The 142,845-nt window shown below is 39.2% G+C and overlaps 9 protein-coding genes across 14 annotated transcripts in view; 6 read left to right on the top strand and 3 right to left on the bottom strand.

Annotated features, from left to right (window-relative positions):
- Positions 1 to 7,552, bottom strand: part of LOC119784111 (armadillo-like helical domain-containing protein 4) — a 10,126-nt gene extending 2,574 nt beyond the window's left edge. Inside the window, exons 1-3 of one of the 4 annotated variants that reach the window (XM_038286012.1) lie at positions 7,250 to 7,552; positions 4,807 to 5,680; positions 9 to 389 (exon numbers count right to left, since the gene is read on the bottom strand). In XM_038286012.1, coding sequence (XP_038141940.1) covers positions 9 to 389; positions 4,807 to 5,656 — 1,231 coding nt within the window. In that variant the 5' untranslated portion in view covers positions 5,657 to 5,680; positions 7,250 to 7,552. Of the gene's footprint in view, positions 1 to 8; positions 390 to 4,806; positions 5,681 to 6,932; positions 7,140 to 7,249 lie in introns of those variants that run through there. The other 3 variants (XM_038286011.1, XM_038286009.1, XM_038286010.1) reach the window with 3 other exon arrangements.
- Positions 7,553 to 8,943: 1,391 nt separating this feature from the next.
- actr10 (actin related protein 10) lies at positions 8,944 to 23,102 on the top strand. Its single transcript, XM_038286100.1, has 13 exons — positions 8,944 to 9,144; positions 10,176 to 10,248; positions 10,331 to 10,413; positions 10,547 to 10,655; positions 10,866 to 10,973; positions 12,366 to 12,433; positions 12,547 to 12,626; positions 20,485 to 20,520; positions 20,830 to 20,909; positions 21,417 to 21,490; positions 21,622 to 21,703; positions 21,798 to 21,999; positions 22,171 to 23,102. Exons 1-13 carry the CDS (start codon positions 9,068 to 9,070, stop codon positions 22,350 to 22,352), a joined length of 1,254 nt encoding a protein of 417 aa, XP_038142028.1. The 5' UTR covers positions 8,944 to 9,067; the 3' UTR covers positions 22,353 to 23,102.
- A 17,931-nt stretch (positions 23,103 to 41,033) lies between these two features.
- On the top strand, positions 41,034 to 43,595 carry LOC119784172 (vascular endothelial growth factor A-like). Its single transcript, XM_038286110.1, has 6 exons — positions 41,034 to 41,132; positions 42,105 to 42,138; positions 42,373 to 42,569; positions 42,671 to 42,732; positions 42,822 to 42,856; positions 43,095 to 43,595. Exons 1-6 carry the CDS (start codon positions 41,070 to 41,072, stop codon positions 43,172 to 43,174), a joined length of 471 nt encoding a protein of 156 aa, XP_038142038.1. The 5' UTR covers positions 41,034 to 41,069; the 3' UTR covers positions 43,175 to 43,595.
- Positions 43,596 to 47,469: 3,874 nt separating this feature from the next.
- cipcb (CLOCK-interacting pacemaker b) lies at positions 47,470 to 54,483 on the top strand. Of its 2 annotated transcripts, none has more exons than XM_038286078.1 (4): positions 47,470 to 47,720; positions 50,034 to 50,198; positions 50,279 to 50,463; positions 50,920 to 54,483. In XM_038286078.1, the coding sequence occupies exons 2-4, from the start codon at positions 50,087 to 50,089 to the stop codon at positions 51,754 to 51,756; spliced, it is 1,134 nt and encodes a 377-aa protein (XP_038142006.1). In that variant the 5' UTR covers positions 47,470 to 47,720; positions 50,034 to 50,086; the 3' UTR covers positions 51,757 to 54,483. The 2 variants fall into 2 exon arrangements, with proteins under 2 accessions (XP_038142006.1, XP_038142005.1); XM_038286077.1 differs by having other exon boundaries at positions 47,471 to 47,716.
- Positions 54,484 to 54,717: 234 nt separating this feature from the next.
- On the top strand, positions 54,718 to 74,433 carry znf410 (zinc finger protein 410). Its single transcript, XM_038286107.1, has 12 exons — positions 54,718 to 54,970; positions 55,066 to 55,175; positions 55,258 to 55,315; positions 55,413 to 55,545; positions 61,443 to 61,628; positions 62,189 to 62,410; positions 65,347 to 65,506; positions 70,209 to 70,390; positions 71,038 to 71,127; positions 71,257 to 71,376; positions 72,834 to 72,953; positions 74,156 to 74,433. Exons 3-12 carry the CDS (start codon positions 55,283 to 55,285, stop codon positions 74,254 to 74,256), a joined length of 1,347 nt encoding a protein of 448 aa, XP_038142035.1. The 5' UTR covers positions 54,718 to 54,970; positions 55,066 to 55,175; positions 55,258 to 55,282; the 3' UTR covers positions 74,257 to 74,433.
- Positions 74,012 to 93,120, bottom strand: LOC119784169 (ectonucleoside triphosphate diphosphohydrolase 5-like). Of its 2 annotated transcripts, none has more exons than XM_038286104.1 (14): positions 92,963 to 93,120; positions 87,349 to 87,569; positions 87,004 to 87,083; positions 86,046 to 86,189; positions 85,575 to 85,650; positions 85,155 to 85,190; positions 83,977 to 84,065; positions 83,808 to 83,890; positions 83,510 to 83,571; positions 83,119 to 83,220; positions 77,941 to 78,084; positions 77,601 to 77,657; positions 77,299 to 77,414; positions 74,012 to 74,452 (listed from the first exon to the last, which is right to left on the bottom strand). In XM_038286104.1, the coding sequence occupies exons 2-14, from the start codon at positions 87,560 to 87,562 to the stop codon at positions 74,288 to 74,290; spliced, it is 1,368 nt and encodes a 455-aa protein (XP_038142032.1). In that variant the 5' UTR covers positions 87,563 to 87,569; positions 92,963 to 93,120; the 3' UTR covers positions 74,012 to 74,287. The 2 variants fall into 2 exon arrangements, with proteins under 2 accessions (XP_038142032.1, XP_038142033.1); XM_038286105.1 differs by lacking the exon at positions 74,012 to 74,452 and adding an exon at positions 76,522 to 77,028.
- Positions 93,121 to 94,474: 1,354 nt separating this feature from the next.
- On the bottom strand, positions 94,475 to 106,465 carry LOC119784168 (methylmalonate-semialdehyde dehydrogenase [acylating], mitochondrial-like). The gene is made up of 12 exons (XM_038286103.1): positions 106,300 to 106,465; positions 105,979 to 106,023; positions 103,328 to 103,402; positions 100,763 to 100,924; positions 100,605 to 100,683; positions 98,631 to 98,933; positions 97,929 to 98,050; positions 97,608 to 97,797; positions 97,297 to 97,478; positions 96,247 to 96,426; positions 95,506 to 95,604; positions 94,475 to 95,382 (listed from the first exon to the last, which is right to left on the bottom strand). Exons 1-12 carry the CDS (start codon positions 106,336 to 106,338, stop codon positions 95,278 to 95,280), a joined length of 1,581 nt encoding a protein of 526 aa, XP_038142031.1. The 5' UTR covers positions 106,339 to 106,465; the 3' UTR covers positions 94,475 to 95,277.
- A 232-nt stretch (positions 106,466 to 106,697) lies between these two features.
- On the top strand, positions 106,698 to 112,477 carry LOC119784186 (sterile alpha motif domain-containing protein 15-like). The gene is made up of 3 exons (XM_038286132.1): positions 106,698 to 106,913; positions 107,044 to 107,142; positions 112,072 to 112,477. The coding sequence occupies exons 1-3, from the start codon at positions 106,842 to 106,844 to the stop codon at positions 112,291 to 112,293; spliced, it is 393 nt and encodes a 130-aa protein (XP_038142060.1). The 5' UTR covers positions 106,698 to 106,841; the 3' UTR covers positions 112,294 to 112,477.
- Positions 112,478 to 114,530: 2,053 nt separating this feature from the next.
- On the top strand, positions 114,531 to 141,277 carry lrfn5b (leucine rich repeat and fibronectin type III domain containing 5b). The gene is made up of 6 exons (XM_038286102.1): positions 114,531 to 115,222; positions 125,854 to 126,769; positions 127,872 to 128,046; positions 135,995 to 136,328; positions 137,045 to 137,345; positions 140,150 to 141,277. The coding sequence occupies exons 2-6, from the start codon at positions 125,879 to 125,881 to the stop codon at positions 140,843 to 140,845; spliced, it is 2,397 nt and encodes a 798-aa protein (XP_038142030.1). The 5' UTR covers positions 114,531 to 115,222; positions 125,854 to 125,878; the 3' UTR covers positions 140,846 to 141,277.
- Positions 141,278 to 142,845: the final 1,568 nt, after the last annotated feature.

The raw sequence follows: 142,845 nt of genomic DNA, 5'->3' as shown, positions 1-142,845 counted from the left end.
TCTCTCACCTTTTCTTGAATTATCTTCCTGCTCAGTTTGGGTCTCCTGCAGTGAAGCAGAGGTACCCAATGTAGTGACTGGCTCCAGCAGCTCCGAGCCAGACGCCTGCCAAGGTGAAGTCCAGTCAGCTAGACGGACTGGGGGTTCTCTGGAGGGGCTGTCACCGTCTGTGTTCTTTGCCTCCCTGTCCCCCTCCAATGTAGGCAGTAACTTGGTTGCCATGGTACCGGGAGACCTGACTGGTGCCTGGGAGACCGCCGCGGCTGCTGCAGCTCCGGCAGGTCCCTCCTCTGTGAGATCCTCCATTGGCTCAAAGATCAGAGGAAGAGCTTCTGATGACATGGTGGCCTCTGTTGGTTCGCCCTGAGAGAGTGGGGCCAACGTGTCTGTTGGAGTAGATATACAGTACATGCACTGAAAAAGGGACTTTTGTAAATGTTACCTCGGCTTTTATGTCAGTTTTACTGAAAATGACTTCAAAATGTCACCTTTTATTTAATATGTTATTGAAAATAAAATTGCAAATCTATATTCCTCAAAACACAAGTACATTTAATTCATTTTACCAAATACTATTAACAAAACTATTGAAATAAGTTCCCAACTAGTAAAATGCAATAATATGTATGTGGATATTAGGAGTAAACTTGATGTTTTCCTTGCCTGACCATGCTTAGGTCAGAAATAGAAAATATTATCTTGTTGGACGCATGGCAGCACAGTTTGTAACTCTTCTTCTTTGCAGCAAGAAGGTTCTAGGTAGGATCGCGGGCCCAGAGTACATTGTGTTTGCATGTTCTATTCATGCATATATGGGTTCTCTCTGGGAACTTCCTGTCATGATCGGTTCTCTAATGGAGACCCAAAGATGCAGAACACCACTGACGGACACAGGATGAAAAGTTTAACAAGTTTATTTGCACAATCACACAGTTTATGCAGAAGGCTGGTTCGGGCCTGGATTCTGGTTTCACCGGAGTCTGCGTGAGAGACAGCACAGTTAAGGACTGTTGACGGGGTTTGGTTTCCAATGAAGCACAGATAGTACCTTGAGGGTTCTTGAGGTTCTCTTTGGGAGAGTCACTGTTGGTTCTGGAGAAGGATTTAGTAGCAGAGTCCGTTAGCTGCTTCAGCGTCTCACGTCTAGTTTGAGCAGACCTTGGCATTGGTTTCCCAGCTCTAGCCCAGAGCTGCTTGGAGGTTGTCTGAGGATCTTCAGGGTTTGGCTCTGAGGGTCGGCTCGGCAGGTTAGCTCTTCCAGAGCTTTCACGGAGGAAGCACGAGTTTCCTAGAGGCACAGAAACAGAGGTTAGAATCCAACTAGGGTTTAGAGTCATGGAGATAATCACTGAGATCAAGGCTTTAGCGCTGACCAACTGGAACAACACTGCGGCGTTGAGGCAAGGTCTGAAGACAGCTTATGTAGTGGATCCTCTGATGGTCTTGATGAGCTGCACCTGTGCAGGAGGCTCCCTCAGAGGATCCACGGCGGACTCTGCTGGAGAAAGATGGGATTTTCTCCAGCTCCCAACACTTCCTTCCACAATCCAACGATCTAACTGTTAGGTTAATTGGTTTCTCCTTGTGTGTGCTTGGTTGTATACTCTATGCCTCTCTGTGTCAAATGTACTAGCAAAACAAATGTGCATCTTTTGTTGATAAGAGAAATTTGGTAGTAAAATAATTTTTAATAATATTTTTTGTTTGTTAAATAAACTCTTATTAGTAAGAAAAATCAACTTAGATTTCATTGAGTAAAATTTACAAAGAATTTCTAGGTGGAAAAAGTTGCCTAGAATTTATAAATAAATGGTACACCAAATCTTTTAATGTGGCTTTGCAAAAAATATTATTTGTGACACCACTAGCCTTCAGAAGTCTCTGAATTACTTACATGTACCAGTGTGTAATTTGAAAAGCCATCGTTATTATGGTTAACTAAAACGAAAAGACAAAAACTAAAATAAAAAAATGTTTTTGTTAACTGAAAGAAAGATAAAAACTACAATTTACAAAATAACATAAAACTAAATGGGACTGTGATAAGACTTAAAACTAAATAAAAGAGAATGTGCTTAAGTTTCTTTTTTTCCTTTATCATAATTAGAGGTCAAGTTTCTGGTCTCTGTTTAACGCATTACAACAGCAGGTGGCAGGTACTGCAGTCAGGTCATTTGTGTCTCTAATATGAGATTATATTTATTTTATTTATTACATTTTTTTAGCCTTGCCTCCAATTTGTAAACAATGTTACAAAAAAGACTAAATCTGTAACTGAAACTAATGAAAAATAAAGCAAAACTAAAAATTTTCTAAACATAAAAACTTAACTAAGCTAGCTAAGAAATAGTAAAACTAACCAAAACTAAAATAAAAATGAAAATCAACAGTCGAAACTATTTAAACTTTGTACAGAACATTTTTGAACCTACTGCAGCATGAAGACCATGCAGGGTCAGGGAGAAGTTGTGATGAGGTTTAAAGCAGAGTTTGGTCATAAAACAATATCCCAAGCTTTAGCATCTCATAGAGCAGATTTCCGCATCATAGGGGGAACGACTAAAGCATGGCTTCAAAGTACAAAAATGTGGCGATCTACTTAAACTACATGGTTGGTGACGAGGGCGTTGATCTGAAAAACTGGAGGAGCTGCCGAGATCCAATGATCATATGGAGTCTCTGTTGACTGAAAGTCTGACAGGTTGGTGAGGGAGGGGCAAACAGAAGCACAGAAGACTTCCTGTTTGTAGGGGATCCAACAAACGGTAAGGTTGACTACTAACACTATACACTAAAACACGGTAGTGGCAGCATTATACTTTGGAGAGGATTTTCTTTAACATGGTCAAAAAGGCTGATCTGGGCAATACTGCAAATGTTCATATCAAATTGGGGCAAAGTCTTTCTCTATATGTGTTAAGCCAATAGAGACAGACCCAAAAAGCACATAGCTGCAGTAAAAATCATATAAATGTTTTCATTTTCACAATTATCCACTTCTTTCGGTGAGTATCGCATATATTCTGAATAAACGGAGACAAAAAAGAAGTTCAAAAAGCATGAATACTTTCACTTGGCACTATAAAGAAGGTTATTAAGATAGAAATTTTAACTGTAATGTTCAGATCCTTTTAGAACATTCAAAGAAATCAGTTGGATTCAATACTGGACAGAAAATAGAAATAATAAATGTTGACAAGTAAGACTTGTACAGCCTTTTAGTAAAAACACATCTGATGGATATAAAATATGTATGTTTTCCAGTGGAAAAGAACAACTGTATGGAGCAGATACAGACAGACAGGCATTGAAGGCATTTCAAAGACTTTCTTAATAGTTAAGGCAGTCGATCATACAAAATAGAATTAAAACTTTAAAATGCTCTTTGATAGAAATGAATCAGAGAAACGATCTAAAATCGAAAAGGAAGTTTATTCCAGGACATTTCAATTATATCTCTGATATCATATCTTATTCACAATCCTTTCATATATTGTCACTGTGGGATTTGGGACTCTTTATAAGTTTAATTTCTTTTTTTTTTCTATAAGCCTTCCTGAATCAGACAGTCCATCATGGGCATTTAAAGCACCATAAGGAACAAGTTACACCCTGACAAATTCTGTTATTCATCTTTAGCCACATTTAAATGTTTCAGATCATCATACATATTTTGAATAGCAAAAAAATAATAATAATAAGGAAAAAGGAAAATTAAAACCAAACCAAACAGATCCTAATAAATATAAATGCACCTAATGGTAAATATTGAACTGACACTAATAAAAACCAACTTTTAGGGTTTAGTTTCACATGCAACATTCAGATCTGATTAGTAGTTTTCCTTCAGAATCGAGAAATAATTCAATGTTATACAATGTGAAATAGACCAAAAAGGTGTCGAAAAGGAAAACATGTCGCAATCTAAGCTTAAAATTCAATTAACTTAAGGTAGGTTACTCTAATTTGAGTTAATTTAATTAGAATTAGAGGGAGAGGGGGTATGAAAAATAGGTTTTACTTCTTCATACCCCTTTTCAGACTATTTACATTAACCAATGTCATTTCTATGGCTGTATATACCGAGGGTTTAGTTGGTGGAGGGTTTTGTTTATGTTTTTGTTCAGGTGAATTTAGTTAGTTTGGAAATTGGTGTTTGGTTTGGTTGATGTTAACTAGTCTCTTTTGTGGGTATTTGGTTGATTCATTTATTGTTGTTTGTCAGAAATTGTCTGAAATAAATTCCTATTCATTCATCTAAAGAGATTTAGAAACAGATGATATGGGGCACTGACTTTATAGTTTGAGCCAAGCTGATTTGGGTGTCAACTTCTCCTAATAGATTAAATCCATTAAAGAATAACCTGCCTGAGTCTCTGCTGCAGTGAAGTGGGGAAGAAAGCGGGATACCGTGCTCGGTTCTTCAAAAATTTGGATAACAAACCCAGCCGCAGGTCCTTTCCTGGCTGTTGTGATGTTCTTTTTTTTTTTCAAGCTGAAGTCAGGAATAGAAAGTAATTAGACTGCCACGGGTCCCAGCTGGGGTTCAAAGTGAAGCGTGGAAAAGCAGAGACTTTCTTTGCCAATCATCAAAGCCAATCTCTGCCTCTATAACATGTTTGTTTTATGATACTTCTTGGAGAATAAAGAAGCTGGCTAAAAAATAGGTCATTTCCCAGTGATAATTACTGGAACATGAAAGCTTTAGAGGCAATACTAAAAGATAGAAAAAGAAAGTTTTGACCATAATGAAATACTTCAGATAAATTTCTTACAGTTTGTTCCTGTGTGTGAGTTTTTAATTACCTCCAGCGGGTCTTGCTGCCTCAGTCCAAAGACTTTCCAGGCCATCATCTTTGGGCATCATGTTCAATGGTCCGATTTCAGGTAAAATGACATCTGAAGGTAATGATTTTGTCGGTCCATCGTGGCCCCAGACTGTCAGATGGGTGGAAGCCTGAGGTGTGCCCATCAGTAAAGGTGGAATGGAGCTAAGAGAGCCCATTTTTTGGGACCATAAAGGAGTGTTTAGAGGCTCTGTGAAAGATTGCAAGGTTGCTTCAGAGTATTCATCCTCCTCAGCATCAAAAGTCGATGGTTTTGTTCCGTCTTTTCCACCTTCTGTGCTCTTTTGGCTGTAGAAAAAATCCATCTGTGGTGTAATGGAGGCCTCAAAACTACCTGAAGTCCGTGCAGGGGTATTGATGTCAGCGTCCAAGCGCCCCCTTCCATCTGTTGGACCTAAAGGCTCACCGCTAACAGGTTTCGCCTTTTTTACACTCCCTATATCTTCCTCTTCAGATACGCTCTCAATCTTCTTCTGTGCCTCTCGATCAGCCGGGCTCAACCCAATTCGTCTATGAGCGCTGTCCCCGTTTTTTGTCTGCGTCACTGGACCTATCCCCTCAGGTCCCCCATGTAGGCCAGTCCCTCCTCCTGCAGCTGCATTCAGTATAAAGCTGGTAACATGCTCTTTGTTCAACGGAACAGGCTCTGTGGAGTAGGTTACTCCGTCTGCTGTGACTGAGCTGGCACAGTGTTCTTCACAGGAGCTGTCCTGCATCTGGTTGAAGCCTGGGACGTAGGTGGGGGCCCCATAGGCATAGAGGCAGGTCTCTGCCAGGAGGAGCCCCCGGAGAATAGAGGTCATTATCATCTTCTCTTTTTTTTGTCTCAGCACCTGTTGACAGAAATAAAGAGAAAGTAGATCAATGCTAACAGGCTTTTATCACCAGTTAGGTGAGAAGAATATCTACCTACAGTTTGTTTAAAATTACCACTAGACAGATATGTTTCCAGAGACAAAACAGGGGTGGCCATGCACAACACATTACAGAAACAGGATGCAAAGGTATTTTAATTTGAAGGCTTTTCAACATTTGCTTACTACAGAAAACTCGACACTTCCAACAGCATGGCTTTGTTTTAGGATGTGCAGACAGTTTAGCTCTAGACATAAATGATTCGGCTCTCCTCTGCACCAAATCAAAGCAGGCATTTGAATTTGTTCTACTCTGTGAATAAGCCAACTTTTGAAATGTGGGGCTGAAAGCTGCAATAAGTTCAGAACCGTGTCATTATAACAAGATCAGAAGACATATGGTCAAAAGGTTTAACATATCTTTTTTATTTGCAGATGGCCGCTAACACTGAGCCTGGTTCTGCTGGAGGTTTTTCCTCTACACTGTCGCTACAAGCATGCTTAGTGTGAGGGATTGCACCTGAGTCAATGAGTCAATGCAATCAACTGGTTTTCCTTAGATATAAAACTTTGAATCAATTTGACTGTATGATCTGGTTGGACTGTAAAGTGCCTTAAAATGACATATGTTGTGAATTGGCGCTGTATAAATAAGCCAAATCTAATTTAATTTCTCGGTAGTGCTGATTAGTTACAAAAGATGACTGACTGTATCTTGCTGAGTTTTTTTATTCTTTTTTTGTGCAATAGTTTGGAATCTTAGCAAATGTGTTCATGTGGCAGCAGATATATGGCTGCAGCTGGTGAAGGTAACATTCATTTTAGATTAGCCAGTGGATACAGCTTTTCTGGGATTAAATTCAGATCCAATTATCTGTCATGTCAGAGTAACAGATGAAAGCAGCGGGGAATGTAGAAGGAGCATAAGAATGAGGAGGAGGCTAAGGAGACAGAGAGGAAAGGGGGAAAGTGGCAAACAGATGGAGAAAGAGAGAGGAAATCTGACACAGCAATCCTCAGCTCCTCTTCACTTCTGCTATAAATAGCATCAGGTTCTACATCCTATAGGATCCACTTCAGAAGGCTGATTGAATGCAAACCTGCACATTAAATGAAACATCTAAACCAAAGAACAAATGCATTTTTTTTGCAACAATCTCCCCAATAAAACAATGACAGACTGACACCCATTTTTTTCACTGAGACAAGATAAAAAAAAAGAATGTCTCACCAAGGCGATGCAACATAAGATCAATGTTTGTATAAAACTCCTGGATCCCTGCCTTTGCAATCCGCCTGCGATCAATACAGTCGATCAACTGTCAGGATGCGCATGCAGACCACCTCCCACCACCTGACAGCATGGCCACGCCAGCATCTGGTCTGTAAACAAATTTCCCACTGCGGTACTCAGTCACATTTCTGCAATGTGACAGCTCTAATTCTGCCTAAAAAAAACAAAAAAAAAACGAAATCAAACGCTGCTCCTAAACCAGATCCGCGAAAAATCTTGCTAAGGCGCACACCGCTAAAAATAAAACCATTTACCTTCCACAGCTCAGCATGGATCGCATTGCATTAGACTCTGAGGTTTCCTTAAAAATTGTAAATGAATCCTGTTTGTCCAAACAGAGACTGAATTCAGTGTAGCGGAGTGAAGAAATCAGGTTTTTTTTTTTTTTTTGCAGCTCAGCACCACTGTCTCTATCCGTCTGCTTAAGTGCTGCCACCAAATGCTTACAACCTGCAAGGAAAATCCACCTCTTATTTTCAAGATGTTGTTTTTTTTTCTTCTTAGGTATCAGATCCTCTTTATTTTACAGTCAGTGTTGCTGTCCACTTGTTGCAGGGGCAGAAGGTAATGTTTCACCTGGAAATACAGGCAGGGGCGGAGCTAGATGGGGGGCAAGGGGTGGCCATGGCCACCCTTATCCAATCACTGGCCACCCCTGGGGCAACCTTTACCATTTTTTCCCTCTAATGCAGATGGTGGCAGGGGTTTGTTGCTACTGCTTGGCAACAAAAACCATGTGGTTAATTATGCTCATCAATATACTAACATTAAATATGATAAATACAGAATTCATGCTCTTTTCAAAACTAGATTTTTTGTTATATGGGGTAAAGAGAAAATAATGTCTCTCTGCAAGTCATCTAGGAGTCTTTAGTGAAATCAAGTGTTTTAATAAAAATGTATTAAATAATCAATTCATTATACCGAAGGATTATTGATAAAAAAAGGTAAGTAATGACAATGAAAAAGATGTGTGCCCCAGATCTCAAACCTGAAAGAATTGTACTCCCTATACCTTAAATTAGACACTATGGATGTTTAAATATATGCGTCTATTTGTTAGCAAAGGCTGTAGGAAAGAATAGTTAGTCTTTATTTTGAAAATATGGATGTTGCGTTCGTTAATTTTCCTGTTGGAACAGCATAGATTGACCCTCAGGTTCTGGTGTCTGTCCACTTTCAGCCACCCCTCAGTCTACATTGTTTATTGCCTGGCCACCCTTATAAAAATTTTCTGGCTACACCTCTGATTACAGGTGATCTGCTGCAGATTCTGAGAAAAATGTCAGAATTCTGAGAATAAAGTCCGAATTCTGAGATTAAAGTTAGAATTTTAAGAAAAATCATAGTCATAGTCTGAATTTTGAATCATTTCAGAATTCTGAATAATATTAAAAAATAATCTGTAAAAATCTGTAAACTTTTTTGTGTGTTTTTTGTGGCCCTAATCCTCTTCCGTAATTTAATAGTTAAGCCGTTGTGCTTGTTTCTGTCTCTGAGTTAATGAATGAGGTTAGCTCTAATCAGGACACTAAGAGATGACGTAGCAAAATAAATCGATTTTTTTTTTCTTTTTCTTTTTTTAACTTACGAAGCTGATTTTAGTAGTAACTGTTTTCTTGCGATAGCTACATATTTAAATTACCATTCGTGAAAATAATTATATTCAGGATGAAGGAATAATAATGACAAATGAAACTTGTGTAGAAGAGAAACGTTGCCAGGACAACAGATGCGTTTCAGTGCTTTAAGGAAATTAGAAGTTTAGGATGCAGAGTTTTAATCTGTATCGAACGGGTTTATTTAGATTGAGCTTGTCGAATAGAAACAGGTTGCATTAAAATGTGATTATTATAAAGTAATGGATAAAAATTGGTGCAAACTTTCACCTGTTTCCGCGTTCCTCTTTCTGTCTCCCCATTTAGAGATTTTTTCCCCCGACAATTCTTCTTGCCCCTGAAGAGACAATCCAAGCCCAGAGGAAGTCAGCCTGTAGTTTGTTTAGTATACCATACTAAACCGTAACTGTCTGCGTTAAAAGCTATCGCCATTTTCGGAGATAGTGTAGTAAAATGCCCATATTTGATAGTTTGGGAAGCGGAGGAGAGAAGACTGCTATTGTGCTTGATTTAGGAGCGGCATACACAAAGTGAGTAGATGTTATTAGCACATAATGCTACCGCTACCAGGTTAGCATGCTAACATTTTGCATTTATCACCTTATTTGAGCTTATACTGTGTAATTACAATCTATTACTTCGGTTAAATGCGATCACCTGTGCTCAACATCGAAATCAAAATGTATTAAATACATTTTTTTGTAAGTTGCATACATTCTTAGCCTATTAGAACATGTTAAGTTAGCTTTAGCTGTCAGTTTTGGCTAGGCAAGGTGCTAGATTACCAACAAATCAGTTCCATTTGCTGTATTTTATTCTACATATGGTGGCAAATGTGTCAATATTTAAGTTTGGGTTTACTTAATAAAACTAGCCAGTTGCAATCGGTTACGCTTCGGGATAAATGTAAACAGCAACGTCGTTTCAGAGACATAAACTTGGTAAAATAAGGATGCCAAGTAAGGAGCACATGAGTAGGACACTTTTATTTAACCATATCTTAACCTAAATAACCTGCTCTGTTTATTTTAATTGGGAAATTTAATATTAAGCCCTGTCTAATGCTCTTTTTAGTGCGATGTTAGTTAAACTGAACCTAACTTACAACAAAAGGACAGAGAAACTAACTTGAAGAAAGTCACATGAACATCTAGAGGGCTGTTCTCCCCTTTCATATAATGATATCCACTGTCCCACAAAACTGAACACAGAGGGCTCTGTTAATTTATTAAAAGCGTAACTCTTTATAATGATGTTTTTACTCTTAAGTATTTTTCCTTTCTTGGTAAACTTGAAATCCATTTCATCAGCTATCAAACTTTTTTATTTTGCTGTTTGGGCCATTTCTTTAAATGCTGTGGAAAACATGTACAGCATTACTTAAGATAAATACAGTATATTAAGGTCCTGCAAGAAAATATTTTTCAAAATGTAAAATTTGTCATGGTCTGTACACTAAAAATGTGCAATCTGCACCTATATGAGACTACAAAAGGCTTTGTTTAAGGTTTATGACATCTGCTATGAATGCCAGCTCTACTGAACCAACTGTTGGTTGCAGATGCGGCTTTGCAGGGGAAACGGGGCCCAGGTTCATAATTCCAAGCGAGATCCGGAAACCGGGACAGCAACAGGTAACTTTAATTATTAGCTGTAAGTATGCAGTGTATGGAATAGTTATAAAAGTGGTTTAATGCTGTTTGCTTTGCCATTCAGGCCACCAAAGTGGTGCAGTACAACATCAACACAGAAGAGCTTTATGCTATCCTCAAAGAGTTTATCCACATTTTATACTTCAGGTGAAGTTTTATTCCTGCAATAAAAATAACTGTTTCAAAACTGTTGCATAGTTTTGTTAAACTAAACCATCCAGATTATTCCTTTATAAATGAGTAATGCAGCGTCATGAAATAATATTTGAACCCTATTCAGGCACCTGTTGGTGAATCCTCGCGACAGAAGAGTGGTGATCATCGAGTCCATCCTCTGCCCGTCCCACTTCAGGGAGACCCTCACCAAGGTTTTCTTCAAACAGTTTGAGGTACAACAATAAAGTAAAAAATGTTAATCAGTGGGGATTTTTGATGTAAAAGTTACTATGCAAGTACTCTTTTTGGCAATATTAGAATAGTTATCGTCAGCCTTATTTAGTCCATCGCTTCATAAAATTGTACAAGTTCAGTTGTAAAGTAAGTAAATAAATAAATAAATAAACATTTGGATTAATGTTGTTATGTGTTGTATGTTCTAGGTGCCCTCTGTGCTGTTCGCTCCCAGTCACCTCATGGCCGTCATGACTTTAGGCATCAACTCTGCACTAGTGATGGACTGTGGATACACAGAGACACTCGTGCTTCCTGTATCCTTTGTGTAAATGTTTTATACAATAATAGAACATCCAGGATTGTTGATGTGAGATTCTCGTAAGAGGTTATTAGCAGTATTTATAACGCCGTTCTGGGTTAATAAATGTGATGGGGCACCAATAACATGTGGCTTCCTCTGAAATTATCCTTTGTGTTATTGAATTATATGTTAAGGTATGGCCAGCAGAGGTGCAGGTTCTGTAGCCAGAGCTGGTTACCTTGACAATGAGTCACGGGAGATTTAGTCCACTAAGACGCTTTATTTGGAAAAACGTTTTACCTTAACTTTTAAATTAAAGCTATAGCGGAGGATTTCTTTTTAAAATTTTATTTTAAGTGGAGACACCCGCTCTTTCCACTTTAAAAAAAATGTGCATGCACAACCCTTTACTCACTCCTGGGAGGAAACGCCTAATAAACATTGCGAGAACATGCACAAGCTCATTTCTCCTTTATGTTACAGGTCCGAGAGGTGGTTTTCTATGGGTTAATGCAAATGTAATCCTTCTTGACACAGACTTAGGGTTGCTGTGTCCAAAAGGGAAAGAAAACTAAAGCAGAGTTAATTTTTCCAATCTTTACTGTATATAAAGAAAATGCAACTATCTTAAATTTAATAGAAATATTAACATACAGGAAGTGACAAGAAACTAACAAAAATAAATGGAAAGTTGTTAGTCCGCCCTCACTAGTACTCAAAAGAAACAATTCAACCTGAACAGACTAACTAAAATAACGAAAAGAAATAAATCAAACTTTAAAGGACAGCAGGAAGCAGTGATTACCCTGTTACATTAAAGAGGTGTGGGGAAGCAATAAGACGGTCCTCGGATGGATCTAATGTCACCCATGTTAATATATAAAAACTTTCCCAGCAAATAGGACTACTGGTACTTAAAAAAATAAAAAACATGACATGATGGTATGTATTTGTGCTGCAGTGGAAATTTTGACATGTTTGCGGGGTGAATAAGGATCTGTGGCCACCGTATAATAGCTAGCGATTCAAATTACAAAATGACTAAACTTATCTTCCCTGGAAAGTTACAATGTAGAGGTAGAAAAGTTTTACCAGCAGTGATGTGAAATGGATTTCTCCAAATAGCATGTCAAACTTCACCTGTTGAGTAGAAACTTCACAACAGCCAGTCTGTTATGAATTTTCACAGTATTAAACAAATATAACAACATTTATTAAATAACCAATTTAAATGTAACATTAAAAAAAGGAATTGTATCCGAAACATGGTGGTTAAAGTTAATTTTTGTTCTTTCTTCTCCTTTTCTTTTGTATTTCTGTTATTTCATTGTTGCTATTTGTAAAGACTTAATCAAGATTCATTTGGGGTATTTATTTCATAGCTCCCTTAACTTTGCTGCATTAGATTTATGAGTGTACTCCCATCCTGCCTGCCTGGGAGGCTTTGCCGCTTGGAGGGAAAGCCATTCATAAGTAAATAGAACCCATTAATATTTTATTTTGCACTCCCTTTGATGTAGAGAAAACGTCTAATTTAAATTAGTATATATATATATATATATAATTTGTTTGCTTTCTTTTTACAGAGAGTTGGATGGGTTTCTTGTGGAGCAGTGCACTGTAGACACGGACACCACCACTGGGCAGAGTGTTCCAGCTGCCATTGGTAATGAAAGGCAAACACTCCAGCTTACATTTCACCATTGAAATAGGTGCCTGATTTAAAGCTTCCATGGTGTTTATACTGAATCAGAGCACAAAGCAGTAAAATATCTGTTACCTATAATATGATATTTATTATTCATATGAAGAGCTTGTTTCCTGTCAAGGTTCTGTAAATCCTCTTCTTTATTTTGAATTATAAATATATATGACATGTGTTTGCTTTTAAGTTATCCTCAGCAAAGTTATATAAGCGTTCTGGTACATAATGTAAAGTCCATCAGTAATTTAGTAGTTTAGGTAGTCACAGCTACTGAAGCCCAGATTGAGAACCAGTTCATTAATTCCTTCGACTTTGAGTCGAAGGAAATAATAAATCTTTGCAGCAGCATGTCTGTGTTTCCACTAAGGGCTTGATCTTCAAAGATTCCAAAAAATGCGGCTAAATTACATGTTTAGGGCTGAAACAATTAATCAGAATAATCAATTACTTAAATAATCATGGACTAATTTAGTAATCAATCAATCATTAACTTCACTGTAGAGACTCTAAAACATGCATTTAGCTGGCAGAGCAACCTCCTTAGAGCAGAAGCAGACATAGAGAAAAAAGCAGAGATGCAAAAGGTAACTGTTAATTAGATCCGTAGGTGGCCCTGTCCCCGAATTACACAGCCAGGCAGACGAGCTTCAAACCAATTCTTTAAGTCATTGTAAACGAAACAGGACAAGCTCCATCATCTATGACAGCAGCACAGATTATTTCAATCCAGGATATAGCCAGAACAGGAACAGACCAGATGAAGCTACTATGATGAGGAAAAGCAAAGAGAACATAAAGTTATGAGTGGAATGTAAAAAAAATACTGCAGAATGGAAGAAAAGACATAGAATAAGGAAGAGTGGTCCCTATGTGATCTAGCAGCCCAAACATTGAGCAGCACAAATAGAGAAAATAGCTCAGGATAACCTAACTATTATGGATGAGATATAAGAAAAACCTCATTACGAAAATATTTTAACTTTTTTGTGTGTCAATATGTTCTACCCAGGAGTCCTCAAGTGAAAACGTTTTAGTTTCAATTCAATTCAATTCAGTTTATTTATATAGCGCCAAATTCACAACACATGTCATCTCAAGGCACTTTACAGTTCAACCAGATCATACAGTCAAATTGATACAAAGTTTTCTATCTAAGGAAAACCAGTTGATTGCATTGACTCATTGACTCAAATACAATCCCCCACACTAAGCATGCTTGTAGCGACAGTGGAGAGGAAAAACTCCCTTTTAACAGGAAGAAACCTCCAGCAGAACCAGGCTCAGTGTGAGCGGCCATCTGTCGAGGCCGACTGGGGTTCAAGGAGACAGAAGCAGAGATACAAAAAGCAGCTGTAAAAGGCGGCCCCGTCCAGGAAACACATAGCCAGGCAGACGAGCTCCAAGGCAGCTCCCATGTCAGAGGACGAAGAGAGCACATCCACTCAGTCACGGTCAGAGAAACAGGACCACACTGGAAAACAGGCCGATCTCCAACATCTATAAACAAGGGTGTTGATAGAAGCAGCACAGCTGATGTTTCTTTCCAGGATGACGTCACAGCCAAACAGGAACAGACGAGGCAAAGCTACTCTGAGGAAAAGCAGAGAGAGCAGAAGGTTAGAGATTGAACTAACAGATTCTGCAGAATAGGAGAACAGAGAGAGAATGAAGCAGAATGATGAAATGGGGGTCCCTATGTCCTCCAGCAGTCTAAGCCTATAGCAGCATAACTATAGAGATAGCTCAGGATAACCTGAGCCACTTTAACTATAAGCTTTATCAAAAGGAAAGTTTTAAGCCTAGCCTTAAAAGTAGACAGGGTGTTTGCCTCACGGACTAAAACTGGTAGTTGGTTCCACAGGAGAGGAGCCTGATAACTAAAAGATCTGCCTCCCATTCTACTTTTAGAAATTCTAGGAACCACTAGTAAACCTGCAGATTGAGAGCGAAGTGCTCTGTTAGGAACATAAGGAACAATCAGATCTCTGATATAAGATGGAGCTTGGCCATTTAAGGCTTTATATGTGAGAAGGAGGATTTTAAATTCTATTCTTGATTTAACAGGAAGCCAATGAAGAGAAGCCAGGATAGGCGAGATATGATCTCTCTTTTTAATTTTCATTAGAACTCTGGCTGCAGCATTTTGGATCAGCTGAAGGCTTTTAACTACAGTTTGTGGACTTCCTGATAGTAAAGAATTACAATAGTCCAGCCTTGAAGTAACAAATGCATGGACTAGTTTCTCAGCATCACCCCTGGACAGGATATTTCTAATTTTTGCAATGTTCCTCAGATGAAAGAAGGAAATTCTAGAAACCTCTTTAATATGGGATTTAAATGACAGGTCCTGATCAAAAATAACACCAAGATTTTTTACTTTATTATCTGAAATCAGTTTATTCCCATCCAAATGAAGTGACTGGCTAATCAGTTTCTTTTTCAGAGACTCTGGTCCAAAGACTATAACCTCTGTTTTGTCTGCATTCAGAAGCAGAAAGTTAAGAGTCATCCAGGTTTTTATGTCTTCAAGACATGCCTGTAATCTATGTAATGGGTTAGCTTCATCTGGATTTATAGACAGATATAGCTGGGTATCATCAGCATAACAGTGGAAATTAATCCCATGCTGTCTAATAATTCTACCAATTGGGAGCATGTATAAAGTAAAGAGAATTGGTCCTAGCACTGATCCCTGTGGTACTCCACAGGTAACCTTTGAGCGTGTTGAAGATCTATCATTAACATGAACAAACTGAATTCGATCAGATAGATAAGATTTAAACCAGTCTAGTGCTGTTCCTTTAATTCCAACAAAATATTCAAGTCTTTCTAAAAGAATATTATGGTCAACTGTATCAAATGCAGCACTAAGATCCAACAGGACGAGCACAGATACAAGTCCATTATCTGAGGCCATGAGAATATCATTAGTGACTTTCACCAGAGCTGTTTCAGTGCTATGATGAGCTCTAAAGCCAGACTGAAACTCTTCAAAAAGTTCATTATGGTGGAAGTGATCGCAAACTTGTTTGGCAACTACTTTCTCAAGAATTTTGGATAAGAAAGGAAGATTGGATATAGGTCTATAATTGACCAAGTCATCTGGGTCAAGAGACGGTTTCTTAAGCAGAGGTTTAATTACAGCAACCTTAAAAGCTTTAGGTACATATCCCTGTAACAGAGATAGATTAATCACATCTAAAATGGAGGAGGAGATCAAAGGGAATACCTCCTTAAATAACCTGGTTGGAACTGGATCTAACATACAAGTTGAAGGCTTAGATGAAGACAATAATTTTGCTAATTCAGAGAGTTCAACTGGATCAAAGCAGTCTAAACCCGGTTCAGATTCCATGACTACCTCAGGTACAATCACGGATAGAGGAGTTCTTATGATCTTATTTTTAATAAGATCAATCTTATTTATAAAGAATCCCATAAAATCATTGCTGCTAAGAGCAGGTGGAATGGACGGTTCAACAGAGCTATGGCTCTGGGTGAGTTTGGCAACTGTATTAAAAAGAAATCTAGGATTATTCTTATTCTCCTCTATTAATGAGGAGAAGTATGCTGCTCTTGCTTTACAAAGGGTCCTCTTATACAGCAGTAAACCATTGTCCCAGACTAGGAAGGACTCTCGCAGGCCTGTGGAGCGATATTTTCTCTCCAGTTTCCTAGCATTTTGCTTCAAAGTACGCAGCTCTGCATTAAACCAAGGAGCAAGCTTTCTATTTTTAACGGTTTTCATTTTCAAAGGAGCTGCGTTGTCTAAGGCAGTACGCAGAGAACTAGCAACCCCATCAACAAAATCATCAACCTGTGAAGGGGAATAAGCTAAGCTTTTGCACTCTGCAGCACTGCTCAGTGACACAGAGGAGAGAGAAAGTGAAGCAGATTCTTTAAAATTTATAACTGCACTACCTGATAAAGATCTACTAAAATTGAACCTTCTTTTGGGGGAGGAGAACTCTGTTAAAGTAATCCTGAAGGTTATTAGAAAGTGGTCAGAGAGGACAGGGTTGTGAGGAAATACTGTTATTTATTCACATTCTATGCCGTATGTCAGCACAAGATCCAAAGTATGAAGATGAGAATGCGTGGGACTATTCACATTTTGAACAAAGCCAATAGTGTCTAAGATAGCATTAAAGGCTGCTCTTAAGCTATCGCCTTCAATGTCAGCATGGATGTTAAAATCTCCCACTATGATGACCCTGTCAGTATTTAATACCAAATCAGAAAGGAACTCTGAAAACTCATCTAAAAATTCAGAGTAAGGACCTGGTGGACGATACAAAGTTACAAAAAGAAGAGGTTTTCTTGCCTTGAAATTTGGATCAGGGAAATTAAGGGTTAAATGTTCAAAAGAGTTGTAGGTATTAATTGTTTTGGGAGTAATCAGTAAGTCAGACTGGAAGATTGTTGCTACTCCTCCTCCTCGCCCAGAACTTCTGGGGATGTGAAAATTTAAATAGCTTGAAGGAGTTGCCTCATTTATGCTCACATAATCCTCTTGCTGCAGCCAGGTTTCTGTAAGGCAAAACAAGTCAATGTGATTATCACAAATGAAGTCATTAACTAGTAGACTTTTAGAGGAAAGCGATCTTATGTTAAACAGACCGCATTTAATTGTTTTAACTTTTTCCCCAATTGGAGTTATTTTGATTTTAATTAGATTATCATGATTTACTCCTTTGGGAATCTTTGCTAATTTATTAGATTTTGGTCGTGGGCAAGACACTGTCTGGATGGAGTAAAGAGTGGGTAACAGTAGAGAAGCTGCAGAGATGTGTGTTAAACTACAACTCTGCTTCCTGGTCTGCACCCTGGGTGGTCAGGGTTTTGGAGGACTAATAAATGTGGCCAGATTCCTAGAAAGAAGAGCTGCACCATCCAAAGTGGGATGGATGCCGTCTCTCCGAATCAGACCAGGCTTTCCCCAAAAGGATTGCCAATTATTAATGTAGCCCACGTTGTTTTCAGGACACCACCTAGACAACCAGCGGTTGAATGACGACATGCGGCTAAACATGTCATCACTGGTCAGATCAGGGAGGGGACCAGAGAAAATTACGGAGTCCGACATTTTTTTGGCAAACTTACACACCGAAGCAACACTAATTTTAGTGACCTCCGATCGGCGTAACCGGGTGTCATTACCACCAGCGTGAATAACAATCTTACTGTATTTAACCTTATCCTTAGCCAGTAGTTTCAGGTAGGATTTGATGTCGCCCGTTCTGGCCCCCGGCAAACATTTGACTATGGTCCCTGGTGTCTCTAATGCCACGTTTCTGACTATGGAGCTGCCAATCACCAGAGTGGGCTTCTCAGTGGGTGTGTCACTGAGTGGGGAAAACCGGTTAGAAACGTGAACGGGTTGGTGGTGACCAGTGGGCAGAGATCCACGACTACGCTTTCTGCGTACAGTTACCCAATCGCCTGGCTGCTCAGGCACTTTTGGAGGACAGCTACGTGGGGGGCCTACTTTAATTCCTGGATGTTCAACAGCCTGAAGCCTGGATTCTAACTCTGACACCCTCGCCTCCAAAGCTACAAAAATACTACACTTATTACACATCCCATTATCACTAAAGGAGGCAGAGGAATAACTGAACATCTGACACAGAGAGCAGGAGAGAGGAGAGGAAGAAGGAAGAGTTGGAAAAGAGTCAAGGGAGGGAGAGAGAGAAGCCATAGCAATGCTAAGCTAGCGCTAGCCTAGGCTAGCTACTCCTTGCTATCAGAAATAAAACCGTGTGAAACTGACAAGTGCTCAGTAGAAAAGTGCAGCAGAAGGTGCTATGTTTTAAAGTAGTCAGTTAGAGTTACTTAGATACAGAGATATCACAGAGAAAATAACTTAACTTCAGATGGAGATCCTCTGAACAGCACACTCAGTTAATCCAAACAAGTTTCACCTTGTTTAATTCTGTAAAGAAAATTATCTTTAAGGAACCTTTTGCTATCCGATAATAATCAATCAATAAAAAAAATCAGCAGATTAATCAATGAGCAAAATAATTGTTAGTTGACGACCTAAACACTGGCAATAAAGTGTTTTGCTTCTGCCCATTGAAATTAACAGTTGGTTCTACTGGCAGTTTGAGAGCCGCCCTAAAAGAATGATGAGGTTCTAAGCCATCGAGGTGAGGTTATAATGATACTTATTTCAGAAATATTAATAATATTCGGGGTGCAGGTGGCGCAGTGGTTAGTGCACACGACCCACGTACGGAGGCCTCAAGGCTGATTTATACTTCGGAACTAGGCCGTCTGCGTAGGTGTCGCAGCGAACACAGAGACGTCCCCGCCCCCTCCGCAGACAGGAAGCCTCTGATTGGTCAAATTTACATCAGCTCTACTCTATACTCTATTTCCTGCTTGGGACCTTACCGGCTTGTTTTGTTTGTATGACCACAATTGCGGAAAACGACTCGTGATGTTGGACCAGCTAGAAGAGTGAGGTGCGTGAGAACGCTGGGACACTTTTTTCCACCCGGATCCACTCTCTTTTTCGCCCTCATGTCCGTCCATTGTCGGACAAACTTGGCCCTATTTCCTCACCGCCTCTGCCGTATCTAGACCTAAAGCTAGTTCGTCATTTTCCCCTTTTGTGTTGTGGTGTGAAATAACATGGCACAGACCACGCTTCAATATTGAGCATAAATCAAATATGTCTGCGTCATACCTGCGACAAGCTCGCTGCGACACACTGCTGCGGGGGTATAACCAGCCCTTTAGTCCTCGATGCGGCCAACCCAGTTTCGAATCCAACCTATGGTCTTTTGCCGCATGTCTCTTCCCCTCTCTCATGCCCCCTTTCCTGTCAGCCTACTGTCGAAAAAACAAGCCATCAGTGCCCTAAAAAAAAAAAATAATAATAATATTATTCTGCATTATTAAATTTTTAATTATCCTTACATAGGTAGCCTGTATTATAGTGCTACGAACAAAAGTAAAAACTAAGATGATGAAAACAATTAAGTTAGATACAATGAATACAATATGGCAACAGGAGCTGCTGTCAGATTTGGACGCTTTAAATAGCTGAATTTACCTTCAGCATCTCCTCTGAACTGCTGCTTGAGCTGATTAATTGCAATAAAGGTTAAGCCCATAACAATGAAATTAAACATTGGCGTCCTTTGTGGGAGGGAGCCCAGAACATTCTGACAAAAAAGCAAAACAAAAAAAACTCTTGCTACAGGTAAAAGATTTACACTTTCAACCTACCACGCGCTTCTTTACAGGCTTTTTGATGAAGGTTGTCTAAAAGCCATTAAATATTGTGTATAGAGAACGAACAAACAGAGTATTCATTTAAATCACTTTTTGTTTTGTTTTAATTATCTAAATATTGTCTGCTGTCCTGCTGTATTAATTTGTTCCTGCCTGCATAGATGTTTATTTTATTATTATTCTACTATTGTTATTTATGATGATTTAAATGTTGCAACATGGGCATATAATCTCTTTCTGAGTTTAGCTTTAAGACGTCGGAAATAGACACAATCACTGCTGCTGCAGTTGAGTTTTAGATTTGAAAAGTGACTTGGCACATGGTATCCAGCACATCCATCATTAACACATAATTTATAATATGATGTGCACATTGACGAAAAAGGTTAGCCCACGCCATCCGTTGAATTGGAAACGTAAATCACTTTGCCCGTCTTTTAAGATCTGCTGTGCACGTATAAACCAGTTTGCACCTGTTTTAAGACGTGCAAAGCTTGAGAAGATCAGGATCTAAATGATTTCAGCATATAAGCTCTTATTATTGACGCAATAAAAAGTGAGGCAATCTTTTCCCCAGGCACTATCCCAGAGGAAACAGTGGAAGACATAAAGGGTGAGTTAAAAGGGCATTTTTTACATTTAATCAATACATTTAAGGGATTGATTGTAACTGAACTGTTTTAGTCTCAGCAATTAGAATTAAAGAGTCCCATAAGCTTAAAGATCTAACCTGAAATGAGCCATTGCTGTTAATTTGAGTGGTTTAAACAGATCAAATGAGCTAATGTTAACATTTTCTACCCACTCATGGGTTCAATAGATGGTGTAACTTTTATGCAAATATCTTGGTCTAGATGTCTAGATTGTTGATGTTCAGTGAATTATTGCATAGATATATGTGTTTTTTTTTTTTCTCTTTCAGTCAGAACTTGTTTCGTCAGTGACTTGCAGAGAGGCCTTAAGGTCCAGGAGGCCAAATTTAACTTGGATGGTACAGCAGAGGTGAGGAGCTGCTAAGCTGGTGGTTTCCAGGATTCCTCCTGGATTCCATTGTGTTTATCTTAAACTCTTTTGAACTGAACCTGTAGTTTATTTGATGGATTACAGAGGTAGATACTCTGATCTCACATATGTATTTTTATTTGTATTACATCCTGCAACCGTTAATTCTGATTGATTCACTCCATTGGCCACACACTGGTATGATATGAGACAGACTATGACCCCCTGATCAAACTAAAGCAACCTTTATTATCTGGGGAATATTAAACTGGAAAACATTTATCCACAATTCTTCATTGTAGATAACAAATTCTTATTAAAAATGGCTCTAAAGGATGAAGAGGGTGTCTGCACTAAATATGTTATAGCCTCTTTTGGTGCTACAGAAAGGTCGGGTACAAGACGACCAAAGATCAAAGGAACTCGATGGTGAAGAGACAAAATGACCAGCGTTAGTTAGAACAGGCTTTAAGGATGCGCTGAAATCTCTTTGATGTGTCTTTGCAGCGTCCAGCCCCTCCTCCAGATGTTGATTATCCTCTGGATGGAGAAAAAATTTTGCACGTCAAAGGATCCATCAGGTAGCCCTGGGATTATTATTATTATTTTTTTGGTTTCAGTGTTTGCTTGCAAAACAACACATTTCCTTCCAGAGTTTTTCAGCAGATAACATTTTCCAGTTCCAGTTTAGTTCATTTGTCCGGTCTTGCAGGGATTCAGTGATGGAGCTGCTGTTTGAACAGGACAACGAGGAGAAAAGTGTGGCATCTCTGATCCTCGACACTCTAGTGAAGGTCACTGTCATTCATCAAGCAGAATTTTTGCTATATTTATCTTTAAAAAAACTTGTTTTCAGAACTGTGGAAATGTTTTTTTATTTCTCATCAGTGCCCCATTGACACGCGGAAAGTGCTTTCTGAGAACCTGGTGGTGATCGGAGGCACAGCCATGCTTCCTGGCTTCCTGCATCGCCTGCTAGCTGAGATACGCCTCCTGGTGGAGAAACCCAAATATAGCAACGTGCTGGCTAGCAAGAACTTCCGTATCCACTCCCCACCTGCAAAGCCCAACTGCACTGCATGGCTTGGAGGTGCTCTATGAGATTGATCTGTTATTTCCTGTTTAAATGCTATTCCTCTTGCCTGTGCATATAGAGAAATTATCTTGTGGACAATCATTAGTTTGTTTCAGCAGTAAACGTCTTCTCTCCAGAATCTTTTGTTCCATCTGTTTAATCTTTTACGCCTCTCCTGTTTCCCAGGCGCCATCTTCGGGGCCCTTCAGGACATTCTGGGCAGCAGGTCAGTGTCCCGGGACTACTACAACCAGACTGGACGCATCCCAGACTGGTGCTGCTTGAGCTCCCCTCCTCCTGAGTCTTTCTATGAAGCAGGGAAGAACCCTCCTCCACTAATGAAGAGAGCTTACTCTATGGAGAAATAAAACAGTCAAGCTTTTCCACTAGACACCATAGTAGACTTTCCTGCAACATCTCCACTCTTATTAAGACTAACGTGTTCCATTTTGAATATCAACTAGATGAGTTTTTTTACAGATAAAAAAAATAAAAATGCTTATTTATGTTTTCCTGTTTTGCATGTGTTATATGTAGGAATCATTTCTGTATTAAAATCACTACAATTAACAAAAAGAGTAACAGGAGAGCATCAATTATGATAAATTTGTGTATGCTATGAGTAATTAGATCATTACGTGTCTGCCGTCTCATCATGCTGAATGAGTCCGTACGTGTGTTATCACACTTATTCAAGATTTGTCTTGGTAGTAAATCATAACTTCTGCTGAGTCTAAGAGAAATGCTAAAGATGATGACTCCTAGTCATCAGTTTATTAACAGTGTTGCTTCATTCATCTGATCATTATATGTTAGAGTGGAGAAGAAACTTGATTGTAACTGTCATTACCCATGAAGATAACAAACATTTTGCACTTATTTATTGTTTATACTTGGCAGTTTGATGTGGGTTTTCAGTATCTCCTCAGGCCTTAAGGGCTCTGAAGGAATTGACTCGATTTTGTTAGTATATTATAATACGGTATGGATTAAAAGGTAGATACACAAAAAGCTACAGACAGTTTGCTTTGTATATGCAGCATTAGCATTTGGCTGGTTGGAGGTGTAGTTTCTTTGAAAAATACTCTGTAAACATTAAAAACTACAAATAAACCTCAGTATAGTCTGTGTTTGTTTTATTTTTTGCCTTTTTTAATCTAAGAATCTATCTCAAAAGACATACCTAGACCTCATGTGCTGATTGGAAGGATTTAGTTTTAAACATTAAACTGAATAATACACAGCTGTTTGGAAATAAGCTAAAATATACAGATTTATACCAAGTCCTTAAACCTGACTAGATATACTAAATAATTACCTAAAAACCCTGCTTCTGCTCTGTCAGCAGACCTATCATCTTCCATAACAGTCGTCATATGATTCCATCAGATGCAAAGTAATGCATTTTTGCATAACACTTGAGTCCAATTGGCATTATACAACACATCGCCATATAATGAAAATTATTTTGGGTTATGGAAGGGTTAAAAGGGCTCCTTTTCCCCCAGAGCAATAAAAAGCCATTACACCAAAGCAATTTTATATTTCACTCTGAATATTAAGAATAAATTGGGGTTTTTTTTTTTGTGATGCAGGCAACAATATCTAACACCTTTGGCATAGCTTGAAAAAGCTCCTTTTAAACTTAAACCTACTTCAACTTCAAATTGCTACAAGATCCACACATTTGGTTTAGTTTATTTATATAGTCCCAATTCACTACATGTAATTTGAAGGCACTTTACTGAGATGGTTGAATCAGATCTTCCAGTTAGCTTAGTGAAATGTTTCTAAGGGGAAACTGGTGATTGCATTGGGTCATAGACTGAGCAGTCAGTATTTGTTTGCATTGTGTTGTTGACTACAGCAATCCCTCACACTGACCATGCATGCACCATGCAAAAAACTTCCAGCAGAACCAGGCTCAGTGTGAGCATCTTCTGCTGAGGCTGATTGGGGTTAAAGGTGACAGAAGCAAACATACAAAAGAAACGTGATGGAGCACAGATCCATAAATACTTTTTATGTTAGAAAATGTCTCTGGCTCTGAACAAAAAAGTTAACCAGACAAGTTCTGGGCCACCTTTTATGTCAAAGAAAGGCTAAATACAGTTATTCATAGTAAATGTTGGACCCATAACTGTCTGGGAGAACCAAAAACTGAAAAACAGACCCAACTTATTGTCTATAACCGAAGATGTTAACTGAAGCAGCGCGGCTGATATTTTTCTCCAGGATGATGTCACAGCTAAATAGGAACTAGATGAAGCTAGTATAATGAGAAAAAGCAGATAGAGCATAAAGTCATGGGTTAAACTAACAGACACTTCTGAATGAGAGACCAGAGGTTGAACGAAGCAGAATGATGAAAAGTTGCCCCCAAGTCCTCCAGCAGGCTAAGGCTATAGCAGCCCACAAATGATTGGTTTTAATTCGGTTTTGGTTGTTATGGTCAAGCTTTAAAAGTTTCTAACAATATTTAATGTTATTAATTTTATTATAATTCACAATCAGCTGTACATCTAAAATGATTCTAAAGCAATATATATATATATATATATATATATATATATATATATACAGTGGTCTGCAAAAGTTTGGGCAACCTTGTTAATTTCCATGATTTTCCTTCATAACTCGTTGGTTCTTAGGATAAAAAAATCAGTTAAATATATCATATAGGAGACAAATACAGTGATATTTCAGAGGTGACACGAAGTTTATACCATTTACAGGAAGTGTGCAATAATTGTTTTAACAAAATTAGGCATGTACATAAATTTGGGCACTGTTGTCATTTTACTGATTTAAAAATCTCTAGAACCAATTATTGCAAATCAAAATTGGTTTGGGAAGCTCAGTGACCCTTGACCTACATACACAGGCGAACCCAATTATGAGAGAGTATTTAAGGGGGGGCAATTGTAAGTTTCCCTCCTCTGTGAATCTTCTCTGAAGAGTAGCAACATGGGAGTCTCAAAACAACTGTCACATGACCTGAAAACAAAGATTGTTCACCATCATGAATTAGGGGAAGGATACCGAAAGCTGTCTAAGAGACATCAGTTGTCTGTTTCGACAGTTAGGAACATAGTCAGAAAATGGAAGACCATAGGCACAGTTCAAGTTAAGGCTCGAAGTGGCAGACCAAGGAATATCACGGATAAACAGAAAGGAAAAATGGTTAGAACAGTCAAAGTCAACCCACAGGCCAGTACCAAAGACATACAACATGATCTTGCTGCAGATGGAGTCATTGTGCATCATACAACTATTGCGCGCACTTTACACAAGGAGATGCTGCACGCAAGAGTGATGCGGAGGAAGCCTTTTCTCCACCCACATCACAAACAAAGCCGCTTGAGGTATGCTACAGCACATTTGGACAAGCCAGCTTCCTTTTGGAATAAGGTGCTGTGGACTGATGAAACTAAAATTGAGTTATTTGGACATAACAAGGGGCGTCATGCATGGAGGAAAAACAACACAGCATTCCTAGAAAAACACCTGCTGCCTACAGTAAAATTTGGTGGTGGTTCCATCCTGCTGTGGGCCTGTGTGGCCAGTGCAGGGACTGGGAATCTTGTTAAAGTTGAGGGACGCATGGATTCCACCAAATATCAACAGATTCTGGAGACCAATGTCCAGGAATCAGTGACAGGGCTGAAGCTGCGCCGGGGCTGGATCTTTCAACAGGACAATTACCCTAAACCCTGCTCAAAATCTACTAAGGTATTCATGCAGAGGAACAAGTACAACGTTCTGGAATGGCCATCTCAGTTCCCAGACCTGAATATTATTGAAAATCTGTGGTGTGACTTAAAGAGACCTGTCCATGCTCGGAAATCATCAAACCTGAATGAATTAGAGGTGTTTTGTAAAGAGGAATGGTCCAAAATACCTCCAACCAGAATCCAGACTCTCATAGGAAGCTATAGGAAGCGTTTAGAAGCTGTTATTTCTGCAAAAGGGGGATCTACTAAATATTGAGTTATTTTTTTTTATTGTGGTGCCCAAATTTATGCACATGCCTAATTTTGTTTAAACATAATATAATATATAAACATATAATATATATATATATATATATATATATATATATATATATATATATATATATATATATATATATATATATATATATATATATATATATATATATATATATATATATATATATATATTAAACTCCTATTGTGGATGTTTCTTTCTCAACTGAATAATTGTTCAAACGGTTGTATATATGTAACAGAAATGTCCATTACTTTTAATATAAAATATTACTTTATTCGCAGGGATCAGGATGTTTAAACAATGTGAAATATGTTGTGTGATGTAACACATTCATAGGTTTAAAAAAAGAATACATCTCTGCTGGCCATTGAGTTCCTCTCTGCTTCTGTGAACAGAGTTTCATCTGTTTGGCCTTTTGGGTCACATTAATCACTCAGCTCTGCTACGCTTGGCCACCCAGGGCTTGGGAACCAGTAGCATTGCTTACAATGCACCTGCAGCAGCTTAAAGTTTAGGAATTTAAATAGTCGGGGTTTTTAACCGCATTCAAGCAATTTGCCAAGCAGCTCAGAAATGTATTTCTGATTAGAATAATCAAGGTGAGGTGTCTGTTTTTCCGTCTCAAACTGTCTTACCGTGATTATGTTCAATGTTCTGCCTTTTTTTCTGGTGATTTCAGCCTCTAGTCATGACACTAATCACATTTATGGCATTGCATTCCCATTCACTGCTCGAGCTGAGGACATCTCTACCCTCTTGGAACCGCAACTGGGTCCCGGTCCTCTGTGGGGCTCCCAGAGACATGAAGCAGCAGCTGTCCCACTTCAAGCTCAGGAAGGGGGTACCCTGCCATGAGGCTGAGGAAAGAGGAAGTAGCACTGATTTCTCTAGTGATTTCATGATATTTTACAACTAAAACTGAGGTAGACTCCAATTCTTAGTAAATTCTTATTATGTGCTTTTTTTTCCAAACAACATACAGTACACACAGTTTCCACATCACTTGAGTTTCTCTACATTTTGTCACATTACAGCCACAAACATTGTGTTTTTTTTGTATTTTGTATGATAGGCCAACTCCTAATGCAGTAATGTGAGGTGGAAAGGATGCACTGCTTGCATTTATCTAAAAGCTCTGCTGTTCATTTGTATTCAACTCTGAATCATTCACCGCAAAGCCACCTTATACTTCGGTCAGATTTTTTTCATCCAGACCAGCTCAGGCTCCATCAGATTAGACGGAGGGCATCCAAACAACAGCTTTCATTTCTTGTCAATTTTTAAAGCAAGTCTAGACTTTGAGCCATTTACTTCAGTCCAAAATCAAAGCATTTAATCTTAAAGAAGCTAAACAAATTAAAACCCCTACAGATCACCACATTACTGTATCCACTCAAATAATAAATCTAGACAGGAAAATGTAACACCTTATATATATAGTAAGTCCAAAAGTATGCCCCCTTCTTCTCTTTCATATTTTCTGTACTTATTCTGAACACAACTCACTAGGTCATTTAGATGTGCAGTATTAATAAGGAATAAATCAGGGCAATGATTAAAAAGTTTATTTAATTAACATTATTTTTCTGAATAAAGCTTAATATTTTTTAAGTCAGACAAGGACACAGTGTTCTTACATTTATACAATTTTATGTTTACAGTTATCAGTAAAGGTCTTTCACCCCTGAAGTTAACTAACAGCTATTTTTCAAGTGAATTTTTTATAATAAGAGCCACAGTAATGGCTTACAGTGAAAAAAAATATTATGTTTATCTAGTATTTTAAGTTTACAAAAACAAACAAATCTACTTTTTCATGAATAAATCTGATATATATAAGATAAAGGAATGTAAAATAGAAGAAACAAGTATATCTGATCATTCTTCGCTAATAATAAAACTAAATTTATCTTCTGAAAAACGCAAAACAGCATGGCGATTAAATGTAGGCTTGTTGAACTCCAAAACAATCAAAGCCGGAATTTCCCACGATATAAAAACTTACATAGAAGAGAATGACGATGGACAGGTTAATCCGGTGATATTATGGGATGCACTTAAGGCAGTATTAAGAGGAAAATTGATCTCAAAAACAGCGGCCTTTAAGAAATCTAGAGTGGATGCCTATGAAAAAGAAAGAGCTCAACTAACAGATCTGGAAAGACAACACAAATTAACCCAAAATCCCAACCTGTTAATAAAAATAAAAGAACTAAGAAACAACATTGATAAAATGCTTACATATGAAATTGAAAAGAAATCAAAGTTTATTAAACAATCATATCATGAGGTGGGACCTAAAGGAACAAAACTGTTGGCAAAGAAATTGAAAAAGCAACAGTCAGATAGACATATCTATAAATTAAAGGATGATGAAACAAATCAAATGATACATGACCCAGCAATTATTGAGGACAGGTTTATGAAATACTACCAGAGATTATACAGTCAGCCTCCCTCTGCTAATGATGGACAGATAGAAACCTTCTTGGAGTCACTGGATCAATTGGTGAAACCCAAAACAAACTTCTCACTTCCTATATAACTAAGATAGAAATACAAAAGGCAATTAATAGGTTAAAAAATGGTAAAACACCAGGAAGTGATGGATTGCCATCTGAGTGGTACAAATCCTTCAGCGAAGATCTCCTACCACTACTAGAAAAATCATTTAATTATACACTGGAACATGCAGTGCTCCCGCCATCTTGGAGAGAAGCAATCATAACAGTCATTCCGAAAAAAAGGAAGAGTGAAACATGCTCTGATTATAGACCTATATCCATCCTAAACATGGACTATAAAATCTATACCTCGATTTTAGCGAAACGATTTGAGCAATTCATTGGAGATATCATAGATGAGGACCAGACAGGATTTATTAAGGGTCGCCAAACGCGGGATAACATCAGAAGGGCACTTCACATAATAGACCATATTCAAAATAAAAAATCATCAGCTATCTTAATCAGTCTCGATGCAGAGAAAGCTTTTGACAGCGTAGGCTGGAACTTCTTATATAAAGCACTGGGAAAATTTGGCTTTAATGAAAAGGCTGTACAGTGTGTGAGGACTTTGTATCAGTCGCCTGTGGCCAGAATCAAGATTAATGGAAATCTAACTGACAATATAAAACTAGAGCGCTCTACCCGTCAGGGCTGCTGTTTGTCACCAACTTTATTTGCAATTTTTATTGAGCCACTGGCACAACACATAAGACAACATAAGGATCTTAAAGGTATAGATATTCATAATGAGTCCCATATAATAGGTTTGTTGACAGACGATGTTATTTGTTATTTATCAGACCCTGAAAACTCGCTGCCTTGTCTGATCAACCAGTTAGAGATATTTGGCTTCTATTCAGGATATAAACTAAATTTGAAAAAGACACAGGTTCTGACATTCGCTTATACACCATCTGAATCAATACGTAGAAAATATAATTTAAATTGGAGCTCTACTATGATGACTTACCTAGGAATACGATTAACGAAAAACATAGGTGATCTGTACAAAGCTAACTTTACTAAAGTGGACCAAGAAATTAGGAGGGATATTAGAAAGTGGGATGTCCTAACACTAGACTTCAGCTACAGAATTGAAGCAATAAAAATGAACATGTTACCAAGGTTATTGTACCTCTTCTTGGCATTACCTATAGAAATCCCGGATAGACAGTTTAAAACATGGAATCAGATTATTTCTAGATTCATATGGAACGGTAAAAAACCCAGAATAAAATTTGAAACTTTATATATACCAAAGGAGAAAGGAGGTAGGGCCTTACCTGACCTTAGAAAATATTATCATGCTGCCCAAATAACTCCCATAATAAATATAAGTGACATAAATTATGAAGCGAAATGGAAAAATATTGAACAAAGAGTTAATGGAAGAGAACTGCGGAGTATCATTGGTGATATAGAGACCACTAAGAATACATTAAAGAATGTTAATGCCATTACTAGTTTTTCTCTGGGTAAATGGTTACATATAATCCGAATATGTAAATTAGAGAAACAGTTGGGTCTGATCCAGTGGCCAGCCTATAATAAATATTTTATCCAAGACACACGATTTAAACAATGGTCAGAAAGAGGCTTAACAGCGTTATGCGTAGTCCTTAACAATGGGCACTTTAAAAGTTTCCAGGAACTACAGCAAGAGTTTGCTCTAAGAACTCAAGATCACTTTAGATATCTACAATTAACGGACTTCTATAACAAAGAAATAAAACAAAAAATAGACCCAAATTTAAATGGGATTATTAAAATGCTGATTGAGACATATAAGGGTAAAAAACAAAGAACAGTGTCTTTCCTCTATAAATATCTGTTAGAAAATAGAGGCACTAATACATTGAATATTAAAACAAAATGGGAAAGGGAATTTGATATTCTAATAACCGACGAAGGCTGGCTGAATATTTGGAAGACCCAAACTACAACATCCTCTTCCAGAATCTGGAGAGAACATTGTTGGAAGAATATAATCAGATTTTATATAACACCCAAAATTACTAGTAAATTCAAATCTAGAGCTCAGCCATGCTGGAGAGATTGTGGAGAATTTAATGTTAATCATGAGCATATTTTCTGGCTTTGTCCTAAAATTACTCAGTTCTGGAACGAAATACACAGTAAGATTGTAACAATACTGGGCTACCCAATTCCCAAGTCCGGTCTGGTATTATACCTTGGTCTTTTGGACAATATCATATTTAATAATGATTGTTATTTGTTAAAAATTCTGTTGGTGGCAGCTAAAAAGGTGATAACCAGGAGGTGGTGCAAATCTGAACCTCCTACCACAAAGGAGTGGATACAGACTGTGATTTCACTATTTGAGATGGAGCTTCTATCACATAGGCTGAGGACGCAGGAGCAGCAATGCTTAGACAAATGGGAAAAATGGACAAACTTCACATCAACGATACCGGACTAATTTTGGAAATGGATGGTCCCCATGTGTTTTGAGTTACTAAAATACGAGTCTCCCCCTGTTTTTTTGTTTTTTGCTTCGATTGTTCTGTACTTTTTGTCTATTATAGTTTCTATGTATTGTTTGTTAATAACGATTAAAATAAAAATAAAGTTATAAAAATAAAAAAAAAAAAAAAAGGATTATTATATAACATGCATTTGAATAAAACAATTCAGTTGTGTTTTCCTAAAAAAAAAAAAAAAAAAAAAAAACAAATCAACATAAAATCCCTCTTTATATATAGGGGCTTTATGATCTAGTCACAGTGTTTACATTTAATCAGAGGTGGAAAGAGTACTAAAAAATTGTAATTGAGTAAAAGTATCTTTACTTTGCCTAAATTCTACTCAGAGTAAAAGTAAAATTACCCATCTCAAAATTTACTCAAGTAAAAGTACAAAATTACTTCATTTAAAATGTAATTTAAGTAAAACTTACTAAGTTACTTTGAGTTATCTAATGCAAAAAAAGGATGAGTCATGAATCGAATTGAGCACAAGGTGTTTTAATCGAATTCAAGGCGTATTTCAGTGGACATCCACACTTGCAAAAGATCAGCTGGGCTAAAAAACATACTTCCTCACAGCACAAGGACAGTCACAACCTGTACCATAAAGTGCAAACAATTTTCAATCCTACTGTCCAACAGACAACACCATGACAACTAACTTATCGCCACATTTTTTCGTAAATTCGATCTTGATGTTTTAAAAGCCAAAGCTCCGTTTTGCTGGGCAGGCACATGTTGCACTGCATTATCACATTGTTCCCTTTTGTGCATTTGAAAACAAATAATCCTTCCAAATATGGCCAAGGGTTTTTCTGGCTTTCGTCTCCAGAATATTTTTCCTCTTCGGGCCTTTCCTCATCCATACTCCCTAAATTGTGATTAGCAACTGCCATCTTCCGAAGCGCAGCACTGGATTATGAGACAACACAAAGGGTAATTGCAAGGCAGGGCCACATTAAATTTTTTCACCATCAGTATTTTTTTTTTTTTTTTTTTTTTTACTCAGTAACGTGAGAGGGTTTTAAATGTAGCAAAGTAAAACTACTTAGGTTAAAATTTACTGGAGTAAAAGTAAAAATTACATATTTCAAGAACTACTCAGAAAATTACTAATTACTCATAAAAAGGACTCAATTACAGTAACTTCAGTAAATGTAATTTATTACTTTCCACCCCTGTCTATCATTTCTTCTTTCCTCGTCAATGTGCTGTCTAAAAAAGTAGACAGCCAGAAGAAGGTACCAGCCAAAAAGAAAGAGAAGGAAGGAGGGAAAAGGGTGGCAGACCGGGGGACTCGAGGGATTATTCTGAGGGAGTTTGCAAAATAATCCAAGAAAGGTCTCCATACATTTTGCATTGTTTGACCTGATCAGGGTTTGAGGAAGAACCCACTTGCCTTTCGGATCCCCTAAACTTTTTTGATATTGTCATCCAGATTTTCATTGTTATTGTGGGAAGTAAGAATATCTTCAACATAAGAGTCCTCTTCAAAGATCCTAGTTCCTCTTCCAAGTAAACAAACATGGACAGGTTCGCTGTCTCCCTAATGGCCAGCTGTGCAATGCACCCTGCTGGTCGATCACCAGTGTTGACACGGGTGATTACATATTCTTCCATCTCACTGTCTTTAGTGTCCCCTCCAGAGAAATCTGTTTCCTTTTCTTCCAATCACACAGAATTATACATTTTCTTAATGTCAACAAGCGCAGCATGCACCCCTCTTCTGAACCTGAGAGGCAATGCTCGGATCGGATTGAGGACATGGGGCCCTTTCAACAGGAGATCGTTCATACCAATTCCCTTGTAGTTCTGGCTGCTATTCCATACAAAATTTACAGGTGTTGTGACAGAATGTGGATTGGTCCCTCCAGTTGGCAATCATTTTCTCGGTAAGTTTCTTTTCGGCTCTCCTTTCCACCATTTCATGAACTTGTGTTCCATATGCCACTCTCCAATCTGGTTCTTTCTGGAGTTGCCTCTCGTCCTTAGAAAAGTGGCCTCCGCTCGACCCCTGTTGTTGGGTAGAAAGACTGGATCTTCAATCCAATGATAGTGTGCGTCCCAGTGTGGTTTGCTGCTATGAGCATCTGCTTTGACATAGGTGAGACAGCTTAAACTCCTATTGTATATATATATATGTGTGTGTGTGTGTGTGTGTTTGTGTATATATATATATATATGCATATGTATAACTATAAATCCAAATAAAGTGATAGTGATGTGCAAAAACAGTGCAAGGAATGAATAAATGTCAATTACAGGGGGTGTCTCAATCACTTGAGGGAGGTGTTCTAGAGATTGAGGGCCACAAGCAGGAATGATTTCCTGTGGCGCTCTGTGGTTCATCTGTGTAGGAGGAGTCTTCTGCTGAAGGAGCTCGTCTGCTGGTCCAGTGTGTCGTGGAGAGGATGTGAGTCATTGTCTAAGATGGACTGAAACTTGGACGGCATCCTCCTCTCTGCCATGGTCGTCAAAGTGACCAGGGAGGAGCCCACAACATCACCGGCCCCCCTGATCAGTTTGTTAAGTCTGTTGTTGTCAGCGACCCTCAGCCCACTGCCCCAGCATGCGACAGCAAAGAAGACTCATAAAGAAGACAAAAAAGACTCATAAAACATCCTCAGCATCGCCCCACAGATGTTAAAGGACCTCAGCCTCCTCAGGAAGAATAGTCGGCTTTGGCCCTTTTTGTAGACCGCCTCGGTGTTTCTAGTCCAGCCCAACTTATTGTTAAAGTACACTCCCAGGTACTTATACTCCTCCACAGTATCAACAGGAACCCCCTGGATGGAAACAGGGGTCACAGGTGGTTTTGTCCTCCTCAGATCCACTATTAGCTCTTTAGTCTTTGTCACGTTGAGCGTCAGATGGTTCAGCTCACTCCAAGTGAGAAACGTTGCCCACAACAGTCCTGTATCCACTCTCCTCACCCTTTTCAATGCAGCCAACAATTGCTGATTCATCAGAAAACCTCTGAAGGTGGCAGGACCCAGAGCAATAATTGAAGTCTAAGGTGAAAAGGGTGAAGAGGAAGGGGGAGAGGACAGTCCCCTGAGGGGCTCCAGTGTTACTGACCACCACGTCTGTAGACGTACATACTGTGGTCTGTCTGTCAGGTAATCAACAATCCAGGACACGATGGGGGCCTCCCCCTGCATTGCAGTCATCTTCTCACTCAGTAGAGCCGGGCGGATGGTGTTGAAGGCACTGGAGAAATCAAAGAACATGATTCTCACTGTGATCTTGGCCCTCCCTCTAAGCAGGGACCAATAATCTCCTGGCAGCTCTATGGGTGATATAATTAGAGTCTGATGCCAAATCTATGAATGTTCCAATTGTCTGTCCTGCATTGGTAGTCACCTCCAACGACATAAGAATAACTGGCAGCTCACATTACTCCATCCCAGCAGGTTGGTTCTTCTCAGCACAGTGTCTTTTTTGCTGTTATGTTGGTGAAAGCTTTCTTAAACTTTTCTGTCATCTCTGGGGACAGTTCAGACAAATCTCTCTTGCTCCTCTGTAAGCTTGTGCTTTACGCTTGATCTTTGTGCTCTGTCTACTTCACTTCACTTGGAGTTCCCTCTCTGGCATAGAAAGAAATTGTGGTATGCAGAGCTCCCTTTCTTACAGTCTTGGTTTCTACACAGATAAGTGTCTTTGCATCCTTCATCTTCCTCATGACACACTAGACATCTCTTGCAGGCTCCCAATTTTTCCAAAGCATCCAACTTTTCACTGAGCTTTAGTTCTTTGAACCTCTTGCAAAAGAAAATATTTTATATTTGTTTTTCATCTCCACAAACAACACACCCACCTTTTTTGTAGATTTGGTTGAAGCATACTTCCTCTCCAGTTACCGGTAAATAGGCCTTTTGTCTGCCTTCTCACCCATTTGAAGTTGCTCTAACCTTACTAGGATTTCTTCTTGAGTTTTTAGGAATCAAAGGAGTCTCTCAAAGTGGTTATCTGACTTTACCCCATTTGCTGTGTTGATCATGAATACCAGTCACTCCTTCTTCAGGCTGTCTGGTAATTTGCGTTCTATGGATAAAATGACCAGAGGGTTCTTGAGGGCTCTTGAATCCCCCAGCTCTGTTAGATCATTGAGGGCCTTCTCAACAGATTGTATTAAGTCAACTGTTTTCCCTGGCTGATTTGACTTTAATGCAGGAATTCTTTCCAGTTCCTTAGTTATTTCCAAAGCAATTGTGGTCTTGTTCCCATACCTGTTCTCAAGGACCCTGAACATCTCCTACGCTGTATTGTAAGAGGACAGCCACAGGTCTCTATTTATCTTCTCCTCAACACTCTCCAGGAGCTGGATCTTCTTTGCTTCGGCTGAACCAGTAGACTCTCCCTGCCTTTGCAAACTCTCCCAGTCTCTCCTCCACCAATGGAAATTCCTCTTGAGTCCATAAAATTTGGGAAGACTGGTTGGTTTGATTCTCAGTACTGGTGGCTGAATTAGCTGTGTGACCTGTGCATTTACATCAGGAAGCTTTCCTCTAATTTCCATTTCTGCAACTCTTAGTGCTATAAGGAATTCTGCCCTTCTTGCTTCAAGGTTGTTAATCAGTGTTTTCAGCCGCTTTACTCTGCCATCCAGACCTGCTTTCTGTTCCTCTGGGATCCATTTTTCTCACGCTGAAAGGGTTGCAGTTGCATCTTGGACTAGTTTAATTGCACCATCTACTCGTAGTTCATAGCCATCTTTATTAAGAGCATAGACTGGGATTTCACCATCTTTATCACAGGCTGCTTCTGCTTTATGTATTACAGACTTAACCTCATCTTTCCCATATCTGAACCACCGCCTGCACATGTCTGCTTCATTTTGCTTCCTCTTCCTCTTCTCCAGCTTCCTCAATATCTGCCAGTAGGCATAATGGGATAATAATCATTTGTTTCACTGACACCCCTCACGTAAGAGGTGAGCATCTTGAATACCCCTTGTAACTCACTCTTGCTCATGTTCTCCACAGCCCAGCTTAGGATTTGGCTTGTTTGGTGAGGGCATTTTTAGCTGTTGTTCTTTCTTGCTTTAGCTGTTTTAGTCCTTTCCCGAGAGCTTCCTCTGCCATTGTTGTTGGTTGCTGGTACTTGTTTTGACAGCCTCCTTGAGTTCAGGCGTTTAAACCACGTCTCCAATGCGACCTGTTTTCAACTGTCAAGTTATATATGGTTTCTAGCTTCAGCTCCTCCCCAAACTTGAAATACAGCTGGTCCTCACCAAGAAGGACACTAGGCACAGCTCTAATCCTTTTCCATTGTTATTATTTGGGATCTAGGATTGGGATTTAGGCTGAACTCAAACATTTTCTCTGTGGCTCACCCACAGGGGTGTGCTGTGTTTTAATCATTAAGACTTATTTTCAAGCCTCAGGAAAGACAGAGCATCTAACAGTCATTTGTGGCAAACAATCAGGCTGATTGTCCAGTAAACAGCATCTATTCTCCAAAAACATCCTGAGCCTTTACTTAAGAATTTAAAAGCATCCTGATGATTCAAGTCTTTCCCATGCAGAAAGTAAAAACAATATGTTTTTATGGGAACCATACAATAAATCTAGACAGTCAAGCATCATGTTATCTTATATGCATGACTGCATATAAACATGTCAAAGACATAAAGAAGAGGGAAGATTTGGAAACATTCTGATCATTCCCATAGCATCTGTATCCATAACCTCAGGTCTTCTGTGCAATAGCCAGAGGTTCAGATCATAAAAACAACGCCATGGAGCTGCAGTGCTTCAACTACCAACCAGATCCAGATGTCGAGCCTGATCAGCGATGCACAGGCAGATATTTCTGGATGATCCTGAATTGGTCCACAAGCTCCAAGCAAACTTCTCTCTTAGTTTTTATTGGATTAAAACGCATACCTGTATTTCACATAAATCATATCAACACATGTTGCTTAATAGCTGATGTATTTTTTGGATTACTATTCCAAACTCTGTCAACTCTGATAAGATTCATTGGGAAAACAGAATGATATTCAGTGTAGAATAATTTAAATGTCTTCACATGGAAAATTTTCACTATGGCAAGTCTAAACACAAACTTAGTGTAATGTCTTTTTACCGGAAACCAAATTTAACTGCCCAGACACATCCTAAATGTAACCTGTAACGTCATATTTAAACTTTGCATTGCCAAGAAAATGTGTCATGTGAGCATATTTAATGTGGTAAAGACTTAGACAGATTTGTCATTCTGTTTACACCAGTGTTAAACAAAAACAAATTTGGTTTGAAATAGCTCTCTGGACAATATAATCTTTTTTTTTAAAGTGCAGCCTTGAAAAAAAAAATAAAAATAATATATATATATATATATATATATATATATATATATATATATATATATATATATATATATATATATATATATATATATATATATATATATATATATATATATATATGTATATATATGTATATATATATAAACAGTAATATAAACATATGACTGTAAATTTACAGTTCAAACATTTAAAAGAAAATGTATATAATAAATATAATAAAATACAATACATCCATCCCTTTTCTAACACGCTTATCCCGAGTGGGGTCGTAAAGGGTGCTGGTGCCTATCTCCAGCTGTCTACGGGCGAGAGGCGGGGTACACCCTGGACAGGTGGCCAGTCTATCGCAGAAATACATTACAATAACCCATTTTACAAAACATTTAGCAGTCTAATGGCAGTGGGGAAGAAACTGCCCCCGGTGATCTTCTCTGCTGTCCTAACCACTCTTCTCCCTTCTTCCAGTCTGAGACGCTGCAGCCTCCACACCCCACAGTGAGACAGCTGGTCAGAACGCTCTCTATTGTGCTTCTGTAGAAGGTGGTGAGGATGGGTAGGCGCAGGTGGGCTCTTCTCATCCTCCTCAAGAAGCACAGGCGCTTCTGTGCTCTTTTGACCAGTGAGGTGGTGTTTACAGTCCAGGTGAGGGTGTCTGTGATGTGCACCCTCAGGAATTTGGTGCTGCTGACCACCTCTACAGCTGGGCTGTAGATGACCAGTGGTTAGGCCGGTTCTTCCTGAAGTCCAAGATGATCTCCTTCGTCTTCTTCACGTTCAGGATCAGGCTGTTATCTTTGCACCAGTCCACCAGCTGCTATACCTCCTCTCTGTAGTCCAGGTCATTGTCATCACTGATGAGGCCCACCACCATGGTGTCTTCTGCAAACTTCACAATGTGATTGGTGGTAAACCTGGGGACACCATCATGTGTCACAGGGTGAACAGCAGGGGGCTCAGGACGCAGCCTTGAGGGGAGCCTGTGCTTAAACTGATGACATCAGAGGTGTTCTTTCCAACCTGGAGTGACTGAGGTCTGTTGATGAGGAAGTCTAGCAGCCTATTGGAGAGGGGTGTATTCAAGAACAGCTGTTCCAGTTTGCCCATCAGATGCTGTGGTATGATGGTGTTGAAAGCTGAACTGAAGTCCAGGAACAGCATCCGCATGTGGGTGTTCTTCTCCTCCAAGTGTGTCAGGCTCAGGTGGAGAGCAGCAGAGATGGCGTCCTCAGTGGAGCGGTTGGTTCAATAGGCAAACTGGAACAGGTTGAATGTTGGCGGCAGACTGGAGACGATGTGTTCTTTAAACAGCCTTTCGAAGCACTTTATTATGATTGGAGTCAGTGCGACAGGCCGCTAATCATTGAGTGAGGTTACCTGAGGCTTCTTTGGGACTAGAATAATGGTGGCCAACTTGAAGCATGCCGGCACTATGGATTGGTCCAGCAAGGTGTTAAGAATGTCTGTCAGGACACCAGCCAACTGATCTGCACACTCCTTATACACCCGCCCAGGTATGTTATCAGGCCCTGGGGCCTTCCTTGGGTTGACTCTCCTCAGAGTTTTCCTCACTTCAGCCACATCCAGGTTTAGTGCCTCCTCCCCCTGGTGTGGAACAGCTCTCACTGCTGGAGTGCTGTTTAGTGCCTCAAGCCTTCATTTAGGAAGTCAGTGTCTGCTGCATCAACCGGGGGAGAGGGTGTGTTGTAGCCCGTGATCATTTGAATGTCTTTCCACCTCTTCTTGGTGTTGCTATCATCGTGGAAAAGATCCTGGATCTTTTTAAGTCTACTCTTAGTGCCTCTTTATCACCAGACTTGAAAGCTGAGTCCAGTGCTTTTAGCGATTTCCTAACCTCTCCATTCATCCAGGGTTGTTGGTTGGTCCGGATGGTGATGTTCTTTTTGATGCTGACGTCCTCAATGCATTTGTTAATGTAGGCTGACACAGTCATGGCATACTCATCAGTATTTAATGTTATTATATGTTGCTGCAGCCTTGAAGATGTTCCAGTCAGAGCATTCAAAACAGTCTTGGAGTGTCTTCATGGCGCCCTCAGACCACACTCTGATCCCTTTAACTGTTGGTTTAGCCCTGATCAGCTGGGGCTTATATGCAGGGATAAGCATGACTGAGAGATGATCTGATGACCCGAGGTGGGGGCGGAGGGCTGCTCTGAATGCTTTTTTGATGTTAGAGTAAACCAGGTCTAAAGTGTTTTCACCCTGAGTTACAAAGTCCAGACGTTGGTAAAAATGAGGGAGAACAGTTTTCAGGTTAGCCTGGTTAAAATCCCCAGCAATGATGAAAACACCCTCTGTGTGTGCAGACTGGAGCTCAGAGAGAGCCTGGTGTAGAGTCTTCATGGCCTCTTTAGTGTTAGAGCTGGGGGGCAGGTAAACAGCAGTGATGCTAACCACACTGAACTCTCTGGGCAGATAGAACGGCCTGGAGTTAACAGTCAGAAACTCGATGTCTGGTGAGCAGAAGCTGGCGACTGATCTAGCATTTTTACACCAGTTGTTATATATGTAAACCCAGAGCCCACCAGCCCGAGTATTACCGCTTGGTTCTTTGTTCCTATCTCCGCGGTATAGCGTGAGCCTCTCCAGGCTAATAGCATTGTCCGGTATTGCTTGATTCAGCCAAGACTCCTTCAGAATGATGGCGCAGCAGTTACAGATATCCTTTCTTAAAGACAGTTCCAGTCGGAGATTATCCATTTTGTTATCCAACGAGCGGACATTGAAGAGCAGGGTTGATGGAAGCAGAGGTCTGTGGGGATTTCTCTTTAGCTTCGCAGTTAGCCCCCCTCTGCAACCTCGCTTTCTCCATCTCACACATCTCTTCCTCCGGCAGCTCCGCTGTTGTTTTGTCTACATGCGTCCGTAGCACTCTTCAGCTTTTCAAATGGTCAAAAATGTCTGGATTTAAAATATTTAGTGACCGTAGCTCCAGCAGGCGTTAGCGATCATAGATGCGGGTTTGATGTCTAGTCTATATTGTATTAAGCGGCATGTTATGTGAAAATGTTTATATATTATGTGAAAAAAAAATGGTTTAAATAAAATCATCCCTAAAAACAGCCCTCTTTAGCCGGGTCCCTTAAATAAAATTCGGCAGAACCAATTCCCTTTAAAAGTTATTTATTTAGTAAATAGTCATGTTTGTGTAATTTCACATCATTTTGAATATAACCAATTATTTTTAGGACAGGAGTGAACCTACCCACAGAATTCGCAGCTTTAAAGGCAGGAAAAGATAATTACGCAAAGCATTAAAACTAGTCAAAGTGGTGGCAGAGAATGTGCGGTTTATCATGTTAAACTATCAACAGCCCCCCCCCTTGTGGGGACCAGTTGTTGGTCCCCACAAGTACCTATGAGTCCCCAAAATGTAGCATATTCCTAGGAAATTGTCCCCACCAGGTATTAAAGACATGGCCACACACACACACACCCACCCGTCAAGCTGTCTAGTTTGGTGTTGTGATTGATAAATGAGGTCCTTAGTGTATAATTCAAAATAATTCAGTTACATCAGGTATGAGTCAGTAAATTCTATTGAAAAAAGAAAGCAAAGTTTAGTCATATTTCTCCTGTATTCTGATGGTGTTTCCCACTTAATGCCCGGCTGCTTATGTAATTCATCTCTCAATGCAGTGGGATGGCTCGAGTTTCTAGCTTCACCTCCATTCATTTGCTTACCATTTTCATTTTTTCCTGACTGTCTGGGAGAGAAGAGAGAGTAAACTTATCCTCTGTAAGCATGCAAAGCATCAGTGACACCATGTGCCTCCCCTTAGTTTTTCTGCTGCTGGTTCCTGTGCAAGTAAGTTGGATTTTTTTATTTTACTTATCAGTAAGTTTACAAGTTAAAACATTTTTAATGATTTACTACTATTAACTTTCTAAATATTCTAGAAGTGTTATGTGTAACACAAAAGTTTTCATTGTGATGGATTTTTTATGCTGCATGGAGTTTCTGCAGGAAGACCTATTCTGCATGTGCCAACACATTTACTGAGATGTTTACAATTTGATCAGATTTTTTTTCCAAAAGCTGTATTTTTGAGCATGGTGGGCAGGTACAAAATCCCCAAATCAATTGGCTTAAGCCAGAAGTCTACAGTCAAATGGGGCCCTTAAGGGCCAGCATGGCTTCTAAATAACTTTGCTGTTATTAAGGATATAAAATTAGAAAGAATTGATCGATTTTTCAAGGTATAAAACTGTTTAAAACAGCTAATTTAAAACTAATTTGTATATTTTTAGTCAATTTCACCATTGAATTTCAGCAAAAGAATTATACTGTTTTTTTTCTCTTTCACGGTTTTTTGGGTTAGGAACTGTCCTGTTTTTTCTTCTTCTCCTACATATTTCACTTTAAGGCAGTATTGTTTTGTTTTTTTTGTTTTTTTAAAAGTAAGATACATTTTTTTCTCCTATAGCTTAAATAGAAAAAAAAAAGATGTAATTGTAGAATCAACCATCCCTTTACAACGGCTGTCTGAGAGCCAATGAATAGTATCCAGAGAATGAAGCCTTTGAGAAATACACATTTATTATAGAAATACACATCTAAGTGGGATATAAGTCATTTTGGCCTTCAAGTTTATCAGCTTTTAAGTATTACATTTGCTCACCACTAGAGGAAGCTGTGTAACTACTAAATGAGATTCTTCTGGTTCCATTTACTGGATGTTTACTAATCCTAATACTAGTTTGCAGAAATGAAAAGAAACAAAATATGTATCTTATGGTTAAAGGATTTATTTGTTTCTTTATTTTTATTTCCAATTAGATGACAAACATTATGGACAATGAAAGGCCGAGGGGTAAGTTTAAAAAAAAAAAATCTAAATGAAGAATTTGTTTGTTTTTCCACATATTATTGATATAAGGGAGTAAATTAGTTTGAACATTCTTTATAATTTCCTACACACTATATTTGTTTTAACAGTAGGTATGTTTTTGTTTCTACTCATCAAACAGTTTTAGTTGAAAAAAGCATATTTGTTGTATTCTATATTTGGAATTCACACCTTTTACACTGAACCCTTTTTATGTAGTGGTTAGAAAACTGGAGGTGCTAACAAAGGCTGAGTGCAAACCAGTTGAGAAGCTTGTGAATTTGAAGGAGAAGTTGTCTGATTACGTAAATCACATCTACGTACCTTCATGTGTCCCACTGTTTCACTGCTCTGGCTGTGCTGCTGATGAGGCTTTGGAGTGCTATCCTACAGCGGAACGCAACGTCACCATAGAGGTCAGACAAGATCAAGACTGCTTTCAATACCCATCTTGATAACAGGAAACTTTCTGCCTTTTTAATTTAACCTTGATCTTTCCCCCCGCTCATGTCTGCAGGTAGAACGGTCTCGTCAGTTAATAAACATCACCTTTGTGGAGCATCAGGCATGTGGATTTAGGTAGACTAACATTATACATTTCCTAGAAACACCTGATGCAATTCCATTGTTGTAATTATATGGCGATAATGTTACAATCTCCTTTTTAGGAAGATAGAGAAAAATAAAAACAATACAACACAAGGTAAGTAAAATCAACATTTTATCTTTGGGGTCTTAGACTTAGACTAATTTATTAATCTCACCAGGGGCAATTCATTTCAGCTAGACAAACAAACAAGAATAAAAATGCAATAACATTAAAAGAATTACAAATAATGTGACAGGGAGCTTAAGGACCAACATTAATTATAAAAAACGAAAAACACAGAAAGATAGTAAAAAGTACTTATCTATATCTTAATTGGTCTTTGCTCTTCCAGGAGGGACAAGTGCACCAGGGACAGACGTTCAAAGGATAAAGCTCAGAAGGAAAAGAAGAAAATGTAAAAAGTCAAACTGAATTTTCTCTTCTGTTGAAGAGGTGTTTTAAAGTGCAAATTTAAAGTTGCATCTATCATTTTTTTTCTTACTCTTTGCCTGATAAGAATAAAGAAAAGATTAAATGTTATGATAAAATAGAATTGTCTACCATATTGCTTATCTCCTCTGTAGACCTTCAGTCCAAAAGGCTGCTGGTGAGCCATTTCTGGAAGGTCACAGAAAGTTTGATAGTCTAAACCAAGGAAGAAATAACTAAAAAAATTTTTGCAGCAGATGATGAGATATTTCAGGGTTTTGTCCTGAGGGGTAACTTGATTTTTGCATACTTTCTGTTTTTTCTTTAGCAATCAAGCAAAGGTCCATGTGTTTTCTGTAAAGTGATTCTTTCTATTTGACATTCCTGCTGTTTGTGAGGCCAGAAAATAAACTTTTTTGTGATATCTGATTTCCATGATCCAGGAACCACATGCAGGATTTAGAAGACAGCAATCAATACAATAAGTACAACAAATTTATAATATCAGCAGCTACTAAACATAAAAAATAAAGGATATGCCACCAGCATAAATGATGGGACTTCCCATAATATTTGGCTACATGTTCCTCTTGCAGCTTGCATTTAGTAGAGCATTCTTCAGCTTTAAAAACCTCTTCCTGTCATTGTGGCTAAGTGGTTTAATCTGCGCTTCTTCTGAGAAAACTTTTCCCAAAAAAAGACTTTTGGGTTAACTAAGTGGGTCACTGAACATTTTGGTCAAGTTATCGGAAATACAATGTGGAGAGCACTGAAAGAGAGGAACTACTTGCTCATTAGGAACTACGTTTTAAGAAAAAAACTGTAGGTAATAGATTGATTTATTCATTGATTCATTGACTTTATTGATCTCACAATGGAGAAATGTACACATTACATCGGCTCAATGGTCAGATTGGCAAGAGTGCAGAAAAATACCAATCCTCCTTATTAGAGTATATTCAAAAGTAGCTATTAAATTACTTATTATTTCACATTTAAAAAGAATAATCACACAAAGTGACACTTTAATAAGAAGTCCTTTTGTGGGATCATTCTTATCAACAGGCTGCAAGAAAACCAGTGTAAGGGGAATAAGGCCATCCATGTTGGCCTCTAAATGATGTTGGCGTCAAGATCCAGTTTAGCTTAAATTAAAGGTATAGTTTAGGATTTTCGCGTGATAAAAAAAAAATGCACATGCAAAACCCTGTGCCCGCCTATTACCGTAAACGTGTATGAGAGCGTGCACGAGCCCATTTATCTCCATGCACTCTCTGTTTAAAAGTTGCTGTTTGCATTGCTCATGCAAGCTTACGTTCTAAAAGAAGATTTGCAATTTTTCCACTGTCAGCTTCACAAAAAGTAAGTGAAAATGGGGACGAGTACTTAGGATGGCTTGACGTAAACATATCACCAGCATGATCGATAATTAGGAGGACCTCGTATTTAGAAGATCCACCCGGAAAAAGAACATTCTCCACTATACCGTTAAGTCTAAAAGAAACAAGACTGATTAAACATGCAGTGTAACATTCTCCAATCAGCAGAGCTAGTGTGTGATAAACACTCAAATAAAACATGTGTTTTCTGGTATTTTTAGCCAGCTTCATACTGTAACCATTGTTATGAAATTCTCCATTGTCATGAAGATCAGATTGCAGCCTTTTGTTGGTAAGTGGCCTAAATAGATACTATCTGCATCTGTCTTACTATGTGGGGAACAAGAGGGAATCAGTGAAATCTTGATCGACAGCTTGCAGCACTGCCTTTAGGGTATTATGAGCTTCTCTGCTTCAAAAAGAGGAATACGGCAGCAGAGAGCGCGACATGCGTTTTTCAAATCACTTCAACTAGAAGTTGCCTATTTTGGGGTTCAGTTCACTGACAGAGTAGTGTTGCTTTCAACAGTCTGCTGGTTTCCAAGAAAGCATGTCCTCCATTCTCCTACTATATTATTCATTCATCTATGTTTTTGTTCGCTCTACCTAGAGTGGTTAATGTCTTGCAGTCATCAAACCAAGAAGGCATTTTTTTCTTCTGCAAAATTCCTGTTTTTATTAATTAAAGGAAATGGATCAGATTTTGATCCTGGCACTATTTGTTTTGAAACAAAGTCTGCTCAGTTTTTACCTGCTTTTATTTGAGATTTTGACAATGTACATAAATAAAATCACCTTTAATACAGAGGTATCTTGATTAAAGCAACAAGCTGTGACAGAAATTCAGTAATTGATGTATAATCAATGATGCATTCATTGTGAGTTCTGTAAATAAAATGTATGTAATGTATGTTTCTGGCTCAGTTGTGTAGTCCACTGTTGCACACACTGCAAATAGTTAATTAACCCTTTATTTTTGTATGATACTGCATTTTATAGATAGTGCATACATACATATGTGGCATTTTTTTTTTTTTTGCTATTTTATGTGATACACAGAGTGGAGCTTACATGTAAAAGCTGATAGAAAGAATGCAAAAAATTTTAGACATTTATAAAAAGAGAAGATTCTTACCTGTTCAACACTTATAGGGAAAAGAAATCTTTTTTTGGCAAAATAACTCAAATTTGGTCAGAATTAGCAAGTAACTATAATCGTCAAAGACCTTCAGCATATTCTGCATAAATTTAGGTTAGATTTAGTAAAGATTTAAACTTTGAGATCAATTTTTTTGTGGATTTCAAGTCTTTTGAACCCAGCTATATTTTCTTTTTGTTTTTTCACTTTTTGTTTGTTTTTTTGGCTAGCATCATTTTATGCCATTTTGACATAAAGTGTTTGACATATAAGCTTAAACCTTTAGGTGTGGTCTTGTCCGATTGGAACCATGCCAGATGTTTGCTATGTTTGAATATACTTAATGCCTAATTACTTTCAACAGTAGTTGTCTTCCAGACTCTTATAAAATCGGATACATGGAGCACAACTCATTTTTGTCCTCTCAGCTGATTCGACCACCTGAGTTGTAGATTTCTATGAGCCTCTTTGATGTTTCGACAGAAGGCCGCTCACACTGAGCCTGGTTCTGCTGGAGGTTTCTTCCTGTTAAAAGGGAGGTTTTCCTCTCCACTGTCGCTACAAGCATGCTTAGTGTGAGGGATTGCCTTCGATCATCTGGTTTTCCTTAGATAGAAAACTTTGAATCAGTTTGACTGTATGATTTGGTAAATTGTCTCTGTAAAGAGCAGTGAGATGACATGTGTTGTGAATTAGCACTGTATAAACAAACTGAATTGAATTGTTTCTCAGTCTACCCCTTGCTCAGTTGGACCATTTGTCCATAGGTTTACAGTTGTGCCACGCTGTTCTTTTTTTATTTGTACCTGATCAATAAAACAGTGGTCTGTGAGATTCTCAAAGCTTAAAATACTGCTTTAAAACTCGCTCCTTCTTTAAACTTCTCCCTAACTTCAACCCTGACCCTTTTTTAGGCCTATAAAGAATAAAAATTATACTTTGCTTAAATTGTGATGTGAAATGTGACCAAATGTTACTACATCAATGGGTGTAAATACTTTGGTGAAGCACTGTTGCCATGCAATTGCATTTGTCAAACATGAAAGATATTAGTCTGGTTATAAATCATCATCGACTTTGCTGCATGATTACAATAACCTTGGTGGTACTCATTAGCACGTCTTACTCTGTCCATTATCCAATTTTTATTGTTCCAAATTTGGCAACAGCCTTCCTGCAGTGGTTATGCTTCTCCCGAAAGGGTTCAGATATATAAGTATACGTGCATCATTTAACTATAAAATAGTAAACTTATCCTCAGCATGAAGGTATGCATAAATATTAGGATAGGAGCAGCATGCATGCACGTGTTCACTTATTGTTTTTAAGGGCAGAGTAGGGCAGAGCTTTGTTTACACTGAATTGCTGCAGAGAAGACAAGTAGCGCTTAATTGAGCTGTGGGCCAAACATTTATGTAATACACTAGACTCTCCAACGTCACTATGCTCTATGTTGCCTGCGTTCTGCACAGTTTAGTCCTAATGGCAAGACAAACGCATAGTCCTTAACCTGCCACACACTAGGCAGCGGTCACGTTTTTCAGCTGCTGGCGGCCTTGGCCAATCAGATACCAGGAATGTGGTCACATGGGAAGGGGCGGTAGACAAAACAGTGAGACGTAGGGGATACTCCTGACATGACCACGCCCCCAACTACCAAATAAGGTACGTCAGCTGAAATAACTATATAGTTTCTTTCCGCTGTGGGGTTGAGATACAGATAAAATGTGAATTAAAGTGTCGAAAACTACTAACTATTGTAAAAAAATATAACTTTGAAGCAAATGGGACAATTAGAGAGCAAGTCTTGTCGAATGTCACCACCGTGCTCCGCATGTGAGCCTGCGGGCAGGGAGGAGGGGCGCTGGGTCCCGTGTCCTGCACCGTGGGACAGCCCCACGCAGACAGTGGAGCAGGGCGCAGCCGTTAACAACCACACAGAGGGGGAGAAAAAAAGTCAGCCGTAACCTCAACTCGAATGAAGCCTGCTTTTTATATCACCTCACCGGAACAACATCTCGATTTAAAGTAGGTGTGTTATTTTGGTTTGATCGTTTATATTTTATTTAGCTTTGGTAGAATTGAGTCCGTCTCTTATTAGCATTGCTTAGCGTTTATGCTGTTAGCTGTAGCCAAACTACAGCCTTGACAGGAAAAATAAATAATACTTTAGTTTTTTTCGCTTCTTTAGATAAAATTAAAAAAAATCACCGACACAGAGAGATAGCACATGTTTATTTAGTTATTTAAATGTGGTTTTCTGCAAGTGTTTACAGTTAACCGCTGACAGGCCTAGCCAAACTACCGTCAACTTGTATCCAGTTTTCTACGTAGACATCGGTTTACACAAAATTACTCAAATTTATAGATTAGATTAGGGTCCAGTTAATCTAGCATAAACACAGCATACCCTACCTTAGGACTGCCTTTTTACATGTTGCCAAAATAACTCAAATGTGGTCAGAATTAGCAAGTAACTATACTCGTCAAAGACTTTCTGCATATTCTTAGTTTGGATTAAAGATTTAGTTAAGATTTAAACTTTGACTTGACCATTCTAAATGAATATTATCCTTTAATCTACTCAATATGTTTCCTCCTTCCCTGTAGATCAAATTTTCACGGAGTTTCAAGTCTTTTGAACCCAGATATAGTTTTTTTTTTTCTCACTTTTTTGTTTGTTTTTGACCAGGATCATTTTATGCCAATTTGATCTCAATGGTTGTTCAGTGTTTGCAAAGTGTTTGCCATATAAGCTTAAAAGTCAGGTGTGGTCTTGTCTTATTAGAACCATGCCAGATGTTTGCTATGTTTGAATTAACTTAATACCTAATTACTTCTCATAAAATCAGATACATGGAGCACCACTCATATTTGTCCTCTCAGCTGATTCGACCACCTGAGTTTTAGATCTCTATGAGCCTCTTGGATGTTTCGACAGATTGCCACTGACACTGAGCCTGGTTCTGCTGGAGGTTTCTTCCTGTTAAAAGGGAGTTTTTCCTTTCCACTGTCGCTATAAGCATGTTCGGTGTGAGGGATTGCCTTTGAGTCAATGAGTCGAATGCGACACTGATGTGTTATACGTAGTTGATGAGGGCAAAAAATGGGAAACACATATATATATAATAAAATGTATTACCAAAGAAAAATCTAAGAAAATGTTCAATGAATTTGGCCTCCTTCATTCTAATACCCTTAAATTAATCCCAGAGTAAGTGGTTGTCTTCAAATATGACCTACATACTAAACCGAGTGCCTGTGTGAAGGCTTTAGATGATTGATAGAGAAAACTTCCGCCTTACACACCAAGGAAAACAGCAGAGAGGTCAGGGATACACTTGTACAGATTAAAGTAATGTTAAATTATAAAACATTTGCAATCCCAGTCTGGCCAGGCCATTATCTGAACATTTCAAGGGTATGAACTACTGCAAACATCCATCTAAACAGGGCTGGATTTCTCCATTCCCTGCATATTTAATTTGTTTCACTGCCACCAACTCATCTAAAACCTGCTGAAAACCAGACCCTTAAGAACCCAAATGTAAGCCACCTTTGACTTTAGGTTGAATTGGGGAAGCAGTGAAGATCCCTGTGGTAGCACTGGGTGAGCTGCATAGTTTATATTTAGATGGTGTTGTCAGATAAGTGCAAAACTGAACTTTTTGACCTTGAAACAGGCATAAGATGTGACTGAAAAACAACACAATTCCACAGTGACCCCTGAAATGACCAATGTCAATCTATGGGGATGAAGAAAGCTGGACAATTATTTGCAGACAGGAGATAAGAGATTCCAAAGCAATAGATTGGGCAAGAGCATATTGAGGTTTTAGAGTAATTCACATTCCTGGGTTGAATTCCTGACCTATCTGGGTATTTTTAAGAGTAAAATGCTGTTTGGAGGCTGTCCTTTAAATCAGACCTTTCGTGACCTAGTTTTGAAAGAAGGGGAAGCAGGTAGAGACACACTCCTAAATGATAGGTACTTTACCTGAAGCATAAGCTGGTTTAAAAATATCAATGAAGAAGGCTTAAAAGAAAACAAAATATCATTTTTCCCATCTACTTAACAATTATGCCTTGCTTTGTTGGTCTGTCACATGAATTCCATGTAAAAGACATTGTGACTGTAAAATGGGATACAAAACCCTTGCAGAACAGTGTAAAAACAGAGGGTAAAGTGAAGAAATCCCATGTAAACATGGAAGAAAGTATTTTTTATTTTGTTGCAAACCTGGGATTTCTACGCACCCCTTTTAAATGTTTCTGCTAATGAGCACCTGTGTAATTTGTTGTTGGTTTAAGGGGAGGGTTTATTTGTTGCTGTTTTTGTTTACAGCTGAACTAGTTTTTCTGCAAGCTTGTGGGTCCAAGGACAGCGTTAGTGAAAGGATGACAAGCACGAAGAGGAAGGCAGAGAACCTCCTGAGGGCAGCAAACCAACCTTGCATCATGAAGTGCAGAGGCTCCCAGGCGGATTCAGAAAGAGACTCTGGATTCTCAGGTTAGGCGTGACCCGTGGCGCACATTGAAGAAGAGCGTATCAGTGTTAAATGGCTGTTAACCTTTCTGTCTATCCTACAGATGCCAGCTCAGAGCATCTGAGCACAATGGACACCACGGACTCTGAAGATTCCCCCCACCCTGTTAAACAGCAGGGGGCACAGGGTGCTGGTTCAGGCCAGAAGCCCTCTCAGCTGTCTGTGGTTGGGGGCTCCTATTCCGGACTCTCTCCTATGATCATAATGAACAATGTTGTGCTGAAGCAGGTAAGATGATGAAACTTACCCTGTGAATTTGTGCAATATTTAGTGTTCTTAAAGATACCTGTTAGAGAAACATGCTTTTTTATTATTATTATTTTGCTGTTTTACTGCCAGAGATAATCGTCCTATTTGGATCATGTTTGAATCGATTTATCAACAACAATACTCAATTCCCCTTGGTAGACAATAAAGATGAGCAGTATCTAGAAAAAATTAGATTTTTGTGCTGATTAGATATTCTGATGATAATAATTAATGTCTAGATGAATACCTCAGGAAATTTAGAGGTGAAGAAACTGAGGATTAGTTTAAGTTATTAGGGGAATTTTTTTGGACCGCTATCCTAGATGAGTTGCTTGTCTTAAAAGACCATCAGCTTAAATTTTCATTTGATGAATTAGGAAGTAAATGAGTGAAAACAAATCAATTTGTAAAACGGTCCGTCTTATTCTATTGCAGCCTGTAGAGAACCCTCCTGCTCTGAAGCCCTGGGGGTTCAGTCCCACGGTGGAGGTGGTGCAGCCAGTGGTCCCACAGCCTCAAGTGGTCTTTCTCCAGCCTGTGGTCTCCCGTCAAGGGTCATCAACCTCCAAAGAGGCCACCTCTAAACACAGACGCTCCAAAAAGTATCTTCCAATCTTGAAGTCCTACCCAAAGATTGCCCCACATCCCGGGGACAGTGTTGGTTCTTCAGGCAGAGGAAGTGCTTCTTCGTCTTCCTCCTCTTCATCAGGATCGGAGAAATGTAACTCTTTGATCTCCAGTCTTTGGGATCAACGGCAGAGGCAGAAAGTGGAGAAATCTCTGTGCAGTAGCAGCAATAACTCTGAAGCTGCGTCTCCTAGTCTTCCTGGTACCCCCAGCCCCATGTCACCCCTTCTCCATAGCAGACTTCCACTCCCTGCAGCAGAAAACAGCAGCACTGTCAGCCCTGCCAAGGGCAAGTCAGCGATCTGCAGTCAGTCCAAAAACCAGACTCTCGCCTTGGACAGCATCTCCTCTCTAGAAGGCTACTCAAGTGACGGCAGTTCTGACACAAAGAGGAAGCGCTTTTGCAACACGTACAACATCCTGAGCAAGTCTGGCCTGCTGGACATCACACTCCGCACCAAGGAGCTCCTCAGGCAGAACCAAAGCACTCAAAATGAGCTGGACCAACTGAAGAAACACACAGACTTATTCCTCCAGGCTCTTCAGACCGGAGACACCAGTGTTTGTATGAAACTGCTGAGCCACCTACAGGAGGAGGACAGGGAGAGGGCTGCTCAGGGCAGCCTGAAAGCACTTCAGACCTAGACTGGTGTGTGGCTGTAATCCATTAGACCCACAGGATGATCGGGATGGGGGTAGGTGTGTGTAGAGGCAGATGGACTGAAAGTAATGGGCTCTACATTACTGACCCCTCCCCCAGACTCTCAGACAGACAGCACACTGTGGCCTACATTTTAGCAGTCATTTGCCTTTGGTCCCTTCCTGACACTCCAAGCTGACCTAAAAACATCAACCTTCTTGTTGCACTCTAGTCATACAATGCTCTTTCTAAACACTGTAAATGGATCATTGTTTACCATGAAATGGAAGAGAGTAGCTGAAATTGACCTAGAACCTACCTAGGCCATTAAGGGAAAAACATTCTGGCTCCTGCAGTGAAAACGCACCTTTAGAGGCAAAATTAGGCCAGATATCCAATTCTAAGTGGAAAACAGAATAATTTAATCTTAATGTGTGCCTGCTAGACTGACAGCAGGCCATCCGGTTGGATCGTTTTGGTTTTCCACGCATTGTTCCTTTGGTATGTTTTACAGACGGTTTAACATGCGATTCATTCCAAAGCTGTAAAAATGGTTGGATTATAGAGACGACATCATGCCATGTTAAAAAACATTCAGAGCATATGTCTATTTTTCATGGGTTTGTATTTGCAGGATGTATTTGGTTCATATTTAGTTGTTTTTGAATTTGTTCTCTCAGGTTATTTGTTGATACTCATTTTCATACTGGCTGGAAAGAAAAGCCCCTATCAACCAATCAGACGACGCCCTGATACAAGTTCTCTCTGAATAGGGCTTCTAGGAGTGAAAGAATGATTAGTGGTCAACTCTGAATGTTTTCTTGCCCTTTGTCAGCGTTGTTGTTTTGAACTGTGCAGGTAAAATGGAAGTTGTCTGCTTTTACTTGCAAAGGTTTTCTCGTGCATTTTTATTTGTATTTGTCAAATGTCTGTATTGAAATGTTTTTTATATTAAGGCAGCTACTGATAATAAAAAAACAGTAGTTCTAGAGTCTCTTAAATCCAGTTTTTTTATGCTTAAAATTTGGATATTTTTTGTTTATTCATAGATCATGGCCTTAAAACTCTAAGTATGTTCATGCTAAATAAAAAAAATTGCACTAAAATCTAAAAAAAAAAAAAAAACTTTATTTGCGTCAGATTTTTTTGGCAGCTGTGGTACTGTAGTAGCTTTTTCAAGATGGCTATAATGTCATTTTTTTTTAACACTGGTTGAATCACTAGACACGTATATATTAAAATCACGCACCCACTGCAGCCTAAACACATAGGTGACTTATTTTTAATGATATTGTGATCAAATCTTTTACATGTTCTAGCCGATGGCTCCTCATTTGCTGTAAGGATTTCTGAAACAAGCTGTGGTTAAAATAGTCCAAACGTAACATCGCCTGAAAAGGCTTTCTGTAAAAAGGAAGATCCTCTTTAATGAGGAGTGTGGAAAAAATAATTTCTCAGACATAAATGTAAATTTTCATGTAAATTACATTTTGGTTCATGTTATCAGAGGTTTTTCTAATGGTTATTTTCTAATTTATTCTATAGACATGTCAGCTGTGTACTCCACAGTAAATGTATGAGACACAGTTCACTGTTTCTAAATAAATATGATGAAATTGATCACTTGTTACCATTTCAGTCGAAAAAAAAATATTGAGCAAACGGGTACTTTGCTGTCAGGTCATTATCCATTCCCTACATTGTCTCTCACTGCACCATATCTACCAATAGCAGACCAGTTTCGCATACACTGTATATCTAATGTGTTATTATTATTATTATTTTTTTTGGGCTGTCCCAAAGTTAAAACTCCTAATAAACAATAATTTCTTGATAAGCTGATATCATTTGAATCTTCTGAGTTAAAGGGTTTTAAATAGCCTTTTAATTTTCCTTTAATTCAATTGATTCTGATTTCCTTTTTAAATGCACTCTTGCAGCCGGGCAGCTCCAGAGTTGTTTGACTTCTCTGTGAGAAAGTTTGAGGAACTCCCTCAACATTTGAAAGTCCTGTATGAGGCAACAGCTTAGCCTTCAAATTGTTTCCTGTTATTGATTTAAATCTATCACAAAATAATTTTTTTGTTTTATGTAATAGATGATTAAGGCCTTAAGAAATTCAAGAAAGAATCGTAAACCTACAAAAATAAAATTTTTAAGCCTAGAAAATTAGTCTGAAATATTTTACCCCAAAGCACATGAAAAGGTTTAATTTACTAAAATGTTAAAAAAAAAAAAATAGCCTGATAACCTGGGTGTAGTCTTTTTGTAGTGTTGGGATAAATGTGCAGCAGAAAAACTAACACAGAATTTAAAAGACCATCGTATATATATTTAAAAATGAACCCAGTCATGTTGGGTAAAATTTCAAAATGTTGACACTTATAGTATAGGTCTGTAAATTGTCAGCTTTGAGCTCTGATTTTCTGTTTTTAAGATGAAGATTGGGTTTGTTCTTTACAGTCTGCTGTATATATTGTAAGCTATAATATTGTTTAAAAGGTGTAAAGTAACTATGATGAATGCATCTAAAAGTCATGTTGACTTCCAAGCAATAATTTTTTTTTTTTTATCTTTAGTTGGCGACTAGAAGAGACTTAAATATAAATGGTTTTGTAATGTGAACACAGTCCAACAAGGCTGTGTTACGATTTAAAATACTTTCAGGTCATTTTATATGATTTAAGGTTGAGATGTAATTTTATGTGTAATAAATATGATTTTAAAAAGCTTTTCTTGTGTCTGATGTCCCATGTCCTAATATTTATAAATCCTATTTTGTATATCCTAATATTTGACTCCATATATAAGTCATACTTTAAATAAATAAAAAAGTCAATTAAATATTTATCAAGCTTAAAAAAGCCAAATAATATTTTTAAGGCTAAAAAAGGGAACCTTTTCTCTGACCTTCATTTAGTTCACGCATCTGACCTCTAGATGGCGACGTTGAGACGCAGCAGCTTTGCGCGGATGATTGGAAGCTTTGAGCCTCTGGAGCCTCCGTAGATCAAAGCTGCCCTCTGTTTTGAGAAAATTGTACTGCTAATTGGCTTTAGCTGACTGTGTCGCTGTTAGAGCCCCGCTGTAATGAGAAGTCATTAGTTTTCTGACACTGAAGAGTTGAAAGAGGCAAACAGCCCGTCGGTGGCCAGGCGGCTATATTCTAAACACATAGCCCCGGGTAGCTAGTTTTCTGCTGCTAGTCAAGCTAACAAGGTAACCTGTCATTTTTATCCAGCGGGGGGAAAAAAACCTGCATCCTCTCTTCCGTGTGTGCTTCCGCCATCAGTATTTATTTAGTTTCTGTTCAGCTTTAGGTGAATGACGCTCAATGATCCAGTCCGGGTGATGGCTTTGACTCAGAGATGACCTACAGCTTCTGACCCACAGGAAGTCTCGCCATTTGTCACCGAGATTCAAGGCATGTTCTGCTGCTCTCATCTCACATGTGCAGTTAACGGTGATGTGCACAGATTGGTGACTGTTGTGTTTGTGTTGAGCAGCTGAGAGCTTCACACAGGCTGACTCATGCTTTCTGATGAGCTGGACTCCAAACCAGAGGTAACACTTTTTAGTGATATAACAGCCAGGCTTGAAGCTTTGCATTGCTATACTATGGTTGTAATGATAATGCTTGCTGTTTTTTCCCCCTTGTTAGCTGCTGGTGCAGTTTGTCCAGAACGCCTCCATCCCATTGGTGCAAAGTCTGGAGGACTCTGAATGCAAACACCCCTGCCTGCCTCTGCTGGCCCCAGCTGACAGCTCCCTCTGCACCCCTCTGGAGCTCACAGGTAGGTTGGTGCAGTTTCACAGCTTCCTCTTACTGATGGACACAATGGCGTAACTATCGGTAAGGGGAGACTGCTGTTGCTTAGGGGCCCAGATGTCCCAGAAGCTACAGCCTGGGGGAACATGCAGGAATTCGAAGCCAGGTAAACAAATCAGAAAAGGAACAGGCAGGCTTAGAGATCCAGGAGTCTAAAGACGGTTCAGGCAAACCATTCGGACAGGAACAGGCAGACTCAGTGGTTGAGAGGCAGAACAGGTCAGGATAAGGAAATCAGAAACACCAAGGAACTTTAAAAAGTTCATTGAACTGGTGAATGAAATGATTAATTAAGCATGTCATCAGCGCAAAGATCATAACAGCATCAAATTTAAAGTGTGTGCTTTAACTATGCCATCTATAAACATTTCATATCATTTGTTGAACTACTCAGAGCCTTTTGGATTGCTGTCATTCAGCATAACCCAAACTTGCTCAGATTTAAAGACACAAACTGCTAGACTATTTTTCTCCATCAGGACTTTTCATGTTAATCTTAAGGGCCACCTGGTTGTCCCTCTATGCAATAGTGGACTAGGACGTCTCTGGAGATGTAATGGTGCGAAAATTTCCTCTTAAACCCACCTGATGATTGATTGGACCTTATTTATACCGCAACACATGTCAGATTTCAACTTGATGGTGAGTCATTTAAACGCGACACAGTGGTACTTTTAATTACTATGTTAATAACTGTGTATAGTTAATTAGACGGTGGGTAAAAAAATACACTCATATAATATGTTTCAAACCGCAATAAAGATCTTAAAAGAACAATTTATTCGAGTATTTTATTTTTACAATGTGACTTGGAATTATGGGTAATCCAAAGCGTAGATTAAAACCATAACCGTTATGTGTTAGCGACGATGGATGCCAAAAAGAGGTACTTAAGCGGATTCCAGGAAAGAAAAAGTAAGGAAGAGCTGCTGGAAGAACGGAAAAAAACTCCCCAAAATAATGAGTGAGTGAAGACTGAAGGAGATGAAAGGAGAGAGGCGTAGGTGAGGAGGGGGGCTGTGAAACTCAAGGTAGCCCGATGAGTTGTGTCCTTACGCCATTGGATGGACATGTTTTCAAATATGAGAGAATCACTGTGATGCACGATATTAACAGTTTCAACCGAAAAGGCTGGTTTTCGAGCGATATAAATTTCATCACTTTGTCTTTAATAGCTTTAGCTTTTTCACTGTCTGTAGAAAAGTTTTTACAGCTTTCAAAAGCCTTGTGAATGGAGACATCTGTCCTCCACATTGTTGCTTTGTATTCTTCCCATATTGCTTTACCACAATGACAATTTTTAAGGTGAGCTATTCATTTTATTGTGTTAAAACCTGAAGCCTTCTTTCCTCACTCAGAATTCTTGCTGAACAGTTTGGAAACAGAGTAAAAAAACCACACTAGTTCATTAACAGTCAGGTAATGAAGGAGCCACGCTTGGGTCCTGCTAGTAAGGTGCATAAGACCCGCTTTGGGGCTGCTCTGCCTGTATAAAACTACACCAAATTTAATTGATTTATCTGCAATTTTGAATGGAAAAATGTGCGTATCGGGTCGTTTAAAATTCAGCCAAATCGGCCGATATTTTATGGGTCTGATCAATCTTTTTAATCCCTAATTGTTTTCCATGAATCACAGTTATTTTAGCTATAAAATACCCCACTGTACACCTGAAACTTTTTTTTTTTTACAGTCTCATGTGTCCAGTGAGAAGATAAATGCAGATTGTTGAAATTGTAAATGCACATTTATGTTGCGTTTGCACAACTGTACAAAAAAATAATCTGCAGACTTAAACATTATTAGAAGGTTAGTGTTAGAAGGTAGCAATATATTCACCAACAAAAAATGAGACCTAAAGATAAGAGATTCATTAAAGTTTCCTTATCTTTCTGGGATGTTAATGGTGGAAAAATAAAGAAAGATTATAACAAGATAATCTACATTTGCTGGAATATAAAATGCTTATATTTCTGCTCCATTTCAAATTACGTCACCGAACGTCACCGATTCTTCTCTATTTTCTCATATACACATAACTTGCTATTCAGTCATAGAACTTTTATTTTCAATCTGTTTTGAATCCAACATGTGTATAAAGGCCTTTGGGGGGAGTTAAAACTTAGCTACTGTTCTGGATCGTTGTTGTATCGTCACTATCATAGATTTCTGCCGTTACTTCTGAGAAAAAGTTACTGAGTTGATGCTTTAGAGAATCGCAGTCAAGCTGGAGAGCATTTTCCTTAATTTCAGGTGCAGCGGAGCATCGCTGCACTAGTGATGTGGTCTGAGAGTGTTAGAAAAAATGGTAAATGTGCCTTTTTGTCATGTCTGTTTTTAGGGGTTAGGAGTTGGTTTACATTTCAGTTTATTCAGTAAGAGGATCTGCTCTTTGTCTGCATCCCTGCAGCGGCAACATATTGCTCACCCTCCCATCCTTTTCATCAGGGCCATCTAGTGCCGGTCTAATGAGCTCCTACTGAGAGAAGCACCGTCTTTTTTTGCTTAAAATGTAATTGTGGAAATTCCTTTAAGCTTTTTAAAGCAATAAATATTTTATTTTTATCAGGGCGTGACCTTCTCATATGGGTTATAGTATACCTGTATTATACATGCAGGTAAAGCGAAGGTTTAACGTTATTCTACTTTCAGATCTGTAATCTAGAAGAGGTGCAATCTTCCTGGGTTTGTTATTTCATAAATCTGTCTGGCTTTTAAATGTCTTAGCAGGCTAATCCCAGAGGTGTTTTAGTCTAATATTTAATGTTTGCGCGTTTAGCAGACGCTTTTATCCAAAGCGACTTACAAAGTAGACACAGTTTTATAGTTCTCATCAAATGACAATAAGTTCTCTAGAGGGAAGCCCCTAGTCAGAATGAGCGCTGACAGCAGAGAGATAGAAGAAAGTGGAGGGGTAAAAGTTATGGGTAAAAGTTAGGATAGGAGATGCTCTTTGAAGAGGTGGGTTTTTACGTGTTTCATAAAGATAGAAAGGGATGCTGCTGTTTTTGTAGCGATTGGTAGGTCATTCCACCATCTTGGAACACATGAAAACAGTCTGGATTGTCTTAAGCATGGTGCAGGCACTGCTAGGTAACAATCCATTGCTGACCAAGTTGTGACATTAGCCTTTGCTAGAGGGTTCAAGTAGATAGGAGCCGTACCCTTAAGCACTTTGCAGGCTAGCATCAGGGACTTGGATCTGATGCTGGCAGCCAGGGGTAACCATTGAAGCTCAATGAACAGAGGGGTGATGTGAGACTTTTTGGACTGATTGAAGACCAGACGCACCGCTGCGTTCTGGATTATTTGTAACGGTGTATTATTTAGGCAGGATTGGGATGAGTCTTTAATAAAGATGACATACAGATACACACACACACACACACACTGTGTCTGCTAGAGTAAAATGTGTCGTTTCATTCCGCCACAGAAAACAGCAAAGCAAGCACATCAATCAAGGCACGGTGCTGAATACAAATTATATTGTTACCCTTACGGTGACACAAAGGATCGGAGAGCCAGTCGACCCCAGCAGGGCAGCAACCCGCGCAGCTAGGCGTTCGTACGCAACCCTAGCAGACTCTACCAGTGCCAACTGCCACCCGTCATTTATGCCAAACTTCAAAGGAAAGTCTGTCACCCAATCAGGAAAATGATCGCTCCCTCTCACGCCTGGAGCACATGATTACAAAAACCAAAATATGTTTCCGGCATCCCCTGAACCCACCCAGGGCTCGTGGACAGCCGAAGCCAAAAACAAGTTACGTTATGCTCAGAGCATGGCACCAAGAGCTCGTGAGTACAAAAACAAATTATATCATGCTCTCAATTACACAGAAACTTAGATAATGAGAGTGCTTAGGTAATAGGAGTGCTTCATTTGTGAAAACTTGTATAATAAAAGTGACAAAACTTGTATGATTGTCAAAGAACATAAAATATAAAACCCATATATATAACAAACGGTTTTACAGCACAGGCTGAGAGGCCAGTCAGGAGCGTGTTAATAGACTGCACCAGGGGCTGGGCAGCATGTTGGGTTATGTATGGCCGGATCTTTATTATGTTTAGTAGAGTGAAGCGACAAGATCCAGAAACGCAGGTTTAATGATGGCGAGCAATGCCTCAGACGGAAACTATAATCAGATAAAATACAAAACAACCTTTAATGAATTCCTTCATTTAAAGAGCCCAGATCTGGAGCAGTTCGCCTCTAGTAATAAACTAACTTTTTAATTTGTTTTTACATCCCAACTGAGGAAAAAAAAAATATTTATATATATATATATATATGTAGTCACACCTCTGGAGGATTGAATGTTTTAATTTCAGTAGAAATGATTATTCATACTTGAAAGTGATAGAGGGAATTTAAGGTTAGGGACATGTCCAGGAGGCCCCATATCTTAATGACTTATTACTAAGGAAAAATGGTCCAAAACGGCAGTGGAAAACATTAAATCAGCTGTTAAGCAACATTAGCCCTGACCCTATACCAATTTATAATACATGCATGTTTTATCTTTCTTTCAGAAACAGAAAGGCCTCAAAATGTTATGTTTTTTAAGCAGCTCGAAATGTTTTCCTCCTGATTATGCATGCTTGCAAATGGAGTATAGTAGCCTTCTTTCAGCCAGCTGAGTGACAGTGCACTGCAACACTTAAGGCTCTGACCTTAAAATCCTTTTAAACTCATTAACATCACTTCAAAGCACAGTATTGCAGTATTTTTAATACTTTATGTTTAATATTTATAGTCATTTTAGAAATACACATACATACATTGAACAGAAATTACAGAATAACTAGTTTGACAGACACACAAACTAAAAAAAGGACATTTACTTTAGTGATACAGTCGGTGTCAAGCTCCAGAGAGCGTTCCATTTCTTCCAGCATTTATTTTATTTATAAGTGGCAAATCTTAATGAAAAAGTCAGTCTCTCCATTGCATGAAAGTCCTCAATGATGTTCTTCCAGTCCAAACAGGATAGTTGTTCCACATCAAACCACCTGCAGGTTATAGCTTTGTTTGCACCTGATAATAATATTAATAGGAGATACCAGTCAGCCTTCTTTAGTTCCTGAGGCAGATTACTTAGGAAAACCACAGTAAAAAAACTGTATAGATTCAAGTCCATTTTACTGATTATTTCTTTCATTAGTTCTGACCAAAGGGTGGGATCCTAATACATTCCCAGGAGGTATGAAAATGTGTTGCAGACATATTCCCACAATTACTCCTTTTTGCCTTTTCAATGTTTTTAAAATGTTAATTTTTAATGTTGGGTGTAATAAAAAAAAAAAAAACGCACCATGCATTTCCAGGAAAATTCCTTCCACATTCCGTAACTTAACGTGTGAATCACAGAATTGCATATATTTAACCAAACATCATCAGCTATTGCTGTTTTGGCTTCTTTTTCCCATTTAATCTTAAAATGCGTTGTATTAGCCCTGGTAGACATGAATATATATATACGTTTTCCGTCATGCTCATCCCTGCTGGGGTTGCGAGGGGCGCTGGTGACAATCTCCAGCTGTCTATGGGCGAGAGGCGGCAGTATAATTTGGATATAGTTTTTTTTTATTTTGGAGGTCTTCCAGTGCTCGGATCTATACCTGTCTGATCCTACTTCAAAAATGATATACTTTTATTGGCACAGGAATAGTTTTGATGAAATATTTTTTATTTTTAACAACTTTAAGCAGGAACCAGCCCATCGCAGACGATGTTGATTTCTGTGTTTATTGCAAACATTGGTCCACGGTTGAAATATATTTCCTCTCGCTTTAAATGTTCAAATCCATGGTGAAATAACATCAACAGCTTGTGTTTGTTGTGTAATTGTTTCCCAGATGGCGGCCTGAGCCACGAGCCGGACTCTTCTCCCACGTTGCCAGACTTTGGTGGCGTCCCACAACAGAGCCCGTTAGTGGTCCAGTCCCACCAGCCGCCGCAGGCGTCGCCGAGCCCCCCGGCCATTCTGCACGACTTACAGCAGCCGGACAGCACATCCTACGTCCTCCTGAATCTCGCCAAAGGTGGAACTGCTGCGAACATCGCTCTGTTTACTGCTCTCTTAATTCGATTATTAAAAAAGTTCTTTTCAATCTGCGTTTGTGACCGCAGTGTTCTTCTGATGTCACTGATTGTTTCCCAGCTTCATTTCTAGACTTTGGAGAAGAAAAACAGAAAGTTCAGTTCTAAGACTGTTTGGGAATTTATCATCAGAGGCTTCAACAGGCAATAAAAGATTAACAATGGAATAAATAATAAAAGTAACACTTGGCTTCGGTCCATATCCGGAGAAAACAAGTTCCACAGCAGAAGCTGGAACCGTGTTTTTGTGTTTTATTTTCTCAGCTCAGCAGAGAAATGAGGTGACATATTTTTATGAAATAAAAAGCAGAATAAATTTGGCAAGTGTGTTCTCTAAGTTTATTAGCCCTTGGCAGTTTACGACATGCACTTTATTCCTGTGTCTGTTTCTTCCACTGGGTTTAAATTTAGAGCTCTGACCTAGAACGATTGAAGCAAATTATCTCATCAAATCTGCTTTTTTAATATCTTTCTGATTCTCTTATTTATCCTCCACTCTCAGGAATCACAGCCTCCTCCGAGTCCCTGATCTTTGCTGCCGACGGTGCTGGGGACGATGAAGATGAAGGGGTTTCTTCAGGAAGCTACGGGATAGACGGGGCCGCGCCGTGGTATCTGAGAGTCCAGGAGCTGGCGCATGACAGCCTCATTGCAGCGACCCGGGCGCAGCTGGCCAGAGACGCAAAGGCCAGCCAGGACGCCAGAGCTGCAAGTGTCGGGAACGGTGAGGCGAATTTATGCAGGAACGAATACCAGACAGAACGTTCTGATGATAATCATTAGTAGGGCTAAAACAATCATGAGTAATTGATTATTGAAATAAAAGTGAAATAATTTAGTAATTGATTAATGATGAATTAGAGTATAGAGACTCTAAAACATGCCTTTAGCTGACAGAGCGACCCACCTAGAGCAGCAATTATAAGAAAATTGTAAAAATACATATCAATAGTGGAAAAGTTTCACTTTCACCTGGTTTGATTCTGTAGAAAATCTTTAAGGATCCGATTATTAATCTAAAATTAATCGACAGATTAATCAGCAGCCCTAATCATTAGTTATTATTAGTCTGGAGTTAGAAACAAAAGCAAAGTGGGGAAAATCAGCTGGGCTACTTCAGCTCAGGCATCTAAGCCTGAATAGAAATGAGGTCAGGGAGATGAAAATGTTGTATAATCAGATGTGACTAAAACTCAGCTTAACACTTGTCATCATAAGACTCTAAATCAGAGAAAACGTGTCCCCCGACTCTTGATGGTTTTATCAGTTTGACAGCAAACATCCTCCGGACTTGTAAATATCAAAACATTGATCATCAAGTTCTGCATATAGTCGGATTTATTAAGAGTATTATAATGAAATATGTGTAATTGAACCTTTTATTTACTTTTTAAGAACTTAAATCATACCATCTATACTTCATTTGAGCTTTTTAACCTCATTCTGGATTCTCAAGCCCAAAAAAAAACAACTTATTTAATCCAACATAAGCCCTGCGTGTAGATATTAGGTGAACAGTTTTTAGAGAAATGGTTTAAGGTTTCGTTTATTAAAGTGGGCATGAAAGCACGTGATGGAGCGGGAGATTGATAGGCGGATTGGTGCGGCGTCTTGCTGTGAAGCGGATGCTGTACCGGTCCATCGTGGGGAACAGAGAGCTGAGCCAAAAGGCAAAGCTCTCGATTTACCGGTCAATCTACGTTCCCACCCTTGTCTATGGTCATGAGGTTTGGGTCATCGCCAAAAGAACGAGATCCCGGATACAAGTTTTCTCCGTAGTGTGTCTGGGCTCTCCTTTAGAGATAGGGTGAGGAAGTCGGAGAGGAGCCAGTTGAGGTGGCTCAGGCATCTGGTTAGGAGGCTCCTAGACCGCTGCCTGGTGAGGTGAGGCCTAGGGGGAGACCCAGGACACGTTTGAGGGAGTGTGTTTCTTGGATGGAACGCCTTGCATTGTCAGCAGGACACAACACAGCTAAAACTGAGGAATGAAACCAACAAGAAGGAGGAAAATGGTCTCACTATGATGCAGCTGAAGCTTCTATTAACCTTATTTCACCTCTGGCTGTTTTTCTGAAACATGCAAGACAGAGAAGAACTGTGAGGGGAGGGAGTTTTAACAAAAGTTAGACCCATTATAAACTGGCTTTTCTTTCAGAATTCATGAAGCCCATAAAGTTGTTGAAATAAACTCCAGTGTAAAAGAATGATGTCGCCGCTGACTAACTGCTGCTATCAATCGGTGTTTACGCTCTCTTTCTCCAATTTGAAGCATTATCTATTATTTATGGCGATATCAGTCCGTGCATTCATCTCCTCTAGCTGCGAAGCTTCTGCTTTGATTTGAAACAGACCTTCAAGTCTTGCAGCACTCAGTGTCGTTGCAGCCTATTGACTCACACCACGAGTCAGCACTTCATTGCAAACCCTGCTCTGCTGCCTCCACAGGCTGCTGTTGAGAGAATTTACCCATGACATTTGGGGCATTATGACTCCCAGCCTCATGTCTGGTCTTTGAACACCTCCTGAGTCAGACTGTGGCTGCAGGTGGAGGCTGAAACGTAACAAATTGGGGAGTTTTCATCACAAACTTGGATGTTGCTTTTTAAGGTTTGTGATCATTTCCACAGAAAGTAGAGAATTAAAACGCATGCCTTGTTCCTGATTGGTATTTGTTTACCTCTTGCTTTGCATGCATGCAATTTAAATGCCTTAACCTTTAAATTAAAAGAGCAGAATTGGGAGACAGCTGAGTGTAATTTAAGGAAGAAAATGTAACTTTTTTTAATATTGTCCTCCAACATTTTATGCAGTTCTAATTTTTACATGAGATTAAAGACTTAAAATTACAAGGATAGTTCAAAAGATTTGTACATCAATAAAAAATTCAACATTTCCTTCACTAATTTCAGAGAGGAGGACTCATATGTTAGATTCATTACATAGAATCCTTTATTTCAGTTGAATTTTAATCATCGTAGCTTACAGACATAATAAAAACAGCTAAATCAGTGTCTCAGAAAATGTTAATATTTTGAAAAACTATAAAAAAAAGTGCTGTTAAATGAACGCACTTTTGAAAGCGTAATATTGCTGTTTAAAATATCCATTTGTTGTTGATCTATTGTTTTTATTCTAATTTATAGAAACACTGTAATTGTTGTCATCTGTCAGCTATAATTACCAAAGTAACCAGAAAAAGCTCCAAAATATTTTCCTTCGTGTAATGAGGAACTAAATTGGACACTTGTGCTATCACATTTTTTTTAAAGGTGTACCTGTGTACCAAACCATCTGTGATGCTTTTTGTTTTGCAGTGAGGAGCTGAAAACTGCCCGTTCCAAGCTGCTGTAATTGATGCCCTCCCACTAGCTTGCATCACATTAGACAAGTTCCCATCAACTATAAGCGCATTGCTGCCGGCTTGTCATTGGCTGAAATGGGGGGGCTGTTAACGCTGTTCGAAGCGGGGAGTCCGGTCCGGCTAAAAGGGAATGATTGCATTCAGCTTTGAATTGTTTTCTTTTTCCTGCAGCTGTGCAGCGATTCGCAGTCGGTAGCCGGTGATTTTATAGAGCCGGGGCTCAAGAGGCCGGCCACCTTGCACATGTGGCTTGATTACTGCATGGCCCCGCTCACGCTCTCCTCTTTCTGGTTGCCTAGGTGACCACACACACAGCTTGATCGAGGACGGAGAGAAGCGGGAGCTGCCGTCTCGGGCCGGCCGCCCTCTCTCCAAACAGATTCTGCGCTGCTCGTTTGAGGGCTGCAGCAGGACGTTCACCTGGCCGGCTCATCTTAAATATCACCTCAAAACGCACAGGTAACCCTGCAGAGAGGAGCTGTTTAAACAGCAAAACCTGGGGTTTCATCTTATAGGTGTCAGGATCTGGTTGTGGTTTAGAGCAGACATCCCCAACCTCGGTCCTCAAGGCCCGCTGTCCTGCAGGTTTTAGAGGTTTCCCTGCTTTAGCACAGCTGATTTGAATTGAGAGCTGATTAACATGCTTTTGGTCTACTGCAGTCATTATAATCAGCTGTGCTAAAGCAGGGAAACCTCTAAAACCTGCAGGACAGCGGGGCCTCGAGGACCGAGGTTGGGGATGCATGGTTTAGAGGACACAAATGCAGAGGCTGAGATACAGAGGTGACTTCTTGCAGTTCTGATTGGTAAACAAAAACAATTGAGGCAAGAATCCAAAAATCCAACTAAAAATGTTAACAAACCAAAAACCATGGAGACATCAGGGGAAACTGAGCACAAGGAGCCAGGGAGAGATGAGGTAGGAAGACAACAGCAACGAGGAACCAGCAAAGAGTGACAGTAGAGGGAGAGAATATATGGCTGACTGAACAAAGGTAGGGCTAACGAGCGGATAAGGAACAGGTGTGAGTGGAGAGCAGTCTAGGAAGGAGCTAGGGAAAAGGAGACCAATGCAAGAGGGCAACAAATAAAAACCAAAGAACTTGTATATCCAGAAAATACAACAAAGGCTACATTCACATTGCAGCCTGAAGTGACCCAAATCCGATTTTTTGGCCCATATGCAACCTGAATCTGATCTTTTCATGGAAGTCTGAACAACACAGATCTGATTTTTTCCAATGGGACCCAGGCCACTTGGCTATGTGGGCCAGAATCCGATACGAATCTGATATTTTCACAGGGTTCCCGCGGGTCCTTAAAAGGCATTGAATTCTTCAAAATAAAACTAAGGCCTTAATTGGTATTAAAATGTCTTAAATTAGTCTTTCATAGGTCTTAATTTTTAAAACATCCGAAATAGGATTATTTTTATTACGATTTATTTTTGTAATCTAAATAAAACGTTAAAATTGACAATTTTTTTTTGTTTTATAAAAAAAAAAAAAATGGCTCGCCATTATTGGTTCCGTCCCGATAGCGGAACCAATAAAAGCGTTGTTGCAGCTAGGACATTTGGGAGATGCGCCATTATATTTTTGTCTGGAAAATATGAGCAAGTGTAAATGTAATGAAAATTGGCTCCAGCCAAGAGTTTTCTCCATGGCTAAAACCAGGGAACATATATAAGGCACAGTGTAATTTGTGCAAGAAGTCATTCAAACTTGGAATGATGGGAATTAAGGCAGTGGAGTCGCACATGCGAAGCACAAAACAAAAAGCGTCAAAATCGAGTTACCAAGAAACAGCCGGTATTTCTCAGTTTTGTTCCACTCTTGTCTCTGCAACGCCTCCACTTATCACCAAATCAAACATACTAAGAAAACGATACAAAGAAAAATAGCTGCAAAAAAGACTTAGCACTGGTTATGTTGTGGCTTTAAAACTGATTTGTTTTGTTCCCTGCTAAAACAAAGTTTGTGAATTCAGTTAAATAATTGTTAAAATATATCTGTCATTTGTGTGTTTTTAGCTTTCTTCCTATATGGGAAGCTTTTCAAAATTTGAAACATTAATGCAGTGGGTTATGTTAAAATAAACCTTTGGGTTAAGTTGTCGCAAGCGGGTTTTTCTTCTGTTTCTTTTGAATTTGGTCTTAAATTTTTATTTCAAGTGGCATTAAAAAGTCTTGAATTTAACTTCCCTTATACTGTAGGAAGCCTGTTTCAAATGCGACCTGTGTCTGAACGGCCAGGTCACATTCATCCAACCTGAACACCATTAATACCCGGCAAAGGTCACTATTCTACATCTTGCTACGCAGAAGTGGCAAGAAAAACAACAACCATGTTGGACGATGATGCAGAGAGCAGTATTTATGTCTAACCATACTGAAAAGATTGATTTTTTATGGTTGGAAAAGATTGCTAGATGTGCGCGGGCAAACCGTAAACGCAGAGCATGCAGAGCTGTGATGTCATTGCATCCTCTACAGTGCATGCCGGACGCTTGCGTTGTATGACTGCAGTTCAAACAGGAGATCACATACAAGTCGCCTATATTTGGAAATATGAACGGCAATTCAAAAAAATCGGATTTCACAAAAAAATCGGAATTGAGCATCAAGGCCTGCAGTGTGAACATAGCCAAAATATAAATTAAACCAATTAAAAATAGAAAACATGGAGCAAAGTAAAGCATAACAGAACCAAGACCATGACAATAGGATTACAGAAAGTAGCAGAAAATGATGCTTTATTACATTCAAGCGAGACTATCAACCTTGATATCCAACTAAAGCTGTAATAGAATGATTTGCATCCAAAACATCTTGTGTATTTAAAATGGTCTTGTCAAAGTAAAGACTTGTTCCCCATTGAAAATCCAGGATTTCTACTTAATAATTAAAGGTAGTGAATGAAATGAACTGAAATTAAGGCCAGTGAAAGGTAGTAAAAGGTAACAAAAAGAATTTAACTTAGTTGTAAATTGTTCGTCACCCCATCCATATATATTCCGACTTTTCCATTAATGCTGTCTTTTGTGTTTCAAGTTCATTTCCCTATAAAATGTGACCTGAGCTAGATCTGATGGACTGGATTGGTTCTGCTGGCTGATCTGCTGTGCGTTACTCACAGACAATCACTTCAGATTTATTGATTGATTGACTTTATTGATCTCACAGTGGAGAAATGTAGTCGTTACATCGGTTCAAATAGTCAAAAAGAAGGAGGTGCCAAATGAAGAAAAGGTGCATGGGGGTATATACATTTTTTTTCTTTTTTTATAAAGAGGATTATTATAATTCAATTCAGTTTATTTATTTATATAGCGCCAATTCACAACACATGGCATCTCAAGGCACTTCACAAGGCACTGCTTATACAGGGTTATTGCACAGGGTATTTATATAGATGAATATTTTTATTTATATATATATATATACAGTTATTGCACAGGGTATTAAATAGATGAATATTTTTATTTATATATATATACAGTTATTGCACAGGGTATTAAATAGTAATTGCACATTATACATTGCACAAGTTATTGCCATTGTAGAGTCTGGTTGCAGGGGGATGAATGACCTGCAGTAGAGCTCCATTTTACAAACAGGGTGTAAAAGTCTTTCACTAAAGGAGCTGCTCAGCTGCTCTACAGTCTGGTGCAAAAGGGTGGGAGGTGTTGTCCATGCAGGATGTGAGCTTGGACAGCACCCCCCTCTCAGCCACTTCCTCCACTGAGTCCAGAGTGCAGCCTAGGACACAAGCGGCTTTTCTCACCAGTTTATTCAGTCTCTTTCTGTCCCGCTCTGCTCTGCCAGGGGCCCAGCAGTCTAACATACCTGAACCTAAAGGTTCAATCCCCTTATTTAGCTCATCACAGGCACACTAATGAGCATCAAAAAATTGCTGGATGGTCACTCTTGAGGACTGAACTTGAGCTTTTCTGCCCTAATATGTTAAAAATAAAGAGTCATTTTGAACCTTACTGTGGAAAAATATAAGTTTTCACAACTTTGGGTCACCATAACACTTGATAAGTAATTGAACTTGAATAATATGAGGAAAGCTATTCCCGTAAAACTAGTTAGTAAATCAGACTATTGAGTTAAAAAGAAAAATCCAATTAAGTACTTTTTATTTTTTTGCTAAGGTAACATGGGTATTTGCATTTTAATGTAGAGTTTTGTTCCATGAACTTAACATTCTACATTTAATTTTATTTCCTATTTATATATCAGTTATATGTCAACTGGACTTAGTAGTATAGAGCCTCTTTAACATAAGTGGGACATTAACCCTTTTTTTCTGTAATATATTATCAATCAGGCTTTAGTGTGGAAATAATGTTGTTAAACAATCCTGCAATTATTAAATGTAAGCATTACAATAATCCCCTGTGGCACAACATTAAACACTTCTTATCATCCAATCGGGTCTGATTGTGAAAATCTGCTACTTCATCATTAAAGTTCAGTTTGTTCAGTTAATGCACATATAATTCAGACTAATCTCAATAGTCAAATTTACTTGGAAAACAAGAACTACTTTAATATTTTAGAGTTTGAGTGTTTAAAAATAATGAGTTTTAATTACTCAGTTTAATTAATTACTTTATTCTTTGTGGTTTAAAGTGACCCAGAATTCAAAGAATGCCTTAAGAAGGTGTGCAGAAAAACTATAAATGTTACCATGAACAGTGTTAGAAAAGCACTTTTTAGCAAATTATTGGCGTCACACCTCAGCAGCAAACCAGTATTACCGAATAGACAGCAGACCTGTGTGACACCAACTTCACCTCTCAGATCTGCTGTTCTGTGGTGCCTGAAAACTGCAGCCTTCACTTTTACTCCTCAAATGACTCCAGGGATCTGCTCCAAAACATGTTGACAGACTCTGACATAGACAGAGGTTTCCCATGTGTGAGAAACTCTGAATAAATTCCATTTAAATCTTCAATTGTTATATGACAAAATGTAAACAATTTCATCCTCCATGCGCCTTCTTTTGAGTCTGAATAATAGAATAGACGCAGCTAATCCCTCAGTGTTTAGAGCCATAAGTCAGCTGAGGATTAGGTAGAGCTGAAGGAGCAGTTCTTGCTAACTGCTAAGTTTTATGCATCCGTTGGTTCTATTTGTTTGCTTCCTCTCCAGGAACGACCGAATGTTCCAGTGCAGCGCAGAAGGCTGTGGGAAGAGCTTCTACGTGCTGCAGAGGTTACAGGTTCACATGAGGACTCACAATGGCGAGAAGCCCTTCATATGCAAAGAGAAGAACTGTGGCAAGAAGTTCACCACAGCCGGCAACCTGAAGAACCACAGGCGCATACACACAGGTGGGAAGGACAGGAGGTGAAGGTTTGATGAGTTGCTGGAGGCGATAACGAAAGGTGATTTACCGCTGGAACGCTTCCTTGGTGCAATAAGACTGCAGATTTGATGAGTCAGCAGTCCTGGTGCCTTCATTTCACTGCTTCACTAAATTCAGGGTGACCTTTACATCTCAGATGGTCAGTTTTATTCCCTGGATTTTCTAATGATTAGTTAAAAGACCTCATGCAGAAAATAAAGCTTTGGTTTTATTCTGACCCCTTTGGATGATATAGTTGAAACAAATCATTGTTAAAGAGAGGTTTTCAAAATCTAGGATATTTGGAACACATTCCCCAAATTCGTATTTCTTGTTTTGTCCAGAAATGCTCGATTGGATTAGGGTCTAATCCATGATAATGGGGCAATCATGTTATCAAACACCCAATATAAGGGTTTTCTCTTTAAAGAAGCAGTATGAAATCAGGCCTACTGTAAGGAGCATGACATTAACATGACAATTAACACAAAATAATAAATATTTTTCAGCTTTTTTTCCTTATATAATAAATAACCTGACTGAACAGATCCCTTTAATCTGCAGGAGTTGAATTTGGTTTTCTCTGTTTACCGATGTGTCAGGTGTCTTTTTAAAAATGTTCTTTTTTTCCAGGTGAGAAACCTTTCCTGTGCGATGCAGATGGCTGCGGGCGGTCCTTCGCAGAGTACTCCAGCCTACGGAAACACATGCTCGTACATTCGGGTGAGCGGCGCAGCGTTTTGCAGCTGCACAGCAGTTGTTTTTCCATGAAATCCTTCAGATGTATCACACGGAGCAGAGATGGCATCACTTCAGAGGGGCTCCTCGTTTGATCGCCTGTGTGTCTCCCAGGTGAGAAGCCTCACGTGTGTGGGATCTGCGGGAAGACCTTCTCTCAGTCCGGCAGCAGGAACGTTCACATGAGGAAGAGGCACGGAGAGGAGGGGCTCGGCAATGAAAGCAGAGAAACAGGTTTGCATCTTACCCACGTACGCACCCACCCACTCAGTGATAGGCGAGTATGCTAATGGTTCGAGCTACTACTGTTAGAAAAACATCTACTACCAGACATAGAGCTTTAAATCAGACCGTTTTTACCCAACTCTGCACTGCGAAAAAATCTAATTTAGGTAAATTTTTCTTAAAATAAGTGTGTTTTTTTCTTGAATTAAGCAGTTTAATGAGACACATTGTCAATGGAAAAAGACAACTTACATTTAAAATAAGAAAATCAATCTTTCTCAAGTACCTAATATCTTATTTTAAGTGTAAAAATACTCCATTATTTCAGTATTTACCTATTGAAATAAAGGATAAATACAGTTATTTTAAGGAAAGATTAATAAGTGGATAAATGGATGAAGAAATAGATGCTAGGAATTAATTAGGGGAGCGTGGCCTTATGGTTAGGGCATTGTGCTTGGAATCCAGAGGTTCTGAGTTCAAGCCCCACTTCCACGGACTGATGCTCTGGGTTCTTGAGCAAGACCCTTAACCTCACACTGCTCCCCAGGCGCCACTCAATGGCAGCCCACTGCCCCCCAAGGGAATGGGTTAAAAGCAAATTTCACTCCATTGCTCTGTAATTGTGACAGTGAAACGACAATATAAAAGCTGAAAAAATTTATATATTTTTTGGCATTAGAAGAGGAAGTAAAGCCTAATAATCAAAACAATGTTCCACATTAGTTTATCTCCCTCCATATTTATTCATACTGACAAAAAAATCCTGCAGTTTCCTCTCCTTTCAGTCTGTGTGGGATCTGTCCTTTTCACCTTTACTTACTAACATATCTAGGATGCACTCGGGAACCTACGTTTTCTCGTACTTCAGACGTCACATATTAGGAAATCTGTTCCTGCCTTTTTTTTTTCCTACTGGCATCGTTTTCACCTCCTCTCCAAGATGAAGGCATCCCACAAAGAGCTCTCCCCTTTTCAGACCAACTGCACAAGACACTGAAAATCCATGTTTAGACAGAAACAATGACAGCAGAGCATCCTCGCCTGTCTCTTTCCTTTTTTCTTTTTTTTCCCCCCCAGCAGCAGCGGGGAAGCGTCGCAGCTGAATCACCACGGGAAACGCTGCCAAAGCTCTAATTATAAACAACAGATTTATTCGGGTCACCCTCCACCGAAGAGGCTGGTCGTTGGTTTGTAAGAGCCGAGCCAGGGAAGATGCAGTTACACAACAGAGGGGTAGTCTCTGTGTTCTACATAACACATTTACTAGATGAATTATTAAACCGACTTTCCTCAGGACTAAACTACAGCCTAACGAGGCTAAGTTGGAACGACGGACGGGAACAGATATTTCAAAGCATTTACTAACAACTTCCTCTGTTTTCTGAATAGGGAGAGAGTTTGATTGTTTTCTTTTATGTATTTATAACAAAAAGTTAGTTTCCCCCCTTGTCTGAACTCCACAGGAGAGGCTCTAACACAAAGCAGCCTGCTGGAGGCAGATGGTGATAATGGAGGTAGTTTGGTCACCATGACAACAGCTGTGGAGCCCATGAATCTTCATCATGTGATGCTGAGATCACCAGGTAGGCATTAAAACATGTGGGGAGGGAAAAAAATAACACTTAGTAAACAGAATCTGAGTTCACACATCCGACGGTGTTACCTTACTGTGGTAAACACTTATTTGGGGCGAGCTGATGAATGTTCTGTTGATGTCAGAGATGCTGAGTCAGCTGCTGATGTTACTAATGTCCTGGTAAAGTCTGCATGTCAGTGGGGCGTCTTACTCATGCCTGTTCCTTTTTAGCAGCCTAGAATATTCAGCTTCTAATCAGCCTTCCTGTGTTGATTTCTTTTATTTTTACAAGTCCTTAACTTTAAATTCTTATTTTTTTACGTAAAAAGCAGAAAAAAACGACACTTATTGAGCCCAGCAGGAAATCGAGTAGTTTTTATGGGTTTAAGTCAAATTAAAGTGTCATTTCTTTCCTTTTTTTCCAAGGCATTCTAACCTGTTTTAACATTTTTTGATGAACCATAAAACAGCAGTGTATTCATGGTTCTATATAATTTTCCGATATGAAAGCTCAACAAGTGGGGCATGCATTTCACCTGCTCTACTGTAATACCCCAAAATAAAACCCTGTGTGCCTATCTGCCTTTAGAGGTCACCTCATTAGAGCCAGGGTTTATTTATTTGTGTGTAATTTAATCTAAGAATAACTCCATCTGTGGTCTGAAGACCTGAAAACTGAGGAAGACAACACACAGGTGATGGAGAAAGCTGTTGAGATGATCAAAGCTGGGTTTAGGTGAATGAAACAACCTATAAGGCTTTGATAATGTCTCAGAATGTACCATAGAGGAATGGCATAGCGGGAAATCCACCAATTTTTGGTTGCTTACCTAAAATGCTAAGAAAGCATCAATAAGAAGCAGCTACAAACCTTTAATTTAAAACCAAAAGAAAACCAAAATATGTCCTACTTGCAATGACCATGTTGGGAACATTTAGAAGAAGCTGCTCTGCTCAGATAAGAGAAGCATGGAGGTAGTAGCTGCATCATGCTTGAGGGAATACCGTTGAACACTTTACCCTTATTTTAATCTTGGTGTTTTTCTTAATTAAACGGAATAAAGGGGGATTGAATACTTATGCATCTACAGCTACAGGCTAGGGATCAGTGGTACATTTATGGCATATTTCATTTAAAAAGTATTGGACTAACCATGATCTCATGTTGCCTTGCTTAATTTTGCTTTTTTTTCTGTTTGCCGTTTGCAGGATCTACAGACTCAGTGGTAGTCCTTTCTCAGCCTCATGAGCTGGTGACCATGACAACGGAGGGGCATGCTTACGGAGAGGACGTGGTCTCTCTGCTTTAGTCTCCTGCCGTCACAAGCATCACGGTTTATTTCAGCAGCACTGGACTGATGGCCACAGTGGGATAAACAAAGACGTGTACAGTGAGGAAAATAAGTATTTGAACACGCTGCTGGTTGGCAAGTTCTCCCACTTAGAAATCATGGAGGGGTCTGAAACTACCACCGTAGGTGCATGTCCACTGTGAGAGACGTAATCCTAAAAAAAAAACAAATCACAGTGTTTGATTTTTTTTTTTTTTTACCATTTATTTGTATGATACAGCTGCAAAAAAAAGTATTTGAACGCCAGTCTATCAGCTAGAATTCTGACCCTCAAAGACCTGTTATTCTGCCTTCAAAATGTCCACCTCCTCTCCATTTATTATCCTAAATTAGATGCACCTGTTTGAGGTCGTTGGCTACAAAAAAAAGCACCTGTCCACCCCATACATCAGCAAGAATCCAAATAGTAACATGACCAAGAACAAAGAGCTGTCCAAAGACTAAATTAAACATCTCCACAAAGCTGGAAAGGGCTACGGGGGAATTTCCAAGCAGCTTGTTGAAAAAAGGTCCACTGTTGGAGCAACCACTAGAAAATGGAAGAATCAAAACATGACAGTCGATCTCCCTCAGACTGGGGCTCCATTCAAGATCTCACCTTGTGGCGTCTCAGTGATCCTAAGAAAGGGGAGAAATCAGCCCAGAACTATATGGGAGAAGCTGGTCAATGACTGAAAAGAGCTGGGACCCCCGTTTCTAAGGTTACTGTTGGTGATACACCAACGTCATGGTTTGAAATCATGCACGGCACTGAAGGTTCCCCTTCAGGATAAACCCTGCCTCAATCAGCACATGACCATTTGGATTATCCAAAGGAGTCATGGGAGAAGTCACATGGTCAGATGAGACCAAAATAGATCTGTTTGGTCCTAATTCTACCAAACGTGTTTGTAGGAAGAGGAATGATGAGTACCATCCCTACTGTGAAGCATGGAGGGGTTAGCATCATGCTTTGGGTCCATTTTTCTGCACATGTGACAGGGTGACTGCACTCTATTAAGGAGATGACCGAGGCCATGTATTGTGAGATTTGGGAGAACAACCTCCTTCTCTCAGTTAGAGCATTGAAGATGGGTCAAGGCTGGGTGTTCCAACATGCCAATGACCGAAGCACACAGCCAGGATAACCAACAAGTGGCTCTTGAAGCAGATTATCCAGGTTATGGTGTGGCCTAGCCAGTCTCCAGACCTTAACCCAATTGAGAATCTTTGGAGGGAGTGCAAACTCAGTATTTCCCAGAGAGAGCCCAGAAACCTGACTGATAGAGAGAAGATCTGAGTAGAGGAGTGGGCCAAACTCCCTCTTGCAGTGTGTGTAAACCTGTGGAAAAGTAAAGGTAACGCTTGACCTCTGTAATTGCAAACAAAGACTACTGTAGCAAATATTAACATAGATTTTCTCTGGTACTCAAATACTTAATTGCAGCTGTATCATACAAATATATAGTTTAAAAAAATCGTTATTTCTAGGGCTAGTTAAAAAAATCGATTTTGAATTGATTCCTTTACATTTTTGCAAAATCGATGTCTAGGGAATAAGATCTATTCATTTTATAGTGACGCGCATGACGTTCACATTCAAATGAGCAGGAAAGATGCACTCAAGATTACTTCAAGCCAGACAGCTGCAAATATAGCAAATAGGTTGACTGAAGACATTAACAAATGGGGGCTGACCAGAAAACACCCTGTAGTTGTTAAAGACAACGCTGAAAATATGGTTTGTGCAGTGAAGATAATGCAGCTCATGCATGTCTGCTGTGTCAAATCTGCTTGTTTGAGTGGGGCTTCACTTTTTCACTTTTCACAAACAAGTTTACACTTTTGAGCCAGTTTTGTTCACATCTCAAGCTTAAACTGTCTGATTTACAAGTTTGCACTTTGTGTTTAATGTGACAGGAAAAAATAAAATACATGATATTTTGAAACACAGTTGAACCACTTTCATTATTGTAAAAACAGATTGAATCGAAATTAATCGATTTAGAACTGCATGAATCAAAATCGAATTAATTCAGGACTTTGGCGAAAAAATACCCAGCCCTAGTTATTTCAGGATTTTATTTTATGTTTAGATCATGTCTCTGGCAGTGGACATGCACCTACGATGGCAGTTTCAGACCCCTCCATGATTTCTAAGTGGAACAACTTACAAAAAAAGCAGGGTGTTCAATACTCATTTTCCTCATTATATTTGTAAAAAATATGACTCACAGTCTTTAACACTTGTAGATATTTGTAATTAGCAAACAGTTTTATTTTGACATGCGTGTCATGGCAGTTTGTATGCACAGCATTTCTCCCTTATGTTATGAAACCAAAATGCTCCCAAAGAAGTGTTGGAAAAAGATTATGACAGATGTTTTAACGGCATCATCAGCTTTGAGATTGATGCTATATTTGCAGATGGGGGAAAAAAACTATTACCTGGAAACCTCAGTGGCTGATCTGACAGCTACCCTGTAACAAACATGTACCATTTTATGGTAAACATGAACTCCTTTCAATAAAATAATATAAAAAAAAAAAGAATTCAAAACCTTTTTTCTGCACAACCAGCTAACAGACATCTGAGATACAGCTCAGATTGATTTATTTCTCAGCCGCTGGATAAGGAGGTGAGAAAAGATTGAAGGCATTTGCTCCTTAATGGATCTTCAGGTTGTGAAAGTGGTCCAACACAGCACCGAGGGCCCAGCTAGCCTCAACGTTCTTCACTTTCTTGGTTAACTAGAAAAGGTAAATCAGGAAATCACCAAAATATATATTTCCACAACACAAAGAAAAGTAGTACCATATAACGATGAAGGAAACTGACTGTTTTCATGTCCCGGATGATCAGGCATTTCTACAATGGTGTAATTTCTACCTTGCATTTCAAATTGAACCACAAATAAAAACATTTACGACGCCTCACCAGCCTATTAAAATGACTGCCACAGACGTAGCATAAAACGAGGCTGTTCATGTTGCAGCCGATGTCACATAAAGCTGCCTAACCTGTAGGACAGCGCTGTCCTTGAAGCCAAAGCCATCCTTCAGCAGACAAGTGATGTAGGTCAGGTCCATGCACAGGAACGGGCTGACAGACGGGTACTTGGTCATCTTATTGCACACTGAGCAGAAGACAAGAAACATCATCTCTGTTAGGTTGGATAATCAGTCATTTGTATTCTGCTGACGGATGAGGGCGGCGTTTCAGATGGAAACCACTCGCCGTCCACTGAGATGCGTGCTGTATGTCAAGTGCAAGGAGCAGCAGATCTGTCATAGTAATGATGTATTCCTTTAGCCAGTCTCACCCTCTTTGGCTCTCTTCTTGAAGTCTCTGACCTGCAGCATTCCTCCTTGGACATTATCTACAACAGAGAGGGGGTTCATTATACATTTAAAATGCCAAAACAGTGATTACAACAGCTCATCTACATGCACATTTATATAGTACTAATAACAGAGCTGATGGCCTTCCAGCGCAGACGTGCAGCGGGATGGCAATTTCTATAATAACCACACAACTATGGCTCATCAAACCCCCTGATACAGGAGCAGATGACTCACATTTTTCAGCCTCTGTCTAGCATGCAGGCAGTGGATAATTATATAAGGTGTGAACAGAAGGTGTGTGTTCGTGCGCTCGCTTACTGATAAGGCCTGCATCCACAGCTCTGTCAAAGTAATAGGAGAAAGCGTAGAACACGTTGCTGTCTTCAAGCTCGTAGGGCTGATGAATAATCCCCTTCACCACCTTAAGTACTTCCTGATAGCAAAGCTTGTATCCTGCTTGACCTAAGGGAAAAAAAAAAAAAACAGAAAGTCTTGCAAATTATAAATATTCCCTTTGAACACCGTTGGAGAAGTGAAGCTGTGATGTGCTCGGATTTAAAACATGCAGTCATTTATCCCACATGGTTGTGGTCAGGTGAAGTTATTGATTTAACACAAACGCAAGGTGGATCATGTAGAGAGCAGCTTTTGCTGTGATTACAGATGCACTGAAATACTTGGTCATTCCTCTTCATAGAATAACTCAAACTCCCTCAGACTGATTGGATTCTAGCAGAATTTTAATTTGATTGCGGTCTAAACTTTGACTCCATTATATATATATACAGGTGCTGGTCATAAAATTAGAATATCATGAAAAAGTAGATTGATTTCAGTAATTCCATTTAAAAAGTGAAACTTGTATATTATATTCATACATTACATACAAACTCATATATTTCAGATGTTTATTTTGTTTAATTTTGATGATTACAAATGACAACAAATGAAAATCTCAAATTCATCATATCAGAAAATTAGAATATTACTGAAGACCAATAAAAACAAAGGATTTATAGAAATGTTGGCCAACTGAAAAGTATGAACATGAAAAGAATGAGCATGTACAGCACTCAGTATTTAGTTGGGCCTCCTTTGGCCTGTATTACTGCAGCAATGCAACGTGGCATGGAGTCGATCAGTCTGTGGCACTGCTCAGGTGTTATGATAGCCCAGGTTGCTCTAATAGTGGCTTTTAGCTCTTCTGAATTGTTGGGTCTGGTGTATTGCATCTTCTTCTTCACAATACCCCATAGATTTTCTATGGGGTTAAGGTCAGGAGAGTTTGCTGGCCAATTAAGAACAGGGATACCATGGTCCTTCAACCAGGTACTGGTAGCTTTGGCACTGTGTGCAGGTGCCAAGTCCTGTTGTAAAATGAAATCTGCATCTCCAAAAAGTTGGTCAGCTGCAGGAAGCATGAAGTGCTCTAAAACTTCCTGGTATGTGGCTGCGTTGACCCTGGACCTCAGAAAACACAATGGACCAACACCAGCAGATGACATGGCACCCCAAACCATCACTGACTGTGGAAACTTTACAGGTGCTGGTCATAAAATTAGAATATCATGAAAAAGTAGATTGATTTCAGTAATTCCATTTAAAAAGTGAAACTTGTATATTATATTCATACATTACGTACAAACTCATATATTTCAGATGTTTATTTTGTTTAATTTTGATGATTACAAATGACAACAAATGAAAATCTCAAATTCATCATATCAGAAAATTAGAATATTGTGAAAAGGTTCAAAATTGATGGCCCCTGGTGCCACACTCTAATCAGCTAATTAACTCAAACCACCTGCAAAAGCCTTTAAATGGTCTTTCAGTCTAGTTCTATAGGCTACACAATCATGGGGAAGACTGCTGACTTGACAGTTGTCCAAAAGACGACCATCGACACCTTGCACAAGGAGGGCAAGACACAAAAGGTCATCGCTAAAGAGGCTGGCTGTTCACAGAGCTCAGTGTCCAAGCACATTAATAGAGAGGCGAAGGGAAGGAAAAGATGTGGTCGAAAAAAGTGTACAAGCAAGAGAGATAACCGCACCCTGGAGAGGATTGTGAAACAAAACCCATTCAAAAATGTGGGGGAGATTCACAAAGAGTGGACTGCAGCTGGAGTGAGTGCTTCAAGAACCACCACACACAGACGTATGAAAGACATGGGTTTCTGCTGTCGCATTCCTTGTGTCAAGCCACTCTTGAACCACAGACAGCGTCAGAAGCGTCTTGCATGGGCTAAAGAGAAACAGGACTGGACTGCTGGTGAGTGGTCCAAAGTCATGTTCTCTGATGAAAGTAAATTTTGCATTTCCTTTGGAAATCAAGGTCCCAGAGTCTGGAGGAAAAGAAGAGAGGCACTTCATCCACGTTGCTTGAAGTCCAGTGTAAAGTTTCCACAGTCAGTGATGGTTTGGGGTGCCATGTCATCTGCTGGTGTTGGTCCATTGTGTTTTCTGAGGTCCAGGGTCAACGCAGCCACATACCAGGAAGTTTTAGAGCACTTCATGCTTCCTGCAGCTGACCAACTTTTTGGAGATGCAGATTTCATTTTCCAACAGGACTTGGCACCTGCACAAAGTGCCAAAGCTACCAGTACCTGGTTGAAGGACCATGGTATCCCTGTTCTTAATTGGCCAGCAAACTCTCCTGACCTTAACCCCATAGAAAATCTATGGGGTATTGTGAAGAAGAAGATGCAATACACCAGACCCAACAATTCAGAAGAGCTAAAAGCCACTATTAGAGCAACCTGGGCTATCATAACACCTGAGCAGTGCCACAGACTGATCGACTCCATGCCACGCCGCATTGCTGCAGTAATACAGGCCAAAGGAGGCCCAACTAAATACTGAGTGCTGTACATGCTCATACTTTTCATGTTCATACTTTTCAGTTGGCCAACATTTCTATAAATCCTTTGTTTTTATTGGTCTTCAGTAATATTCTAATTTTCTGATATGATGAATTTGAGATTTTCATTTGTTGTCATTTGTAATCATCAAAATTAAACAAAATAAACATCTGAAATATATGAGTTTGTATGTAATGTATGAATATAATATACAAGTTTCACTTTTTAAATGGAATTACTGAAATCAATCTACTTTTTCATGATATTCTAATTTTATGACCAGCACCTGTACACTGGACTTCAAGCAACGTGGATGAAGTGCCTCTCTTCTTTTCCTCCAGACTCTGGGACCTTGATTTCCAAAGGAAATGCAAAATTTACTTTCATCAGAGAACATGACTTTGGACCACTCACCAGCAGTCCAGTCCTGTTTCTCTTTAGCCCAGGCAAGACGCTTCTGACGCTGTCTGTGGTTCAAGAGTGGCTTGACACAAGGAATGCGACAGCAGAAACCCATGTCTTTCATACGTCTGTGTGTGGTGGTTCTTGAAGCACTCACTCCAGCTGCAGTCCACTCTTTGTGAATCTCCCCCACATTTTTGAATGGGTTTTGTTTCACAATCCTCTCCAGGGTGCGGTTATCTCTCTTGCTTGTACACTTTTTTCGACCACATCTTTTCCTTCCCTTCGCCTCTCTATTAATGTGCTTGGACACTGAGCTCTGTGAACAGCCAGCCTCTTTAGCGATGACCTTTTGTGTCTTGCCCTCCTTGTGCAAGGTGTCGATGGTCGTCTTTTGGACAACTGTCAAGTCAGCAGTCTTCCCCATGATTGTGTAGCCTATAGAACTAGACTGAAAGACCATTTAAAGGCTTTTGCAGGTGGTTTGAGTTAATTAGCTGATTAGAGTGTGGCACCAGGGGCCATCAATTTTGAACCTTTTCACAATATTCTAATTTTCTGATATGATGAATTTGAGATTTTCATTTGTTGTCATTTGTAATCATCAAAATTAAACAAAATAAACATCTGAAATATATGAGTTTGTATGTAATGTATGAATATAATATACAAGTTTCACTTTTTAAATGGAATTACTGAAATCAATCTACTTTTTCATGATATTCTAATTTTATGACCAGCACCTGTATATACACATACGTGTGTGTTTGTGTGTATATATATATATATATATATATATATATATATATATATATATATATATATATTAGTGCTGTCAAAATTATCGCGTTATTAACGCGTTAACGCGAGGCCATTTTAACGGCGATAATTTTTTTAACGTGAGATTAACGCTATGTGGTTTTATGGTACAATTTTTCCAAGTACATCCCGCTGCAGCCTGCGGGAAGGCGGGGCTATTTTCCCCCAGTCTATGCATTTCTCATAGGCTTCTAGAGCGGAGCTCCTCAAGGGAAAAAGACGCTCATACACTGGGTGACGCTAGTGCCTTTTCTTTAAGCCCCACCACCAACAAACAAGTTGAGTGTCTGGTAACTAGTAGCAACCTGAAATACGCTGAGAAAACTGATTACTGAGGTGAAATGGAATCTCGTAGCAGCCCTCTTGCCGTCTGTGTACGCAACAGGTCAGTATCGCGTGTGTGTGTGTGTGGGTGGGTGTGTCTGTGTGTGGGTGAGTGGGTGTGTGTGTGTTCTCATTTTTGTTAAGAGGCTGAAAAGTAACTTTCTAGAGCATAGACTACCTTCATCTAGTAATGTCGGTCTATTGATTTTGATGTATTGATTGAAAATTGTTCATTATTACCTTGGTTAATTAACATCTAATGTTAACTCTACTGCATTTTATAGCGGTAGGGTAAAATGCTTGTCTTTGTTCAAAAGACTGTATTAACTGTAAAGACTGTCTTTTACATCAGCCTGTTTTCAGGGCCTTTTTTTTGCCTACATATTTGTTATTTTTTGCTACATGCCTCCCCATCTTCTTGCCATATGTTTCTATGGCATAAATCAGTATCTGTGACCTGTTTTCATTTAAAAAAAAGAACATTGGCACAAACCTAGCCTGTATGTATTTTTTTGTATGTCATCGAGAGTATTTAAATGATTTTCAATCAGGAAAAAAATGTGCGATTAAAATGCGATTAATCGCGAGTTAACTCAGGCATTGATGCGATTAATCGCGATTAAAAAATTTAATCGATTGACAGCACTAATATATATATATATATATATATATATATATATATACACACACACACACATATGCATATATATTTAGCTTGATCCAAAACCTTGTATCTCTGACAGGATGATTAGGGTCATGGTTTCAGCCTCCAGCCTCTCTTGCAGATAACTTTTCTATCAAATCTTTTCCCCTGACTGTTTAAGAAAAGCATTCTCAAAGCATCGCCATGATACGGCCACCACGTTTAAGTCTAATAGTTATTTCTGCTTTCCTTCTAAAGCCAGTTGGTAGCACTAGAATTATTGAATGTCATCAGATTAAATATGGTTTTACAGATTTATGTTGGTCTTTTATGTAAATCCCAATAAAATACAAACATTTGTTAAAACATAAAGGGAGGGAATCCCTTTGGCTGAAGTTACTGGTTCAAATTGTATGTAATCTCTCCTTCTTGGATCAGATCTTACCCTCTGGGTCTCCGCTCACTTGGTAGGTAAGACCTCCGAAGCTCCAATCATCCCTGAACTGCTTCGGCAGGCAGGAGCTTTTAAAAACCCGCCACTCCAACCCTAGCAGGGCACACACACATAATTAATCTTCTAAATGGTTCAACAGCCTCACACAAGCTTATCACGGTCGGGGCCACTGATAGCACACCATTTTTTTTTGCTCAAGCGCTTCTGATTAATCTGAGGCTAAAACTTGAAATGTATATTAGCATAGAAACTGGAGGTACAGCCTTTATCTTGTGATCTAGATGAAGCAGAAATGAGCGAATAGACAGTGCAGTACGCTCAAGAGTCCCTGCAGTCTTAAGTGGCAAAGTGATGGCGATAAAGCAGATTTAAGTTTATGTACCTTCTGCGCCCAGAGCACCCAGCGCTGCAAGTCGAGCAGCCATTAGTCCATTTCCAAGATAGCTGGGAAAATAAAAGGGTATGTACAGTAACAAAAATAACAGATCTAAAACTGTGATGCCTGATTACTATAATGGAGATTAAGTAGGCACTACAGGCTCACCTAGTTATGCATTTATCCTTTAAATACCCAAAATTAGTAATATAACAGCAGATAATTCAAAGGCTTTAGAAGTTTTAATCAAATTTAAAGTAATAATCTAAAATTCCACAAGAGTCTGCCTAATGAGATTGGTTACCTGTGAGTGTACAGCTCAAATGTTGAGTTGAGGAAATCAAATCTGGCAACATAATCATCCTTGGGAGCACTCTCAATTGTTTTCTGCAGTAAACAGATTAAAACACTTAGCTGAAGCTGTTAGAGGTTTAAAAAATCTGCAAGAATAATGTATAAAAGCGGAGGCCGACCCTCAGTTTGGGCAGGAAGGTGATCTGTGTGGACCCCCCTCCCAAATCCAGGATTCCCACTGTCTTCTTGGCGTGTGAGTTCAGGTGACCTGGAAACAATTTGATCACCTTAATCCAACATCTGCAGCTGGGAAGAGTAATCCCTTTACACCTGAGATGCTATCTTCAAAAGGCCTGCTTTGGCAGAGTGCTCCATCTAAGAAGCATAAACATTCCCGCTCAGTCCGAGAAAGATCACAGAAGCAGGCTTTAGGCAACAAACTCATCCTTATACTCATCGCCTTCTATTTATGGACACAGGCGTATAATGCAATATGATGGCAGGTTAGGAAGATGCATGCAGTCTGGAGAAAACAGGAAAAAAAATTTCCATTTGGCCGATTATTTTTACATCGGTCTAACATATATGAGCTGCCGATTTGTATTTTTTCTACCTCCATTTACATGATAAAAATGACACAATTCTAACACTTATTATTCTCAGTATAGCAAAAAAAAAAAAGAAGCAAAATATCAATGATGGATAGAGATGGATGCGCTTCATGTTATCTCAAAGCATGGCTGCTGATTAATGAATCACCAAACACATGAACCATATCAGCCCACCAATGGGTACTTTATTGCATTTTATAATGTTGTAATAACAGACTTCAGTGTATGCAGTTAATCGACAGGGAGAATCATAGCATGATAAGAGGTGGGATTTGGCGTAGTAATGACCCCGTGATTTCTTTAATAAAAAAAAAAACTAAAAGTATGGTTGCTACTGTTATTTATGATTTTGAACTATTTGTTATTGCCTTTATGAAATAAATGATTGATTAATCAAATACGAGTATTTATTTAGATGAATGTCATGGGAGCAACAGACTGTATCTAATGCAGTTTTGAGTGCGGGAGAACATTTTTTTTTCCATGCAGTGTCTCTTTGCTGCAGTTTGGTTGTATTCAGTTTAAATCCTAACGATTACTTAGAGTTTCCCAATAAACGCAAAAACATGATGTTAAAACCTGTTAATTATTACCTTTAGCGACTAGATGGCTTTCTTTCACGTCTTCTCTAATTGTTAAAGCCAATATATGTTAGTTTTTGACATATGATGCCACCCTGATAAATAAATGTTTGCTTAAGCAGTATCAATTCTTTACCAAAGCACTGTAGAATTTACCTCACTTACCTGTTAGAAAGTTCAGAGAAATCCAAGCCAGAATGCCTACATTTGAATAGAAATAATCACATATTTATAAAGCAGGTCATTTCAGGGGGAGAAAAAAACGAAAATTGAAAAAGCTCCCGACAAATTAGTGAAATGCAGGCACATACAAGAAAAACAGAAATGCTGACAAACCAATTATGCCACTGTACAACAGCCTGTTTTTTTCTCCCACATAATTACTGGCTTTTAGGGTTAAAACGACTGTGCTTGAAAGGCTTTCGTTGTTTTGTGTGTCATCACAAAAACATCTATAATCTTATGTAATTAAGTTAAATGCCTTCATTAAGCTAAGGTCCTGACAGAAACTGAGCAGCAGATCTAATGATGATCCTCCAATATAACGGGAGGGGGTGAAGAGGCTGCTCATTGCAGATGTTTTACCTTCGTTTGTGCCGTTCATAATGCTGACGCTGTTGTCAGACACCAAAAAAGGGGATTCGTCGAATACGCGTTGAACCTAAGAGAGAGGAGGAATTTGGCGTGAGAATGAGAGAGTAGTGGAGCAACAGTAAGTAGGAGTGAAATGGGCCGAACATTATCGGATATAATGCTGGCTCATCCAGAGGTGCCCTCCGCAGTATGGGATTAATTCATTCCCTCAGGGGCGGATTATGAAAGTATCATTCATCTTCCAAGGTGCTTCGGGGCACTGCTTTCTTTTTTTCCTATCCTCATAAACGATAGCCTTTGACACAGAGCTTACAGGGATCCAGCTGCATTACATTACTCTGCTGCTTCCAAGAATAAAACATTGGTTTCTCACAAAAAAAATAAGGCTATAAGGCCAAACATTTTCTTTAAGCGAAGGAACAGCTCCATACTGATGCTGAACCCAGGAGATGCGAGTCTGACCTGGTCCAGAAGGGCCTGGGCTTTGGCTGCAGGCAGGAGACGGAGTCCAGCTGTGGCTCTAAGGACCAGCGGCGTCCTCTTCCAGTCCAGGCGGGGGACGGTCTTTTTGGCCACCTTCAACAGCATCCTCACCGTTTCTCCAGCCTGTGAGAGCTGAAACATTACCTACAGACCAGCAAAGCTCTGGAAGGCACAAACCCACTGCTCTAGTGAGATTGATGTCAACAAATTTAATTGCCACTAGTTTGTCTTTAATCTGAATCTTTGTGTGGGAACAAGTGTTAATTGCTGACAAATACTGCATGACAGGGTGTATAACCTCTGCTAATCTTCAAGGCCAGTTCTTCATTGCGGTTCTTGGTTAATCAAAAGCATAATGTTATACAATATTCCAAGAAAAACACACAGGAGGGTCAAAAAAACATTCATGACCCAACTAATTATAACTGGAAAAATATGATTGGTCCTTAATTTCTAAAATATAATATATATAGATATAATTCCTGCTTTGCAGGTTAGCAATTCCTCATCCAGGCACCTTATCATTCCCATGGATACTTCATGAGTTTTCTTTAGCAGTAAAGCATAAATCACGTTATCAGGAAACATAAAACCCAAAGTGTGACTAAAAGTGGTAAATCATCTAGGAAAAGGGCTAAGAAATAATTTTAACTCATCAAAATGATGATTTTCCAGTTATTTTAACATATTATTCACCGGTTACACTTCATTTAAATTACTCAGAGCTTTTCCTAGTGGTCTAGGAGGTCTAGTGGTGTTTATTTGTAGTGGTTAGACAGACTATATTGAGGACTGAGGCGGATATGCTGCTACAAATAATTAGTAGTGTCTGTAGATGATAATTTGGGGATATCAGTTATTGTTTGATTCTAGGTGCCTCGTTAATTGGGGCATCATCAGCCTTTTCCAAACCTTTTTGTCCCGACGATGAACTCACCGTGTCAGGGTATTCTGCATATGCTGACAAACCCGGCTTTATGGAATGGAACATCTCATTGTCCAACACAGGCAGCTGCTCTGAAAAGGCACAACATCCACCCACACCGTCAAAAAATGAAGCAGCTGTTAAAAGCCCTCAAATGCCTCCAACCTCTTAGCATGCATATGCATGATTTATCAGGCAAATTAAGCCCTATGTGACTTATGCCCTCTGAATTTACAGGTTTAATGAAGTATGAAAACAGAGTACACGCCAACCCAAAGTGCTGATGTTCACTTCAGCTAATCACCGACGACACACATTTGGCCTGTTTTAGTTTGTTCTGTTGCAGGACGGTTTTACCCGAGTAGCTGTGGATGAAGGTGTAGACGTGAATGCGCGTCCCTGTGCTCCCTGCGTCAAACATCACAGCGTAGAAGATGCGGCTGTGGTTGGCCGGGCGGCTCAGGCTCGGGAGGATCCCCGACAGATCCAGGAGAGAGGTCCTGGACTGGGCTCGGTTCAGCCCTGCTGTGGCGAGAAGGATCAACAGAAGAACCGGGACGGTTGGCTTCATCTTCCCTCTGCAGCATAAGTTGGGGATGGGGGGGAGGAGGAGGAGGAAGAAAATGAAGGCTGGTAAGCAATTGTTGTGAACAGCAGACAGTTTGCTGAAGTGGCTGAGGACTTGTTATGGCAGTTGTTAAATTACAGTTGTAAGAAGCCTTCAGGTTTATGCAGCGTCAGATCTGACCACGCCTCATGCACTGTCCAGCCAACCATGGCGACGTACACCAAAAAACACTGTTTACTGTCTCTGTCAACTCACATGGAAAGTTTAACAGTCAGTTTGACACAACTCCATAAAACCAGCGATAAAATCTTGGTGTTTGGTCAAAGATGCTCCATGTGTGCCTCTTACTGGATTTAGCTTCAATTACAGGGTTGTCTAATTAGTGCTGCCCAAACCCTTCTACCTGCTCTATCAACCACTTCACTGACTTGTCCTCTGAGCAGAGAGGCTTTTTACGGCCTTTTCCCAATTGAGGGAGTCCTACTCAACGATCACGCTGGCTGCTGTGTGAGGGGAAAAAACAAACTTAAAATCGCTTTCGTTTGCGGTCCAGATGTTTGCTCATTAAAGCTGAATGTGCGGTTGACGCAACAGCAGCAAAACCCAATTAAATCTGACTAACTAGGTGTTACGCTGTCTTGCATATAATCACATAATTTGTCTCCTCATATTACACCTTTCTACCAATCATGGCTGTGCTCTGAACATGGATGAAATTATAAGACACTGAAACTCGCATTCCTACACATTTTAATGTCAGTGTTTCATACGCACATTATTTACTGTGTAATATTTCTACAGATACTTCGGTTTAGGTTTGGATTAAATACGGATGGATATATTCAAAATAGAAGATAAGATAATGGACAAACAGGGAATGAATGATGAGATGGATGAAAAGGTATAGAAAAGGACAAATAAAAGGACTTTACTCTAGTGCAGTGGTCTCCAACCCTGGTACTCAAGATCTACTGTCCTACAGATTTTAGACGCATCCCTGCTTCAACACAGCTGAATCAAATGATTGATTACCTTTTCAAGCCATTCATTTGATTCAGCTGTGTTGAAGCAGGGATGCGTCTAAAATCTGTAGGACAGTAGATCTTGAGGACCAGGGTTGGAGACCACTGCTCTAGTGGTTTAACTACAGTCCACTGTGACAGTGTGACAGTGTAAATAAAATATGCGGCTCCATTTGCAGGGGTTGTTTGGCCAAAGGTCATAGACTGGAGCTAAAAAGTGATTCCATCGTCAAACTCAGAAACACTAAATGCTCCGTGATTAGAAATCCTCATCGATCAGGTTCAAAATCTGGCTCAGGTGCAGTCAGGTGGTATTTCTACTGTAAATGTACGACAATTTGCTGAATCAACATCTCATGGTTTGGATCCACTAATTGCAATGTTCTGTCTTAAAATATGGAACAATTAAATAAAACAATTTAGAATTTAAAAAAAGAGGAGAACAGAAGGAAATAGGGAGAAAGCACAGACAACGTTCATTTGCAAACGATGCTGCAAGCCTTTTTCCGCATCCTACAGCAGCACAACAAACCTCTTCTATCACCTAAAGAAGAATCATGAAAAACAATACATAAGGATCCAAAACTATAGCCTACTTTAAGAGTAGTTAGCCTGATGCACCCCATATGAGATCAGTTATCAGCGCCATAAACAAATCACAGTAGCTATTGCACATTACATAAGAACAGGCATCATCCCTATCCATGTATGAAGTTGAAAAGGAGAGCTTCTGATACCTTGTTAAAGGCATCTACTAATTTTTTTTCTCATTTGCGACAGTTCTGTAAATGTCACTTCAAAATACAGATGAAAAAAGTGAGCTATTTTTCAGAGATTAGCAGAAAACTTACTTATTTGGGGTATATTGTCATATAAAATAGTTCATATCCTGATATATGATTTTTTTCCCATATGGCTCAGCACTATATAGGATCGGTACATCTCTCTACAAATACAAAGGAGGAAATGTTTCAGGAGTCATAGAGGGGGGATTGTTGCTGCTGCTGCTGCTGCTCCTCTAAGAAAGCTTAGGAAGTCACTTTAAAATAACTCCAGATCAGCAGATAGTCATATTTTGAAATAGAAACATTTCAGTAAATGTAAAAGAAATATACAGTCAAGAAAAACAGCTCCTCCTAGCTATAGCAAATCGAGAAATCTTTCAATTTAAGTTAATCCTCACTTTAATCTCCATAAATGATCGTCTCTACCTTATTTTATGTATAATAAGACGTCTTATTTGGTTCACATTCTATTCTGAGCTCCATTTTACATCAAAGGTTAAGCATTAAGACTTTTAAATATTGAAAAAAGAGAAAGTTTTCAATCTACAACACCATATTAAACTAAAATAAAATCCTACATCATCAGTCAGAAGATGCTCATAGGATGCAGCCGCACAACTAATGAGAATCTGATCTTATTGTCTGCTGCTTGCTTGTGTGCTTTCGACTGCTCCCATATTAAGGGATCACCACAGCAAGTCATTTTACAGAGAAAGACTTAAACCACTTCTCCTTGGGGACTCCTGCCTCTTATATCTTAGTTATAAAGTAAGTCTATAAAATACTATTATTAAACAGCAAAATAAATGGCAGGTATGACCTGAGACTAATTGATAGTGTACACAAAAGAGTCGTATAGTAATATAAAGAGATAAAACAGATTGGACATGTTTTAGAGTTTACTGAATTTTGTGAAAATGTCAAAATCGTATTCTAATAAGATTAAACATTTCTAAGCACAAAACATATTTACTTTTTTCTTGCAAATTTAGGGTAATCAATTTGAGAGGACTGAAGCTTTCGTTCCAAATTTTAACTTATTCTTGGAAAGGTGATTTAACTGCTTAATAAAATGCCCAAATCTGCTGTTGCACTGTTTTAATTGACAATAAATGACATATCAACTTTTAATGAAGTCCATAGTACAAGGAGTATTATATTCAAACTTTGGAAGCTGTGAATAAATTGTTGGGATACGAAGGATAAAGTATTAGTACCATACACCACGGTAAGGCACATCCTGTTGCAGGGTGTCAGCTCTCACTCATTGGGCATGAGACTCATGCATCTCAGTGACTTCAAATGCTCTCACTACATATCCGCATTTTTCCACGCTAAGAAATGACGAACATTGAAACTCAACTCCATTCAACTTATTAATATATAAAAATACCATGCAGATAAAAATCCAGTCCACTTTTTCAACACAACTTTAGTGCAAACACACAAAGACATGCCAGGTTTATATCCAGTCTGTATTTTTGCACAAGCCCACCTATTCACTGTGCCAGCTATTGTAAAAAGACCGGCATTTCTGAGCAGGTATTACAAGGTATGTCATAGGATTTTTGATCTTATCCTTATCTTATCTGGACTAAGATAAATCACTTTGTAAATTAATGAAGATTTTAAGCAATCTAGTACTTGACTACATATGAATAGAATATACAGCAGCTAGCTTAAATTTTCAACATGGAGACTGAGTGTAGGATCACATCAAACTGACATCGAATGGTTTGTTGTCTCTACATCTAGTTCTTTTTTTAGTGAACGTTACTCCTTGTTTGCTGTAATTTAACCACCTGATTTAGCCACAGTTTTAATCAATGTTTTGCTCACAAGTTAAATAATTATTGCTCAGTCTAGTTTAATAACCCCCCATTTGAATTGAGGACTAATTAAACTAACACAAATATCTAAATTCTTAAAGCTTTCAGGTTTGCCTCAGAAACCCATAGGAGGTTCACAAAAAAAGAAAATCAGCATTTTATTTTTCAAGAGATCAGCCACCCAAGAAAAGACCAACCACATTCAGAAAGGATGTGCAGAAAAACTCAGTTATCCAGGATTCATAGAGGAGGAACCACAGGGATGTTCTTATTTTATTATTACTTATCTTATCCATTTATCCTTATTTTGGAGAGTTTTTATAGACTTTACAGCCTCCTAAAATGTTTGGATTTTTTAGCCGTTTGTTCAATTGTAAACTAATAAAATAATGACTTGAGATTTGTAATCCTATTACCAAATAATAGTACACAGCGTATTTTGCATGGGATTCAATTGCACTGGTTCCATCCTGTATAAGTGCCAGTAATAACTTATTAGTATTTAAGAATATTAGAATATTTAATAAACAAAGTTTTAAAATTCTTAGTTTACAGTATATTGAAGATGCAAGTATTTTAGTAGGGCCCGTTCTTCTTTACTTCAATCCTCTGAAAGTCACCAGAATATAAAAAATAATGCATATTGTGTGAAAAATGTTCCACCTACAGTAACTGCAGATTACTTATTATTACTCAGTAACATTTACTGTGCTGTAAAAAAAAAAAAAAAAAAATTTGTCACTTTGGTTCAGTCAAATCCTTTGAAAACATACAACCTATAGCTGCAATCTAAGCATGACAAGAGTGGCCTGTCCAAACTCTTTCAAAATCTCAATCCAAGGTTAAGGGAATAGTTTCTATTAAATTTTTATTATCACTAGGGTCACTAGCTAATTATTGCCTTTTACCAAAACTATGGATGGGGGATTAATTGATAAAAATTAATTATTTAATAACAAATAATATATAATTAATAAAATAATAATACATTTTTTTGTTAATGAAAATTCCATTTTTGGAAAATATTGATTTTTTTTAACTAACTTGGGCTTCACCAGCTCCGATTGACATCAGTTCATCACTTTTTGTTTTTATATTAGTAATTATAATAAACTAGCTCTCTGTATAATGCTTATTGCTGAAAAAATTTAGTTTTTTTTGTATATTCATTGTTGTAAAACATTATTATTTTATAAGCATGTTTCTCAGCTTGAATTTCGTTTCCCTTTAAATTAAGGTCACATCTTAAAGGGGAAGATTGAAAACAAAGCTAGTTTTTGAAATCCTAATATATTATTTGTCATTTTTTTTATTAAAACTTAAGTGAGAAAAAAAAAATCCATTACTTGGATTCTGTAAGTCCACCTTAGGCCTCTTTCAACAGATGGCCGCCCCTGGTTATTGAACATCTTAGTTAAGTTAGTTGTTTTTAACAAATTAAACATTCTTTCCCTGAAACAGCGTTAATCACAACCAACGATTTTAATTGTCTACAACTTCAGTTCATTTAACACTTAATATCATAATAATGAGTCTAAGCTGAGTGTAAACATTTAGGATAATTACCATCCCTGCTATTAGAGAAAGCTAAAGGCTAACATTAGGTTACTAACCATAGATATCTATGTTACTAACGGTTAGCCGAAGTAGAGGTCTTACCAAATTCTATTATTTTAATTTAAAAGTATTAACAACAGTCAAAAAAAGGTTCATATCTTTAACTAATCAACTGTTGTGCTATATAAAGGCTGAAAACCGCAGTCTCACCATGATGTTCGACTTTTCACCCGACCGTTTTCTTCCAACGGTGATATCAGCTCTAGTTTAGATCAGAACTTCTAAATAACACCCCATAATAATAAACTGCCATAGTGGAACCAGCTAGTTCACCCTGTGACGTTTCCTTTGACCCGGAAGTACTTCATAAAGCGTATTTTGTAAAATTATTTAAATGTACAAAAAAAATTGTTGGTCAGTTAAAACTTCCTATTTGCTATTTCTATTTTATTTATTTAAAATAAGCTCTACTTTTTGCAAAACCAAGCTGGACACGACGTGGATGACCGTCACACAAGGCACAAAAAAACCCGTTGGAAAAAAAATATGCTCCCCTACGGAAGAGGATTAGGGCCACTGAAAAAGGTTAAAAAAGTTATCTGATTTAAAAAAAAATAAAAATTTATCTCAGAATTCTGACTTTAATATCAGAATTCTTACGTTAATATCAGAATTCTTACTTTAATCTCAGAATTCTGACCTTTTCTCTGAATCCTTACTTTAATCTCAGAATTCTGGCTTTTTCTCAGAATTCTTACTTTAATATCAGAATTCTGACTTTAATCTCAGAATTCTGCCTTTTTCTCAGAATTCTTACTTTAATATCAGAATTCTTACTTTAATCTCAGAATTCTTACTTTAATCTCAGAATTCTGACCTTTTCTCTGAATCCTTACTTTAATCTCAGAATTCTTACTTTAATATCAGAATTCTGACTTTAATCTCAGAATTCTGCCTTTTTCTCAGAATTCTTACTTTAATATCAGAATTCTTACTTTAATCTCAGAAGTCTGACTTTTTCCTCAGAATTCTAACTTTAATCTCAGAATTCTTACTTTATTCTCAAAATTCTGACTGAATTGTTACAGCTAACAAACATGTTAGCATCAAGCTGTAGCCATGTCTGTTTTAGACACTAAACTAACTATCTTGTTTTAATCACCCTCCGCTCTTCTATTAATGAAATAGCATCAAAGGGGTGACTAAAAAGTCACCTGTTTCTGTCATTTTCCACCAATGTGTCACTGGCCCTCTTACACAACTCACATCTGTGTGTAAGCCGAGTGCTCCCACAAAAAAATTGTGAGATTTAAGTCAGAAATCTGAGAAAAAAAGTCAGAATTCTGAGATTAAAGCCAGAATTCTGACTTTACCATATTAAACTAAAATAATATTTAAAAATCAGTTAAGTTTTTATTTTTTTCAGTGGCCCTAATCCTCTTCCATACTCACCTGTATTTTAACACCACTTTTTTTCCAAATCTTTTTGATCAGTTTGCAATCCGCAATATATTTTTTAAAATCAAACCCAATATTTATGAAGGCTCTATTTAACCATTTTAATTAATTGTAGATATGTTTAAACCCTATATGCTTTTCAAATACAAATCCACATTTGTCAGCTTGGTCATTCCTTAGTAGCTATATTTTCCCCAGAAATATCTGCCCTCTATAAATAATTTAGCGTGCATTAATTAAGGACAAAGTGCAAAGAAATCAATGTTCACTCAACACAAGTGTTTTTATTAAAAACAGTTCACAGCATCCTTACTGTTTTCTTTTATCAACTCCAAGGGAATCAAGATGACAAGCTTTAAAGAGGCAAAATGATTAATGCTTTCCTTTCGGATACTGTAACATCAGTGTAAACAGTGTAATATTGGATACTTTATCAAACTGGATTCTTAATTATTAAATTCAAGAGATGTAGAGATATCCAGGCTATCATTAATATATTTAAGGCTACCGATTTAATCTGACACGAATGGTAGTCCATAAACAAAGGCAATAATAAATGCAGGTATCAGCACTTGGTATTTTATCATTTCTGATGGAGTAAAACAGCAGCTTTGTTCATGTTTGTAACAGTTCTATTCACATTTAAGTCCAACAGTCCCAACATCAGGTAAATAAAACTAATGCTTTATGAAGTGCGGAATTGTAGTATTCATTTTGCAGCTCAAGAACAGACATCCTCTCCTTGTAGGGCAATTTGATGCCAGAGCTCTCAGTGGGCTATAAAACTGACTGACAATGATTAAGTCACCATCCCCCAGGTCTGTTCAGGACGTGCAAGAAAACTGGTGGGAAAATACAGCAAACGTATGAAAACCATGGCATCATTCTGTGCTTATGTGCATCCTTTACAGAGAAAGAAATGTCAGCAATCTGTTATTAAGTTATCCTAATCTAAAGAGCACAGTTTTAATCTTTCCAAACAGTTAAAACACCAAGAACTATTTATCTTATAGGGATTCTCCTTAAGGCAGGTACGAAGTCAGTGATGCATAAACTGTCTCTTTAGCTTAGCGTCCCATCGTTGGCATGGTGACAGCAGGGCTCGTCACGGTGGCGTCCTCTGCCTTCCACTGAGACGTCACAGTCTTGATCTGAGTGAAGAACTGAATACCCTGGTGGTGAAAGTGGAGTGGATTTGTCAGCAAGTCAAAGGGAAAACATGTTTAGTCTCTGGGATTATGCAAATCATCCTAAAAAAAAAAAAAAGAATTGTTTTTTTTTTTTTGTCTTTTTACCTGTTTGCCATAGAAGTTGGTATCTCCTCTGAAAGAACCTCTGGAGCCAGTAAAGGAGAACATGGGCAGGGGGACGGGGATGGGTACGTTTACCCCAATCTTAATAAAAGCATAAAAACACCTATAAATACTTGCCAAAATGGGAGGACAAGTCTAAAGCAGAATAAACTAACAAAATGTAAAACATTGGGAGCAGAATCTGGATTAAGGGATTCTGCAGAATCTAAGAGAACTTGTTGAACATAGATGAACGGAAATCTAAAAACCACATTTTAAACAACCCATCTCCATGATAAGGGGCACGTTTGATCATTTCAACTGTTCACTGGAGCTCTGCCGAGCCATTTTATTCAGCGCCATGTTGCACATTTTGTCACTCAAATTGGTTTCAGGTCTATCCAGCTGCATCCAGAAGCAATTTGGTCTATGTTATTAATAACTCTGCCTGGAAACTGACAATGAACAGTGAGGTTCTACAGTGTTGTGCATATACAAATTCATCAAGCAATGACAGTCTAAGACGCTAATGCAAATGAGCTTCAAGTCATAAACCACTGATGCTTTATAAATATCTTCAGCCAGGAGAAAAGGAGATTATCAAAACACAATAAACCACCAGTTCCAGGTGTGCAGCTGAGATTAGGATCACAGATTCAAAAGCAACTAAATCTCCATTAAAGCTTAAAACCATTTTTTTTCTGTATAAATCTCCATTCTGGTGTCTTTTATAAACCCCCTCACCTGTCCTACATCCACTTCATGTGTATATTTGCGTGCTGTGGCTCCATTGGTGGTAAAGATGGCCGTGCCGTTGCCATAAGGGTTTCTGTTGATCAAAGATATGGCTTCATCGAGCGTGTCGGCTTCAAGGATTATGAGCACCGGCCCAAAGATCTCCTCCTTGTAGCATTTCATGTCAGGCTGAAAAGAAAAGGAAAGATGAGAGAAGAGCTTCCCTGTGAAAAAGGAAAATTCTGGGCATCATTAAGGTATCCCACTGCTGCTAGTATCCCCATTTCTGCTGAAGATAATCAACAGTGCTATAGATTCATTTTGTAATATTTCAAACAACTTCTTATTTTAGGAATTTGAAAAACTCCAGAAACCTTGATGCAAGAGGAAGGACGCTACTTTGAGAAAACTGAAAGTTATTAGAGGGATTCATTAGTCTGAAATAGACTGCATTAGCACATAGGCAGGGGGAAAAAATCTGCATTTTCCTCAGATTAACCCTACAGTGGCCAAAACCACACATCCATTAATCTCCAACAGAAGCAGTAAAAAAATAGAAAAACGTTTGATTCTGACGAACAGGGAGACTGTTTTTTTTTTTTTTTTGCCTCTGATAATAACTTCAGCACCAAAATAAGTTCTGCAGAAATGAGACGTCCTTGGTTATTAATATCATTTCCATTTCATTTTCAGAACCACATACAGGGACATGCAGCTCCAGAGGAAAATAGTTCACTTTTTATAGTTAAAAAAAAATCATTATTAAAAACACCTGGAATCCAGGCTGTCCATTCTATTAGGCAGGCAAAAGTATTCATACCCCTCAACCTTTCCACAACTGACCTAAATGTCTTTTTCTGGGGATTTGTACATGAAGAACCAAATCACATCAAAAAAAAAAGGAAAAAGAATAATATTATATATCCCTCTGCGTCTACACACACTTCAAAATTCTGCACTACTTTGGCCGATAACATCAAATCCCCCAATTTACACAAAACTTTAATGTTGCAATGAAAACTTTTGTAAGAAGCTGTAGATTTTGATTCCCATTCTCACCCTGACGTTGCTTAAGATGGTGGGTCCAACAAAGTTTCCGTTTTCATATCCTTTGACGTGAACGTTCCTCCCATCCAGCAGCAGCTTAGCACCTTCATTAACGCCACTCTGGATCAAATGCTCCACCTTAGCCTTCGCCTCAGGGGAGATCAGGGGCCCCACATCGGCCCCAGGTTGATCACCTGAAGAAAAACAATACTATTTTCTTTACAAACAGGCAACCTGAACAAAACTTTGTTTTTAAAATAAAAAGCTTGATAATAGATAACACTTTGGACTGATTTGCATAAAAAAACTCTTCTTCTTGTTACCTGCATTTACGCGCAGCGATCTGGAGCGCTCCACCAGCTCTGGGAGCCAGTCACGAGACTCTCCGACAAAAATAGCAGTGGAGAGAGCCATGCATCGCTGACCAGCGGCTCCAAAGGCAGCCCCCACCAGCTGGTTGATGGTGTTCTCTTTGTTGGCGTCAGGCATCACCACACCATGGTTCTTTGCACCCTAAATGCCAAAAGAAAGAAAAAAAAAAAAAGCAAGCACAGATGTCGATATGTTCATTTTTACAGAAAATAATGGCCTTTCTAATTGAAGATTGGAGCATTTGAGAGTGTTCAGTGAAGCGCTCCGAGTACCATGTTGGACTGAACCCTCTTTCCATTCTTGGAGCCCCGCTCGTAGATGTACTCTCCTGCCTGGTTGGATCCCACAAAGCTGATGGCTTTAATGGCTGGATGGTCACAGATAAAATTCACAGCTTCACAAAGGAGAAAAAAAAAAAAAGAAGAAGGTTGAGCCTTTTTTTCTTTAAAAGAAATGTTTGGATTCGCATCACAAATCAGAACTTTATGCCAGTTTTCTGCAATATCATAGTTGGTGCATAAGGAATGTATTTATGAACTAGAAGGATTTAACGCTAATGTGTTTATTGCTCCCTTGAAAATAACTGTTGTCTTTTCCTTTGGGGTTTCCTGGCAGGGAAAATACCTCATTAAACGCCTCAGATAATGCTGTGCTTCCTCATGTCACCAGTAAAATATCCTGAGTTTGACTCTTTGTTTACTCTTGCTTATATTTCTGTGAATTGGCATCATGTGTCAATTGTAAAGCTGCTGCAGTTTTCAGCAAAGGTCAGTCAGAAAACAAATGGACAGTTCTTTGTGTCTGTCGCCTAAATCACATTACATAAATCTAAGTGTGTGTTTATAATGTGAAAGATCAAAAAGTTAAAAAGGGATATAAATACAGTGCAGATATTTCCTTTCTGGACTGGATTCTGTTGCTTACAACTAATTCATGCTGGGAAGCCCAGAAAGAACAAGGAGTCACACGCTCACCTGCATGCTGCCCATGGATGATATTTAGAGTACCATCTGGTGCTCCTGCATCCTGGAGCAATTTGGCCAGGAGCATGGTGCAGCCTGGGACGCGCTCGGATGGCTTCATCAAATATGTGTTTCCGCACACCATCCCGATGGGGAACATCCACAGAGGAATCATGGCAGGGAAGTTGAAGGGGGCGATGCCGGCGCAGACTCCGAGGGGCAGGCGGTACGTGTACGTGTCCATGTCCTTAGTGATGGAGGGCAAGGTTTCACCCAGCATGAGGGAGGTGATGCTGCAGGCGTGCTCCACCACCTCTGAAGGGAGGAGAGGGGGATAATGACTAAACCTTTAATTGAGCAGAGAAAATAGCCAAAACGCTCCAAATTGCTATTTAAATTGCTCCAGCCATTATGAGGCAAATTTCACACTGCATTGCTATTAAACCAAATGTTAAACGCCACGTAACCGAAAGCTGAAATGTTACTGGAACCAGTCTGTTCGCCCATCTACAGACTGGAAGTGTTTAGATATCTGGTTAAAGAGATGAACCCGCTACCCTCTGCCTGGTTATGTTCATTAGGAAAGAATGAGAAGGCTTACACCTGCCTCCCTAAGCCTCCATAATAGATGGTGTATGTCGGTGATAATGACAAGACAGCAGCGTGTAAGACGTGATTACGTCTAGAGTGATGTTTCCAAAAATGTACAGTACATGTCAAAACTATTCAAACCTCCTAAATTTAAGGTTTTATGTGAGGAATCCTGTTAAACACATTAAAAGAAAAAGTGTTGCATTTAACCAAAGCTGCTGCTCCCTAAATGCACCAGGAAGCGTTATCACAAATCCTTCCTCCCAGCAGCTGTAAGACTTTATAACCATCACTGTTCTCAACAACCTCGACAAGTTTTATAGATTCATGCTAATTTTTGCAGTTTCTATCTTAGTCAGTTAAATAACATGCTGCTCTTATGTTGCCATTTTCCATATATCCATTACTGTAAAAATGTCCACATCTCTTATTTTTTTAATTCTCCTGATGCATAGTATTTATATTGTAGAAAAAAACTGCACAGTACAGTATTTTATTAGCTTATTTTCTTAACTCTGTCACTTATTCTTTATTTTTATACACTTTTCTAAGGTTCACATTGTTTGACCACTGCTGCTATAACCTTTTGCTGCTGTAACACCACAATTTCCTCTTTGTGGAACAACAAAAGGCTTTTCTATTCTATTGTATTCTATTCTATCCAAAGCTGCACAGCAATTAATTAGTAGAAAAAACATGAATCTCTCAGAAATTCCTCTATGTGGATTAATAGATCTGTGTTTCACTTCATCTCCTTTCCTTCATGCCGACTAAAGTTTGAATGTGAACTTCTAAAGAAAAAGTTCAATTTCCGAGTGATAAAGAAAAATTCAAACTTCAAGCACCAGTGCCCCTGTTCAGCAGAAAATCTAAACAGCAGGCAGCGGGGCTCCAAATGGAGCCTGTCTTTCAGCTGATAATGGAAAAGTTAACTTGCCAGGAAAGTCTGAGCACAAAAACTGGGATATGCATCAATACACTTTTTTTTTTTAACAGCTCTATCTTGTAGTTACTGAAAAAAATCATTTTTTTAAAGTTTGCAGGAATTTCTCACTTCCTCCATATGTTTCTCCTTGATGCTAGAAAGAATAAGTGCTACTCAGTGAGGTGAAGAAAACGGTTATTCTTCTATTCCAAACAAACAGCCTGAAATTTACATTATTTAACTTTTTCACTGAACAGCTGAATAAATGATGTAGAATCAGGTCTAAATATATGAATTCTGCAGCAGTACTGCTCACTGAAGCATGTGTTTACGTAAATGAGATAAGATCTGAGTCAGCTCCATCTGAGGGATCCTGATTTCTGATGTTTATTCAACAGTCCTCTTAATCTCTTCATGAAGTCAAGTCCCTAAACTCATGCCTCCAGAGGAGAAGCTAACATTTTACTCACGGAGCCCTCTAAACACATCTCCCTCTGCGTCTGCGAGCGTTTTGCCTTGCTCCAAGGTGATCACTTTTGCCAGTTCTTTCTGAAACATTGAGATCACTTAATTAGAGGAGAGATCATCCAGTCGGGGAGGTTCATTAGGGGGCTGCAGATTTCCCTACGATGTTATCCTTAATGAGCTGCTGGTAGCGCAGGAAGATCTGCTGCCGGCTTAGGATGGACGTCTCGGACCACGAGCGGAAAGCTTTGGAGCAGGAATCCACAGCTGCCAGCATCTCCTCCTGAGTGGCTTTGGGAACACGTCCCACTACTTCATTGGTGGCCTGAGGAGAAGGAGGTAGAGTATTCAAAGCTGACAGAGAACAAGAAATGATTACTTGGCACGACATGCTGGACATTATTCCATTATTATTAACAACAGAATATGTTTTTTTTCCTGACATTTACAGCCCTGAATGTTTATGAGATGAGATGGATGTGTTCCAAAGCAATAATCACCCATCACAGCGTAGCTAGAGGCGAATACTTCACAAGCTCCACAGCAGGATAGGTTCTTAACTATTTTTACACTCTTATTTTTCGAATGAATTCATATGAAACCCCATTAAAAAAAGCAGTGAAAATCTGAACAATGTAGAGAAAATGATGCAGTGTTTTAAATTAAAGGCACACTATGCAACATTTTTCAGTTAATTAATGTGTTCCATAACGTTATGGATGATTAAATGAGTCATTTCAGGTTGAACAAAGGTATTCTCGGCCGCCCTGGTGGTCTGTGGGGGAAATACTGCACTTGCAACTGCAGGAGCACCGACCCGCACCCACAGGCTCAGAAGTCTCGTGAGAGTCAGTCTTGCTTTACGGCGAGAACTGCTACACCCCCCAGTTAAAAGCATTCTCGTTGCTAGCACAGTGGCGATCTTTGTGCAGTTATGCTACGTTCACGCAGCAAAAGCAGCAAAATCGTGTCTGCTGCTTCATTTTTACTGCTTGTACCAGTTTAGTTCTGACGCCGCGGCTGAAGCAGCTTTGCTGCTCTGGCTGCGCGGTGCAAAAGTGTGTCTGAGGCGCGTTGGGCGGAGCTTCACTATCCTTTCTCTGCCTTGCAGCTATATTTGCTGTGATCAGTGGGAATAAAGTAGTTTTAATATGTGTTTAAGTGAGAAAATACACCTGAAAACGTAATCAGTGCAGTCAGTTCATTCAGATTATTATCCTGCCTTCAATATTTTTTCTGTCGGAGCCGCTCAGACCCCCACATACCAGGGATGCGCCGACAGTATGGATCCCTTCATCAGCAGCGGTTCACCGCGGCAGCTGGTAGGTGTTTTTCATCTAAATAATCCAAACTGCATATTCTGCCGGCAGATTTCTGCATTTTAAGTTAATTTAGGCGTCAATAAACTGTTTAAGAGGAGTGATCATAGCGCTGTGTCTCTCTCCCTGCGTTAAACGCGCCCGATGCGCTGCTTCAGCTGCTCAGACGTGCTGCGCCTGGTGCTCAAAACGCGCCGCTGGACCTTTTGCTGCACCTTGACGCGCGTCAACCATTGACTTTGCATGTAAACTCGCTGCTTCTGTCGCGCCAGCTGCGGTGTGAACGCAGCATTAGTCATTCGTTGCGTTCGCCTGTCTGCTAAGCTCAAAACAACCGCGCCTGGCTTGACGGAGAAACCAGGAGAACAGCTGAGCATATTTACGACAGTGCACTTTTACTTTCGCCCTCTGGGGGGAGCCTCGCTGGAAAATCAACACCGGTTGCATAGTGTACCTTTAAAATATGAAAACTCAGTCATTTGTAAGAAATGTTATGCCGGGTTCACACAGCAATCTTCAAACAATCTGAAGTGTCAGAGACCCAAAACATAATGAAAAAGATGTAACTAGAAATCGACATTCAATTAATTTTACATTTTTTAAACAAATATGAGTTTTTTTATTCTGATTCTTGAAGCCGAAGTTGTTTTTTCAATCTCATTTTCATGAAAAAAAGTGAGATAATGATGACAAATGTGACACACGTTTCAGTTTAAACGAAAATAAACCCAAATTATTACCAAAATATTAACAGACAGTAACAGAGGGAGTTGCAATTTATTAATTTGACCTCAGGACATGGATTGCTGCAGTCATGAATCAGCAAACGCATCCATTTAAAAAAAAGCTAGTATTAGACAAAAACATCAGCCAGCTGGCCAACCTCTAGATATGATGAGTTTGGTTCAACAGAGAGCCACACAAAACAGCAATAATTAGATTTCAGACAGGAAATCTTGCAACGCCTTTAAAGATCAGATTAAGTAAACATGATAGATGAGGAAGAGGAAAGGATGATAGTTTATAGGCTAGCCGTGACGGCGAAACAACAGAAAAAGGAAAACTGTAGTTTAAAAGGAGTCAAGCAGTAAAAGCAGGTGCACTACTTGCCACAATTGATATGGGTTTGGATTATGATGGATTATTTTCTCAGGAAACACTTTCTAATTAACTATACCTCACACTGAACAAGGAGTTCTTCATTCTGCTGGGGGGGGGGAACCACACGCTATGATGCACTACTCTGTGTTGGTCTAATCACTAAATATTTAGTGAACACACTGAGGTTCATGACGAAATGTGAAAAACATTCAGGGTATAACATTCATTTTGAAAGGCACTGTAATTTACAAAACAGGACAAGTTCCTGCCGTCATGTCTCGCCGCTCCAGGCGAGCGCGAATACTCACAGGGTTGTGAATGTCTAGCCATTCAGACGAGCTGGACTCCACAAACTTCCCATCAATGAACAGTTTGGTTGTCGGCTGGAAGATAAAAGAAGCGTATAATTAAACCCCTTTTCCTGCATGATTACATTCTTAATAACTTTACTGACAACATCTATCAATCACCACAAAGTGTGCAGAGGGTGATGCGTCTCCTTGAAGCATTACATGGTTGCTTGGTTGCAATTAAACAACAATAATTTGGCTTAATGATATCCATCTACCTGCTGAATGTTTTAGTAAAGCGTAGAAAGTAGGAAAAGATGTTGGGAAATAACCAAAGGTTTTCCAGGCATTGATTAAACAAAAGGATCCAACAGTGGAGCAAATCTGAGCAGCAAATTTAAACAAACCAGTTCCCTATTACTGGAGGATTTTAAATAAACTTCCTGGCAATGCTCCCATCTTCTGCAATAATTTAACAGCTTTAATCGCATTTAAAACTCTTCACATTTGTTACAGGCTCAGTGATTTAGCCTCTTGGCTCTGGAAGAAAATAAAAAAATAGTTTTAAATGCAAAAGGTAGATCCCAAATAGTGAATGCAACAAAACTTTAAACAAAAGATTAATAGTTGAACAAATAATACTTAAAATGATTAAAATTAAATGAATGTCCAATGCAGCAGTCCAAAGAGTGACTTTGTGGCCCTTTCCTAAATATAAAGTAAAATGGATAACAAACATTCAGCAGATTAAAATTGGCAAAATACAGAAAGGGTTTCAGGTGTAAGTTTTCTCATTTTGTTGGTCATAATTTAGTTAAAATAACTGTTAGAACAGTTATAGTATTAGGCCCTGTTCAGACCTACAACCATTTGTGTATATATATATATATATTTTAAATGGCTCCGTAACGACTCCTAACAATATCTAAATAACAAAACAAAACAAATCCCAACAACCTTGTGAGATCCATAATGTCAAATAACACCTCAATGATATCAGTTGAGATAATCCTCTCAGTGAACTTTAGCGTTAAGGGACCCATCGCCTGCTTTTGGTGTGGGCTGCTGCTGCTGCAGAAAGACTGCATCCCAAGCTCTGAGGATCTTACCAATATGCAAAATATAAAAGTCTGACTTTTGGACTATTAAACAACTTCTGCATTTGAAACAACACTAAGCCAAATTAATTTTCACACATTATTATGCCAAGGATGTTATATATCTGTGATGCATTGTTTAGCTGCATCTCAAATTTTTCCGTGAACTCTCTGAGCTACTACTACTATGTTGAGCCCCTGTGACATTATTACTTGTACTTTAAATGTTTCTGTTTCTATTTTGTTTTGTTAATCATTTGGGGTTTAAGTTCTTTCTAATTAAAGATTGTCTTGTTTTATTGCAGACTATAAAGGGTGCAAGGAAAATGACCCTAAACCAAGGATTTGATGAAGAATAGGATTCAAGATACAGAAACTCTGCGGCATTGTTTGATCCCACAAGATCATTTCTGATGACAACACATTACTAGTTCTTCTCTGTTAATCTGTTCGACTAATTCAGCACAGAATGAAAACCAGATACAGCAGGATATGTCCTCTTTATATATCACACATTAACTGTGATAAACCACACTTCTGGTCAAATATCAAAATGAGTAATGGATGATTACTGTCTCGCCAGTTGATTAAAGAAAATACTTTCAATGGAAAGTTTCTAGCATTTGAAAGGCCTCAAAAAACAAAACAACACACCATGTCCCCAAACTTTATACATTTAATAATAGGTGGGAAAACAAAAACACCGACATCTATCCTTCCAGGAAATGTTACAAAGCCATTTATAATGCTTTGTAAACCCACAAACCAAAGCCAGAGCCGTTATCCACAAATGGAAGACAGATCATAAGCCATGAAAACCGTCAAGGAGCAGGGCCCTACCAAATGAAACAAGGAACAAACAATGACACAAAATGGGTTGTAGACTGAGTTTTAATAAAATAAAATAATAAAAAACTGGTGTCACAGTCAAAATGCATGTCAGTCTGACACGCTTAAAACAGACCTGAGAAATTCCTCAATGGAGATGTAAACACTAATTTTTATTTGTGTTGCTTTTTGCCAATGTTGGCCTTTTTTGGGGGGTGGGGGGTGGGGGGGGGGGGACTTTCTTACAAAGAGATGAATTCATACGATTTTTTTATGGTAACCATAAAATCTGCCCTTCTAACCTATTTAATACGCTGTGCAATAATTCAGCTGTTATAGTTATCTCAATAAATCACCGTTGTAATTTTCCTGGTAGAACTTTAATGTACAACGCCAAATCATGTGTATAAGTCGCCTTAAATCTCTGCCTTATGTATTTATTATTTTTCATATATAGTCCATGCACCTTTTCCTCCTTTTGGCACCTTCTTTTGACCATTTAGCCGATGAGACAAAGGAATTTCTCCCCTGTGTGATCAATAAAGTCTATCTTATATCATCTTAAAAATGCATATTGGGTTTATTTTGGTTGAAGAAATCGGTAAGGGGATAAATGCTTTGTTCTTTTCTCCATCCTGTAAAGAAACATCGAAACCTGATAAACAGGTTAATCACTAAAACTTGATGTACTGTGATTTCTTTGAGTGTTGTAACAGCAGCTGGGTGTCAGGAGTCAGAGCTTACCACTGAGGAAGAGGAGTAGCGCATGCGACCAAGCTGCAGAGGAGCCTGCAGGAGAACAACACACCCCAACATTAACCAACTTAATTTGCTGCCAACAAACAGTAAAAAAAATTTGTCTAAACGTATCACATGTGTATAAGTCACAACGAAATGTAGCTAAAATAAAAAAAACAACCTCATTATCTGAATTTGGCCTTAACTACTTGAAGAAAAGGGGAGTGGAAGGTTTCCAACGTGTATGACTTTGTTAGCTAAACAGCTTAGCCTTCATTAGTTAGACATGCATTTGAGAGAAGCTTTTTTCATTATTAAGAGTTGTACCTTGCTTTTTAACAGTGACCGAAGCATCAGCGCTGCCATTGTGCAACCAGGTTTCAAATTTATCCTTCAACAGACCCACAGCGCGAGCGAAACTTGACGCTTCAAACGTTTTCCAGAGGACAGTACAGAGTGCTTGCAATTTATCCGATGTACAACACATGTAGACGGACTATATATAAAAGAAGGATGGGTTGGATCATTTGTAAATCTGTAAAACTATTGCGTTACGTCCATTCGCTGTTTTTTTAAGTTGGGCGGGACATAACTGAAAATCAACCAATCATATTACTTCGTTTAAAATCGTAAAATAGGAAGGCGCTGATTGGCTCTTGCTCAGACAACGACAAGGTCGATGTTTGCATTCTTTCTCCTGAACAAAAAAAAAAAAAACTTTTTTGTTTATTTTTTCAATATCAGTTCATTTATATTTTTTTCCTAGTATATAACTTTAATATTTCGTGATAGACAATGTTGACCAATGTTTACGTCACTTTCTCTATACTCCATAACCAAACGTTTCCATAGCAACATCTTCCGAGGACATGGAGTTTCTGCAGTGGGACAGTCAGGATGTTGCACGATGGGTCACGTCCATAGGATTTCCACAATACAAAGTAAGTGAGCATTAATCTAAAAACAACTTCATAGTGAAGTAATGTTTAAACATTCTAACTGAGTAAGCCAACTTTCATAAACACAAATCCAAGCCATTAAGTATCTAAACTTCAGCATTTCTGGTTACAGGAGTGTTTCACCGAGAATTTCATCACTGGTAGGAAGCTCATTCATATAAACTGCAACAACTTGCCAAAACTCGGAATCACAGATTTTAAAGACATGCAGGTATAAAGAATAGGCCGAAAAATATGTTTCACAGTGAAAGCTAGTCTATGTGGTGTAATATGAGGTAAGTTTCAGCAGGCAGAGCTGTATCTGTATAACATTCATGATGAAATTAAATCAATATTCCATAACCCATTTTATGGCACAATGAAAATTCAAAACTTCCAGCAATAAAAATTATTGGATTCTGGGACAAGACCTTATTACCTTTGTATCATTAAAAATATATTTATATTTTTATGGTAAAAACTGACGTCCTTGTAATAACACAAAACGGCTACTTGCCCTAGTATATAAAAAAAATGCCAAAAATGCTTCTATAAGAAACACTCACAAATTGAAAAAAACACTTTTTTTTTTTTTTTTTTGTTACATCATATCCTTAGAGTAATAATGCTGATACAGGCACTTACATTTTTTTTTTACTTTTTTAACTTAGCTTATTAACTTTACTTTTTAACTTTTCATCTAGCTTTTTAACTTTATTATTTAGCTTTTTACCTTCTTTTCTTAACTTGTTAACCTTATGTATTATTCGAGGTCTTATCTAATTGGTCAATTAGATAAGTCAGTATCTTTGCTGAATGGCTGGGTATAAATCTTGTGCTTATGGTCCTCACTGAGGGATCTCGATTTTTAAGGGGTATGCAAGTGTTCAAAAACATCTGACTTTAGTCTGAACAAACAATTACTACAAGCCTTCTCTGAGTGCTCTGCCAGCCATTTTCAGGTGTCCTAGTGTCACCTTGGCGGCATCGCACATCCTGCTCAACTGTGTTTTTTTGCATGATGTGGCATCCAATTAAAGCTGTGGGCTGTAACCAAACATTTCTAGCAAGAATGCATGCCTAAGAATAGCTTCATCTAGCTCTTGGTATGTGTGAGCGGATAAGGAAAAGATGAGTTTGAATTATAGTGCTTTGTACAGCTAATCATATCTCCTGGAGTTTTTCATGCTGTTATATAAAAAAAACAGTATGTTTTTGATGTGTTAGAACAACACAAAGTAGTGCTTAGCTGTAAAATAGAAGTTAATGATAGAATTCCAAATATGGAAGGTTAGGCATGAAGATTTACACAGCTCACCCGAGTTATTACATTTAGACATAACTTATGGTCCAATTCCTGCTAAAAGTCTGTTATATGTGTCCACCATTTTATGCAAACAATGAGGCTGATATTGTTTCTCATTCTTGTTTGGGAAGAACTGCTGAAATTCAAGGAGTTTGGATAGAGAATATTTGATTTCAGTTTGAATGGAATCTTGACTTTGACTAGGCCATTTCAACAAATGAAGCTTGGATCTAAATCAATAAATTGTGAAGCTCCTTCAGTCAGCGGCAGGCTCTAGAGGTCTTCCTCCTGGGTTACACAGTACTTGCCTGCATTCATCCTCCCATCTACCCTGCAGAGGAAAAGCATCACCCAACCAAGATGCTGCAACCTGCCGTTTCACCATGATGGCTGTCTGTATCCAATGATGAACAATATTAGCTTTCTAGTGTTTTCCATTCTGGCTAAAAAATTTTCATCTGAGAAGAAGAGTTTTTTCTCACGTTTGCTATGTCTCCCAGATGTGTTGCCAACCCAAAATGTGACTTCTTCTGGCTGCCTTTAACAGTGATTTCATCCATGAGGACCACAGTTTCTCAACTAATGTAGCCCTTCTGCTGTTATAAGTACCTCTTGGCTTCTCTTTTTGATAGATGCTCTTATAAGTTCTGTTTAGGAACAAGCTCAGCATCCCTCTCTCTTGCTCACAGTCATGGACGACCTGCCCTCTGCTGCCATTGACTCTTCAGTTTCTATGAGTTTTTTTATCAGCTATACACTATATTGCCAAAAGTATTTGCTCACCCATCCAAATTATTGGAATCAGGTGTTCCAATCACTTCCATGGCCACAGGTGTATAAATTCAAGCACCTAGGCATGCAGACTGTTTTTACAAACATTTGTGAAAGAATGGGTCGCTCTCAGGAGCTCAGTGAATTCCAGCGTGGAACTGTGATAGGATGCCACCTGTTCAACAAATCCAGTCGTGAAATTTCCTCGCTCCTAAATATTCCACAGTCAACTGTCAGCTGTATTATAAGAAAATGGAAGTGTTTGGGAACGACAGCAACTCAGCCACGAAGTGGTAGGCCACGTAAACTGACGGAGCGGGGTCAGCGGATGCTGACGCGCATAGTGCGAAGAGGTCGCCAACTTTCTGCAGAGTCAATCACTACAGACCTCCAAACTTCATGTGGCCTTCAGATTAGCTCAAGAACAGTGCGCAGAGAGCTTCATGGAATGGGTTTCCATGGTCGAGCAGCTGCATCCAAGCCATACATCACCAAGTGCAATGCAAAGCGTCGGATGCGGTGGTGTAAAGCACGCCGCCACTGGACTCTAGAGCAGTGGAGACGCGTTCTCTGGAGTGACGAATCGCGCTTCTCCATCTGGCAATCTGATGGACGGGTCTGGGTTTGGCGGTTGCCAGGAGAACGGTACTTGTCTGACTGCATTGTGCCAAGTGTAAAGTTTGGTGGAGGGGGGATTATGGTGTGGGGTTGTTTTTCAGGAGCTGGGCTTGGCCCCTTAGTTCCAGTGAAAGGAACTCTGAATGCTTCAGCATACCAAGACATTTTGGACAATTCCATGCTCCCAACTTTGTGGGAACAGTTTGGAGCTGGCCCCTTCCTCTTCCAACATGACTGTGCACCAGTGCACAAAGCAAGGTCCATAAAGACATGGATGACAGAGTCTGGTGTGGATGAACTTGACTGGCCTGCACAGAGTCCTGACCTCAACCCGATAGAACACCTTTGGGATGAATTAGAGCGGAGACTGAGAGCCAGGCCTTCTCGTCCAACATCAGTGTGCGACCTCACAAATGCGCTTCTGGAAGAATGGTTAAAAATTCCCATAAACACACTCCTAAACCTTGTGGACAGCCTTCCCAGAAGAGTTGAAGCTGTTCTAGCTGCAAAGGGTGGACCGACGTCATATTGAACCCTATGGATTAGGAACGGGATGTCACTTAAGCTCATATGTGAGTCAAGGCAGGTGAGCAAATACTTTTGGCAATATAGTGTATCAGTAGATGGTTCTTCTCCCTCTACTTTTCCTCTCTCTATTTCTGGAGGTCAAGAAAAGATGCGACTGGAGAGACTGATTTGTAATACGTAACCAGGTCCTGATGGTGTCAGCCCAAGAGTCCTAAAGGCCTGTGCAGAGCAGCTCGGTGGGTTTCTGCAGCATCTTTTCAGCATTAGTCTGACCCTGTAGAACGTTCCAGTGATGCGGAAGATCTCCTGCCTTGTTCCAGTACCAAAGAAGACTCAGCCAGCAGTCCTCAGTGACTATAGACCTGTTGGCCTGACATCCTACATCATGAAGGCCCAAGAGAGACTTCTGTTGGTGTGCCTCAGTAAACAAACAAGCTGCTTTCAAGACCCCCCGCAGAGTACTTATTGCCATGGAGTTGAAGTTTTATGATGTCATCATAAACCTGCTTCAACAAACCCACTATCATTTAGACAAGGCAGAGTGCATTGTGAGGATCATTTTTTTGATTTCTCCATTGCATTTAATGCAATTCAACCTAACTTACTTTGTGTGAACCCCCAGAAGACTCAGGTAGAGGATTAACCATCGCCTGGATCAAAAACTACTCGACAAAAAGACCACAGTTTATTAGACTGAGGGGTCAGCTGCAGTAGTTAGCAGCATTCCATCCATTCCTTTTCACTTTGTACATCTCTGACATCCAGTACCAGGCAGAGTCCTGTCATCTGTAGAAATACTCAGATGCCTCTGCAGTCATCGGGTGCATCAAAGATGGATAAGAAGCTGAGTACAGAGAGCTTGTGAACCTGTTTTTGACATGATGTGGAAACAATAATCTGATCCTAAATGTCAACAAAACAAGAGAGATTATTGTAGATTTCAGAAGAAATAGGAACAAGTTGAATCCTGTTAATATCATGGGAGAAGAAGTGGACGTGGTTGAGAAGTATAAATACCTTGGTGTTCAGCTGGACAACAAACTAGACTGGAAACACAACTGTGAAGCCCTCTACAAGAAGGTACAGAGCAGATAATACTTCCTAAGGAAACTTAGGTCCTCCATTTACAACAAGATGCTTCATATCTTCTATAAATCTGTTGCTTAGAGTGTGATCTCTTCCTCCATCATCTACTGGGGTAACAGCATCAGACCAAATGACTTTAAAAAGTCAACAAGCTGATGTTAAGAAGGAGAGCTCTCTTATTGGAACACCTCTAGAACCTCTGGAGGATTTCTCAAAGAAGATTTTTTTCATGAAGTGACAAAAGATTTTCAGAAGATTTTTAGACAACAACAGAGTGACTTCAGTAAGAGGCTTCTCTAGATCCGGTGCAAACAGACCGATACAGAAGATCGTTCCTACCTACAGCTATCAACACCTTACAACATCTTTGTGGAGAAAACCAAACCCTATGAGTTACTCCAACATTTAATTTCCCTTAAAGTATTTTGAATTGAATTAAACTGAATTATTTATTGATGATCCTTTCATTTCTGTACCCAGCTGGACTTTATTTAGAAGCATCAGTGTATTGCGGAATGAATAGGAATGCATGGCACACTTTGCAGATTTTAATATGTTTAAGACTATAAAGGCTGTATTTTTCCTCACACTTTACAATCAGGAACTTGTTTGCAATGGTCTGCCACATGAAATCCCGTTAAACTAATCAAGGTTTTTAAAGCAACTAGATGTAGAACAATCTCCCTTTGTTTTGCAATACAATTAGTTTGCAAGTAAATCCTTCTCTCATACATGAACAGTTATGTTGTGTCATGGAATCTCCATCGTCTCAGCGGGGTGCCTTATTAAGTAGATTTAGATTGTGTAAAGCTTTCACTATCAAAGGCCTCAACCCTGCTGTGTGTCCTGCAGGTCATCTCTGCTCGTGTACGTGAGCTACTGGGGATCACAGAGACCCCGTGGAGTCGCAGCGTCGCAGACCCCCAGTGGGACACCACGGCCCTGTTCTTGGTAAAAAAGAGCCGCACCGGAGTGCGTGCCGAGGCCCTCACCTTCCAGTCCTTTCTGTGTGACTTGAATAGTGGAGTCTCAACACCTAAGGAGCAAGGAGGGAGACGGGAAAAAAAAACCTAAACAAACAAAAGCATTGCAGCGTCATTGATATCACCAACTGTCAGCTGACGATCACACAGATGAGACACTTTTCAGTAGGTCAGAGACAAGCCCTGACATTAACACTTCCCAGCAGCAAAATGCCACCATCGTCCATGTGGCTGACAAACAAAAGACAATAAAATGCTTTTAAGTGTGGTTTTTACTGTGTGTCAGCGTGTGTTTAAAATCACTTCAAAAAGAAAGAAACTGCTGGAAATTTACTGACTAGTGGGTGATCTCACTAAATGAGGGGAAACAACAAAGACTGATTGCAGCTCTTTTTTTTTCTTTTCCCAGACATATCCATCAGATTGTGTGAATGCAAAACAGCACAATCAACTGATCAAAGGGCTCCTGTCATCCCAGTTCTAGAGAAATCCCTTAGCCACCTGTTATTCCTATTGATCTTGTGTGGAACTGGATTAGTTAATTGATTCCTACCAATCCTTGGGGCAATTTTATGATGGTCACAGCAAACAGCTATTTCACAAGAAGCCCAAGGAGGGGTCTGAGGCTTTGTTTCAGAAAATTGTAAAAATATTCAAACCTCTTGATGTTTTTCATAATTTCTTACAGTCCAAAACAGACTTTAATGTGCTTTATTGTTTTTTTTTATGTGCTACACCGACAAAAAGCCCTGCATAAATATAAAGTGGAAACAATATAACAAGATTTTTTAAATCATTTATAAATATTTTACTAATTAGCTTCTTTTAATGTGATATTAATGAATAAAATCGGTTTATTTCCTTTAGGATTTACCTGATCAGCACAGAGGGTAAACCTGAGTTTAATTTATGCTCATGAAATGAACTGTAAAGAGTTGTGGAGAGAAGTTTAATGTGGGGCCGGTGACCACATTAGCCGTCATCCTCAAAAGGACACTAAACCAAACCATAATAACAGCTAGAATGGCAACAATCAGAGAGGCAGCCCAATGTTACTCTGGAGGAGCTGCAGTGATCAATGGCTAAACAACAACGAGAGTTGTGACTGATGAACTCGTCTCATCGACTCCAACTCCCTTTCAGCCAGGACTGGACAATGTTGGCAAATTGCATTGCAACATCATAAGGTGTGATAAGTCCACACATTTCCCCCTCCTCTCTCTCATCTGTGCCTGCAGCACTCTCTGTGACTTTTGGCATCTTGGGAAGTGTCATCTGTGTCAGGTGTGGACATCTGCCACTGTGACACTTTATCAGCAAGCTGAAATTAACATTGGCAAAGCGTGAGCTCATAATATCTGCAATTTATGACCCAGTTATTATTGCCTCCAAACAGTGTTTTGTTATATATATGCTGTTAACATAGATATTGAAAGTTTTTTCAACTTTTACTTTGGAGAGACAGTTTTGCTTTGTTTTAAAGGAGAGTTTTATCTTCCGTATTCCTCATTAATTAGGATTTGCACTGGGGGAAATGTTTGAGAGCTGGTAGGAAGATGGATGGAGCTAAATACAGGGCAGTCCTGGAAGAAAACCTATTAGAGGCTGCAGAAGGTTGGATACTGGGCTGGAGGTTTGCCTGCAGTCAGAGCTACAATTGAACATTTAAATATACTCACATCCCCTGATATAATGTCCTAATCTAAGTCCAGATCATGGTGCATTTAAAAATCAGTGGAAATAATTAAACATTTATTTTCACAATCGCTCAGCAGTATGCTGGAGCAATTTGCAAAGACAAATAAAAAGAATAAATAAATGTTGGTTTAGATGAGAAAAGGTGTTCAGATTGTTGGATAGTTTTGCACACAAAAAACCCCATCAAAACAGACATTGTCAACTTTTGCACTCACACAGGCCATACTTTGCCAACTTGCACAAAAGGCTTTGGGGTGGGTGCATCAAATAATGATGGATTCAGTGCCAAGTAGACCCTAAGGGAGCCAGGGCGTTCTGCTTTAGCCAACTCAACACTTTCTTGCCAAAAATCTATCCAATACATAAGGGAACGCTCTGCTGTACAGGCTGCTATTTTTGCTTTTTTCCAAGAAAGACAAAAAAATGCAGAGCCATGCCACAAATACTTGATGCATAAGAAACTGATGGGTTTGGTTTATCTTTCATGGCATGAGTGTGAATCTAAGCAAAAATAATCAGCTTTTTTTTAGTAGCCTAATTCTCACAGATTATAAATCCGCTGCATTTTTTATTTATTTATTTATTTTTTTCGTGCAGCAGAGTTCAGTCTACATTAATAAATAATGATGCCTGCCTGCGAGATAGGCTGCGAGGTTACTGCTGCATCTGCCTGTGCACACAGACGCTCTCTGTGCAGCTCGGAGCGCACGAATTACCATTCCGGACACAGCGGCGCTGGTCAAGACATGGAGCCGGGTCGGTGGCAGACAGCGGTCCGGGGGCAAAGCGGGGAGTTTACCGCCTACAACGACAGTCAATCTGGATTAACTCGCACTGACTGAGCCCTGCGTTGCGGATTGAGAAAAAAAAAAAAAAAGACAGTGAAAGCGAGACGAACATCTGGTCGGATTCAGCGCAACACCAGCTCCGTGTATTAAAGGCGTTTTCTCCTCCTCTGGATGCGCAATAGAGGCGATCCCGCACCAGGAAAAAAAGAGCCACACTGGGACCCCTCACGCACCCCTTGCGCCCCCCCCCCCCCTTTTTTTTTTATTTACTCATCCTAAAAATGAAGACATCTTATTAATGGTGTGAGAGGATCGCTGGGAGGAGGAATTGATGGATTTCTTGAAGGGCATCGCTCCTTGTACAGGCCGTCAAATATTATAGGAGCCAAGACGCATCTTTTGGGATAGCTACCTGAAATATCTCCAAAGGCGCAGTCGGTCCCATTTTAGCCCTCAGTATGTCTACTGAGCTCCTGGGAGGAAATCACATCCCGGCCAGCCTCCTTTGACTGGGTTCTATGTTTCATTTGAAAGGTAAATATATGATTTTATAGCGCGGGTTGCGTCTCTTCACTCTTTTTTATTATTATTTCTATAGGAAACCAAACCCAAGACTTGAAATAGTTCTCATTTGACAGCTCTGTTGTACCGCAAGGTCAAAAAAACTCTTCATTTTTGGAGACATGCCATCAGATTTAAGGAATTGTGTTACCTTTTCTAGTTTTTTTTTCTTTTTTTCTTTTTTGTTTGCATCCTGCAGGTCAAACTCATAATTTTGACTGATAAGCTAAATAATTCAGTATATTCACAGAGAAATATTAGTTTTTGGGTGTTCCAGCCGCCCATGAGGATGCACTGCTAGATGTACTTTCCTGTGATCTAAGCTGATATGCAAATCATTAACATGGGATGAAGTCCCACCTAGTCTAAATAGCAAAACTGATTATTCTGAGGAGAGCTGCATGTTGCCTGGTGACTGAAGCACCAATGAAAAAAAAAAAAAAAAAAAAACAACCCAAAAAAGAATATGATCATAATTGACAGATAAGGGTCTTGCCCTGTGTGGATTGTTAGTTATCTGTCTCCTATTATTCATGAGTGCCAGAGGCCCCATTGTAACTGCTACCCCAGCGAAAGCAAGCCCACGCCTCATTTTGATGCCTGTGTTTGCTCTGTGAATGTGCTCAGTGTTGGTGCTTTCTGTGCTGCTATACCTTCCACTGATGGCTGAGATGTGATAGGTGGCCCCTCAGCTCACCAACCCTCTCGCATACACTGACCCAAATTTACACTTGATTAAAAAAAGAGCTGAAAAGGGGCTCTCTTAAGGAACTTGTGTGTGAAATAAACCCTGGTCTCTTGGGATAGGATTTAACATCTACAGAACAAGATTTCATCGTCAGGTCTTGTATTCCTTTTGTCGCTAATTGTTTCTAAAGATGAATCAACCTCTTTCTTTTATACTTATGCCTGTGGTGACATCTTGTAGGGTATGAGGCTTCTGTGAAGGATTCCTTTGTGTAAATATTTTCTATTCTTGTTGTAAATCACGTTCCTCCTGCAAAGGTCTGTAGTTGTGGTGTGAATGAATGGCAGCAGCATATGGGGACATTCAGGAATAATATGTTTGTGAAAAGGACCGAAGCAGACTACGATGTCAGTAATCATTTAAATTGATTGGAAGATTTTATAAAATCATTCAGTCCAGTTGATATGTTGCATTATGATTGTTAGGTCATAAAAATTAGGTATGTAGGATCAATCAATCAATCAGTGTTTGGTTTTGCCTTGATCCTTGATTTATGTTCTTCTGGATCTAAAACTGATATATCCACCCCCCTCCAAAAAGCATAGTTTCATTAGCATAGTTTATTTTCTCTCTGAGGTGTAACAGTCCTTAAAAAAAAAAAAAAAAAAAAAAAAAAGGAATTGGCAGGTCAAGTCAAAATTCAGTATTGGCTAGGAGATGCTGGCTGTATGCTTTGGGTCTGATCCACCTCTGCAGTTCAACACATACAGAATCCGAATCACAAATAGGCCTACTTTAATAATCCCAGAAGGAAATTACTTTACACACTCCAGTTACAGTGTTTTATATATATATATATATATATATATATATATATATATATATATATATATATATATATATATATATATATATATACATATATATATATATATATATACACAACCAACCACACAAGATAATAAAGATATAAATATATACACAATACATTCATCATCATCATCATCATTCAAGCAATCTCAAAAGAGAAACAGAGGGTAAAAAAAGAATAAAACTCTAGGTTTTCTCAGGAAAGATACGTATTTTAGATAAGCTAAGCTGTAGGGTTTAGACTTAATGCTGTTGCTTTTACAGGAAAATCACATGAAGGTGATGCTATAGGAGTATGGCATTCTAATTGGTGAATATGTACAGAAACCAACCAGGCGGGGGATAAAATGGGGCTATAGCAGAATTAAACTTATTTAAGCTCTGAAGGTGAATATTGTTCTGTGTATTTGCTTCGTCGCCTTCCACATCAGCATCCATGCTGGCCTGAGAGTCATTAGAGTCAAGCTCTAGGACATGTAAGGTTAAGTTAGTGGAAAGATTTTGAATGCTTCAAGTTCAGAATGTCAACACCTCTTAGACGTTCCTCTTCCTCCACGATGATCAGCTCAGTTCTTCTTCCTCTTGCGATTAACCTACATTTCTTATTGCACTTTGTGTTTAGTGAAATCCAGATAATGGAAATCCATACTCCATTACCTAGCTATGCTTTTCTGTTTGTTTACATTTCTAAAGGAAAAATACATCACTGTATAGAATAGTTAAGGTTTCGACAGGGTATGGATGCCACATATATTCACTTTCTCTACCTGTGGTATAGTTACCATTTATTTAGCCATTTTGTTCCTGTGGGACAGAAGCAACAGTATCCCAAAGGTCTTTGAAGTGGAGAAAAATAACAGTAGGTGCAAATATTGTTTCTGCTTGCTTGCTTTGACTTTCACACATATACAGAAAACAATTAAAAAGCAAACTTCAAACAGTGTCGAATATCAACAACAATAGTGCAGCATATTATCCAAATTCGGTCATAAAATTATTATCACCATTATAATTACACAAGCTGAGTGCAGATATTTTGTATATGCTTTTAAATTGTCTTCAGTCATCTATATGATAATCAGCTGGGTGAACTTTACAGAAATATCATTATTCCATCAATTTTTTTTCACTTAATCTTTCAGAAATTTGCTCTCCTGTCTTCTGCTACGGTTTAATGGCGCCGACTGTTTATCTTGAGGCATTCAACTTCAAATATTAATCTGACTGCATTCCAATGGGCATCTCCTGACATTTACTTCACAGCAACGCTAGGGTTTCATTTGGGGTTTTAAGGCAAATGTAAAAAGAAGAGTCCAATAACTTAGAAGCACTTTGTCAGATTAGCCCCTGTAGAGTTAGGAATGGGTTTCCAAAATGGGAGAACTAAATAGGGAATATATGAATTTAGAAAATAATAATAATAATAATAGAGGGAGGTTTACATAGAGCTGTGCATGTATAGTGCACGGAAATGTCTACGGTCATCACATGTTTATCCAGGAGGTGCAAATCGTGGAAAGTCAGTGACTCAATGCAATCAGCTGGGTTTCCTCTGGTAGAAAACGTTTAACCAGTTTTATTGTATCACTCCCTTAAATTGTCTCTGTAAAACCTTGAGAAGAGGTATGTTGTTAATTGGCGTTACATAAATAAACTGCATTGAATTGAATTAAACTAAAAAACATTAGAAAGCTTGTTTTTGTTATCTTTCTAGATACACCACTGATATTCTACGGTTTATATCCAACATCAGCAAATAATGTTAATAAATGATATACTATTAATTGTTTAATATATATATATATAATAGGTATATAAATGGTCAGAAAACATATCCTTTTTTGCTAAATAAACCTTTATCATGTTGTCCTACTATTAGGACTAATAAGCCGAGCAGGGATAACTTTTATTTTATGAGGAACTTTAAAAATGTAGGCTTTGAGCAAAATGCTTGATCAAAAACAAAAGTTTAAAGTGGAATAAAATATTAGAAATGATAAATAATTGAGTGTTTAAAAGTAAAACAAAAAAAGAAAATCAATGTAAAAGTAGGTTAAAAAGAAATATACATAATTGATAGGAAATATAACAGAATTTACACTGTGTAAAGTGAGTGAAAAGTAAAGAAGAGGAGGTCTGAAGAGCAGATTTAAAATAGTTAAGAGGCCCTTCTTGAAAACAAAACAAATTCCTCATTAACATTAATGTCGAAAACTGTTTTATTCACACCCTGTTATAGTTAACTGCAGGTGTGCCTTACTGTTAAATTTCTTACTTCCTGTAGCATGTTTGCGCTAGTGCTAATGCTAGCTTGTTTTTTGCTAACTAGAACGAAAAGCTGTTTGATTTCTATTCATTTGTTGTAATGAATCACCAAAGATATATTTTTGCGAGGTAATCTGATTATTAAAATACAAAATCAAATCTAATATCGCTGATGATGTAAAGTTTATCTTACGTTAAGCTAGCAAATCGTTAATCTTTCAAAATAAGAGCTTTAGATCCGATGACTTTAAATTTTAATATTTAACTGAGCATATGGGCCAGTAACACATGACTCATCATGTTCAAAGCATTTAGGACTATAACATCACTGTGAGGGTTTAGTCTCATTTGGGGATTCAATGAAAAACAATAGCCATTGGCTCTGCTATGACTTAAAAGCAATTCTCACATTAGTCACTGATGGTCTCAAAAATGAAAGATCCAATCAGGATCCTTATTGGTTTAGACAAATATGAATAGGAAAAACACATAAGAAAGCACACATAGTACCAAGTTTTCTAAACTTCTCATGATGTTTGGAGAAAACAATGAGGCATTGTGGTGGCAGCATCATGCTATGTTGATTTTTCTTTTTCCCTCAGTGGAAACCGGCAGATAGGATAGGGGCAAGGATGAATGTAGCAAAGTACAGAGACATGGTTAAAAAAAACAAAAAAACAACCTTGTTTTGTTTTGCAGGAAAACAACCCAGGCGCACAAAAGGAGTGGCTTCAGAACCACTATGTGTGGCTAAGCCAGAGTTTAGACTTGAAACCAGAGCTTGAGCTTCTCTGGAGTGATTTGGCTCTGCACAGACATCTCCCATTCAGCCAGATGGAGCTTGAGGTGTTTGGCCAAGAAGAATGTTTGTGGCATCAAATCCCAGAAAGACTAGAGGAGCTGTAATTGTTGCCATAGATGGATCAACAATTCATTCTTTTTATTTGTAATCAGCTTGCCACAATCTTTAGAAAAATTACTATGATGTGATATTTTTATAGAATTTCAAGGATAGAGATAAGCAGGAATTTCAATCTGCCACTTTTCTAAATTACCATTCAAGAAAGCTGTGCTGCAATGCTATCAGTAGTTTGTATTGTAAAGGAAATCTATGTTTACGTCTTTAAACTTTCTTTTTACTGAGAAGAGATCACTCGGAGCTAACGCTTTAATAACACTTCATAATTAAAAAGAAGAGTTTAAGAGAAAATGAAATTTTCATTCCAGTTGTTTTATTTATTTATTTATTTTTGCAATATCTTCTATGAAAGTACAGTGGATTATTGTAAGAGTCTTTGCTTGTGGGAAAAATCAGAACCCTTTTACTGCTAGGAAAGGCTGTAGCTGCAGCAACCCTCCAGTTTCTGCAGCAAAGAGACAAAACACACAATAGAGCAACTGAGATTTGGGAAAGATAAAACCTCAAACCAGTCCCATATTGGGTCCAATTTCATGCATACTTGTAGATATCATAATCAAATATAAACATGGAAGTCAAGGCTGGATGTCAAAACCACTGATGAAATTAATAGTGGCTGAAAATGTCATAAAAAAGGCCCTAATTTCATTTATCTGATTTGTAGTTATAGCTGTCAAGAAAAACGGCATGCTTTTTAATTATCACATCTCTGCCTTTAGGCTAGTAGTAGATATTATTCACATGTGCTCAGAGACTCTCCGTTTGTCAGCCTGGAAGTTAATTCCAGGTTACATCAGGGTGTGTTGCAACAGTGCAAGACTAAAGATACAAATCCAATTTCTAATTCACTTTAAGATCTAAAAGTGATTTTTTTTTCACCAGCTCAGCTTAGACACAACATGAAGAACAAGAACAAAGTTTTGACCTACGCTCCAACTGGGAAATATCCTCTAGATCAAGTTAACACAGAATATCTTGTGATGTTGTGTGAAGTAAAACACTTGCAATTACAAGGAGGAAATGTAGATTCTAATGAACTGCACTTCTACTGATGTAGTAGACTCCCACCCCCCCAGCATATTCATATGCACACATTACATCCACAAGCCTTTAACACTGGAAAATAATTTCTACTGCTTCAGGTTTCCCATCAAGTCAGTTAGGTTTTTATTATGTGCAACACTGGGAAAAGCAATTGAGACATTAAATCCAATATACATTTAGCTGAGTTTGCAGTCTCCTCATGTCAGAAATGGTGCAGTGGGTCCGTCATGGCCTTCGACCATAACCTTTGCTGTAGATCATGTCAGGCTGTTGGAAAATCAGCTGCTGATTACTTCGCACCCGAAACTGACGTTTTCTGTGTTGCCATGGCATCAAGGCTGTCGCCCAGGATTTATCACACTTTAACATTGGCAGACTTTGCAGGATAACAGGCGTCAGAGCACATGTACACATTTACACTAAAAAGGGGATAAAAAAAGAGATGTATGCTAGAAAGTCCACAAAAAATATCCGTGTTTGTTCCAGGTGCCTGCACTGGACCTGGACGGCTCCATTTGGCCTCATAAAGCCGGGAGAGAGAAGACCTGTTTCACTGCTTTGTCAACACCATTTCGCATCATGCTGCAGCATTTCGTTGACCTCCTTGACATGGTAATGCTTACTTCTGGCAGCAGGAGGACGCCCTGCTCTCCCATGAGTAACCCGGGTTACATGCTGCCATTTGCTGTTGCGTCTACAGATCTTGTTAACTTCCTCACTCTGGGGCTGGTTTCCCTGATTCCGAGCCCAGAAATGGATATGAGAGGCATTTTCACATGATCTCCACCATAAGTTAGACCATCTGAAAACATATCCCCCTCTCATGACCTCACAGCCTGATTGGCATGCTGCATGCTGCATAAGGATTTTCTTGGCAAACGCTCCCCCAGGGAGAGCATAGATATCCTCTGCTAAAGTACGCTGCTGCAGCCCATGAGTGTGCCTCTGTAGCTGGGGGTTGTTGTGTGGTTAGCTGCCTCTATTAGGCAGAAATCCACCCACTGGTGTGCATATGTGGGTGTAGCCTGTCAGTCTGCTCTGCTCTCTAAGGGTGGAAACACCTGCACTGAGGTATTAAACGAAAGTTTGATTGACAAAAAGCAGGACTTTATGGTCGATGCATTGATACGTTGACTGCTTTCTTGTTTATTCCCGGGCCTCCTGTGTCGCATCACTTGTAGTGAAATCTGCAACCTGGATGATAATGATTTTCCAGGGGGGTGTGACATTTAAAGATCAAGTGTGTGATTGATGAAAGCATTAATTGATCATCTACCTATTTGTTCCTGTACCTGATAAGTGCAGACTGTTATGCAAATCCCCTATGGAACAGAACAGACATCTTTGAATGCAAATTAAGTAGACAGTAAAAGATGGGACTGTTTCCTGCTGGGCCCTTTTACGGCCAGCGAGACAGGAAAATAAGGGGTGGGGGGAAGGCGCTGTCCTTTTCGTCCTCACAGAACAAATCTTGAAAGGATTACCCTTGCAACAGTTCTCTTCACGTTCTGCTGAGTTTTCAGCTGCAAAAAGAGGCCTGGTCTCTGCAGAGTGAATCAATATCACGTCTTCAGGACCATTTGAGACTGGAAATAGCAGGTTCTCTTTGCCTCGATGCACAACCAGACCATTCAGCAAGGGGAAGAGGTATTTGGAACAGAAACGGGCACACACTGATTACACCTCAGCTGTTAAAGCCTTTTTTTTCTCCAATTCATTTGCACTCATATATATTAAAAAGAAAATTCAGCGCTTAGTTCAAATACAACCTAAACTGTCTTACATTTTGTCTTGTCACAGTAACAAACTACTCTTTACTTTGACCTGCTACATGCTTAAAATAAAGAAAACTAAACCATTAAACATGGACTACACTTTTGTTGGAGGATGGGAATAACATTGTCAACCAATCTTCAAACATTACATGGAGCACACTTCATCTCAACTGATGACTGAAGGAGCACAAACTACAATGAAATAAGCATCATAAACATAAACAAGCCAGTTAATGGTACAAATGTTTAGGGAAGGGTAACAGATTTTTATAGTACAGTAACTCAACAGCAGCAAGAGAAGGTCTTTAAAAAGGTGCAGTGTGTCTGGAAAACTTTAGATAAAGCAAAAGGTTCACGTCTTAGCATGATGCATGGATCAAAGCATATTCAGGTAATGAGAGGCCTGATCAAAGTCCAGATATAGTTCAACTGAAGGTAGGACTTGCGGACTGATGTTCATGGGTTCTACATCCAAATGGACTGAGCTCTTTCACAAGTGAAAGGGTAAATATTTCCCGCTGCGTAGGGCTGGTAGAGACATACCCCTTCACCTCCTACTCCAAAAAACTTGCAGCTAAAATTTAGGCAAAACACAAATGCATGCCACAGTTTTAAGATTTCTGTTCGCAAAATATTTTAAACCATTTCTCCCACTTTAGAGTCATGCAGTACTTTAAGTTGGTCTAAAACAAGCTTCAAAAATAGGTTTGGTTTCAGTGTGACACAGTAAGAAAATGTGCAGTTGGGTGGGAAATGAATGTTTTAGCAGCGCACTATATGCATTGCTCCAGGAGTGAGGACCCTTGCAGCAGCGGTGCAGCAACATCTCCACACTCCATTTCTCTCTAAACGTGGGGCCACGCACCACCACACAAAATCCACAAATCTTGTACGATTTGCTGAAGTTGTCCCACATAAAAATAGGTCAGGGGGAGACGTTTATTCCTCGCTACTTCATCAGCCGCGGCTCATAAAAATGTCAGCATGTTCCCCCCAATAATATTCCTCCCCTCGCTATTATGTGCCATTTAAAGGCGACCTCGTTCCTGCCTCCTTGTCAGGCTGCGCTACGTTTTACACAGCTGTCAGCGGCAAGCACTGGGCTTCCTTCTCTGCCATCCTCATGTGATGGGAGGGGGAAAAATATACAAAGTGTGCCCCCGCTTGGCGTTGTGTCACTCCTACCCTTGTGTGCTGTTTACTTTATGAGCTTTTCAGTATGCTCAGAGGGGCGAAGTTATTACAGTGTGAGCTCTGTGTCTCAACTTAGGTGCAGAAGATGCTTTTGTAGCATGACAGGTTGTTTTGCTGAAGCGAGACTTTTATTTGCTCTCTCTGAGAGCCAACATTGACATTTTAGTTATTTATGGCAATTTGAGAAAAGTTTTAAGGCTAAATCATCCATTTTTCTGTATTTAAAGATTGGCTTTTTTGCTTTCGATTAAACTACTGCACCTTTTATAAGCACTGTAAGAGGGTCCCCCAGAAGGCTTCAACCTGCATAATATAATCACTTGAACTGTCACTTATGCTCTGATACATTGTGGCTCACCTGCAAAGCTGTGATCTGATCTCCAAGGTCTTAGTTCTATGACATTCCACATCCCTGACAGCGTCTCAGGATTCATCAAATGGATCTCATCTTATCCTCTCGTCTTGTCTGTGTCATAAGTAAAAGAAGCAGCAGAGAGAGGAGAGAGAAAATCAATAGCGAGGCAAGGCACATCCTTGCTGTGGCTCTGGGCCCAATCATCCCTTCCTATTGGCGATACGATCCAGAGAGATATCAGTGTAATTCTTATGAGGCCCCTGAACTGCTAGTCTAGACTTTCATCCTTCTGTACACAAACATAAAAGCGTTGGCATTATCATATCAAAAAATAAGAAAGTATGATGAGGAGAGCGGGGGCTTAAAGGGAAAGCTACCACACAAAAAATAATCATACCAGCTTAGTGATGATGTTTCACTCACAAGTCTGTAGGTGACTAATTAGCTTCATGTGTTATTGTTTGTTGAGGCGCCGACTTGCTTCGCTTCTTGCCCACAGTTTGGATTCGCTAAGCTTGGAACTGGCAGCGTTTCTGTTACAAATGCAGTGGAAAAAAGCTTTGACTTTCCAGGGCAGATTTCCCTCATTTAAAAGCCTTATCTCACCCTGTGGGAGATCACACCATCAACAAACATTTCATTCAACGTTTAAAGGGGGATATCATTACATTTTCATGGCTTACATTCTCCTTTGCTTTTAGAAATACACGTATCTTACACATTTTGTCAAACAATTTTTCCAGATACAAATTTCCATTTGTGGGGTCCTTTATGTTAAAAAGGAATTATAAAATAGAAAACTACTAAAGCCAGGCTTTAAAAATGAAGAGAAAAAGAAACAGGAGGGAAAAACAGTTGTACTGAACAGAGGTAGGACACAAGAGAAGAAGAGGAGGAGGAAGGAATGAAGGAAGGAAGGAAACATGGAAGGAAACATCAAAGGAAGGAAGGAAGGAATGAAGGAAGGAAACATGGAAGGAAACATCAAAGGAAGGAAGGAAACATGGAAGGAAACATCGAAGGAAGGAAGGAAGGAAGGAAGGAAGGAAGAAAACATGGAAGGAAACATCAAAGGAAGGAAGGAAGGAAACATGGAAGGAAACATCAAAGGAAGGAAGGAAGGAAGGAAGGAAGGAAGGAAGGAAGGAAGGAAGGAAGGAAGGAAGGAAGGAAGGAAGGAAGGAAGGAAGGAAGGAAGGAAGGAAGGAAGGAAGGAAGGATAGAGGAACAAAGTGAGTTACGAAACCAGGCAATCAAGAAGAACAAAAAGAAAGAAGGAAACAAAGCCAGAAAACATAATGTGTGCGAGGGAGTCAGAATAAAAGGTAGGAGGGAAGGTAATAAGGTAGGAAGGAAAAAAATAGGAAGGAAGATAAAAAGGAATGAATAAATTACTCTTGTCTCAAGAAAACCTAAATCTAATTCTGTTCATATTCAGACTGTGTATGAATGCTAGAAATAACTCACCTTTCTATGTTTGTCCTTCTTCTTTAGGTCTGGTAACCTAAATTCAAGTCAAATGGAGTCATTCCTGGTGTTCCTGATAGTGCTTGGTGTGGCGGTGAAGGCGCACAAAGTTCAGATCTGCCCTAAGCGCTGCGTCTGCCAGATGCTGAATCCTAACCTGGCGACTTTGTGCGACAAGAAGGGGCTGCTGTTTGTGCCTCCTAACATCGACAGGCACACGGTGGAGATGCGGCTCGGCGATAACTTTGTAACCAACATAAAACGCAAAGACTTTGCCAACATGACCAAGCTGGTGGACCTGACCCTCTCTCGTAACACCATTGGGTCCATTGCACCGTATGCCTTCAGAGATCTGGAGAACCTCCGAGCCCTTCACTTGGACAGCAACCGGCTAACCCGCATCACCAATGACACCTTCAGCGGCATGTCTAAACTCCACCACCTCATTCTCAACAACAACCAGCTCACGCACATCCACATTGGGGCCTTCAATGACCTAACTGCCCTGGAAGAGCTGGACTTATCCTACAACAACTTGGAAAGTGCCCCCTGGATAGCCATTCAGAGAATGTCCAACCTCCATACGCTTAACTTAGACCACAACATGCTCAGCTTGATTCCAGAGGGCACCTTCTCTGGACTGCAGAAGCTTAAAAGGCTGGATGTAACCTCCAACAAGCTTCAGAAGCTCCCACCTGACCCCGTTTTCCAAAGAGCAGGTGTCTTGGCAACCTCCGGGATAATGGGCCCCTCTTCGTTCGCGCTGAGCTTCGGTGGCAACCCGCTGAGGTGTAACTGCGAGCTGCTTTGGCTTCGAAGGCTGCAGAGGGAGGATGATCTGGAGACCTGTGCTTCCCCACAGCACCTGGCTGGGCGGTATTTCTGGACTGTGTCAGAGGAAGAGTTCCTGTGTGAGCCGCCTCTTATCACCAGACACTCGCAGGTATAATCTCCAAATTGAATTGTTCACTGTTAAGACAAAACCCACTCTACTGTTACAGTCCCTCTGCCAAAAAGGGCTGCAGCTAATCTAAGGGGCCACATTAGGCTCTCCAGTAACTGCTACAGCAAGGATAAGCCTCTAAGCACCAGGATTCACAGACAAACTGCTGGGTTGACATTGTCAAATGTTTACCAAAGTGTTGGTCTGTTATAAGGTCATTAAAGAAGGTTCTTATCAGAGGACTGGATAATAGATTATTATGTATTACGGACATATTTATTGTTGATTAAAGCTCTTGGCTTCCGCTGTTGGGAAACTGAGCAAGAGTTCCAAAAACCCATATATGATAGTTTTCACTTTTTCTTATATGAAAAGGACAAATGTCAGTGTATATATTTAGATTTCATTCAACAGACCAAGTGAAAAGTTAGACTGAAGACATATTATAGTGCTTGTAAGATCTCAAGGTCTGTGCAAGAATTTCATTTGATGTCCTCCGATGATTTCCATCCAATCTGAGTGATGCTGATATGCTTAGCAGTATACTTTTACAAACGTAGTCTCTATAAGTGCAATGTTGTTAGAGCATCAAAATTTTACATCTATATATAAATATATATTAAATTCCACAGTGTTAAATATGTGGTGTCAAAGTACATTGACTCTTTTAGAGGTATTACAACAACTGGAGTGAGATATACACTATGCAGAGAGTTAATTTAACACTAATTCAGAGTGGGACCAAACGTTGCTTAATACTGGAAAATTTGGGCTCTAAAAAGTATCTACTTAGGGGTAATCATTACTCATGCAAACTACATTTTTTAGATTATTTACAAAGTTTTTACACCATGTAGTCCTTTATTTCTTTTTTTTAAGCTATGCACTATTTTTCTGTCTAATATTTATACATTGTTGCTTGTGAAAAAGGTTTAAATTAAAAATACACCTTTAGGCTGACTGAATTATCATGGTTATCAGTTTTGATCCTATAGGGATACATTCAGAACAGCAGAGCCATTGGTAACAGAAACATCAATGTTAAATCTTTCTTTATAAAAAGCATACTCACTTCGTCTACCTTTTAAACCCTCTTCTTTAGGAGCTGCGAGCTTTAGAAGGTCAGAGTGTGACTCTTCGCTGCAAAGCCCGGGGTGACCCCGACCCAATCATCCACTGGATCGCCCCCGACGGACGCCTGATGTCCAACTCCTCCAGAGCCACGGTCCACACAGACGGGACGTTGGAGATCCTCATCAGTACCGTCAAAGACTCAGGTCTGTTTGCCAAACTCTTGTGGCTGTGCCTGTGATGTTGACAGAACGAAATGACATGTTTGCTTGTGCCACACCAAAGCCTAAAGATGAAGTATGTTTGTGCACTGCTGAGATGGTGGAGACGGATAAAAGAAAAGGAAGCGTGACTTACTTTCTGCTAAGAACAGTAGAACATCATAACCTAGTTTAAAGAACCCATCTCCTCTTTATGGAGTTTTTTTTTTCCCTGTCTTTTAGTCCTACATGGTTGTATATAGCTTATGTAATTAAAAAATCCCAAATTAGACACAAAGGGAGTAGTTGCTAGACCCAACAAGAGACACAGTGGTGCTGAGCTGCCAGAAAGCTTTGTCACATCACCCTGACACACAGAGATGCCAGGTTTGGTAGTAAGTAAATAATGTAGAGGCTGTCTTTAAAGGTTTAGCTAATTATCTTAACAAACAGAGGAGATCTGATTTGTTCTGTGACTCTATGGAGAAAGTATTTCAGTATTTCTTTTGATATAAAATGATGTAGGCAGATCTTTCTATACCTTTATATGAATTTGCAGCGTAAGTGGGCATTTTCTTATCTCAGAAATAAAAAAACAAACAAATCCATTTGAACAAATCTGCTATATACTTTCTGAAGTCACAATTTAATGTTTTGCTCTGTCTTCAAACTGATTGGACAGTAAGAATTAGAGCTGGCCATTCAGAGAGATTGTTAAGTTGCATTTTTAGTTGCTGTGTTTCGCATTGCTGTTTTGATATAGTTCTAAACTTTTACAGTGGACACATAAAGTAAAATAAAGCCGGATCAAGTTACAGACAGCCCCTCATAATGAGACCATATTTCTATATTTTCTATATAAATTTTTCTCTTCATCTAATAATAACAAGGCTGCAAGGGTGACATAGTAAACATACTGTAGCGTAGCCTTGGTAAAATATATTTGATTGGTTTAAGCAAGAAAATGAGATTAGTTCTATATTATATCAAATTACCGTATTTTCACGACTATAAGGCGCACTTAAACGTCTTTTTTTCCCCTCAAAATGTGCGGTGCGCCCTTTGGTGCGGTGCGCCCTATGTGTGTTGTAACTGCGACTTTTGAGACCACCTCATTGAGGAGATGATGAACGAGTGGCTGAATGTAAGGAGACCAGGTGTTTTTTTTTTCCACTCATCACCATTGCTGTTAATATGTAACTCCATGCGTGCCCATCTCACAGCTGATGTGAAAAACATGGGGAAACAAATTAACGCTGTGCTCGCTGTTCAACCGCTCGACATCGGTGTGAACCGGACCCAGCAGGTGCAGCAGAAGCAGCGAGTTTACATGCAAAGTCAATGGTTGACGCGCGTATAGGTGCAGCAAAAGGTCCCGCAGCCTTTAAGCATCTGACGCACCGCCAACGCGCTGCTGCTGCTCGAGATGGAAAAATTTAAGTTTTGCTGCTGGACGCGCCGCATCAACCAATCAGAGAAGCTGATCTGGGAGCTGACAGCGAGACAGACACATCGCTCTGATAACATATGATATTAAGGCAAATGAAAAAGGCTGGATGGATGAGGAGATGATGAAAGAGTGGCTGAGGGAGGTGTATGTGACAAGAACAGGTGTTTTTTTCAACGCATCACCATCGCAGTTAATCTGTGACTCCATGCGTGCCCATCTCACAGCTGATGAGAAAAACATGGTGAATCAAATGAACGCTGTGCTCGCCGTTATCCCGGGAGGTCTGACAAAGGAACTTCAACCGCTCGACATCGGTGTGAAGCGGCCGTTCAAAGTAAGGCTGCGAGCGGCGTGGGAGTGATGGATGACAGACGGAGACCACAGTTTCAGGATAAGTGGAAGGCAGCGCCGGGCAAGTTACGCCACCGTTTGCGGATGGATTGTAGATGGACTAATGTGTCTGCTGGCTCTGTTGTTCAAGCTTTCGCAAAAGCCGGCATTATTTCTGAGGAGCTGCGCTGCACGGAAAGTGACTCTGACAGCGAAGAAGGGGAAATTGGCATGTCTGATTTAGCGCAGCTGTTTAATTCAGAAACAGAGGATGATGACTTTGATGGGTTTGATTAATACTTTGTAATAAATACATTAATAAAGCACAATCATACTCAGTTTTGCTCCCGCTCTATTTTTCTACCTGAAAACTTAATTCAACAGCAGCCTCTGGGCGGGTCTCCTCCTCTTCATCGCGGCGGCTGGCAGGTGTTTTTTCATCTAAATAATCTAAATCTTGCAGCTATATTTGCTGTGATCAGTGGGAATAAAGTAGTTTTATTATGTTTTTAAGTGAGAAATTCCACCTGAAAACTTAATAATTGCAGTCGGTTCATCCAGATTATCTATTTCTGTCGGAGGCGCTCAGACCCCCACATACCAGCGGTGCACCGACAGGAGAAATCCTTTCAACATCAGCCTCTAGGCTGGGCAGCCTCCAGGTTCACCGCGGCTGCTGGCAGGTGTTTTTCATCTAAATAATTTAAACTGCAGGCACCAGGATACCGGTAATAAAAGCGAACAAATTCCGTCGGCAGGTTTCAGGATTTTAAGTTAATTTAGGAGTGATCACAGCGCTGTCATCTGCGATGTGACTGTCTCACGGCCAGCACCCAGGTTTGATTAATACTTTGTAATAAATACATGAATAAAGCACAGTCATACTCAGTTTTGCCCCCGCTGTATTTTTAAATACGCAGTAGAGGTATTTAAAGGTAGTAGAGGACATGTACCGGTATATAAAAAACGCGCCCTATATTCCGGTGCGCCTTATGTGTGTGTTAAATACAGAAATGGGACACATAACTGAGAGTGCGCCTTTTAGTACGGTGCGCATTATGGTCGTGAAAATACGGGTATTCTTGTAATTACCTTAACATGAAGGATTAATTAATTACCTCCTTATTCAGCTTTCATTTAGACATTAAAATGGAGAGAGAAGAAAATAAGATATCTATCTTCTCCCAGGATTTACAGTAATCCATTGGGAAAAGAGAATAGAAGGTACCATCCTTCAACTCCTAGATGCTGATCCAATCAACACCCCTGCATTAATGGACTCCTTACCAGAGCTGAATGGCAGGCCTGTTGGAGCAGAGATTGCATGAAATGGCTGCTGGACGGGATCCCTGACTGGATTTATAGGGAAGTGGTTAGGGCATTGCACTTGGAATCCTGAGGTTCTGAGTTTAAGCCCCACTCCCAGAGACTGCCACTGTGGGTCCCTGAGCAAGACCCTTAACCCCACACTGCTCCCCGGGCGCTGCACAATGGCAGCCCACTGCTCCCCAAGGGGATGGGTTAAATGCAGAGAGTTAATTTCATTGCTCTGTACTTGTGATAATGTAATGACAATAAAAAGCGCTGGAAAAAATGTGTGCTTTCTCATTTTATAGAGAAAAATTCTGTCTAACATCAAACCGCAAGCCAAAAATAAAACCCACAATAGATCAACCAGAGTATGTTTTCTGAAAACCACAACAAAAATTTATTAAGGGATGAGAAAACTTAAAGCTCGTCATGCCAACTGTTAAATACGGTGGAGCATTGGTATCAGTCCACCAGTTGCAAGGTATTAAAAGATGCCTTAGTTTGGTATGATGTGTGGCTGTTTATTTTGTTTAAGAAGTGGACGGGTTTCTCCTCATGTACAGGGTTTCTTGCAGCAAAATCTTGAATTCTCAAAGAGAAACCTGGTGTATCCTGGATTATTTAGGTTAATCCTGCAATGTTTACTGTTCATTTGTTTATTCTTGGATACAAATACTAAAGGTTTAAACTATGATGGCTGAGATGCACATGCTGCACACACAAAAATGAGCGCTAGAATTATATCCCTTATATCCCATATCCTAGACCTTGGCCATATAGGAAAAAACTAACCAACCGTCCAGAAGTTGATTTTGGTATAATGACATTATAGTGGTGTTTATTGTAGGAAAACTGTACAACAGTCTATGTTTTGTTTTCTGTGTTTTATAAAACAACTTATTATCTTTGAGAAAACCTCTTCAATGAGTAAATTGGCATTTCATATGTGCTAAATCTTTCAATTTGCTAAGTTGGCAGGGAAACAAGGAGACTGTAAAGATAACAGGAAATTCAGACGTATGTTGCTGCAGCACTTATCATTAATAGAACCTGTATTTCTCACACGAGTTAAATTCAACGATGCTACTTTTGTATGTCTCAACCAATTGGATTTGTCTTTGTCCACCTAGTTTTAATGTCTATGTCAAATTTTGCTTTTCTTATTACATGGCCAAATATTGAGAACAGATGATTTCATAAGGTGTTTTTAATATCTCTTATCAGCTATTCACAAACTGCTCAAAACAGAATTTAAAAAACATTTTTATTTCTTCTGTTCCACAAACTCTTATTTTAACAGGCCTATAATTTCACAAGGTTGAGTTACTGGTGTAAACTATTTTACTGCCTAGAGGTTTCAACTTGAGAAATAGCTTAGAATTGAAAAATAAATTTAAAAAGCTTGTTTGCTTAAAAAGAAGTCTAGCAATTTGCAAAGGCATATTTTGACTTGTAAACAAGAAACATGAGTCAGATGATGGCAGTGAAACACTCTTAGTGGAATATTTGTTGAAATGGAACCTAATTAAAACCCCAAATTACCCTTTCCCTGTCATTTTAAAGAAAAAGTAAACAGTCAGTACAAAGAGCACACAAACGCTTTCCAACTGCATACCTTCCGCAGTAAGACTGAGAGGGGATGCTTAATGTTGCATTTGGGTTGGAATTCTCTTATTATTTTATTCTATTCTATTCTATTTCTATTTGTATCTTGAGATTAGATAAGCAAGGCTTCTAGTTGTAGTTGCACATAGTTTTTTAGCTCCTGGTTGAATCTTCACTGTGCTCTTAGAGCTATTTTGGTTGACCTGCCTCATCTTGATGTTAATTATGAATCCTCTTTTGTTTCACTGTTGTGCTACAGTTGTAAAAACGGCTTTATAAAGGTTGCAGAGGATGGATGTTAATGGATTATTATTTCTACAGTTCTAACATATTCCTTTTGAAGATATTTTTCCATTTGAGATCCTTAAAGATGTTATATTTAAATTATTTATGGGTAGGGGTAATAACCAGGCCTGTATTTTGCTATTAAAATTAAGCTCAGCTTTGGAAACAATGTAATTTAATCCCACTTAATTCATGATTTAACTAGGGGGCACATTGTTTCTTAATTACTTAATTAGGACCAGGTCAGTCCGGATGGTTCTTTTCCCTTGATGAACAAAGTCATAATTAGAAAATTGCCTTTTGTATTATTTTCTCAAAGCTCATCATGAAACTTTTAGACTGAGGTAAAAACAAAACATTAAGACACAGGATTCAATTGAAGACATAAATATAAGCATGATGTATGTCAGCTCTTAATATATTCCATTTTACTCATTTTGGAGAACTGCCTGAATTTATAAATTGGGCACACAACAGTCTTTTTTTTCTGAATGCGGAGCATGGGCATGACATTTAAAAAGGTCCGATTTGTAGAAAAAAAAAAAAGGTGCAGTGTTCCCTAGTTTCGTAGAAAAGCTGAATTTTGTCAAAAAAAAACAAAGCGTAACCTCAAAGTTATGCTTTGTTTTGAATGCTTCTTGAAATGTTCTGGTTCATGCTGAGACGATTGTGGCTCAATGGGAAGACGGATCGTGTGTGTAAACATTTTTAACACCGATCTGTGTATCGGTGGATGAATGTGTGCATGTTAGAGTGCTTTGAATGGCTGGCGTGATAAGAACTGTATGAATGTGGTTCATTTGCTACACTTACAAACTAAAGGTTCCCTCTCTTGTTATTTTGTGAGACTCCCTGGTATTCCACTCGATTCCGCCCTTGAAGGTTTCCTATATCAGCCCTAATGAGTTTTCCCCAACAATATTCAAGTCTAATCTTTTTTATTAATTTAGTCGTCCCCCCAAAGAAGACTTAGACTTGGGATTATTCCTTTAGGGAAATTCTGGTTCGGGTAGCTTATATAGAGTACAAAGGGTTAAAGCAAGATGCTATTAACGATAAAAATACAACAGTCTATATAAAAAGAGTGTATATAGTACAAAAAAGCATAAAAAGTTGTAATTTCCTGGAATATGTTTCCCTTAGATATAAAAATATCTGCACAGTAGAGAGCCAAGTGAAGACTACACAGTAGTTTACTTGGGTAAGTGCAGTTGCACTGCAGAAATGTACTGACCATTTAAATAAGTGGAAATTATACAGACTACATAGTAGTTGAATTACTGCACTTGTACTGAAGAGATGTACAGACCTTATAACTAACTAAAAAACTACACAGGCTACACAATAGTTGGCATGGGTTATTGCACCGTGAGAGCGTAGAATGTTGCACATGATTGACAATAGGTAATGTTTTGCATAAGATGTCCAAGGAGGGGGGTGCTTCCTAACACCTCCTCTTTCCCCCAAGTGATGAGTTGTACAGCTTGATGGCTTAGGGAACAAAGGAGTTCAGCAGTCTGTTGGTCCTTTATAAAGTTTGCAGAGAGATGGATTAGTCTAGCATCCTCCAAATGTAAGAGCGACACAGATATCTATTTCCTCTTTGCATAAAGATCTTTATTTACTTTTTTCTAGATATAATAGTATGAATTGGGGAACATGTTTTTCTGGCATTATGATACTTATCTTGACATGTGCTGAAGGCCAACCCACCTATGAGGTTACAGTCATTTGCTATTATGTCTTTTTTCCTTCTTGCTTTGATTCTGTTTTATTTTCCTATATTTTAATCATGTAAAGCACTTTGCACTGAATTGTGCTATACAAATAAATTTGCCTTGCCTTGCCTTGCCTTGGTGTGTAGATGTTTTCAGAAAAATTTAGATACAGTACTTCATCTGTGTTAATCCTTAGTAATGTATTTTCATATACCCCAGATAAGATTTGAATGCAAAACAAAAAAAGTTAATAAAAGAGATGTACCTCAGCCTAATTATTAAGATTTTTAGGGTTTCAGCCTGATCAGCTGCCTCGATTCCTGTATGTGGAAGGCTCCATAACTCAGGTTTATCAGGCTTAGATGTTGAAAGAGTAAAGCAGAACCCGGGAAGTTTTATTTATATTATTCACCACATGACCAGTGATGATTAAAAAATCTTTAGTATGTGTGGAGAAACAGCTTTAACTTACTATGCAGGTGGTTTTAGATAAAAGAGACTGGAGAAAAGCTGCTGGTTATCAAATCCCCATCAGCTGTGAGTTTATGTTGCCACAGTGAGGTTAAACGCAGCGCTGCTTCTGACTCAGATTTTTTTTTTTTAAATCACCAAAGGTCTGTCCTGCTCTGCAGCTGCTAACTGAGAAACTCTGCTAATGATTCACATTTGTGCTAAAAAGGAGGCATCCACTAGTACATTTCGGTGGCATTAAAACGGCAAAGTAGGGTTTTAAAAAGCAGCCTCTGCTCCTTATTTTTAATGGATTCTGTGAGATTTTCTGTCACATGGAGGCTTCTGGTGCAAAAGGTGTTAGTCTGTTGGCTGGTGTGAAAGACCTTTTTGTGACATGTCTCACATAGAATGCATGTGAAGGTAAATCTGTTCAGCCTTTATTACTCCAGCTTTAGATGAAGGTTTTGCTTTTTAGAAATTTTAGTCACATTTAAAGTTAGGAGTTCATTTAAGCATGCATTTTTGTTTCCTCCTTTTTCATCTGTATTTAAAGGATCAGTATCCGCCAGACTGTAGGAGAGTTACAGACTCCTCTATAACACTGAAATTTCATCACCTAGAAAGTCATTTAAAGTCATATAAAGATGCTCATCTTTCCTACATTACAGAATAATCAAAAGGTGCTTCAATTAACTTTCAAATTAAACAAAAACCTTTATTACAAAGTATATCAGTCTACATTCACTAATTGGGTTTTAATCATAGTCTGTTATGTCTAAATCCCCCTTGGCTTCTGTTTCAGGTTCCTTCACCTGTGTTGCGTCCAACCCGGCCGGGGAGGCCCAGCAGACGGTGGATCTGCTCATGACTAAACTCCCCCACATTACCAACGACACCATCGCCGAGCAGGAGCCGGACCCCGGATCTTCAGATATCGCCACTGTGACCAAGACGGGGGCCGAGGCGGGAGGGGTGCCGATGGGGAATGCAAAGACAAGTCAGGAGAAGAAGGTTGTAATCGCAGAGGCCACCTCTACCTCGGCCCTGGTCAAGTTCAACTTTCACAGGAGCATTCCTGGAATCCGCATGTTTCAGATCCAGTATAATGGCACCTATGATGACTCGCTGGTATACAGGTAAGCAGACAGATTAATCCGGATGCATGGTAACTGATAATGCAGTAGAACCGGCTGATTTCTCTGTATTGAGGAAATCTTGAGCTCTTCCTAACCCGCTGACTCTTACCTATCCTCTGTGTAAATGCATAATTCTCTTTGGATGTTAGGTCATTAAGAGCTGGACCTGAATGTTTGCATAGTATCACTTAATCCCATCAGGAAGGCTAATGCACAGCACATGAATTCATCTCCTTCGACTCCTAATCCCCCTTGTGTATTATTTACTACATGCAAGGCCTTGATAATGCCTAATCAACAAAATCAAAACAGAATGTCAGCACTAAGCTGCAGACCCAGGGGAAGATGAAAGAGCCGTCTTCCACTGTTTTACAAAGAGCGTCAGATGCTTCACACAAGCCTGTCTGAAGAAGCACAGCACAGAGTTTACTTTCATCCCTGCCTGCTCACTGTTAATCACTGAGATATGTTAGGATCATTGCACCTACTCTTTTTCCCAGATGAACTTCAGGTCAGCAGCACATATGGTCCTTCAGCGGTAGCTGCTACATAGAAGTGTTCTGTGCTCCCTAGCAGCTTTTTACCTGTGATATTGTTGAAACAATAAATGAAATGTCAACAACAGCTTGTGTTTAGAAAGATCTAAAGTAGCCCCCTGAGAAATGAGTGATTTTATCTAAACAACATTAAGCTGAATAATCGGTTTTCCTCTTCAGAATGATCCCCCCAACCACTAAGAACATCCTGGTGAACAACCTGGCGGCAGGCACGCAGTACGATCTGTGCGTTTTGGCCATCTACGACGACCAGGTCACCTCGCTGACCGCCACCAGGGTGATAGGCTGTGTCCACTTCACCACCGAGCAGCAGTACCTCAGGTGCCACTTCATGCAGTCCCAGTTCCTTGGCGGGACCATCGTGGTCATCATTGGAGGGATTATCGTGGCGTCTGTGCTCGCTTTCATCATCTTCCTCATTGTGCGTTACCGAGTGTGTAACCAAGGTGAAGCAGACAAGGTTAGTATTGCAGCTTTTGAGTTTTCATTGCTTTCATATTTCCTTACCTTCATAAACCACTTCACATCTTCCCCGTTTTTTCATATGAAAGCCAAGACCTTCAATTAAATTTATGTAATAGACCAGTAAAAAAAAAAAAAGTCATCATTGTGAAGCAGAAGGAAATGATTCACGGTTTATTTTTTGCCTTTAAGAATAAAATGTGACGAGTGTATTTGTATATAAGGTGACGTGGCTGATATAATAAATAAATAACAAATTAATTATTTCAATGTGTCATTAACTTATTGAAACTGGTAATAAATACATTATTTATTAGATATATAATTAATTATATGGCCCTCAGTTTAAATATATACATTGCATTTTAAGATGTGAATACATAATAATTTTTTCCTGATTCAATAAATGATTTCATCTACCTGGGATGAAGAATTATGAGGCGGGTCTGAATCCTACTCCATAGAAACTTTGACATCCGATTGGCTGTTTGTTGCTGAGCAAGATAAAACTTTGTTCTGCTTTTTTTTTCATTCTAATGTTAACATTTTGGCCAGTAAGTATGTTACTAAAAAGTGTTGCCATTTATTTACAGCACATTGGCTGAGTAATTACAGCCTCTTTACCCATAGTCTGGTCTCTGAAAAGTGTGAGCTGACATGAGCTGGCAAATTAGCTTCAAATAAAATGCAATGCATTTCTGAAGTTATTTCAACCCTTTCCAGTGATAATATTGACTTACTAGTAAAAAAAAAGAAAGGATAAAAAACCCCCAGAAAGAATTTCAGTTCTTTTGCTCAGTTAGAGGCAGCCAATCAGATGTCAGGGTTACTGCGAATGTGGCCCTAGTCCCGCCTCTTTGACTTTGATGGATGTGTGACTATTTACATTAACTTATAGAGTATTCCAGCACAGGAGCATGAAATAATTTATCAAATAATAATATAATTATACTTACTTCCTAAAATCACTATATTTAATTGAGGTCCTTATATTTAATTATGCATTGGTGACATACATTTTGCATTTATTTCCAGTTTTCATAAATGAATGGTGCATCAAAAAATATTTTATATGGCATTTATTTATTGAATTATGGCACTCATCACCCTCCATATATTTGTGTTTATTCCTCTTGAGTCAATACTTTGGGTTCAGTTACAACCTTTTCTTTCAATACCTACTTTGCATATCTAAAGCCCATTCTTTTTCTAAATTCAAGCTTAGTGGGATTGGATGAAGAGCATTAGTCAACATTAGTTTTAAAACATCCCTAGAGGTTAATCTGGATTTAAACAAATATATCAGAAAGTTCAGAATTTTTCATATTTCACCTCTTTACATATTGTATAAAATAAAAAGGTTTTAATCTTAATTTATCTCTCTATCACTGCTATAAGGTGGGTTTAATAGAAAAAACGCGAATGAGATGCATTTTACGTATCATTGACCTGTTTGTCATTTGGCATTTCGCCCGCTATCTCGCAAACAGTTCACAGTGACGAAATTTCACCCAGCTCTCATTAGCACATCATTAAATAGGAGATACATCTATCTATATCCTCTTGTCTGTTCAACCTAATGGCGGACGTTGATTTTACTGAGCGAGTCACAGTACTCTATATAATATGGAAAACCAAATTGGCATCCTTAGTTCGTCCAGATCTACTTCCAGTTCATCCAGTTTGCCTGCTCCAGGTGCTGCAGCTGGATTCAGGACGCAGTCTCAGCACCTTCTCACTTGCTTTGAGGATGGATCCCTCTCTGAAGTTTTTGAAAGAAAGCATCTTTTACCACACATCACAACCACATCCAGACACTGACTCAATCGACAGAAAATTTCGGATTATTGAATTCCAGCTAAATTTTTCTTACATTTTTTTCCTGCATCTACCATTCCTATTCACAGTGTCAATCTGTTTTATAGCCATTGCTCAAAACTCGTCATTCATATCACAGACTGTTGATTCTCAGTGCCTTCGCTTTTGGGATGAGACACTTTTAAAGGAGTATTTCCACAGGATGATGCTGCCAACACCATGGTTTTTATAGTAGGGATGTCATGTAGGTTATGAATCAAATTAGAAGTAATATTTCTGTTTCGAGTGGTGCTGTAACTCCTGGATGACATGTGGAAAACTGAAAACATGACCGAAGTGTCTTCCAGCTGAGCTGTAAATCTTAGCAGTTGTAAAATTGTCTTTCAATGGATTACAAATATCTCTATGAGATGTTCAATACTTATGTTATGATAAAGTGAAACCACAATGCTCTCTGAGCTTGTTAGAACAGAAACCACAGATTAATGGTCACTACCTAGCTTGTTTATACTGGAGGAGGCTCTGGAACAACCTCTCACATGAATGCAGACGCATAGTGGGAGCCTCTACACAGCAAGTGTTACCAAAAAAAATGGCATCTGACTTTTTAGAGTTAGAGACATGCAGTGTGTTCCAGCATAAAATAGCAAATCAGTGAGGACTTCAAAGACCAGTTACATTTATACTAAAATAAAATCATGTGGTCAATTGGCTGCACTTGATTTTAATTAGGGTTGATAGAGGAAACATGGCTAAAATGCAATGTATTCTTTTATAGATTTTCATTGTTACACACTACTTTGTGTTGCTCCATCATATGAAATCCTTATATATTTCATATAATATTTAGCATGGTAGCAGCAAAACAAAATCTGAAGGAAGCACGAAAAATAATACTTTCGTTAAGCAATGTGCTGTTGTGTTAACTTGTCAACATGTCAACATGTCTCCCTTCTCTCTTGTATTTATCTCATGTCCAATCAGGCACTGGAGATGGGGGATATCCGTTCGCTGAGCAGCGATGGACAGCTACAGGGCTGTGGGATCCCTAAGTCCCTCTCCAAACAGGTTCTGCGTCCAGAGAAGAATGACAAGGAATGCCTCAGAGTTGCCCTCCCACCTCCAGAGCCAACCAAGCAAAGACCTCCTGTTTCTCTACCAACCACCAAACCTTCGGTTCCCGACTGCACGGTGTCGTCGTCTGCAGGCAGCCATAGCTGGCACCCGGCCTCCCCAGGAGCGCCGAGGCCAAAGCGCTCTGGAGCTCCACAGAAACCCCCAGAGGCCCGGCGAGCTGAAGCCCAGACAGAGGTCGAGCTCAACAACATGAACCGCAATAACTCCTCAGAGGTCAAAATGGCCAATACCATCGCTCTCCCAGGGCCTGGCCAACCCCAGAAATGGACTGCTGCTCCAAGAGGCCCCCGACCCCACCACGCTTCCCGGCATTACATGACTGTGCCTGCAGGAGGTGTGAGAGTGAACCGCAGGCACTCCCTTAATGCAGACTCGTACAGAGAGCGCTGCTACGTGGCCTATCCCAAAGTTGGGGCCAGCCTGCGCTCCAAGCGCAGCCTGTCGATGAGCGGAGAGCTTCCGCAGCTCGAGAGCACAACAAACATCCATCGAGCCAGGGACAAACTATCCAGGTCTGAGTGGCTGCTGGAGAGCACTTTATGATTTCAACTTTACAACCTGAGTGTTCTGTTTTTCCCAGACTAGATTGGATGTCCGCCGTGGAAGAGAGTGCAAACTTTCTGCCTTGTTTGAGCTCCTCACCGAGGGACCTGTGGAAAGCAGGCACACAGGATCAGGGGTCAATGGTTCATTTGTTTTCTACCTTATAACCTATCAGAGTCTTCTTTATATCAACTTCAATGAAAGGCACAACAATGTATAAACGACGTCATGTACAAAAATGTTTAGTTGTGTGAGATACCATATATCTCAGTGCAACCATAAGTGTTCATGTGGTTTTGAATGCGGTAATCTGAACATACTGTATAATAAGAGCATCATACAGGGGATCGGGTCATTATACTGCCTGAGCTGACAGAATATCTGAAGACTTTGAACATTCAGGCGTCTTGTCTTTAACTCCACCTACAGATGGAGATACAGGTGCTGGTCATAAAATTAGAATATCATGAAAAAGTAGATTGATTTCAGTAATTCCATTTAAAAAGTGAAACTTGTATATTATATTCATACATTACATACAAACTCATATATTTCAGATGTTTATTTTGTTTAATTTTGATGATTACAAATGACAACAAATGAAAATCTCAAATTCATCATATCAGAAAATTAGAATATTACTGAAGACCAATAAAAACAAAGGATTTATAGAAATGTTGGCCAACTGAAAAGTATGAACATGAAAAGTATGAGCATGTACAGCACTCAGTATTTAGTTGGGCCTCCTTTGGCCTGTATTACTGCAGCAATGCGGCGTGGCATGGAGTCGATCAGTCTGTGGCACTGCCCAGGTGTTATGATAGCCCAGGTTGCTCTAATAGTGGCTTTTAGCTCTTCTGAATTGTTGGGTCTGGTGTATTGCATCTTCTTCTTCACAATACCCCATAGATTTTCTATGGGGTTAAGGTCAGGAGAGTTTGCTGGCCAATTAAGAACAGGGATACCATGGTCCTTCAACCAGGTACTGGTAGCTTTGGCACTGTGTGCAGGTGCCAAGTCCTGTTGGAAAATGAAATCTGCATCTCCAAAAAGTTGGTCAGCTGCAGGAAGCATGAAGTGCTCTAAAACTTCCTGGTATGTGGCTGCGTTGACCCTGGACCTCAGAAAACACAATGGACCAACACCAGCAGATGACATGGCACCCCAAACCATCACTGACTGTGGAAACTTTACACTGGACTTCAAGCAACGTGGATGAAGTGCCTCTCTTCTTTTCCTCCAGACTCTGGGACCTTGATTTACAAAGGAAATGCAAAATTTACTTTCATCAGAGAACATGACTTTGGACCACTCACCAGCAGTCCAGTCCTGTTTCTCTTTAGCCCAGGCAAGACGCTTCTGACGCTGTCTGTGGTTCAAGAGTGGCTTGACACAAGGAATGCGACAGCAGAAACCCATGTCTTTCATACGTCTGTGTGTGGTGGTTCTTGAAGCACTCACTCCAGCTGCAGTCCACTCTTTGTGAATCTCCCCCACATTTTTGAATGGGTTTTGTTTCACAATCCTCTCCAGGGTGCGGTTATCTCTCTTGCTTGTACACTTTTTTCGACCACATCTTTTCCTTCCCTTCGCCTCTCTATTATTGTGCTTGGACACTGAGCTCTGTGAACAGCCAGCCTCTTTAGCGATGACCTTTTGTGTCTTGCCCTCCTTGTGCAAGGTGTCGATGGTCGTCTTTTGGACAACTGTCAAGTCAGCAGTCTTCCCCATGATTGTGTAGCCTATAGAACTAGACTGAAAGACCATTTAAAGGCTTTTGCAGGTGGTTTGAGTTAATTAGCTGATTAGAGTGTGGCACCAGGGGCCATCAATTTTGAACCTTTTCACAATATTCTAATTTTCTGATATGATGAATTTGAGATTTTCATTTGTTGTCATTTGTAATCATCAAAATTAAACAAAATAAACATCTGAAATATATGAGTTTGTATGTAATGTATGAATATAATATACAAGTTTCACTTTTTAAATGGAATTAC

The sequence above is a fragment of the Cyprinodon tularosa genome, unplaced genomic scaffold (genome assembly GCF_016077235.1).
Source record: "Cyprinodon tularosa strain WSP-4 unplaced genomic scaffold, ASM1607723v1 ctg22, whole genome shotgun sequence".
In the NCBI taxonomy this organism is placed as follows: Eukaryota; Metazoa; Chordata; class Actinopteri; order Cyprinodontiformes; family Cyprinodontidae; genus Cyprinodon; species Cyprinodon tularosa.
The sequence above is the reverse complement of the archived record's forward strand: the minus strand, read 5'-3'. Positions and strand labels throughout refer to the sequence as shown.

Coding starts and splice junctions, on each gene's coding strand:
- actr10 (XM_038286100.1), top strand. CDS start 9,068: ATGCCCATATTTGATAGTTTGGGAAGCGGAGGAGAGAAGACTGCTATT. Junction 20,910..21,416: donor ACTTGGATGGTACAGCAGAG/GTGAGGAGCTGC, acceptor GTGTCTTTGCAG/CGTCCAGCCCCTCCTCCAGA. Junction 21,704..21,797: donor TCCTCGACACTCTAGTGAAG/GTCACTGTCATT, acceptor ATTTCTCATCAG/TGCCCCATTGACACGCGGAA.
- LOC119784172 (XM_038286110.1), top strand. CDS start 41,070: ATGCAAAGCATCAGTGACACCATGTGCCTCCCCTTAGTTTTTCTGCTG. Junction 42,733..42,821: donor CATCAGGCATGTGGATTTAG/GTAGACTAACAT, acceptor TCTCCTTTTTAG/GAAGATAGAGAAAAATAAAA. Junction 42,857..43,094: donor TAAAAACAATACAACACAAG/GTAAGTAAAATC, acceptor TTGCTCTTCCAG/GAGGGACAAGTGCACCAGGG.
- cipcb (XM_038286078.1), top strand. CDS start 50,087: ATGACAAGCACGAAGAGGAAGGCAGAGAACCTCCTGAGGGCAGCAAAC. Junction 50,199..50,278: donor AAGAGACTCTGGATTCTCAG/GTTAGGCGTGAC, acceptor TCTATCCTACAG/ATGCCAGCTCAGAGCATCTG. Junction 50,464..50,919: donor ACAATGTTGTGCTGAAGCAG/GTAAGATGATGA, acceptor ATTCTATTGCAG/CCTGTAGAGAACCCTCCTGC.
- znf410 (XM_038286107.1), top strand. CDS start 55,283: ATGCTTTCTGATGAGCTGGACTCCAAACCAGAG. Junction 55,316..55,412: donor AGCTGGACTCCAAACCAGAG/GTAACACTTTTT, acceptor CCCCCTTGTTAG/CTGCTGGTGCAGTTTGTCCA. Junction 71,377..72,833: donor CAATGAAAGCAGAGAAACAG/GTTTGCATCTTA, acceptor TGAACTCCACAG/GAGAGGCTCTAACACAAAGC.
- LOC119784169 (XM_038286104.1), bottom strand. CDS start 87,562: ATGAAGCCAACCGTCCCGGTTCTTCTGTTGATCCTTCTCGCCACAGCA. Junction 83,221..83,509: donor GGGTGCTCTGGGCGCAGAAG/GTACATAAACTT, acceptor GTGCCCTGCTAG/GGTTGGAGTGGCGGGTTTTT. Junction 74,453..77,298: donor AGGACAGCGCTGTCCTACAG/GTTAGGCAGCTT, acceptor TTTTTTTTTTAG/GATTACGTCTCTCACAGTGG.
- LOC119784168 (XM_038286103.1), bottom strand. CDS start 106,338: ATGGCAGCGCTGATGCTTCGGTCACTGTTAAAAAGCAAG. Junction 97,798..97,928: donor AGAGGGTTCAGTCCAACATG/GTACTCGGAGCG, acceptor TTTGGCATTTAG/GGTGCAAAGAACCATGGTGT. Junction 97,479..97,607: donor ATCGCTGCGCGTAAATGCAG/GTAACAAGAAGA, acceptor GTTTTTCTTCAG/GTGATCAACCTGGGGCCGAT.
- LOC119784186 (XM_038286132.1), top strand. CDS start 106,842: ATGGAGTTTCTGCAGTGGGACAGTCAGGATGTTGCACGATGGGTCACG. Junction 106,914..107,043: donor TAGGATTTCCACAATACAAA/GTAAGTGAGCAT, acceptor TTCTGGTTACAG/GAGTGTTTCACCGAGAATTT. Junction 107,143..112,071: donor CAGATTTTAAAGACATGCAG/GTATAAAGAATA, acceptor TGTGTCCTGCAG/GTCATCTCTGCTCGTGTACG.
- lrfn5b (XM_038286102.1), top strand. CDS start 125,879: ATGGAGTCATTCCTGGTGTTCCTGATAGTGCTTGGTGTGGCGGTGAAG. Junction 136,329..137,044: donor GATGACTCGCTGGTATACAG/GTAAGCAGACAG, acceptor TTTCCTCTTCAG/AATGATCCCCCCAACCACTA. Junction 137,346..140,149: donor ACCAAGGTGAAGCAGACAAG/GTTAGTATTGCA, acceptor ATGTCCAATCAG/GCACTGGAGATGGGGGATAT.